This window comes from Taudactylus pleione, unplaced genomic scaffold (genome assembly GCF_031769625.1).
Source record: "Taudactylus pleione unplaced genomic scaffold, aTauple2 ptg000095l, whole genome shotgun sequence".
Lineage (NCBI taxonomy): Eukaryota > Metazoa > Chordata > Amphibia > Anura > Myobatrachidae > Taudactylus > Taudactylus pleione.
Window position 1 is genome coordinate 4,319,774 of NW_028284497.1, and position 144,179 is coordinate 4,463,952.

Genomic DNA, 144,179 nt, shown 5'->3' on the forward strand with positions numbered 1-144,179 from the left:
ATAGGCAAACTAAATGCAGTCAAAATGAACGCACACCCTAGATTATTGTATCGGAATCGATATGAAATACCGATTCCCGGCAGTGCCTGGCCAACCACAGCAGAGTTCCCGGCAGCGGATGCCCGACAGCGCTGGAAATCCCGATCTTGGATAGGTAAGTATTCTCTAACTAACCCCCTAACCCTCCTTAGGGGTGCCTAACCCTAACCTCCTCCCCAAGTGCTTAACCCTAATCCCCCCTCTAAGTGCCTAACCCCCCCCTTCCCCGCTGCCTAAACCTAAGTCCCCCGGGGGGGCCTATCCCTGAGTCCCCCCCCGGGGGTGCCTAGCCTAACCCTCCTGGGGGGTGCCTAACCCTAAGTCCCCCCTGGGTGCCCTAAACCTAACCCCCCTGCGGCTGTCCACTCACGGTGCCCGGCATCCCTTCGATTAGGATGCCGGGCGCCGGTGTCAGGGAAATGTCAGGCGTCTACATCTAGACGCCCGGCATTTCATCCCTCGCCAGGATATGACAGTCGGGAAGCCGGCTGCCGGTATTAAGGCAGCCGGCTTCCCGATTGTATACCATTGTATCTGTTCCAGACACTACCGGTATGAGTCCCTATGTATGTATTACAGTCATTGCAAACGATGCTTGGGAGATTTATCTGGGGAGGTAAAAAACCAAGATTGAGCCGATGAATTTTGTCCAAACCTACGAGAAATGGTGGTTTAAGTCTCCCATTACTGCAAAATTACTATTACGCTACCCAATTGAGTCACATCATCTTCTGGTACTCTTGCCCGGGCACAAAAAAATGGGTAGATATAGAAAATGCTTCCTCCCCGGATTTAGGTATACTCTTTCTTCCCTGGCTGCCACGGGTTCACAGACCAGCCTTGGCCTACACTCACACCTCCATCCAATTTACTCTATTGATCTGGGACACAATTAATAGATGCTTTTCACTCACATCATTCCCATCTCCTTTAACCCCTATCTGGAAACACCCCTATTTCCTCCAGGTTTCTCTACAAGCTGGGCTGCGCCTTGGCTCTTGTCGGGTATAACATGCTTTTTGCATCTTTCTGGAGAGTTTGCCCCCCCCAAATTTACTGACCTTCAGGAACGTTCTAATATCCCCTCCAATCTTCACAACTCTTACCTCCAGATTACTCATTTTATCCAGACTCAATGTCAGCCTAGGTCTCTCCGCCAACCGACTCAATTTGAACGCCTTTGCTTATACTCTGTGGGGCGTAAAGGCACGATCTCTCTGTTATACCAATCAAGTTTGGCCCCTGAACAACCCCCCAAGGAAAACTTTGAAGTAGCATGGGAACGCGATCTTGGGCAACAATTAGATGACGAGGGATGTGCCCGCATACGACTGCAAATCTCAAAAGCCTCTATTAGTGTTAGTATTAGAGAAACAGCCTTCAAAGTTTATACCCGCTGGTACTTAACACCCGATGAACTACATTACATGTACCCACACTCTTCCAATCAATGTTGGCGTAACTGCGGTATGGAAGGTTCCTTTTTCCATATTTTGTGGGATTGTCTCGTAATTCATCAGTTTTGGTCTATGGTGGTAACCTTAATGTCAGAAATAATCTCCTCCAATGTACCCTTGGATCCACTAATACTGTTGCTTCAGGTACCCCTGCACTCGGTATCGAAGTCTGTGAATAAATTGATTGGGCATATTTGCAATGCCTCCAATCTTTTATTAGCCAATCATTGGAAATCTCCTAATTCTCCTACCAAAATAGCTCTTATTAATAGGCTATGGTATATTTCTTCAATGGAATATATAACCTCCCTCCTACATAATACAGTATCTACATACCAGCAGGTATGGAGCTCTTGGTTTACCTATCATAACTCCGCACTGCCAGGAAAACCTTATTGATAACCATGTCACAGAAGGGACCAGTATTACATCACTTTTCTCCTGTTTTGTTTCTTTTTTTTTTTACCCTTATTTTCCCTTTCTCCTCTCTTAAATGTAATTAATATTTGTTTCTGATTTATTGTTTTATATATGGAATTTTTTGAAGATTTATAACAAAAATTACACTACTTGTAATAATGTAGACAAACAGAATGTTACTTTTGTTTCTGTACCATTTTGTCTATTTTTGTTCCCTATATTTTGATTATTCGTAATATATTTGTGTAGTATATTTAAAATAAAAGATTTAAAAAAAACATGGTTTGCAGTCGCACGTGATTCCCCTAATATTTATAAGTGGAGAGCTTTAGTTAATTATGTTTATAAACATGAATGGTTTCTATATAGGAGTCGTAACTGCCTGGCCAATTATTATAAAAAATGGGACAGCTGGTGTCAATCTAGGTTCGGCACATATAGTGATGAGTCCCTGGACCCGAGTGCAGAGATTGGGTTTTGATATATGTAGTACTGGTGCATGCAATCTCCTGTTTATGCTATCCAGAGCCATGGGTACTTGCCCCATTTTCTTTTCCTTCTTTTTTTTTTGTAGCCTTGATGTGTATGTTTAGTCTTCTGTTTTATGTACTTTAATATAATGATGTCTTGCTTTATTGGTTTTTTTTGTGTATAATTGAAAACTCATTAAAAATCACGATTTAATAAAAAAAAATAGATGTTTATTGCTCAAATGATAATCACAGGTTTCTCCTCTCTGACAGGCACAGGATCTATATCCTGCATAGCCACATCACCCATCACCGGAAGAGGGGGCAAGTCTCCCGGCCGGCACAGCCCACCCACACACCGCTTGCGTCCACTCCCCCCCGCTGGTGTCACCAGTTACCTAGTCAAAGTGGCTAGGTCAGGGAAGCTGATGACGCGATATTCACTGAATCGCGTCATCCTGGCCCCGCCTCCGGCTACACAACGCCAATAATATATGCGTTGTGTAGTGGGGGCGGGGCCACAATGACGCAGCCACGCCTCCTGTTCCGCCCCCGAAAATGGGTCACGTCCCCTTTCTCCTCCATTGCTGTGCCGAGCTGGCTACCTCCTCCCGGAAGAGGCAGCCAGATTGTCGGCAAGTATGTACTTGCATGCTCTCTCAGAACGACCGGGAGGCTCCTGAATATCGGGTGGCGCTCCCAGCCCGCCATTTGCCCAGAACAGGCCACTCACCCAGTGAAAGTGGGTGGTCCAGACGGCTTACGCGTTTTGTGCTGAATTATGTAATTGTGGCCTCTCCCCCGATTCACAATGCTGGTAATCATGTACTGTGTAGTAGTGGCAGGGTCATGATGACAGGCCACTCACCCAGTGAAAGTGGGTGGTCCAGACGGCTTACGCGTTTTGTGATGAATTACGTAATTGTGGCCTCTCCCCCGATTCACAATGCTGGTAATCATGTACTGTGTAGTAGTGGCAGGGTCACGATGACACGACCACGCCCATCCGCCTGCCTACTTTCCCATGAAGCCAACTGCTGAGCCAACCTGGCTGCCCCCTCCTGATTCTTATGTACATGGAGGTATTGTATAGGCCATTGTATATTTGATGCCCAGATAAGGGACTAAAGACTAAAAGTATGCCCAATAAATGTATGTTTAGAATACTGTAAAAATAGATACAATTCAGTTATCATTTTCCTTTATAAGAGGACATATATATATATATATATATATATATATATATATATAATTAATATATAAATATATATATATATATATATATATAGTAGCAGTAGAATTTGTCGGACACTCAGGCTAAAAAGCGGGTGCCATTTTAGAAGTGAAAGTATGTAGAAATCCTTTTGGCTTGAGTATACACCCAGCCAGTGGCGGATCTAGACTTTACTTTTAGGGGGGCGGTTTTAGAATGAATCCCGACTCCTCCCATCTCTACTTCATCCCAGGTGCCCGGAGGCAAGATAAATGTTGGTGACCCCCCAAATTAAAATGTATTACTCCCCAGCAGTCATGCCAGCCCCAGCTGCCGCCACCCCCCTATGCAGTTCTTTTTATACAATGCCCCGAGTAGTGGTCCCCTGATGCAGTGCCCTCAGTAGAGACCCCCCTATGCAGTGCCCGCCTATGTAGTGCCCCCCCAGTAATGGTCCCCCTATGCAGTGCCTCCAGTAGTGGTCCCCTATTGCAGTACCTCCAGTAGTGGTCCCCCTATGCAGAGCCCCCAGTAGTAAGGCCCCTGTAGTGCCCCCAATAGTAAGGCCCCTGTAGTGCCCCCAGTAGTAAGCCCCCTGTAGTGCCTCCAGTAGTAAGCCCCCTCTAATGCCCCCAGTAGTAAGCCCCCTCTAAAGCCCCCTGTAGTGCCCGCTGTAGTAAGTCCCCTGTAATAAGACCCCTGTAGTAAGCCCCCTGTAATAAACCCCCAGTAGTAAGCCCCCTGTAGTGCCCCCAGTAGTAAGCCCCCTGTAATAAGCCCCCTATAATGCCCCCAGTAGTAAGCCCCCAGTAGTACTCCCCCCCCCGCACGCACACAAACACACACATACAAAAAAATGGGACGTCACTCCCATAGTGCACTACGGGACCCGGAAGCCGAAGATCAGGAGTGAGCTCCATCCTCCGGCTTCCGCCAGGGGGAGAGAAGGAGGCGGGCGCCCACTGGTAACACACTCAGCGGGCGCCCACTGGTAACACACTCAGCGGGCGCCCGGCAAATGCACCCTCCGTAGTTATGCCACTGGAGGTGGAGCGCCGAGCAGCGGCACTCCTTCTCCATGCAGCTCTTCCCCGGAACGGCCAGGTGACAATGGAGCCAGGTGCCCCCTTCAGGGCTAGCGTCCGGCGACAAATGACTCCATTGTCTTCAGGAGTTCCGCCCCTGCCTCTCTACTCATTACTCCTCCCACTACAATCCTGCCCTCTGACATTATCAGTCCCAACTCTTTTGGGCCCTGCACCTCCCTTCTGTTGTAAGGTAGTTTTAAACTGGCGCTTTTCACTGCCTGATGAAAGCACAATCTGCAGATGCTCCTTACTCACTAATTATTGCAGTATAATATTGAGGACATCACACTGGCACTTTAATCAATTAAGTCTAAAACTGACTTCAGTTCTTTACTTAAACCAACAGATGGAACCGGATTGGGTCCACAGGAACTGGAATTGTCTGAGACCGAAGGAGCATTTGGACAGACAGGTTGAACTGGATTGAGGTTGAGGGACACTTAAACTGGCTGGAACCGGAGGAACCTTTGGATAGATGGATGGGACCGGATTGAGTCAGAAGGGACTGGAATTGGCTGGAACTGAAGGATTCAGATGCCCTTCCTGGGACTGCGGAATCAAATGTCCCATTTGGGACTATAGAATCTGACATCTCTCTTATGATAAGAGACTTGAAGATTTTCATTTGATTCCCAAACGTGAAATGAAGTCTTCTCACCACAGGGCCTCAATCATAAACTTGAACCTCCTTTCGAACGGGAGTCATAACCCCCTTGTCCAGGGCTGTGGAAACTGGAACTGCAGATGGCACATGGAAAGAATTGAAGACACAGACACGGTAACGCTGACGCTTGTCTCCATTACTTGACTTGCGAAGGGAACAGTCTTTAATGAAGTGGACTGAACTCCCACAATAGAGATAGAGATGTAATTCCTTGAACCACTGGCATTCAGCCACAGAGAGCTTAGGGCGCACATAACTCCGGTGTCACTTTAATTTGCATCGAAGGAGAACCCATGGCTCTTGGGGAGTCTGCAAAAAAAGTCTCTTCATGCAAAGGATGTAGAGCAGAAGACTTAGGCCCTGATTCAGACCCACTCGCAAGCGGCTGTCCGCTCGCAAGTGGGTCGATGGTGTGCACTGAGCATGCGCACGACGGAGGGAGCTCTGTCGTGCGCATGCGCCAGACGCGACGAGCGAAGGAAAGTCCTTCGCTCGTTGTGTCTGATCAAAGGGGGCGTGCTGTCGATGTTGATTGACAGCACGCCCCCTTTGGTGGGCGTGCCGGGGGTGTGCCTCCCTGACGGGGGCGTTCCCAAGGGAACGCCTACCGTCAGAAGCCGGCCCACTGACATCACAAGTGATGTCAGTGGGAGTGATTTTGGCTCTGATTGAAAACCTCAACCGCAGGCTCCGGCTCGCAGTTTCGATGGTCGCGATGGTCAAGACCATCGCGGCCAACAAACTGCACGCTCGTATAGGCTGTGGGTGGTGACCCACAGCTATACGAGCGTCCAGGAGGACGCTCCATTTTTATGGAGGGCGGCCCTCATTCAGAGCGTGCACTCTGCTCAGAGCGTATGGCTCTGAATGAGGGCCTTAATTGTGTCAGGAGTGTCACCAAGGAACTCCGGAATTATCAAAAAAATGTTGGTGAGAAGGCCTTGTAACTGTTCTAACAGTTGATGAAGAGTACCTAGAAGTTCAGGTTTAAGAGCAGGGAAGTCTGAGAGCAATTGAGAGGGTGAATTGCCCTCTCAGGAGAAATTACTTTAGAAGTGCCACTGAGTTTGCTCAGAATAAATAGTTGAAGATGGGGTGCAATCGTATGAACGGATGCGGGAGGATTCTGGAAGGCTGTCCTGGATGCCTCAGGACCACTGAATATAGCTTGAGTATTATCTAGCTGATTGGCCAGTTCTTGCAGGAACTGTATCACGCAACCCTGCCTCTTGATGTTATAGGGGTATTGTAAAGTCTTGTACAAATCCTGCAGCTTGGGCCTGATCCTCGGCTAGATCCATTTGGCCAGTACAAACTGTCAAGCCTGAGGGTTGATGTTGGCTGGGTCAGGCATGGAAGACTGATGTGGAGGCAGAGAAACTGCTGGAGATGGTTGGCCCGAAGGCAGGTACATGAATTAAATAACTTTATTAGACTGGAAGTTGAATTGGAACTGTAGTTGCAGAATCGAATCAGAACCGATGTTGTAGAGTCTGTCGAAGCTGGATAATTGGCTGAGACAAGATCAGTTTAAAATTGAATCGCAGCGACGCCATCTTGCGACTGGCCGCAAGACGCCATTTTGCGAATGGCCGCCCAAGCGCCATTTTAGATAAACTCACACTTAAGTACATGTGGCGATATTACTATTAGCATCATGCGACTGCAGCTTTCACCATTTCTCATACACACATTAATACACGCAATTGCGCTGTTAACTAGTCGCATATTAGCGAATGCATAAGATCCTGTATGAAAACGCTGAATATTAGCTCCATGCACACGCATCTGCCCTAAGTTAACTAGCATCATTACATCAAACCTCGCATATTCACACATTACATATTCACATACAAGGTTCCATAAGCTTTAAGGTATAAGATTCAAGTATGCTCATTTATTATAATTGCTGTGAAATAAAGATTATTTGGTAACTAAGGTTTTATACGTGATAAGCAATGTTTGGTATTGTACTGATGCATACTCTTTCAACAGTATTCCGGTAACATCGACGTAGAGATCGCAACATGCATTCTCAACTTTTGGACCACAGAGACTTCAAGCAACAAAATGTACATTATATGACCAACTGTTAGGATTAGCATGAGGCGGGAAACCAGAGACCACCAGTTGTTAGAGGCTGGACTGTGTCTATTTGAACCAACCTGTTAGATGCCTTGTAACATATGCCCTCTCCTTTAGGACCAATGGTATTAGCAACAAACTTCTCTATTGTGTTGTCTATTTCTGGGGGGGTATAAATATGTGTGCTCTGACCCTGGGTTTCTAGTCTTCGTGCTGAATGCTGATTGATGGGGGTTCCTTGCTGATGCCTACATCTGGTCCAGAGCGCTGCGTATGTATAACTGTACTTGGGTCTGTATAATTCCTTTGCGCTAAATTGTATTTAGATCATAGCATGTAACTGACTGTACTTTTACTTGAATAATACTTTGTGCATTGGAACCACAAGTTCTAGGTCTGGAGTCTTTATTTACTGTATGACTGCGTACGCGAAATAGCGTCATCCTTAGAGGTTTATAGGCAGGATATCAGAAGGTATAGGCAGGAGTGTATAGAGGTTCTAAAGCAGTATCGTTAAGTCAATGATATAGAATCAATGATGCAGGATCGGATTGGAACCAATATTGAAGAAACGATTAGGTATAATCAATTATATAGAATTGATGATGCAGGATCAGATTGGAACCGATGGTAACAAGTATCAGCTGGAACTGATGGTTACAGGGTCCGGCTGGAACCAATGGTAACCGGTATCAGCTGGAACTGATGGTTACAGGGTCCGGCTGGAACCAATGGTAACCGGTATCAGCTGGAATCGATGGTAGCACTAGAAGCAAGTCCTTTAGTTAGACCAGACTGGAACACTGGGATAGATGGAGACTTGCTTTCACCAGACTGAAACTGAATTTGGATGGACTGGAACCGTACAGATACAGAGTACTAGGGGGCGCAACACAAAGCTTTAACTTCAGCAGAAGCAATTTTGTACTGGCAATGTGGGCCAGCCAGGAAATGGAATTTATAGGACCGCGCGCCTGATTCAGCAAGGACCGCAAGTGAGAGGACGCATACACTCGGCCGATGTTTTTGCACTGCGCATGCATCGCACTGCGCGTGCGCAAACTCGCCAGTGCGATCGGGTAAGGGTATGTAGACTACATGCAGTGTGTACGCAGATCCTTTCAATATTGATTGACAGGAAGTGCCGTTTGTGGGTGGTGACGGGGTTGGTTAGGTGAATGCATGCGTGCCTGTGCATTGGGACGCCGTTATAGGGGCGTGCATAATTAAGGCAGTGCGGTGGCATACACAGCCAGGTGACTCAATGCACGCAGGAAGTGGCCAAAATCCTGCACGACATCAGGTCAACTTCTATTGTGCGTATGGTTCGGATGAATCTCGATGTTACCAATGTTTCTGCTGCCCTGCAGACTACTCAGGCTTTGAGTAAAGGGAAGTGGGCGGCATTGTGTAGTGCTGGGCGTCTGCATCTTATGCTGCAGCTACCGTGCGTATGCATTGATTAGCATATACACTCAGCGGCTGAGTGTGTGCGTTCTCTCACCTGCGTTCCTTGCCGAATCAGGTCCTGAGTCTCTTGGATGCTGCGATCAGCTAGTCTGGGGACAGCACTCAGAGTGGTGGAGGAGAGTCAGATGGCTGCGTCAATATTGAGTTTTGGAGGGAACTCTGGCATGTAAGTTGAGTACTAGGGGTAAATTTACTAAGAATCGAGTTTGGGTGAGAGTGCAATCTCACGTGAGTTTAGGCATGTTTTTCAACTCGCAAATTTACTAAAGCCAAACTGGAGTGAGTTTGGAAGAAAGTTATATCTTTTCACTGTTAAAACTCGTGTGAGATAGCAAACTTGAAAAAACTCACCATCGGCAAAACTAGGGAGTACTTTTCATGAAAAGGATGCAACTCATGAATTTACTAAGATTTGAGTTTACAATCTCAGGTGAGATTGTAGCAAACTCTCTGATAAATTGAAGTTTCAAATAGACCACCTCCTGAGCTGCGAGTTTGCCAGAAACATACACAGATCAGTATGATTTGTGGATTTTTCTGCCTGTATACTTAATGTAAAGAGTTTTTTTTTTTATATGACGGCCCAGCCCCGGACTTCTCAGCCTGTCCTGGTACCTAAAATTACGGGGAACAAAACTTCCATCATAATTTACAGTGCATCCGGAAAGTATTCACAACACTTCACTTTTTCCACATTTTGTTATGTTACAGCCTTATTCCAAAATGGAATAAATAAATTTTTGTCCTCAAAATTCTGCACACAATACCCCAGGGCCGTAGCTAGGGTGGTGCAGCCGGTGCCATTGCACAGAGGCCCTGATTCAGAGCCGCTCGGAAAAAGTGAGCGCTCGCTCTGAATCAGGGCGCCCGCTTTTTTAAAAAAAACGGCCTCCTTGGCACTCGTATAGCTGTGGGTGACCACCCACAGCTTTTGCGAGCGGCCAGGTGATTGTCGCGATGGTCACGACCATCGGGCTTGCGACGAGACCCTTGTGGTAGGGTCTCGTCCATCGCAAGCCCCAGTGGGCTTCCTGCTCTAATAGTCACCACCCTGCCCGCCTCCAAAACGGGGCGAGCTGTCAATCACAATCGACAGCCGCCCCGTTTTGGTGCGAGACCCGTAGCGACGGAGCGCCCGTCACTGGCCGGGTCTTCCACATGCGCATGTCGGAGGCGGCGCATGCGCAGGGGGTAAACATCGACCTGCTTGGGAGCGGGTCTGAATCAGCCCCACTGTTCTAATCAGGACTCTGCAGAGTTCACAGAAAGAAGGAAACTCCCGACAGAAGGAAACAAGCCCGACCATCGGGCTTGCGACGAGACCCTTGTGGTAGGGTCTCGTTCCCGCAAGCCCCAGTGAGCTTCCTGCTCTAATAGAGCAGGAAGCTCAACTACTGACATCACTAGTGATGTCAGTAGGGCCGCCCTCAAACATCGACAGCCACCCCGTTTGTAGCGAGCCCTGGAGCGAGTGAATTTCTCACAACCATCGACCCGCTTGCGAGCAGGTCTGAATCAGGCCCAGAGCGCAATGCTCAGGGGGCGGCATGGCCGCTGCTCTGATGATGATGCCCATGAAGAGCAAGCTGTGTGCCGACGTCACGATGCCTGAACTGAATGAGGTTCCACTGCCTGCGCACGGCTTTCAGACTCAACAGCACCTAGGTAAGGGGGAGGAGTGGGTGAGATCTGCACTTTTTGGCTGCTGTGCTTTCAGGCAGCATATGCAGTGCTGGCTTGTCTTGTCCCACTCCCTGCGTGGTGCTGCTGCTACTGCATCTGAAGAGGACTTTGAGGCTGAGCCGCTAAGTGGACTTGGAGTCTGTTAAGAGGAGCTGCCCACCGGGAAGTGAAGAAGCTTCTTCTTTCTACTCCAGCATGTGACCGCCGCCCGGCTCCGCGATCCCTGCAGTATTGAAATCCCATACCGCTCCTACTCCTCCCCTACTCCTGAGCAGCACACATAAAAACAAAGTTACTTTGTAGTAGCTGCTCACCCCGCCTGCTGCCTGCTCTTATCCCCAGCATACCCAGCACAGCAACCCGGATGCAGCCCTCATCCAGACTGCAGGATGTGTGTATGCCAAGCCAGCTCAAAGGTAATGAGGCATGCATCAGACCCTCCAACTGTACTGTTTTTGCCTGTACATTACCATTTTTTAACTAACGGTCTGTACCACCGATGCAAGTGATACCGAGCTGCCCCCAGCACAGCATCTACAGGAGTGCTGGGCACAACCCCAGTTATGAAAATGGTGGTGTGCCGTGATGCTGTGGACTTCCACATGTGGTCACTTCCCTTTTTAAGCATAATTTCTGCATATGAAAAATCATGGGGGGGGGCGTTGATGCTTATTCTGTCACAGGGCACCAAAATGTCTAGCTATGGCTCTGCAATACCACAAAATGACAACGTGTAAAAAGATTTTTTGAGATTTTTGCAAATTTTATTTAAAAAAAACATTAAGAAATCACATGTACATAAGTATTCACAACCTTTGCTAAATACTTGATGCACCTTTGGCAACATTTACAGTCTCAAGTCTTTTTGAATATGATGCCACAAGCTTGGCACACCCATCTTTGGGCAGTGTCGCCCATTCCTCTTTGCAGCACCTCTCAAGCTCCATCAGGTTGGATGGGAAGAGTCGGTGCACAGCCATTTTCAGATCTCTACAGAGATGTTCAATCGGATTCAAGTCTTGGCTCTGGCTGGGCCACTCAAGGACATTCACAGAGTTGTCCTGAAGCCACTCCTTAGATATCTTGGCTGTGTGCTTAGGGTCGTTGTCCTGCTGATAGATGAACCGTCGCCCCAGTATGAGGTCAAGAGCGCTCTGGAGCAGGTTTTCATCCAGGATGTCTCTGTACATTGCTGCATTCATCTTTCCCTCTATCCTGACTAGTCTCCCAGTTCCTGCCGCTGAAAAACATCCCCATAGCATGATGCTGCCACCACCATGCTTCACTGTAGAGATGGTATTGGCGAATCAGCGGTCGCACTACAGTTAGCGGCCGCTGATTGGCTGGTGGCTCCTAACAGTTCTCACTGAACAGTCGGGAGTCAGTTAGCGGTGTATGTGGTCACACACATACACCGCTAATGGTAAGTATATGGATCGGGTGGCGGTTTTTATTTTTGTAAAGACCCCCCTGGATTCTACGGAGACCAGCGCGAGGATGGAGGTGAGTATAGGAACTTTTTTGCAGGTCATTCCACATGGATTTCTACATGGGAACATCTGGCAGCAGGTAACTATGTGTGAGTGAGGTATGTGTGGATTAAACTTTTACTGTATACGGTGTGTGTGTACTATCTTTATTTAACTATTTATTTTACAGTGGAGGTACTAGTGCCGGCCGCTTGCTGGCACTTGTAGTTCCACAAGTGCCAAAGAGCAGGCATGCTGGCACCTGTAGTTCCACTGTAAAATACAATAGTTTACTTTGATTTTACACTTTATTACCCCTGTACCCACAGCCCAGGGGCACAGGGAAGAGCCCGGGGCTTCAGACCAAACCTGGGGTTTCGAGAGAGGGGGTACTCCTTTTTTCGGGGGTCCCACCTCCCCTGAGATCCCTGACTTGGCCTGACCAGCTTGGGGTGAGAATACTTTGGCCCCGGAGACCCGGTAATAGGGTCTCCTGGCTGTGGCATTACACCCCGGTCGGTTTGGGTCTAGTGCTGGTTTTAAATATAGCGGTACCCCAACGCAATTTTTCCCCCCTATATTTAAAACCAGGACTGGCCCTGCGGGATCAGTATGATTTACCGCCGGCCGGCGGTTCAAATCCCGACAGCGTCTGCCCGACACAGGAGGAAATCCCGATCGTCTAGAGAGGTAAGTATAACTAATCTAATCCCCCCCCCCTAATCCTAACCCCCCGAGTGCCTAACCCCCCTTCCCCGCCGCCTAAACCTAAGTCCCCTGGGGGGGGTGCCTAACCCTAACCTCCCCCCAGGGGTGCCTAACCCCCCCTTCCCCTAGCCTAACCCTATCCTCCCATGGTGGTGCCTAACCGTAAGTCCCCACTGGGAGCCCTAAATCTAAACCCCCCCCCGCGGCTGTCCACGGCGGCACCCGGCGTAGGTAAAGTGACAGTCATCAGGATTTTGACGCCTGTCATTTAACCCTTGCCGGGATTAAGCAGTCGGGAAGCCGGAAGTCGGCATTGCGTCCGCCGGCTTCCCGGCCCTGAACCCTACTCGTTTTGTTCCCCATAATTTTAGGAACCAGGACTAGCTGACAAATCCAGGGCTGGTTATGCTTTTGGGGGGGACCCTACGTAATTTTTTTAATTATATTTGAACCTGTTTTTAACAGGTTCAACACAAGCAGTGTTCACATATCTCACTGATATGTGCAGGCTGTTTGTTCGGGTGAGTTTTCAGAGAGAAAATACTCAACATCTATCAGAGCCAAAAGCACTCCTACTGACATCACTAGTGATGTCAGTGGGGCCGGCCCCAGACGGTAGGCGTTCCCACGGGAACGCCTCCGTCTGGGCAGCAACGCCCCCGGCACGCCCACCAACGGGGGCGTGCTGTCACTCACCATTTGGTCGCTATTCGGGCCTCGCGCATGCGCACGACGGAGCTCCCTCCGTCGTGCGCATGCGCACTACGGCACCATCGAGCGCTCGCGAGCGGGTCTGAATCAGGCCCAGAGCTCACAGGCTCACAGCAGGGTTGTGGATAGATCCCCTTCCGTAGATGTACCTACTGAAGGGGATCTATATACACAACCCTCACAACAGTCAGGATAGCCTGGTGCGCCGCTGATATACACCGCAGAGGGCTCCCGGCAAACAGAAATTGCAGCAGCAGCCGGGTCAGCATTCTCCGCTCAGTGTGGCCACCCTACCTACCTATCCTTTGCAGCGGGTGCACAGCACACCATACCTATCTGTCCACAGCAGAGCGCATGTATTGCTATGGTGGCACTGTTGGGTGGCGTCCCCTGGCGGCCGGTGCCCCTGGCAAGTGCCATCCTGGCCAAAGTATAGATATGCCCCTGTGTATGGGAGTAAATGACAATCAACCATTTGCTCAAAAACACTGGAAAACAGACAAAAATTGTCGTCCAGACAAATTAATTCAATCAGATGAATTTTACCTATTTGAACAATCGATTTTGATTATTTTGCAGTGTTTGGGAACATATGGTCGAATGTCATTTGCTCCCATACATTACCAGGTTTTCATTCCAACCAGCCAGATTGGACAGATATCTGACAGATAATTGTATAGTGTATGACCAGCATGAGACAACTAATAACAAATGAGAGATATTGTCAGGATCGTGACAGTCGACATTTTGAGAATGTCAGCCTTTCACATGTCGACATTTCAGAAGTTGACATTGTGAATATGTAGGCATAGGGGGTCATTCAGACCCGGTCGTTAGCGCCGATGCGCTCGGACCGGGTCGATGTCCCCCCACAGAGCATGCGCACGAGCGGCGACGGCGTGCGCATGCGTGAGACCCGCTACGACCGACAGCGCCGGTCGTAGCAGGTCTCGATCCAAAGGGGGCGAGCTGTCGATGTTGATTGACAGCTCGCCTTGTTTGGAAGGCGGGCCGGGGGGGTGGCAGCCCAAACGGAGGTGTTCCCATGGGAACGCCTACCGTTTGGAGGAGGCCCCACTGACATCACTAGTGATGTCAGTGGAGAGCTTCCGGCTCAGACAGAGCCAGAAGCTCTCCGGGGCTTACGACAAGGGAGACCCTACCCTAGGGTCTTGTCGTAAGCCCCGATGGTCGCGATGGTCTCTGACCATCGCGACTATCACCGGAGCGGTCGTTAGAGCTGTGGGTGTTAATCCACAGCCTAACGACCGCAACAGAGGCGGGCGGTCAGGATACAAGCGGCCGCCCAGTTTCTGAGCGCCGCTTGCATCCTCCAACCGCCTCTGAATGAGGCCCATACTGTGCCCATACTGTGCCCATACTATAACAATATCGACATCATAACTGTCGACATTGTGAATGTCGACCTTATGACTGCATCCTTTTTTTATTTAGTAGAATGTCAGAAGTAGCTACTTTAAATAAACTGCACATATCTACATGATATTGTGTTTTGAACATTTGTCCCTGGAAATATGCCTCATGCTGATTAACTGCACAATAGTCATTTTATTATATATACTGTATAGTGGCCTGATTCAATAAATAACATTTATATACTACACAGCTCAGAAGCAAATGAAATACATTTATAATACTTAAAGGGGCTGATTCAGCAGAGGATGGAATTGCAATGCTGCACAAAAGCAGCTTTGCAATTCCATCCTTGCAAATATGCAGTATGACACCCCCTGCTGCATTTGCGATCCCAGCACTACGAATAACGTTGTTGGGATAACCATCGTGCCCATCGGAAAGCATCAGCTTATGCAGGCTGGCTAGCTTGGGAGGTCAGGAAACAGCGTTGATGAACGCAGTTCCTGGCCTTGCCACTCCTGGCAAATGGGGCCTCCGATTTCGGGAGCGCTGGCCTTTCCAACCCTCGCACTGCTCCGTATATACCTCAATCAAACAGAGGCATAGCAGGGGCTGCGTGTGATCATGCAGGACACGTTCTGCACATGCGCAGAACAGGCCATGTGTACCAGCAGATTTCCGATAATCTGGAATCTGCGTTCAGCATTACACTTACGTGCAAGGCTGAATCGCCCCCAATTTTCTGCCCTGCTTGGAACCTTACATATCAAAGTCAGTATGACGATATTTTCAGATGAACATAGCCTATTTATTAATTATCGAGTTTTAGACCCAATAATTATAAATTCTTTTTGCGGCAATAAGAAATAAATGTTTGCCCAGATGTATCAAAAAGTAAATTGATTGCTAATGTGATCGTTCAGGAGCTGCTGCACAGTTGTCAAACCATGCATATTATAGTTGCCTACTCTGCAAATTTTTTGGGTAGTCCCATGCTCCACCGCACGAGTTGTTGGATCTCCCCCATCCTGCCCACTTCCTGGTGAAGTGGGCAGGATGGGGATATAATACCGGGAACTGCGGGTGCATGTGAAGGGGGCTGGGCTAAAAGATGCAATTTGCATAATTGCCAGACTGGCAGTTCACTACATTTTGACAGGGACAGTGGCAGAGGCTAATGACGCAAACAGCCCAGCCCCGCTCGCGAAATGATCATCTGTATCTCCTCTTCAGACTTCTCCCGGAGAGGAGCAATAAAAGTAGGCAAGTATGATGCATATGCAAGCTGCCATTGCCGGGGAAGGATCCTAGGCTGTCAGCCAGCAGCCATGCGCCGAAGCACTGCCCCCAGCTCCGAGTCACTCAGTCACAGTTAGGGATGGACATCGGAAGCTGATGGTTAGCAACCATCAAGGTTTCTGATTTGGTGGAAGTACTTCCATCAAATAACTGGAATTTGATGGTTGCCAGACATCGGATGCAGCTTTCCGATGCCCTTCCGATGACTGTTTGTGGGGAGAGTACTCACCGCTGAGCAGAGCATGTGCATGGCATCTATTCTGAGGGTAGGTGGAGCCTAGGGGTAGCCCAGCATCTCGAAGAGTGCTGGACACGCCCTGACAGTGGCATGAAGAACGGGGGGTGCAGTGAGGCTCCGCCCATTTCCAGAGGATGCTTTAAGTGCGCATGCGCAAAGCTATGATATGACTGCTTCTGCACATGCGCAAAGTTTAACTATTGCTATGGTTATACCATTGATGGTTGCAATGCGATGGCAACTAGCCAATTGAAGTCGGAAGCCCGGCATCCATTCAATGTCAGGCTTCCGATGTCCATCCCTAGTCACAGTATGTGTCGGGAAACTTCTCTTTTGTGCATTAATAGTTCCATACCATTGATGGTTCCTGCCGCTTTTCCCAGAGGGCACATCAATGACCATCTCTAAAGCCCTGTACACACTGGACGATGTGTGTACGGAGCGATGTTGGCAGCGGCGGGCCCGGCAGGGGGTGCCGGCATCATTAAGTGCATACACACTTGCCAATGCTGGCAACGATGATCATCTGGGTGGGAGCGGTGCCATGCTGCTTTCGGCAGCATGGCATCGTTAATGATATCCCCAGATTGGACTGCATGTACAGATGACTGGGGATATCGTTAACAACTCGTTGGAGCGTGTATCATTCATCATTGAGTTCATACACACTGGATGATTTGAACAATATTATATCGTTCAACGGTTTCGTTCATATTGTTCATAAAAATGGTACAGTGGTGTATGGGGATTAAATGCCAGACCGATGAAAACGGTACTGTCACGAATTTTAACTCACATATGTGTGGAAGAATGCACACCCCTTACACACATCCTGCGAATGCTTTTCCTGTATCCCTCGGCCGTTTTACCGCAAAATATATAAATGTACGATTATATGCCCCTATTAATGCCAGCAAAATGTCTCCAGCAATGGGGACAGAGAGGTTACGTTGTACCTTTCCTCTAGTGCTGTAAAAAAAACATGTGATGCATGGCGACATGATGTCACTAACAAGCGTCGGCCGAGGAAAACAGCTGCTCCTGCTGCTGGCGGAAGGACGATTGCCGGGTTGGTATAGTTCTGAGCTTTGGCCGCTTTAATGCCATATACTGATTAGCAGTACGCAGTGCCCTGTACCCTGCTGCTGCGGTACACCGGGGGGCTGTGCCCGTTACCCTCATATTCTCCCCTATTGCTGATAGTATTGTACTGGGAGACTGCAGTGCTATTAGTACATGCTTATGGCAGTGGATACATAGGTAATTGCTATAACCGCACATTGCCCACGCCTTTGCTAAAAGAAATGGTAACAGGAGCGATTACCTCATATTACTCAGGATCTTTTGTTCACCAGGGTTTATGAAGCTCAACAGTCACAGCAATGCAATAGGGGGTTTGTGTCTTCATATTATAATCAGACAATGGGTCACAAATATTGTTTTGGAAACAGATACCTTATCCTTATTGCAGTTAGCAGAGTGGATACAAAGGTATATTTGATAATTGACGTGTGTGTCTCTCTCTCTCTCTCTCTCTCTCTCTCTCTCTCTCTCTCTCTCTCTCTCTCTCTCTCTCTCTCTCTCTCTCTCTCTCTCTCTCTCTCTCTCTCTCTCTCTCTCTCTCTCTATATATATATATATATATATATATATATATATATATATATATAGAGAGAGAGAGAATGTGTGTGTGTGTGACAAGCCAAAAGGCTTCAGATTACTTGGGATTCTCAGTCTTTTTGTCACTGCCCAGAAATAGGACTCAATTATTTTGCAAAACTATTGCGTACCGTTAACTAATGAAACCAAACAATTTAAATACCTCTGACGTGAAAAGGGTCCCATTACATGCTACTATTTTAGGAAAACCTTCCCCCTGGTTTTCTTCAAGTTACAAGGTGACCTGATCTCTTGGAGTTGCCTGATTATCTTGTGGCAGTGCAGGACCATAGTTGTAAATTATCTAAATTATGTGTAAATGGCTATATCTTTTTCAGACCCTTCAAGTTGTGGTCTGCCTAAAGGTGCAGACACACATACCGATGTACTCACGATCCGACAATGTGTCCAATTTCTCTTGAAATTCTACCCGGCAGATCAGCACACGATCAGCACACGATATGCTGTCCAATCTTCATCCGATCTCCTGCAGCCAGACTTTTTTACAGTGCATTGTTTCCTAGATTGTCAGATCTGCCATACTGCACGGCAGATCTGAACATGCGATGTGCGACCAGCGGGGGCGTGTATTGTGATCGTGAGTGGGGACTCACGATTTGGGCATTTTTTACCCAATCTGTAGTTCCAATTTGTCGGAATCGTCCAGATCGGGAAAAAAATCGCTGTGTGTGTGGGCACCTTTACACTTTTGTAATTTTTTGTAATTTATTTAAATCTCCTTTATTTGTAGTGACAGGCCTCCAATGCTATACTCCAACATCCTAAAGAAACCTATATACAGAGGGGGAAGAGGGCTCCCTGGCCTAAAATAATAGATTGTAGCATGCTATGTTTTCCAGATAGGCACTTAAGCTGGGTACACACTAGTTGATTGGTTGGAATGAAAATCTGGTAAGGTATGAAAGCAAATGACAATCAGCAATTTCGTAAAATGGACAAAAACTGTTGTTTGAACAAATTGTTTAGATCAAACATTTAACAAACTTGTCTAACGACCATTTTCATCTGTTTTCTGGCATTTAGGGGCAAATTGCTGATCATCATTTACTCCCATACATTACCAGATTCTCATTCCAACCAATCAACTAGTTGGATGGTTGAACAGAAAATCTTTACATGTGTGTATGCCGCTTCTCTCTTTCAACTATCTTAGTCTAAACTCCTTATGGAGACTACACAAAAAACATAGGTCTCTCAATGCTAAGATTCTCAGCCAAATTATAACCATTCTCTTCAAAGCAACCCCTACCTTTGGCAACTCTGATATTCAACCCCCTTCCCTCCTTCCCCCTCTTTCAAAGCCCATTTCACCACTTCTAAATAAGGTGCTTTCTAGACTTGCTACCCCAACTCTGCTGCTCTGAGCTATCAACTCTTGAACATAACTATACACACTAACTTATGTCTATGGCAGGGGTGGGCAATAAGCGACCCTCCAGCTGTTGTTTAACTACACATCCCAGTATGCTTTGCAACAGTTTTAGCATGGCCAAATAGCAAGGCATGCTGGGATGTTTAGTTCTACAACAGGGTATTGCACAGCCCTAGTCTAAGGGAATAATATAAATGGTATATGATATATAACATTGTCCTAGACTCTGTCCTGCCCATGCAGAATGGGAATTGGACTTTGGTTTCCTCCCAGATGAGAGTCTTGGGAGAACATGAAATTGGGAATCACTAAAAGCTCCATCACAACCAGGTTTAAGGAAACCTTACAAGCAGTAGTATAGATGGTATTATACTTCAGTAAGGATTGGATGTTTCCCACCAACCAGTCTGTTAGTGAAACTGCAGACTCTAGTACTCTAGCCTCCATTTGGTGCACATGCCCGTGATTGTCCCCTATTGAGAACATAAATAATCTAATTCGGGCCCAAGTGACAAAAGATCCGTAGACATTTCACTTTTGTGACTTTCCCCAAGAGCTTAATAAATTCACCAGGAAGCTGACCTTGTACTGGTCAATTTAAAGTGTTCTAGCAAAACATTGGAAAATGTTGCTACCCCTGTTGATCTCTGCGCTCAAAAATTATATCTGGCAAATATCTCCAAAACTGCAGCCACACATTCAACCAGGTATGGGCTTCCTGTATCTTTGTCAAAAACAGGGATGTAGGGAAGTTTCACCCTGTATTTAAGCTCCTACAGTCTAGCTATTGGATAATTATATATACTGAAAATGACACAGAATGGCTTACATTTGCCTCTCATGTTTTCACTGTTGTATTTTTAAATGTTCTGTTTGTAACCAACCAAAACAGATTTAAAAAAATATCATATAAAGTAATTTGTTACTTTTGACACTATATAAATCACATATATTCTTTCTGCAGGGAACAGTAATGGCAGCTCCAGCGAATCTTATTGCAAAAAGTGGCCGTCGCTTTAAGTGGGCAATTGAGTTTGGGGGAGGTGGAAGCAGGTAACCACCCTTACCACTGATTAATGGAATATATTGTACTTAAAGTTTAATTATTTTTTACATCCCTTAAGGGGCACATCCACTAGCAGACTGTGAAACGAGTGCACGATTACGACTTTGTAATTGTGCAGTCGTTTCACAGTCCATGCTGTGCTTACACTGAACGTTCAGTGTAGGCACATCAGTCATCCCCGAACATGGACAACCTGATGTTATCGTCAGGTTGTCCAGCATGTTCGGCCGATGATTGATTGATGTTGGAAACTACTAGCGGGAGCGTGCATCGCTGGTCGTTTCCGACATTATTGTGCCCAATTCATGAGCGATTGAACGATAACGATATCGTTCAATCGCACATAGAAATCGGCAAGTGGATGTGCGCCCTTAGTTCTGACATGTGACAGCCATAGTTTTTAGTCTCTTCCTTCTTTCTCACTTACAGAAGTCGAGCTGACAGAGGTGCTCCGCAAGACAGTATGTATCCTGTAGGATATTCTGACAAACAGGTACCTGATACTAGTGTACAGGAGTCTGAGCACAACCTAGTAGAGAAGGTAAGGTGCTGCAGATGCTGAGAACAAGCCATCATTATTTCCGGTTTTGTTCCAATGATCTGACAATCCTGTTGTTTTGTGCAGCGTTGCTGGGACATTGCTCTCGGACCACTGAAGCAGATTCCCATGAACCTGTTTATCATGTATATGGCTGGGAACACAATTTCCATTTTCCCCATCATGATGGTGTGTATGATGGCATGGCGACCCATACAAGCGCTGATTGCTACACCAGCCAGTGAGTGTTACTTGAGCCTTTTGGGCGTGCTAAACATTTCAAATGTGTAAACTACGTGGGATCAAGAAATGTCCTGTACCTTGAACTATGGGCCTGATTCAGACCCGCTCGCGAGTGCTGAGTGCTCGCAAGCGGGTCGATGGTGCCCTAATGCGCATGCGCACAACGGAGGGAGCTCCGTCGTGCGCATGCGCGAGACCCGCATAGCGGCGGCCAGCCGTCGCTATGGGTCTCGCACCAAAGGGGGTGTGCTGTCACTCACCATCGATGGTGAGTGACAGCACGCCCTTTGGTGGGCGTGCCGGGGGAGTGGCTGCCCAGACGGAGGCGTTCCCATGGGAACGCCTACCGTCTGGGTCCGGTCCCACTGACAGCACTAGTGATGTCAGCGGGAGTGCTTTTGGCTCTGATAGAGCCAAAAACACTCCAGGGCTTGCGGCAGCGAGACCCTACCGCAGGGTCTCGTCGCAAGCCCGAAGGTCGCGATGGTCTTGACCATCGCGACCATCTTTTTGGCCGCTCGCATAAGGTGTGGGCGGTCACCCACAGCTATGCGAGCGGCCAGGAGGCCGCTTCAATTTTAGGTAGGAGGGCCCTGATTCAGAGCGAGCGCTCTGGTCAGAGCGTCCGGCTCTGAATCAGGCCCTATGTCCATACAGTTTAATGTTTAATAAGGCTTGTGATTGTCAGAAACCAACAACAAGATGTGGACTTAGGGCCTGATTCAGCAAGGAACGCAGTTGCTAATACGCACGCAATTGGCCGATTGTTGCATTCAGTGCGGGAATCGGTGACTAAGCAGACCCATCGCAGAGTGACTGACAGGAAGTGCCATTTGTGGGTGGTAACGGGGGTGTGGTTGGCCAAACGCAAACGTGCCAGTGTGTTTGAACGCCGTTGCAGGGGCGTGCATAAATTAGACGCTGAGATGCCCTACACAGCCAGAGGCCTCATAGCGTGCGCGGAAGTTAGCAATTTCTGAGTAAGGTCAGAGCTTCTGCAAGTGTGCGCGAGGCTGCGATGGTACTCAATTGTACCTATGGTTTCGCAGTCTTGTTAAACATTACGGATTTGTGTAAGGTAAAGTGGGCGTCCTTATGTAGTGCTGCGTTGTGATCGCAATGGATTAGCATACTATCGCAGTTGAACTGTGTGCCTAATCGCTATTGCAGTTGCGTTCCATAAAACTCAGGCCCTTGGGCTTCCCCATGCTGTACTGATTTGTGTTAGATTTTATGTTGCACTTTGCAAAGTAACCTATTTATCAGTGGCACAATAGCATTGTAGCATAGTCTGCACTATACTGCACCACATCCACCTAAATATTTCACTCTGTTCATTATAAGCCTTCAAACTCCTGGAGAGCTCCGGTCATCGCTTCCTGCAAGGGCTGGTTTACCTAATTGGAAACCTTTTGGGTCTCGCATTGGCTGTTTACAAGTGTCAGTCTATGGGACTTTTGCCCACCCATGCTTCTGATTGGTTGGCCTTCATTGAACCACCTGAGGTGAGTTTATTTTATTGTTTTTACTGTAAAATTTTCATTGTAGGCCCACTAATCTTATGAATTGTCACTTGTGTACTAATCACTTTACTAACCGGCAGATGTGCTCTTTTTCTTATAGAGAATGGAATACACTGGCGGAGGCCTCTTATTGTGATCATGGTACAGAAGACAAGCAATCGTTTCATCTTAAAGGAATTTGTGTAATACAGAATTTCACACTGACTTTCATGGCTCATTGAATATCTTCATTCTGCAGTGCTGTAATTATTTATTATACTTTTGGCATTCTATGGATCAGACTACTCCCAATATTTAAATAATTGTAATATCATTCAGAGACAGCTTTGTAAAAAAACAACTTTTATTCTGTTGTCCCTACTAGTTTATAATACCATCCCCATAATAAACAAAAAATGGTAATACACACACATTGACAATTGTTGTAGATATGTCGTAGAACTGGGAAATGGGATAAGGAAGCTGGTGCATCCTGCAGTCCTATTATAATATAATGGGAACCTGCTTCTTCTTATACAATAGTAATGCTGCAAATATCACTAACAATAATTACAGAAAGGTTTAACACATGGAATGATGCATCGACCAATAAATTAAATTTAGGCAATTATTCCAGACACAAAAAATAAAAAAGGCAATGTAACTAAAAACATTGAACTGTGTTCTCCCTATGTCTCGTAGCTGATGCGTACTAAGTGATTACTTTGTGGTCTCTTCTTTCGATCAGAGGTAATACTTCTGCCTTTATCAGACAATTATTGGCAACGGCCAGAATTACAGTTCCAAAAGACCAATTCTTTTTTTTTTTTTACAATAATGTAACATGTCCACAAAACAGGTACACACAATATTTTGATCCCCAATTTGGAAAGGAGGTTCAGGGTGAAATGCATATCCAGCATAGTATGAAATAGCATGCTCCCAGTCACGTTGGGAGTTATTAAGGCGTGCTAAAGCATTGTACCCTTCAACAATGAGTGGGCCTCTGTTTCCAACAATGCTTCAAAAGGGACTGTTCATAGGGGGTGGACTAGCTTTACACATTAATTCCTTGCAAGGGGGATTTCAGATCTATTTAGCAAGCATTTAATGCTTACTGCTGCATAGAGTTGTGTGAGGGGGGCACTGTCCTTGACAAGAAAATATTTGTTCTTCTAGTCATCGCTTTTGTTGGAGTAGTGCTTTAAAATCACACTATCACTTTTTGGCATTAGAGATTATTAAAAGGGATCAAGGTTTTCAGATTTAACCATTGTAGGAAACTTTCTTCTTTCTTGCTTTCACTGAATGGTTGGATTCACTTTCAGTAATGCAATCTTGATTGACATACACATTCTTGGTGTAATGCGTGGTGTAGCAGATTTGTACTTGTGTTAGGAATAAATGGTGATGACTTCTGTTCCACCACCTCTCACTAGCAACACACGCTCCAGGCCCTCAGTCAAAACTTCTAGAAATTCCATATCTTGAGAAAACTTTGGTTAAGGACAAAGTCAGATCAGAGTCCTAATGAGAAATTTAGAGAAATGTTTGTGAATAGCCCTAAACTGTACTTTAATTTCTTTCACCTGCTTCTCGTACTACCTGGATCTGCCTTCAATGTAGCCCACTCACATAGCAAATTAGGATGCACAGATCTGGCCAAACACTTAAACTAGGCACACACTTGTTCAATCCTCAGGAGATCAGACTGTTTATACAATCCTTCTGCAGACCTGGTCGCAGATTCTACATCCAATCTATGTGTACTCACTTGTCCAATTTTTCAGCAGACTTCCAATCTGCTGAAACAGTCTGCTGAAAGGATTGAATCACTGTATACACTTCCAATCTTTGGCAGATCGGCTACCACTCACTGTGATGAATTGGGAGAATAATTGGACAAACCAGTCTCAGGAGCGTACACACTTCTAAATTGGTCTGGTGATTGGTCTGGTGATTGGCGATCCTATTTATTCAGCAGGTTTTAAAAAAATCTTTTCAGAAGACTGAGACTGTATGAAACCAGAGGACTTGCGAGCATACACACTCTACCAATGTCTGACAAACCAGTTGGTCTGAAGTTGGATTGGATGAGAATTGGACAAGTGTGTACCCAGCTTTAGGTCAGGTGATGCCAACCAGATTATCCAATTATACAAATTAATATCCGTTTTTAGACCCAGAATAATGGCCGGCCAATTTGGTAGCTCTGTGGTTAGTGTATAATATATTTTTCTACTTCAGGGTCCATAGGGTATCCACAGGATACCTTGGGGTATAGGTGTGACGTCAGTCGCAGGGCACCAAAGAGTTAAGCTTTCAGCCTCCCAGGATGCACTAGGTCCCCCTCCTATACCCCGCCCCCGGGCCAAGGCACCTCAGTTTAGTTTGGTGCCCGGCCGGCGTCGGGTGCACCTGTCGGAGTGGGGGCTAGAAGAGCCCCTGAAGCTTTCTTCAGTGCAGCTGTGGCTGCACATCTGGATGTACAGCATGGACAGTCAGTCCTGACGTCCATGCTGTCTTTCCTACACCCCCGCCGGTACCAGAACGCCGGTACCGATCCGGGGATGCTGGTGAGCATCTGGGGTCACAGCTAGCGGTGACCCCAGATGTTCCTGACCATGGCCGGATCCAAGGGGGACAAAGGTAAGCAGCGGGGTCCCGCGGTGGGTCCCCGCTGGTCACATGGTCCTAAGTCCCCAGGCAGGGGGCTCCCTGGGGACTGGCTGCAGCGTGGAGCCAGGTACTGAACCTGCGCTTTCCACTACCCCCTGGGACAGCGGACCGCAGCAGAGCGGTAGCGCTGCGGCGTCCCAGGGGTTAAATGCATGCCAGGGGAGCGCGCCTTCCCTGTCTCACAGCCGGCGCCTCCCCCGCTGCACACAGCCCTCTCTGCACTGTGCTGACTGGTCCTGTGTCAGCACTCCTCCCCCAGGCCAGCTTCTCTCTGCTCCTCGGCGGCCATCTTCTCTGCAACGCATGGTGAACGCTGCTGGAAGTCTGGAAGGAAGCATCGTGGTCTGGGTCCCCCCGCATACCTCTCCTCCGCTGTGGCTCAGGTCTGTGTATGCAGCGCTGTGTCCTACCAGGCCCGTGTCTGTGTAGTTGAGTGATCAGCGCTGTTAGTGCAGGAATTGTTATTTCTCTGCATTGTATGTGACTGTGCTAGCGCTGCCTGTAACTTTTCTTCTCTAAACTGTCAGCTTTATTACTGTCCCTGTTCTTTCTGCTAAAGCCCTTGCAGTGCGGTGCTGCAGAGTGGTCTCTCGCCTATTTAATACTTAATTGGTGAGAGAGGTCACATACGTGGTGCCATCATGTCTGAAAGTGATTTTCCCCTCCGGCTACAGTGTACCACGTGCAAAGTACCGTTAGCGGAGGGTAGCGCGGAGGGCCTTTGCCGGCAGTGTTTGTCCATGGCGCGGCCTATTACGGTTACAGCACCGGTACAGGAGCCGCCCTGGGCTTGTTTCGCTCAGGCGTTAACAGCTTTAGTGGGCCAGTTAGCTCCGCAGCCCGCGTTTACTCCGATGGGTTTGTCCCAGCAGTCTGTGGTGTCATCACCCATGCAGGGGTTCCCACGACAATTGGTGGTACCCCACAGTCTCCCTATTTCCCCGCTCCCGGGTTCTCAGGAGCCAGCGTGGGTTAACTCCCTGACGAGTTCTGTACAGCACTTGTCGGATGTGTTGCAAGGGGAGTCTGTGATGCGGCCTCATAAACGGCCGGTGGCGTCTCTGTCCGCTCCTTATGAGGATGACGAAGGGACGTCTGATGATGGGGAGATTCTGGATCCTTACGATCAGGAACCTCTCCATACTAAGGACGCTGATGCTAAGTCCAAAGTATATATTCCTGGACTTATTCGGGCGGTCCGCACAGCCTTGGTGATTGAGGACGAAGTTCCCCCAGCGGCTAAATCTAAGTATGCCTTTTGCAAAGATGTGAAGGGCGATGCCACAGTCTTTCCTCTTTCGGGTCAGTTGGTGGACCATTTAGAGGAGGCGTGGAAACAACCTGGCAAAAGATACCAGCTGCAGAGACGCCTGGCGGTGGCTTATCCGTTCGCGGATAATTATTTTGCTAAGTGGGAATCCCCTCCACAGGTGCATTCTCACGTGACCCGTCTTGTCCGTAGTGCCACATTGCCGATGCCATCCATGTCCTCCCTTAAGGATGCTACGGACCGCAAGGTAGAAATCTGCCTGAAGTCCGCTTATTCCCTTGCAGGGGGGGCAGCACGGCCGGCTATGGCCATTTGCTGGGTTGCCAGAGCGATGGAGCGCTGGGCGGATTCATTAGAGGCTTCTTTTGAATCCGACTGTCCGGCCGAACAGGCGGAGTTGATTGGCAATCTCCGTCATTCGGCCACCTACATCAACGAGGCGGCTCTAGACATTAGTAATCTGGTGTCTAGAATTTCTTCAGCAGCGGTAGCTGCTCGTCGCACCTTGTGGCTGCGATCCTGGAAGGAGGACGCAGATTCCAAGAAAGGTCTGGAAGCGTTGCCGTTTACCGGAGAAGTTCTCTTCGGTCCGGATCTGGATAAGATTGTGGCCACGCTGGCGGCAGCCAAATCTGCTTGTCTCCCGTCGGCCGCTGCTCCTTCTGGTTCTGGACCATCGTCCTTTCGGTCATCTAGGGCCCAGGGCAGGCCCAAACCACAGTCGTTTCCTCGACAGGCTGGCCCTAAGAAATCGGTCAAGCCCCGGAAGCAGGCATGGAGTACCAGACGTCCGGCCCCCAAGCCAGATGACAAGCCTGCGTCCTGACGGTCCGGGCCTCCCTTTGGGGGATCCCAGGGTGGGAGGACGCCTGCTGCAGTTCTCCCGGTGTTGGCCGTTCACTACGACAGACACTTGGGTTCTGGAGGTGGTCTCCCACGGGTACGCCCTCTCCTCCGGCACAGACCCCCGGCTCGATTCTTCACCACGGGTCTACCATCAGACCGGAACAAGGCTACGGAGCTGCAGAAGGTATTGCACACTATGCTCCAGGCTGGAATTATAGTGCCTGTTCCATTCTCCCAGAGGGGCCAGGAATTCTATTCAAATCTATTTTTGGTACAGAAACCCAATGGGTCATATCGTCCGATTCTCAACCTCAAAGCACTCAACAAGTCTTTGCGGGTCCTGAAGTTTCGGATGGAGACCCTACGGTCCATCATTCTGGCGCTGGAACCTGGGGACTACATGGTGTCATTGGACATACAGGACGCTTACCTGCATGTCCCTATTCTTTTGCGCCATCAAGAGTTCCTTCGGTTTGCAATCCGCAGCGACCACTTCCAGTTTCGGGCGTTACCTTTTGGCCTGGCGACAGCACCACGTGTTTTCACCAAGGTGATGGCGGTCATGGCGGCTTCTCTGCGGCTGCAAGGAGTCCGCATGTTGCCGTACTTGGACGACCTGTTATTGGTGGCAGGATCTCCAGAGCTCCGGTTACACCACTTGGACCTGACCATTGCACTGCTGCAACGGCACGGCTGGCTAATCAACTGGCAGAAGTCCACTCTAATCCCGTCTCGGAGGATTCTGCATCTTCGAGCCTTATTGGACTCGGGACAGCAAAGGATCTTCGTGACGGAGGACAAGATCTCTGCTTTACAGTCAAGGGTGTGCAGTTGTCTACACAGCCGCCGGGTGTCCTTACACTCGGCGATGAGGTTACTGGGCTCCATGGTGTCGGTGTTCGACATGGTGGAATATGCCCAGTTTCACTCCAGACCTCTGCAGCACCTGATCCTGTCCAAGTGGAACGGGCTGCCTCAGTCTCTGAAGTTCCAGACGATTGTGCTCACCCCGGAGTTACGCCTGTCCCTTGCGTGGTGGTTAAAGACGACCCACCTCAACAAGGGACGTCCGTTCTGGGTTCCAAATTGGGTCCTGTTGACAACGGACGCCAGTCTTCGGGGCTGGGGAGCAGTTTCGGGTCCACACTTGTTCCAGGGCAGGTGGACGCCGACAGAAGCGGAGCTTCCAATAAATATCTTGGAACTCCGTGCGGTCTTCAATGCTCTCCTGCAGGCACAGCGGTTTCTCCAGGGTCACCCGGTGCAGGTCCAGTCAGACAACGCTACCACCGTGGCCTACATAAACAGGCAAGGAGGAACTCGCAGTCGGGCGGCTCTCGTAGAGGTCTCTCGGATCCTGGTTTGGGCGGAGCGCAATCTTCCGGCCATATCAGCGGTCTTCATCCCGGGAGTGCTAAATTGGGAGGCGGACTTTCTAAGTCGCCAGGACGTTCATCCAGGGGAATGGTCCCTGCACCCGGACGTTTTTCAACTACTGGTGGACAGGTGGGGTCTTCCAGAAATCGACCTCATGGCGTCCCGGCACAACAAGTTGCCGGTGTACGGGTCTCGCACAAGAGACGAAGGGGCGTCTCTGGTGGATGCTCTGTCCGTCCGGTGGACGTTCCGGTTCGCATACCTGTTCCCTCCGGTCTCCCTTCTTCCACGGGTAATCCGGAAATTCAAACAGGAAGGAGGGACGCTCCTGTTGATAGCTCCCGCGTGGCCCAGACGGCACTGGTTCTCAGACCTTCAGGGTCTGTCCGTGGACAGTCCTCTGCGGTTGCCGCTACGACCGGACCTTCTGTCTCAGGGTCCTTGCCTTCACCCGGACCTGACTCGGCTGTCTTTGACGGCGTGGCTGTTGAGACGGCCATGCTGAGGTCCCGGGGGTTTTCCAGCTCTGTGGTGCGTACCATGTTACGAGCTCGGAAACCGTCTTCCGCGAGGATATACCATCGCGTGTGGCATACGTTCTTCCAGTGGTGTCGACCGAGAGGTTATGCACCGCGGGAGTTTCGTCTGTCTCGGATTCTCGCCTTCCTGCAAGCGTGACTAGATCATGGGCTTCGCCTTGCTTCTTTGAAGGTACAGGTTTCGGCCCTGTCTGTCTGGTTTCACCGTAGGATTGCTACAATCCCGGATGTGCGCACCTTTATGCAAGGTGTTCTCCGTATTCAGCCGCCCTTTGTTCCACCTGTGGCGCCTTGGGATTTGGCTGTGGTCCTGAGGGCTCTCCAAGGACCGCCGTTTGAACAACTGGGCTCAGTGGATATTAAATGGCTAACAGCTAAGACTGTTTTCCTTCTGGCCATTGCTTCGGCCAGACGTGTTTCTGAGTTAGGGGCTCTTTCTTGTAGACCCCCTTTCTTGGTTTTTCATGGGAACAGGGCAGTGCTCCGCACTCGGCCCGAGTTTCTTCCCAAAGTTGTTTCCCAGTTTCATGTTAACGAGGAAATAGTTGTTCCGGCCTTTAACTCACCGGGTCTTTCCGTGGGTGAGGCCTCTTTGGATGTTGTGCGGGCCTTAAGGACTTATGTTGACCGCACTTCTTCGTTTAGGAAGTCGGACGCTTTGTTTGTCCTCTATGGCTTCCGTAAAAAGGGTTGGCCTGCTTCAAAGCAAACTTTGGCAGCCTGGATCCGTATGGCTATTTCTGAAGCTTATCTTCATGAAGGCCTACCGGTCCCTCCTTCTCTGAAGGCTCATTCCACTAGGTCTGTGGGTCCTTCGTGGGCAGCTCGACGTGGTGCCTCGGCAGTTCAGATCTGCAAGGCTGCTACGTGGTCCTCTGTCCATACCTTCGTGAGGTATTACAGGTTTGACACCTTCGCCTCTCAGGATGCTTCCTTCGGGCGGCGGATTCTCCTTTCTGCACAGGAGCGTCCCCACCCTTAAAGGATACTGCTTTGGGACATCCCCAAGGTATCCTGTGGATACCCTATGGACCCTGAAGTAGAAAAATATGAGATATGGTAAGAACTTACCCTTGTTATCTCTATTTCTACGAAGTCCATAGGGTTCCACAGGATACCTTGGGGTATAGGTGTGACGTCAGTCGCAGGGCACCAAAGAGTTAAGCTTTCAGCCTCCCAGGATGCACTAGGTCCCCCTCCTATACCCCGCCCCCGGGCCAAGGCACCTCAGTTAGTTACCAAGCCATAGGCCGGAGGAGGAGAAGGAAGAGAGAGAACAAAGATCTGGACACATACAAGAATCACATTCTCACCAGAGGGAGACGGAAAACCGGTGACCAGAGCAAAGCCCATCTGCAGCACAGGTGCGACAGGGCGGGAGTCCTGTGGAACCCTATGGACTTCGTAGAAATAGAGATAACAAGGGTAAGTTCTTACCATATCTCATATTTTCTACTTCAGGGTCCATAGGGTATCCACAGGATACCTTGGGGATGTCCCAAAGCAGTATCCTTTAAGGGTGGGGACGCTCCTGTGCAGAAAGGAGAATCCGCCGCCCGAAGGAAGCATCCTGAGAGGCGAAGGTGTCAAACCTGTAATACCTCACGAAGGTATGGACAGAAGACCACGTAGCAGCCTTGCAGATCTGAACTGCCGAGGCACCACGTCGAGCTGCCCACGAAGGACCCACAGACCTAGTGGAATGAGCCTTCAGAGAAGGAGGGACCGGTAGGCCTTCATGAAGATAAGCTTCAGAAATAGCCATACGGATCCAGGCTGCCAAAGTTTGCTTTGAAGCAGGCCAACCCTTTTTACGGAAGCCAAAGAGGACAAACAAAGCGTCCGACTTCCTAAACGAAGAAGTGCGGTCAACATAAGTCCTTAAGGCCCGCACAACATCCAAAGAGGCCTCACCCACGGAAAGACCCGGTGAGTTAAAGGCCGGAACAACTATTTCCTCGTTAATATGAAACTGGGAAACAACTTTGGGAAGAAACTCGGGCCGAGTGCGGAGCACTGCCCTGTTCCCATAAAAAACCAAGAAAGGGGGTCTACAAGAAAGAGCCCCTAACTCAGAAACACGTCTGGCCGAAGCAATGGCCAGAAGGAAAACAGTCTTAGCTGTTCGCCGTTTGAACCACTGGGCTCAGTGGATCTTAAATGGCTGTCCTTGGAGAGCCCTCAGGACCACAGCCAAATCCCAAGGCGCCACAGGTGGAACAAAGGGCGGCTGAATGCGGAGAACACCCTGCATAAAGGTGCGCACATCCGGGATTGTAGCAATCCTACGGTGAAACCAGACAGATAGGGCCGAAACTTGTACCTTCAAAGAAGCAAGGCGAAGCCCATGATCTAGTCCCGCTTGCAGGAAGGCGAGAATCCGAGACAGACGAAACTCCCGCGGTGCATAACCTCTCGGTCGACACCACTGGAAGAACGTATGCCACACGCGATGGTATATCCTCGCGGAAGACGGTTTCCGAGCTCGCAACATGGTACGCACCACAGAGCTGGAAAACCCCCGGGACCTCAGCATGGCCGTCTCAACAGCCACGCCGTCAAAGACAGCCGAGTCAGGTCCGGGTGAAGGCAAGGACCCTGAGACAGAAGGTCCGGTCGTAGCGGCAACCGCAGAGGAATGTCCACGGACAGACCCTGAAGGTCTGAGAACCAGTGCCGTCTGGGCCACGCGGGAGCTATCAACAGGAGCGTCCCTCCTTCCTGTTTGAATTTCCGGATTACCCGTGGAAGAAGGGAGACCGGAGGGAACAGGTATGCGAACCGGAACGTCCACCGGACGGACAGAGCATCCACCAGAGACGCCCCTTCGTCTCTTGTGCGAGACCCGTACACCGGCAACTTGTTGTTGTGCCGGGACGCCATGAGGTCGATTTCTGGAAGGCCCCACCTGTCCACCAGTAGTTGAAAAACGTCCGGGTGCAGGGACCATTCCCCCGGATGAACGTCCTGGCGACTTAGAAAGTCCGCCTCCCAATTGAGCACTCCCGGGATGAAGACCGCTGATATGGCCGGAAGATTGCGCTCCGCCCAAACCAGGATCCGAGAGACCTCTACGAGAGCCGCCCGACTGCGAGTTCCTCCTTGCCTGTTTATGTAGGCCACGGTGGTAGCGTTGTCCGACTGGACCTGCACCGGGCGACCCTGGAGAAACCGCTGTGCCTGCTGGAGAGCATTGAAGACCGCACGGAGTTCCAAGATATTTATTGGAAGCTCAGCTTCTGTCGGCGTCCACCTGCCCTGGAACAAGTGTGGACCCGAAACTGCTCCCCAGCCCCGAAGACTGGCGTCCGTTGTCAACAGGACCCAATTTGGAACCCAGAACGGACGTCCCTTGTTGAGGTGGGTCGTCTGTAACCACCACGTAAGGGACAGGCGAACCTCCTGGGTGAGCACAATCGTCTGGGACTTCAGAGACTGAGTCAGCCCGTTCCACTTGGACAGGATCAGGTGCTGCAGAGGTCTGGAGTGAAACTGGGCGTATTCCACCATGTCGAACACCGACACCATGGAGCCCAGTAACCTCATCGCCGAGTGTAAGGACACCCGGCGGCTGTGCAGACAACTGCGCACCCTTGACTGTAAAGCAGAGATCTTGTCCTCCGTCACGAAGATCCTTTGCTGTCCCGAGTCCAATAAGGCTCCAAGATGCAGAATCCTCCGAGACGGGATTAGAGTGGACTTCTGCCAGTTGATTAGCCAGCCGTGCCGTTGCAGCAGTGCAATGGTCAGGTCCAAGTGGCGTAACAGGAGCTCTGGAGATCCTGCCACCAATAACAGGTCGTCCAAATACGGCAACATGCGGACTCCCTGCAGCCGCAGAGAAGCCGCCATGACCGCCATCACCTTGGTGAAAACACGTGGTGCTGTTGCCAGGCCAAAAGGTAACGCCCGAAACTGGAAGTGGTCGCTGCTGATTGCAAACCTGAGGAACTGTTGATGGCGCCAAAGAATAGGGACATGCAGGTAAGCGTCCTGTATGTCCAATGACACCAAGTAGTCCCCAGGTTCCAGCGCCAGAATGATGGACCGTAGGGTCTCCATCCGAAACTTCGGGACCCGCAAAGACTTGTTGAGTGCTTTGAGGTTGAGAATCGGACGATATGACCCATTGGGTTTCTGTACCAAAAATAGATTTGAATAGAAACCCTGGCCCCTCTGGGAGAATGGAACCGCCACTATAACTCCAGCCTGGAGCATAGTGTGCAATACCTTCCGCAGCTCCGTAGCCTTGTTCCGGTCTGATGGGAGACCCGTGGTGAAGAAGCGAGCCGGGGGTCTGTGCCGGAAGGAGAGGGCGTATCCGTGGGAAACCACCTCCAGAACCCAAGTGTCTGTCGTAGTGGTCGACCAACACTGGGCGAACTGTAGCAGGCGGCCTCCCACCCTGGGATCCCCCAAAGGGAGGCCCGGACCGTCAGGCCGCAGGCTTGTCATCTGGCTTGGGGGCCGGACGTCTGGTACTCCATGCCTGCTTCCGGGGCTTGACCGATTTCTTAGGGCCAGCCTGTCGAGGAAACGACTGTGGTTTGGGCCTGCCCTGGGCCCTAGATGACCGAAAGGACGATGGTCCCGAACCAGAAGGAGCAGCGGCCGACGGGAGACAGGCAGATTTGGCTGCCGCCAGCGTGGCCACAATCTTATCCAGATCCGGACCGAAGAGAACTTCTCCGGTAAACGGCAACGCTTCCAGACCTTTCTTGGAATCTGCGTCCGCCTTCCAGGATCGCAGCCACAAGGTGCGACGAGCAGCTACCGCTGCTGAAGAAATTCTAGACACCAGAGTACTAATGTCTAGAGCCGCCTCGTTGATGTAGGTGGCCGAATCACGGAGATTGCCAATCAACTCCGCCTGATCGGCCGGACAGTCGGATTCAAAAGAAGCCTCTAATGAATCCGCCCAGCGCTCCATCGCTCTGGCAACCCAGCAAATGGCCATAGCCGGCCGTGCTGCCCCCCCTGCAAGGGAATAAGCGGACTTCAGGCAGATTTCTACCTTGCGGTCCGTAGCATCCTTAAGGGAGGACATGGATGGCATCGGCAATGTGGCACTACGGACAAGACGGGTCACGTGAGAATCCACCTGTGGAGGGGATTCCCACTTCGCAAAATAATTATCCGCGAACGGATAAGCCACCGCCAGGCGTCTCTGCGGCTGGTATCTTTTGCCAGGTTGTTTCCACGCCTCCTCTAAATGGTCCACCAACTGACCCGAAAGAGGAAAGACTGTGGCATCGCCCTTCACATCTTTGAAAAAGGCATACTTAGATTTAGCCGCTGGGGGAACTTCGTCCTCAATCACCAAGGCTGTGCGGACCGCCCGAATAAGTCCAGGAATATATACTTTGGACTTAGCATCAGCGTCCTTAGTATGGAGAGGTTCCTGATCGTAAGGATCTAGAATCTCCCCATCATCAGACGTCCCTTCGTCATCCTCATAAGGAGCGGACAGAGACGCCACCGGCCTTTTATGAGACCGCATCACAGACTCCCCTTGCAACACATCCGACAAGTGCTGTACAGAACTCGTCAGGGAGTTAACCCACGCTGGCTCCTGAGAACCCGGGAGCGGGGAAATAGGGAGACTGTGGGGTACCACCAATTGTCGTGGGAACCCCTGCATGGGTGACGACACCACAGACTGCTGGGACAAACCCATCGGAGTAAACGCGGGCTGCGGAGCTAACTGGCCCACTAAAGCTGTTAACGCCTGAGCGAAACAAGCCCAGGGCGGCTCCTGTACCGGTGCTGTAACCGTAATAGGCCGCGCCATGGACAAACACTGCCGGCAAAGGCCCTCCGCGCTACCCTCCCCCTCCGCTAACGGTACTTTGCACGTGGTACACTGTAGCCGGAGGGGAAAATCACTTTCAGACATGATGGCACCACGTATGTGACCTCTCTCACCAATTAAGTATTAAATAGGCGAGAGACCACCCTGCAGCACCGCACCGCAAGGGCTTTAGCAGAAAGAACAGGGACAGTAATAAAGCTGACAGTTTAGAGAAGAAAAGATTACAGGCAGCAGCGCTAGCACAGTCACATACAATGCAGAAAAATAACAATTCCTGCACTAACAGCGCTGATCACTCAACTACACAGACACAGGGCCTGGTAGGACACAGCGCTGCATACACAGACCTGACCACAGCGGAGGAGAGGTATGCGGGGGGACCCAGACCACGATGCTTCCGTCCAGCGCTTCCAGCAGCGTTCACCATGCGTTCTGGAGAAGATGGCCGCCGAGGAGCAGAGAGGAGGCTGGCCTGGGGGAGGAGCGCTGCCACAGGACCAGTCGGCAGCATGCAGAGAGGGCTGTGTGCAGCGGGGGAGGCGCCGGCTGTGAGACAGGGAAGGCGCGCTCCCCTGGCATGCATTTAACCCCTGGGACGCCGCAGCGCTGCCGCTCTGCTGCGGTCCGCTGTCCCAGGGGGTAGTGGAAGCGCAGGTTGGTCGCCTGGCTCCACGCTGCAGCCAGTCCCCAGGGAGCCCCCTGCCTGGGGACTTAGGACCATGTGATCAGCGGGGACCCACCGCGGGACCCCGCTGCTTACCTCTGTCCCCCTTGAATCCGGCCATGGTCCGGAGCATCTGGGGTCACCGCTAGCTGTGACCCCAGACGCCCACCAGCATCCCCGGATCAGTACCGGCGTTCTGGTACCGGCGGGGTGTAGGGAAGACAGCATGGACGTCAGGACTGACTGTCCATGCTGTTCATCCAGTTGTGCAGCCACAGCTGCATGAAGAATAAGCTTCAGGGGCTCTTCTAGCCCCCACTCCAACAGGTGCACCCGACTCCGGCCGGGCACCAAACTAAACTGAGGTGCCTTGGCCCGGGGGCGGGGTATAGGAGGGGGACCTAGTGCATCCTGGGAGGCTGAAAGCTTAACTCTTTGGTGCCCTGCGACTGACGTCACACCTATACCCCAAGGTATCCTGTGGAACCCTATGGACCCTGAAGTAGAAATATGAGATATGGTAAGAACTTACCCTTGTTATCTCTATTTCTACGAAGTCCATAGGGTTCCACAGGACTCCTGCCCTGTCGCACCTGTGCTGCAGATGGGCTTTGCTCTGGTCACCGGTTTTCCGTCTCCCTCTGGTGAGAATGTGATTCTTGTATGTGTCCAGATCTTTGTTCTCTCTCTTCCTTCTCCTCCTCCGGCCTATGGCTTGGTAACTAACTGAGGTGCCTTGGCCCAGGGGCGGGGTATAGGAGGGGGACCTAGTGCATCCTGGGAGGCTGAAAGCTTAACTCTTTGGTGCCCTGCGACTGACGTCACACCTATACCCCAAGGTATCCTGTGGAACCCTATGGACTTCGTAGAAATAGAGATAACAAGGGTAAGTTCTTACCATATCTCATATTTTATGAAGAAAACAATTACATTTGTTTCCTTTATATTGTATGTTAGTGACAAATTGAAAAATCTAAGGGAAGGCAAGTACCTAACAGACGTATTCCATTGCTAACCAGGCAGTTACTTGTATCCACTGGAGTAATTAGGAGAGCATGCTCCCAAATGTAGCTGCCTGTCATTTCCAAAACAAAATAAATAAAAAAATATATAGATTTATAGCTTAAGGTTTTGGGGGGGGCTTGGAGTTGCAGTTTAGACTTTCCAATACCAAACAACTGTATTACAAATAAGATTTTATTTGAATGTGGCATCTACGCTTGGACGCTGTCTAAAAATATCAGTTGTGTGCTACACTTACAACAAATATTCATATGACAGCCTTGCTTGTCACTGAGTATATGTCATACTTTGGGGCCGATTTTGAGTAGCATGCAGGCACGGCTGTGTCTCATGCTAATGCCCCTGTTGATTTTTGTAATACTGAGACCTTGTGGTGCTGCAGTGCCGTCTTGGTGAAACTTGCACCTGCCCTGTGGCAGGAGCAGTTTATCGGTGTGACCATGGACTCCTGTGTGATAGGCTGTGAGTTTTTGGACACAGTCGCTTACAGTCACATGCCCACATCAGCTTAGCTACACCCATTACCTCCCAGGACCGCCCAGTGAATTCTACAGACTCTGCATCTAATTCTGTTCTGTGTTTCTAAACAATAACAATCAGCACATGCACAAAATATCGGCCAACTGCGTGCAACTCAGAATCAGCCCCTTTGTCACTATTACCCATAGTTACACAAATCTATATTTTTTCTTTCATTTACCTGAACCGTGAAAGCAAAATGAAGTTGATACTTTTGTAAAAGAAAAATATAAACATTGTGGTGCTGCATATTCAGAAGGATACAGTTTTCATCACCCTGTGTGTTACGAGGAGGTCCTGGCATATTTAGCAGAACAAGTTTAGCATCATGAGACTTATTGACGATGACCTCGTTCAGTTTTACAGCTGTATGCATGCGCCTAACGTTTGACTGATCCCTGAAGAGAAAAACATCATCAATAAAACGACAAATGAGATAGAAAAAACATTAGCGCACACACACATAACACATTCTGAGTCTCACGGGCGCATGCTGAGCAAGTCCTGGAAGCTGGGCATCGGGTTGTTTTGGGCCAAGCGCACAGCATGGTGTTTATCCTTGGTCCATGTCATGTGCACTCTTTCTGGTGCAGCATCTGTGTCTTCATCATCGTCTGAGCCCACACTAGTCAGACGCAGTATGGAGTTTCTGTCCTTCACAAGCTGGGCCTATACAAGATTGCAAGGTCAGTATCTCTTAGGTACACAAGGCCTGATACATATAGATGGACTTAATGCCGATGTTTCCGCAGTGGAACAATTATAGGTGATCCGTGCATGCACTTTAGTTGCATTGCACATGCATCGATTCATTACCAACGGCGGACACAGCAAGGATTTGGCCACAGTGTGATTGACTTCAGGGAGCCTTTGTGGGAGGTAACTGGAGTGGCGATGAAAACACAGGCGCGTCGCAGACTGCGGTCCTGTACGCACTTGCAAATGCTCTGGCGTCTAACCTTCGGTGGCCATTTTGAATAATCATAGGGTTACTGATCATAGGGTTGATGATCGACTGATGTTTGACCGATGCTGCATCTTTGTCAGCAATCACTTGGATTTGTGAAGATGCAGGTGTGTGTCTCAATACAAATCCCGACAGCTGCAACATTTACATATTTTTGCACAGCCGCTGTGTACTAATTCTCAGCAGAGGTGGCATTAGCGTCCATCTCTGAATCAGACCCACAGTCTCAATGTATATTATTCATTTACTACAACACTCAATCATTTTAGCCTACTTGATCGTGGTTGGCACTAAGAGTATTCATTTAATACTGGACATACATTGTCAGATAAAATGTCTACACAAAGAAGAAATACAAGTGCACAACTCCAAATTAACTGATTATATATAAATAAATACATTTTGCAGTAAATTTAGTTTTTAGCATAATCTTGGCCAAGGTTATGGGCCTACCCACCACATCCTCTGTAGTGTAGGCCCCTAACATACTAGGGTTCAAATTCAGAGCGCAGGACACCCCAAGGCACCGCTCTAATGGGAAAAGTGAAGTGTAAAGGAAATAGTTAAGAGCAGCTGCATATAAGTAATAAAAAAGTGAAATACATATATAAAAAACAGACAGTGAAGTGTTTAAATGTGTTCAATAGGAAAATTGTGTTATAATGCGTTGCCCTGAAGCAGATCAACCAAAGCAATCCAGGGGGACCCACGCCCCAAAAATGAACCAAAGCTGTACTACACAGTCTAAATATTTACAGGACTTACCTATATTGTGCCTCTGACTGGTGTGCAGATTATAATGCCAGGCTACATGTTCTAAACCAATGTGGTAGGGGTGCTAGTCTGAGTGGAAAGTGTCTCAAGCTGTCAGGTGTGCAAAGCAATGCACTGATTGGATAACATAGAAAATATGGAGACCATTGATATATACACAAAGAAGAAATAGAAGTGCACAACTCCAATTAACTGATTATATATAAATAAATACATTTTGCAGTAAATAGAGGTTTTTGGCATAATCTTGGCTAAGATTATGGGCCTACCCACCACATCCAGGTAACCTCTGTTCACACCTTGAAAAAGGAGCTTACAGCTTCGAAACGTCGGATTTACATTATGTGACACCTTTCAATACAATTATTTGAAACACCAGTCTCTGAGTGCCGCAGCTTTCTCGCTGGATTTGAAAATTCCTTTATTGCTGAAGGCAACGAAGCGAGTTGTCCCTCACAGGAAGAGTGCCGGACCGCAAGATGATTTGTGTGTGTGTGTATATATATATATATATATATATATATATATATACATACATACATAATTATATATATATATATAATGTTCAGGGTGTGCAGTCTGAGGCCGATTTTCCCAGATAAAATGCCTGTCAGACCGACAGACATTTTGTCTGACATGCCTGAACCCATCAGATATCGTGGCCATACACTTGGTGAAAAAAAAAAGAGTGAGGCCCATTTCTCCTCTGTAAAGGAACAGGGGAAATGTCGGCTGCATACACTGCCAAATGCGTCCAACCAACGATCAAATCCATCGATAATTGCATAATGTATGTCTGGTATAAGGACTATGGGCTTGATTCAGCAAAGAATGCAGTTGCTTATATGCACGCAGTTCAACTGCGATAGTATGTCAATTCATCGCAATGCCACCACAGCACATCGTAGCCTCATGCACACTTGCAGTAGGTCAGACCTTACTCAGGAATTGCTTCAGCGCACGCTATGAGGCCTCAGGCTGCGTATGGCATCGCAGTGGATAATTTATGCACACCCATGCAACAGCGTCCAAACGCATTGGCACGCCTGTGATTTGCAGACCACCCCCCGTCACCACCCACAAACGACAATTCCTGTCAATCACTCTGCGATGGGTCTGCGTTGTCACGATCTCAATGGCTAGTTCGATGCGCAGTAAGAAACAATCGGATGATTACGTGCATATTATCAGGTGTTCCCTGCTGAATCAGGCCCTATGTTGCTAGGTCGTCACTGTAAAGATACTTTTAGATAACACAAGCTACTGTATCTTCAAATTTATTCAAAACCTTAGTCTAAAAGAAAATACTTGGTTTTGTGGTCTACAAACTACTTGGAAGAAAAATGTTTCATGGGAGATAGTTATGTTCCCCAAAGGTTTGCTGTGTAAGTGGAAGAAGAAACACATTCTGCTCCTGCTCAGTTGGGGTAAATGCCTAACAAAATGTGGACTAAGGACATGGGGCCTCATTCAGACCCACTCGCAAGCGGCTGTCCGCTCGCAAGTGGGTCGATGGTGTGCACTGCGCATGCGCACGACGGAGGGAGCTCCGTCGTGCGCATGCGCCAGACGCGACGAGCGAAGGACTTTCCTTCGCTCGTTGTGTCTGATCAAAGGGGGCGTGCTGTCGATGTTGATTGACAGCACGCCCCCTTTGGTGGGCGTGCCTCCCAGAGGGAACGCCTACCGTCTGAAGCCGGCCCCACTGACATCACTAGTGATGTCAGTGGGAGTGATTTTGGCTCTGATAGAGCCAAAATCACTCCAGGGCTTGTGGTCGAAAAACCCAGACCACAGGCTTCTGGTCGCACTGGCGATGGTCGCGATGGTCAAGACCATCGCGACCATCATCCTGCACGCTCGTATGAGCTGTGGGTGGTGACCCACAGCTATACGAGCGTCCAGGAGGACGCTCCATTTTTATGGAGGACGGCCCTCATTCAGAGCGAGCGCTCTGCTCAGAGCGTCCGGCTCTGAATGAGGGCCATGATTCAGAACTTTTTGGCAATGGCGATATATACGCAGATCGAGCGATTGTTTGCAATTGTGCATGCGTGAAAGCTATTGCGAATACGCTCATACAGATTAACACTCGCAAAGTGAGTGACAGGCAGTTGGTGTTTGGTGGTAATAGCAAAACGCAGACATGTTGGACCGTTTAAATACTGTTTCATGAATATGCATAAATTTGCCATTGCGATCTCCATATGTCTGTCAGGAGAGCTGCAGTGTTTGTGGCTGGTCAGACTCTACTTACAAGCCGCATGACTAAGCCATAAGGCGAAATGTGCATCGTATGATGCCAGGAGGAGCCCCACACGCTTGCTCTTACCTCATTATATTAACCATAAGTGCGATGTCTTTATCATAAAGCAGACGCTATTTAACTAACAATGATTGTATAGCATGTGCTTGAATTACCACATACAATCTAAGCACTGCTGGATTACTGTACCACAAGTATATTCTATGCTCTAATGCAATGTGGATAGTTACTCGCAAGTGCTGATTGTCAATACAACAGCTGAATGTTGGTGTTATACTAAATTATAAAACCTGTGTTTCTATTTACCTCAGTGTGATTAGTCTTTCACTAATAGCTGACAATATATACTGTTGTTATAAACAATTATATGAGTATTAACATTATACTTGAGGAGGTTAATGTTGTAACACAGAGGAACAGCAATTCATAAATCAGCCAACAGTAAATACAAGTGCAATGCTCTCATCATAAAGCAGACGATATCTAACTGACGGTGATTGATTGCATGTGGTAATACAAGCGGATGCTATATAATTCAAGCACTGCCGGATCATTATACCACAAGCATATTCTACGTTCTAATGTAATATAGACAGTCACCTATACACAGCTTCCAATAATTATGTGTATGTGACAAGTGCAGACTGTTACTACAGCAGCTTGATGCTGCCACTATATTAAAAAACAAATCCTGTGTTTATATCTACCTCACTGTAGTCAGTCTCTCACTAAAGAGCTGACAATAACTATATATTGCTGTTATAATATATGAGTATTAACATTATTTTTGAAGAGACAATGTTGAAACACAGAAAAACAGCAATGCATAATTAGACATTCAATAACTGTTAATGAGTATCACATCTAATGAACATTGTGGGAACAACAATTTACACTGTCGAGAAATATCCAATCATTATTATTGTGGTTACTATTACTCACCCAAATGACTCCGCTAAACAGGGTCACATATTATATTAATTGATATGCCATCTGAAAGCCACACTATATTACTTCACTAATTTAATTGGAGTGATACAAATACTGCCATTACTAATATAATGGTGAAGAGTGCTTAAGATTAATTGCACTTAGCTCATCTAAATTATCCTTTTCTCACACAATTGAGGTATACCACTTAGACTATGCCTCTCTGAATATACAATAATCACTGGAGTAAGGCAGGGGTGGGGAACCTTTTTTTTCTGCCGAGGGCCATTTTGATATATAGAACATTATTTGCGGGCCCGATGCATGTCACACTCCCTCCGTGTGATGTCACACGGGGACAGGGCCACAATCGCCAGTGATTACAGCTGTAAGGGCAGCGGTGTGACCGTCTGAAGCGTCCAGGCGGCACTGCTGCATACATTCTGGCTGCAGAGTGTATTTATAGGCCCCCTGTTAGCCAGATGAGGCTAGCAGAAAAAAGCTCAGAGGGCCAGACCAAATAATTCCAGGGGCCTTATACGGCCCCCGGGCCTGAGGTTCCCCATCCCTGGTGTAATAGGTGTCATTCCAATACTGAAGAATTGATCATAAGCTGCTATTAACTGTGAACTATCGTATTTGCAACATCTCAATTGAACATAATGTGTCTAAAGCAGAACTGATACTGTTTATATTCTACTACTTGATGACAGAGACAACATTTAATGGTCTAAATATTCATTACTTCGTTTACCATTAGGATAAAAACATTTGATTTTCAACCAGACAACATTGTAGTAGTTTGTTCTATTTAATCATTACAGTATATATATATATAATTTAATTGTGGTCTAATCTCAGTCATCAAATTGATATCAATCCGATTATTTTCTGTTGGATTGTCAGACAGACAAAACTGCAATAGCTCATCATATCGATTTATCACAGTACATAGGGCCTGATTTAGACCCGCTCGCAAGTGGGTCGATGGTGTACTAGTGCGCATCCACACGACGGAGGGAGCTCCGTCGTGCGCATGCGCGAGACCCGCATAGCGACGGCCAAGCCGTCGTTATGGGTCTCGCACCAAAGGGGGCGTGCTGTCGATGGTGAGTGACAGCACGCCCCCTTTGGTGGGCGTGCCGGGGGCGTTGCTGCCCAGACGGAGGCGTTCCCATGGGAATGCCTACCGTCTGGGTCCGGCCCCACTGACATCACTAGTGATGTCAGTGGGAGTGCTTTTGGCTCTGATAGAGCCAAAAGCACTCCTGGGCTTGCGGCAGCGAGACCCTACCGCAGGGTCTCGTCACAAGCCCGATGGTCTTGACCATCGCAACCATCTTTTTGGCCGCTCGCATATGCTGTGGGTGGTCACCCACAGCTATGCAAGCGGCCAGGAGGCTGCTCCAATTTTAGGTAGGAGGGCCCTGATTCAGAGCTCTGGTCAGAGCGTCCGGCTCTGAATCAGGCCCATAGTTTTATGTTTGCTTATGACTTACTCCTGAGATACTGATAACAGGATTACCCCTTAAAGTGTGGCTTAATTCCAGTCATCAAATTGATATTAATCTGTTTACTCTTTCATTTTAAAATTATAGAAACAACAGTCAATACACAGATTTTCAGATATAAGATTTATTTCTGCAAATCATAACCTCATAATAGAACAATAAGCTTTGATTGATCTCTACGTATTTATTGACTCTACCCTGTTTGGTTCTTTTGCATATGGGAGGCTAATACCTCTTACACATTGATAATTGAAGGAGTATACTTCCGAGTTAAGTGTGTGCAAGCACCCTTGGCATATTATTTTAATCTTTATTCTCATCTCTTTGATCTATACATTTTTAATTACTTCGCCGTTACTTCTACCTTCGAAGGAGAACATACATATATTTTTAATGAATATCTAATAAAGGTTATTTTTTATGTTGTATTGATTTTTTTCCAACTAGTGCACCGTAATACTACTCTTTTCCTTTTTAGTAAGCTGCATGACTGCCTGATGTGCATCGATGTTACCGATGTTTTACACTGTTGCACGTCCTTGAACAGATACGAGAAGGCAGCAGTGTGCAAAAGATTTTATTGTACAAGGCAGACACTAACAAGCCTCTGGGAGTTCTATCGCTGCAGCTTTCCAGGTATCGGTGGGAGGAGCCAGCGGCGGCCTTCTATCCAGGCCTGGGACTCGAGTCCCAGCAGTCCCCCCTGATGGCGGCCCTGTCTCCCTCACTCCATTAGAATTTAATCTAGCCTACAAGTATGTCCTTAAAACATTTTTTTAATTTTACCACCCCTTCACCTAACTTTGCTATCTTTGCCCACTTCTTCCATTGTGCTCACCCATATCACTCAAAGATTGTGAGCTCATATAAGGAGGGTTCTCTTCCCTCTGTCTTTTCTACATAATTATGCTATTTGTTCACTGTGAATATGATTCTATGTGACTTTATAGACTATCTGTATTAGGCTTATACGGTCAATATTATTCCCTCACATGATGCTACAAAACCCTTGCAGTGCCTTATAAATAAATAATAACTTCTACAAAAAGGGTAGGTTTGCATCAAAAGGTGAAGTACTCTGGTAATTAGCCGGACAGCCCAGCCCATGAAAATGTGAGAGCACATTCCACCACATCGGTGGGTGCCTCCTGGGTGACCACTTGTTCTTCAGTGCAAAATGATTCAATACCTTGCATCCAAAAAATGGCAGTTTATGACAAAGTGCTGAACCCCTGAAACTTCTAAGCATACTCTCACTTAAAGACAGCTTTTAGACGTACCGCGTATATACAATGTCCCCCATAGAAAACAGTGTTTCTACTTCAGGGTCCATAGGGTATCCACAGGATACCTTGGGGTATAGGCGATGGCGGCAGACATCCAGGCACCACAGAGTTAAATTTTCAGCCTCCCAGGATGCACTGGGGTCCCTCTCCTATACCCCGCCCCCGAGCCTCAGGCCACTCACTTAGTTTTCGTAGGTGCCTGGCCGGACCAGTTGCACCGTACAGAGGGGGGTCTTTTTAAGGCCCCTGAATATTTCTTCGCAGCTGTGGCTGCACAACTAGAGTGCTCCAGCATAGGACAGTCAGTATTGACGTCCATGCTGCCACTCCTACACCCCGCCGGTACCAGAACGCCGGTACCGATCCGGGGATGCTGGTAGGTAGCTGGGGTCACAGCTAGCGGTGATCCCCGGCTACCTGGACTGTGGCCGGATGCACGGGGAACAAGGTAAGAGGCGGGGTCCCGCGGTGGGCACCCGCCGGTAACACAGTCCTGTTTGGTCCCCAGGCAGGGGGCTCCCTGGGGACCGGCTGCGCGTGGGGCCAGGTACTGATCCTTCGCCTTCCACTAGACCACCAGGGACAGCGGGCCGCAGCATGTGCGGTACAGCGCGGCGTCCCAGGGGTTAATAGCACGCCAGGGGAGAACGCCTTCCCTGTCTCACAGCCGGCGTCTCCCCCGCTGCACAGTGCCATTCCACAGCGGTCTGAGCGGGCTGTGTCAGCGCTCCTCCCCCGGGCCCTGCCTTCTCTCTGCTCCTCGGTGGCCATTTTCTCACTACATGTGCTGGGGATGGCAAACGCTGCTGGAAGCTGATACAGATGCCATTGTGGTCCGGGTCCCCCGCATACCTCTCCTTCAATTAAGGTCAGTGTATGCAGCACTGTTTCCTACCAGGCTCTGGTCTGTGTAGTTGATCACAGTGCTTGTAATGCAGGATGTTATCTGTGCATTGTATGTGACTTAAATGCTAGCGCTGTTTGCCTGTACTTTCATTTCTGACTGTCAGCCTTTTCCTATCCCTGTTCTTCTGCTACAGCCCTTGCGGTGCAGTGTCGCAGGGTATTTATTACCTCACAGTAAACGTGGTTTTTCTGTGTGGGAGGTCACATACGCTCCGTTCACACTCCTCATGTCGGAAAGTGAACAAGGATATCCTCTTCCAGCTATAATGTACTGATATCATGTGCAGTTAGTGGAGGGATATGTAGACGCTGAGGGTTTATGGAGGGCATGTTGTATTATATATCACGCCCCATTTCTGTCACTGTGCCTGCACAAAAAAGGGGACCGCCCTCGGCTGGCTAAGATGCTTACAGCCTTTGTGGGCAACGCCCCCTGCGTTTCCCCATAGGGGTTATCGCAGCCTGTGGTGGTCTCATCACATGCAGGGGTCCCTGGACAGTTGATGGTACCCCAGTGTATCCTGTTTTTCGCCCCCCCAGGTCTTGCAAGAGCCTGTGTGGGTGAATTTATTGTCCAAATGGTATAGCACCTGATGGACGTTTTACAGGGGGAGTCACCATTTCGGCTGACGTCTGATGGTGACATTATTGACTTTTTCAGACACGAGCCCCTTAGTGCAAAGGAGGCGTAGTCTGGGTCTAAAGTCTATATACCTGGCCTTCTACGGGCAGTCCGTGCGGCTTTGGTTATTACATATCCCCCGTGGCTAGATCCAAATATGCCTTCTTTAAGGATAAGGGTGTTGCCACTGTAATTCCTCTATCTGGTCAGGTGGATCATTTAGAGGTGGCGTGGAAAATCCGGGTAAGCGGATAATTACATTTCCGAATGGGAGTTACCTTTACGGGTAGATTCTCATGTTACACGCCTAGTGAGGAGTGCTACATTGCCCATGCCCTCCAGGTCCTCTTTGAAGGAGGTTTCAGATTGCAAGGTGCAAATATATCTAAAATCCAATATTCCCTTGCTGGAGGGGCTTCCAGGCCGGCTATGGCCGTGTGCTGGGGGGCCAGAGCCATGGAACACTGAGTAGGTAACTGGATCTCTGCACACTGACTCTCCAGCAGAGCAGGTGGATAGTGGCAAATTCTTAGAGACTTTGCCACGTTCATAATGAGACGGTCTTACATATAGCCTACTCCTTTCCAGAATCTCCTCGGCAGCAGTAGCTGCTTGCCGCTCCCTGTGGTTGCACTCTTGGAAAGCGGACGCAGATTCCATTTGGAATGCTTTGCCTTTTACGGGACAAGTCCTGTTTGGCCCTCGTCTGGACGCAATTGTGGCCCTGCAGGCAGCAGCTACGTCTGCGTGTCTGCCATCGGCTACAGTCCCATCAGGGTCTGGGACTTTGTCTTTTCGGCCCTGTGAGGCCAGGGTAAGTCTAAAATACAGCTTTCCAAGACAGTCAGTAGCCAGGAAATCTGCTCAGCCATAAGAACAGGCTTGGAGTACAAGACGTCCTACTCCCAAGTTGGACTATAAGCCTTCAGCCTCACGGGACGGGCCTCCTCTCGGGAGCCCCCAGAGTTGGAGGCCGGCTTCTCCAGTTCGCCCAGTGCTGGTGTCTGACCACCACGGACACTGGGGTAAGAGAAGTATTTTCTTGAAGGTATGTCCTCTCCTCCCGGTAAAAGCCTTCCAGACGGTTTTTCGTTACAGGTCTTCTGTCAATTCAGGACAAGGCCCTGTAATTTTTGAGGGTGTTACACTCTATGCTCCAGGCAGGAGTTATAGTACTTATTCCGTTGCCCCAAAGGGGAATGAGGTATTACTCCATCCTCTTTCTGGTACAGACACCCAATGGGTCTTACCAGGACATTCTCAACCTCGAATCCTTCAACAAATTCTTAAGGGTTCCTCGGTTCGGGAGGGGAACCCTGCATTCCATCATTCAATGGAGCCTGGGGATTTTGTGGTGTCGTTGGATATATTCAGGGTGACTACCTGAATATCCCTCTTTTCTTAGCACACCAGTGTTTTCCTCAGGTTTGCAGTGGTCGATAAGCATTTCCAGTTTCTGGCATTGCCCCTTGGTCTGGCCTCCGCGCCTCACGGTTTACCAGGGTCATGGTAGTTATGGCAGCCCACCTGCGGATGCAGGGGGTCCGCTTGTTACCCTATCCGAGTGACCTCCTGTTGTTACCACGGTCTCCAGAGATACTTCAGTGCCATATGCAACGGACAATATCTGTGTTGCTACGTTAGGGCTGACTGATAAACTGGAAATGGTCCTCTCTGATTCTTCACAGAGGATGCTCCATATCCCAACATCTGAGGATCTTTGTGATTGAGGAAAAGATCTCTGCATTACAGGCAAAGGTACACAGTTGCCTGCAGAGTCGCTGAGTGTCTATTCACTTGGCAATGTGGTTCCTGGGTTCCAGGATGTCGCTGTTCGACATGGTGGAGAGTACCCAGCCTCACTCTAAAGAACTTGATCCTCTCCGGATGGGATGGGTTGCCCCATAGGATAAAGTCAATAGGCTTTCCCCGGAGGTTTGTCTCTCTCTGGCCTGGTGGCTGCAGAAAGCTCACCTAAACAAGGGGCACCCCCTTTGGGATTGCGGACAGGGTCCTTCTGACGACGGACGCCAGTATCTGTGGCTGGGAAGCAGTGACGGGTCCACACTTGTTCCAGGGCAGGTGGACACCAGTAGTTTTTGCGCTTCCCATAAACATCTGAGAACTCTGAGCAGTATTCAGGGTTCTCCAGCATGCAGGACAGGTCCTCCACGGAAATACCGTGCAGGTACAGTATGACAACGCCATCATGATGGCTTATGTAAACCACCTAGGAGGTTCCCGAAGTCAGGCGACACTAACAGTGGTGTCCCGAATTCTGGCTTGGGTGGAAGGCTATATCCCTGCCGTCATCGGCAGTGTTCATTCAGGAATCCTCAGATGGAAAGCAGGCTTTCTCAGCCGTCAAGACGTGCATTCAGGGAAATGTCCTCTTTATCAGGAGGTGTTCAATCTTCTGGTGAACAAGTGGAGCCTTTCAGAGATGAGACTCTTCTGATAGACGTAGGTAGGTCCAGTGGACCTTCCAAGTTGTGTACCTCGTCCCTCCGTTATCCCTTCTTCCTCCAGTAATAGTAAGAAGGAGGCACGCTCCTGCTGATAGCTCCAGCGTAGGCCAGATGGCACTATTACTCAGATCTTCGAAGCCTCTCAGTTAACACTCCGAAGCTGTTGCCTCTACGCCCGGACCTGTTGTCTCAGGATCCTGGCTGATACCCAGACCTGGGTTGTCTGTCCTTGACGGTGTGGCGGTGGAGACTGCCCTCTTAAGGTCTAGGACTTTTTCCAGCTCTATAGTTAACAGGGGCTCTGTCCATGCTAAGAGCTCGGAAGTTTTTATCTGCAAGAATTTACCATTAGGTATGGTATACTTTCTTTCAGGTGTCGCCCTAGAGGCTAGGCTCCTCGGGTATTCCGGATATCCAGAGGTTGGCTTTCCTACAGGTGGGCTTAGATAACGGTCTTCGCCTTGCTTACCTGAAGGTGCAGGTTTCTGTCCTGTTAGTATGGTTTCAGTGTAGGATTGCTACTCTTCCTGATGTCCGCACCTTTGTGCAGGGTGTACGTTATATTCAGCATCCCTTTGTTCCACCTGTGGCTCCTTGGGATTTAGCTGTGGTCCTTAGGGCTCTCTGAGGACCGCCATTTGATCCACTGGGCTCAGTGGATTTCAAATGGCTTACGGCTAAGACTGTATTCCTTCTGGCTCTTAATATGGCCAGTAGGATCTCAGAATGGGAGGCTCTGTCATGTAGACCTCCCTTTTTCTCATCTTTCCTAGGAACAGGGCAGTGCTTGCCTTTACTTCCCCAGTCCTGTCTGCTGGTGAGGCCTATTTGGCTGGGGTACGGGCGCTAAGAATTTAAGTTGACCGTACCAGTCCATTTAGGAAATCAGACTCTCGGTTTTGTCCTTTCTGGTTTCCATAAAAAGGGTTGACCTGCCACTACGCTAACTTTGGCAGGATGGATTCACAGGTCTTCCTGTTCCATCCTCTATTAAATCTCTTCCACTAGGTCTGTGGGTCCTTCGTGGGCAGCTCGACGTGGCGCCTCAGCGGTGATTGGCAGCCACGTGGTCATCTGTCCATATTTTTGTAAGGTATTATGCTTTTGATACCTTCGCCTCTCAGGATGCTTCCTTTCGGCGGTGGATTCTCCTTACAGCACAGGAGCGTCCCCACCCTTAAAGGATACTGCTTTGGGACATCCCCAAGGTATCCTGTGGATACCCTATGGACCCTGAAGTAGAAAATATGAGATATGGTAAGAACTTACCCTTGTTATCTCGATTTCTACGAAGTCCATAGGGTTCCACAGGACTCCCGCCCTGTCGCACCTGTACTGCAGATGGGCTTTGATCTGGTCACCGGTTTCTCCGTCTCCTTCTGGTGAGAATGTGATTCTTGTGTGTTCCAGACTGTCTTCTCTCTCTTTTTTGCTCCTGCTCCGGCCTATGGCTTGTTACGAAACTGAGTGGCCTGAGGCTCGGGGGCGGGGTATAGGAGAGGGACCCCAGTGCATCCTGGGAGGCTGAAAATTTAACTCTGTGGTGCCTGGATGTCTGCCGCCATCGCCTATACCCCAAGGTATCCTGTGGAACCCTATGGACTTTGTAGAAATAGAGATAACAAGGGTAAGTTCTTACCATATCTCATATTTTTTGTGCTTATGTTAAAACCTTTTCTCAGTCCTATGGGGAACACCCTCGCCCTACGCTTTTTATCCGTGTTTTTGTTTTGTTTCTTTCATTGTTTTCCTTATTGCTGTTATCGTTCGAGAACGTTCACACTTCTCATCTCCCTCTTGATCTGTACTCTTAGTTACATATTTTGGGGCTGTTAGTAAAATACTTAATTTCCTAGGCAGATAATGGGGGATTTGGTGAGGAGGAGCATGAGCTTTTGCTGGTAAATTCAGAAAGCTACTACCACTCAGGGCTGGCTCGAGGCCAGTTCCAGCTGAGCGGCCAGACAAGGGTGCCACTCCATAGAGGGTACCCTTGTGGGACTGGACCCATACCCATCGCGCCTGGCCTGGGCAGCACTGAACTCTTCCAGGTAGCTCAAATGCAGCACGGGCCTTGTGTGACCTTGCAGTCAGCGACAAGGTGTTGTGACGCTGTAGATCACGTCGCCACACGTCATCCCCGTCCGTGCTGAAGCAGGTGGTGGTGGTTGAGGGTCTTTTGGGCTGAGGATGGCGATTAGGGTCTGAGGCTGAGGAAGGTGATGAGGAACTTTTGGGCTGAGGATGATGATGAGAGAGGATGGTGATGAGGGACTGAGTATGGTGATAAGGGCTGAGGACAATGATGAAGGCTGAGAGTCCAGGTGAGGGAGTGGGACCAAGTTCCAACCCACTGGCCTGGTCTGGACTCTTTGGAGGGAGGCACTCACTGGTCTGTACTTTTTGGAGCGACTGAAGGCTGGTCTCCTGCAATTAGCTCTGCAGTTATCTCTGACAGCCCAGCAGGTGAGGTCACTCAGTATTCTGTAGGGGGCTGGGGGGAATCAACGTTTGTTTTATTTTTTTTTCAGACTGTGGGGGCAATGAATCAATGTATGTTTTTTCCTGTGAAAGCAATCATTAAATCTATGTTTATTTTTTTTTTTTGTGTGTGTTTGCCAATATTTATGTTTTTTTTTTTCCTGTGGGGTCCAATGTGTATATTTTATTTCCCTGTGGAGGATAATGTGTGTGTTTGTCTTCCCTATCAGGGACAATGTGTGTTTTTTTTTTCCCCCTTTCAGGGACAATGTGTGTTTGTTTGTTTTTTCATGTGGGGGCCAATGTGCTTTTTGTCACCTGTGGGGCTGGACTCCTTGCTATATTTATGTTTCTCTCTTCTGTGGAATAATTTGTTTCATTAAAAATTATAAAACTGTTTATTTTGGTTGATTAACCTATTAATTGTGGATGTACAGTAGTTGGATCTGGGGGGTCCAAAATGTCTCCACTATACTATCTGCCACAGTATATTCAGTGTCCTTCAATTTGTATAATGAACAAAAACAGATTTTTTTTTTTTAAAAGCAAAGGTTTAGGTTATATATCTTGTATAATTCCATCCTCATTTTATCTTCATTTGACGTCACCAAGTCTATGAGCTGGCTAGTGGATACTGCAACCAACGTAACTTTGTGAATATCATTTCACCCTAATTTCTTCAGATCTCTAACTTTTATTTTAGGTTTCATTTTGAAGCACAGTATGGTATGCTAGTTAGGAAATCTACATTCACTGCGGACAGGCATCTCTTGCAAACAGTCTCACCTCTCTTTCTCTGTCCGTTTTTGATAGGCGCATTTGCCTTAGCATCTGTGATCTTTGCTCCATCATAAGTGTCCGCTCGTATGTATAGGCAGAAATGTCACTGTCATGCTGCACAAGACAAAGTATCAAATTAGATCAGAGGACGGTGATCTCATAATTAGCATTGGTTTCTTTATACTCACCATCTCCACTACCTCCACATCAGCCTGAATACGTAGGTGGTAGAGGAAGGTGGCTAAATCTTTCTTCATCTGAATGCTGTTATCTTCCATTTGGGCCACTGTGAAGATACGCATCTTGCATTTCCGCCACACCTGGACAGGTCACGCCATAGGAGTACAGATAAGGGAAGAAGCAGCATGAGTTTAGAAGTTGTTAGTACGAGGCTGCTCCTCCCAAGTGGGAGTATATTTATACATTCTATTATCAGCTACTTTTAGAAAGAATTCATGTGATACAATGCAGATGAGCATATTTATTAAGTACACAGAACATAGTAGATAGAGTGCAAGTAATGATTCTTTTGGCATATGCACACTAGAAGTAATGAGTTAGAATTAACTGGTCGATGTACAATTGTATAATGTAAGAGGCATATGAAAGCATGGAATGCAACATCCGATGTGCAATAGGATAAACCTGCAACAAAAGCACATGAATGTGAAAGGATCAGTAGGAGGAAGAGAATGGTATTGAGAATAATACAATCTCATTCTCACCTTGTGCTGTTTGAGGAGGAAGGGAAGCAGCATCAGCATACCTCCATCATGTACAACCCACCACACGTCTATGTAACCCTCTGCTAGAGTCTCCCGAGATCCAGGGAATAAGGATATGTTCTTTGCTACAAGTAGTGCCTGGCGAGCAGCTGTGGTAATACGAACAGTGGCTGGAAATTGAAAACTGAAGGTTACAAGCGGGACACTGCGCCATATGTAATGTCACAGATTGTGTTTCAGGGCACAACAAATTACTTTTGAAGCCTGTTATATTTAGTGTCTCTCAACCTTTCACTATTTGTATAGGGCTGTGTAAAATATTGTCCTAAGAATTACTGAGCAATCTATTGTATTAAGAAAAACAATAATAGCAGTAAACAGAATAGTACATTTAGCTCTTACTGATGAAAGTTTTCCAAGCCCGAGAGTCATCACTTTGCCTCCAGCCACTTGGCCAGCCCATGATGACAGTGTTGTGTCGCATTCCTCCAAGACCACAAGACTGGATAAGATGGGACAGACCCTCTCTTTTCTTCTGTGCTACCACCACCTGGCAAAAGCCTTTGACTCGTTCTTGCTCCATCAGCTGTTTCAGTGCCTGAAGGACATGAAAATATATTCCCTATAAACAAGTACTCCGGCTTCGTATTCTCCAGATTTCTGGACAACCTCTATTAGATAAATAATATATTATTTATCTACAGGATTTCACACTTCATTGATTTTTTTCCCTAAATAGTTCCTCAGCTTATACACAGACAGGTGGGTTCTCCTCCTCTCCAGCTAGGTCTGTCACGCTCCCTAGCTCCCACTGCACATGTATGTTGGACACTAGACAGACCTTAAAGAATTAATCCAAAATTCTGATTGTGGGATGCCCCAAAGGTGGCTTTGGGGCATCCCACAATCTGTCCCCTACTGCAGAAGGAGAAAAGGTTTTTTGATTTTTTTTGGATGTACCAAAGAAAAAAAATCCAAAGCTGAAGGGACACACAAACTCGGTTCCTTTTTTTTACTGTCTACCGTGCCGGGCAAGTTGGAAAGGAGGAGGAGCATGGGAAGAAAGGAAGTAAAGTGAGAGGACCTATTAGATTTGTTATTATTTTAATTTAGATTATTGGGGGGGGGGATGCATACAAAGCACTGATCTACGTGGGGAGTGGTGACTTTCTGCAAACTGCATAAAAAAGGGGTTAACGAAAATCATGTAAGAAAGTGGTAAGAAGACAATTGTACCTGCTCTGCTGCCAGCGCCTCTGCATAATTCTCCAAGTAATCCCCAAGCAAAACCGACCCGACGATAGTTAAACCTTTTCCAGCCTTCAGTTGAGAGGCAAAAGAGAGAAGGCGCGGTTGCGACACATGGAGATCAGAGTCTAGCTTTACCAGGACAAGGAGCTGGGGTCTAGGTAGAAGGAAATATTTAGATAAAATATACAATAAAGCTCCAGGGTACACATGTTTCACACAAGACATTGCAAAAACTTTAATTCATGCACTCATTATCTTCCGCATTGACTTAGCAACAGTCTCCGAACTGTTCTTCCCCAACACAGACCTTAACCCCTACAATCTATTTTGAATGCAGCATCTAGACTGATTTTCCCTGCAAGATCTTCTGCTGCTCCGCTGTCAGTCACTAGACTTGCCTGTATTTTACTAAATACAATATAAAATACTTATTTACATAAAAGGCATTAACCAAAACTACGCGAACTTCTTTCTCTTCACTTGTATCAAAATATCTCCCTGATCAAATTCTCCGTTCTGCACATGACCTGTGTTTCTAATCCACTCATTACCTGCTTTTTTCAATCCGTAACCACTCTGTGGAATGCTCTTCCACGCAGAAGCATCCAAACATTCCCTGAAAACTCACCACTACTGGTAAGCTTATCAAATTTCTGAACCATCCACATAACCTCCATAAACTATTCTACTATTGGGATGGGTACGGTATGCCGGCGCTCTGGATACCGGCAGTCAAAATCCCGACGCCGGCATCCCAACAGGGTTAGGATATCGACACCTGTCGGTAGGTATCCTAACCCTCCCCCTCTCCCTGGTGCCTGAACCTAACCTCCCCCCTAGTGCCTAAACCTAACCTCCGCCTCCCCGAACGCTAAACCTAACCCCCTCCTAGTCCCTTACCTTAACCCTCCCCCTAGTGTCTAATCTTAACCCTCCCCCCAACCCTGTTACTTACCTTTGGGATGCTGGCGGTGGGGATGCCGGTCCTGGGATTGACAGGTGTGGGGATTCTAGCGCCGGTATTCTAAGCACCAGCATCCCCTGTGCCGGGATACTGAACGTATCCCCTACTATTTACCTCCCCTTCACACAGAACTTTACATATGTTCGCTTTCTACATTCACAATGACCCTAAACTGACATTGCTGTGTTCCTCGATCACATAGCCCATCAAGCAGTTTTACCCTTACAATCTGGCTGGGCCAAAATGTTTTATAGATATATATATATATATATATATATATATATAATGTTACAGTGATATAATGGATATGTACATCATATCTAATGAGGAATTGCGTTTTTAAAAATCAAAACTCCACATCTGATATGGTAGATATAATAAAAATATACGTACATGCTATATTTGAAAAAATAAGAATAAAAATATATATCTAATAAAGTTGAAGGAAAGTCATATACTGTATAAATAATAACCACACTAATGCAATGCACATATGTAGCATACAAATGCATGCAAACTTCAAGAGAAGAATATATCTTTATCATATGTAAAATACTCCTGCTGCAGATAAAATATGATGTTATGATTAGATAGAGTTCCAACTGTAACAAAATTAGTTAAACTACTGTACAGGTTGAGTCTCCCATATCCAATACGGAATATTCCGAAATACGGAATATTTTTAGCATGACTGAGAAAGTGAAACCTTTGATTTTTGATGGTTTAATGTATACAAACTTTGTTTAAAGCACAATATTATTAAAAAATATAGTACTATAAAATAACCTTCAGGCTCTGTGTATAAGGTGTATATGAAACATAAATGAATTGCATGTATGTACACAAACTGTTTTTAATGCACAATATTATTAAAAATATTGTATAGAATTACCTGCAGGCTGTGTGTATAAGGTGTATATAAAATATAAAAGCATTCTGTGTTTAGATTTGGGTCCCATTCCCAAGATATCTCATTATAGAATGCAAATATTTCAAAATACAGAATATTCCGATGTCCAAAATACCCCTGGTCCAAGCATTTTGGATATGGGAGACTCAACCTTACAATCAAAAATTGCTCTAACCAGTTTTGCCTCCTCCTGCAAAGGCTTTATCAAAGAATTTGGTTTTAACATGCAGACTGTCACCTTTAATGTGAGGGTATTCGCATGCAAATCAAAGGAAAGGTTTAGGAATTACAGCTTTTTAATATATAGCCCCCTCATTTTTAAAGGAACCTAAAGTAATTAGTGAATTAACAAAAAACCTGTTTCATGGACAGGTGTGAGCTATTACTTAATTATTTATTTATCAATTAAGCAGGCAAAATGTCTAGAGTTGATTCCAAGTGTGGCAATTGCATTTGGAAGCTGTTGCTGTGAATCCACAGCATGCGGTCAAAGGAGTTCTCAATGTAAGTGACAGAGACCATCCTTAGGCTGCAAAAGCAAACAAAAACCATCAGAGAGATAGCAGAAACATTAACCTAGGTACACACTGCATTAAGCTCGGTACACACTGGAGCGTTGGTCATATTTGGTCATATCGTAATGTAATGACATATCGTGCAATGTGTATGTACAATATGTGCGTTCCCGCGGTCGCATGTGACGTCGTCAAGTTTAATGTGCTGCACAGCAAACCTGCCGATATCGCATGTTAATGAAGGATGGAACGAATGGTTGTTCAGTCTTTCATAACATTGCTCTAATGTATACCTGCGGTACGATATGTCGGCCTGACGGGTGTATACCTAACTTTAGAAGTGGCCAAATCAACAGTTTGGTACATTCTGAAAAAAAAAAAAAAGTGCACTGTTGAGCTCGGCAATACTAAAAGGCCTGGAAGTCCACTATAGACAAGAGTGATGGACAGGGGCGCCGAGGGGGGGGGGGGGGGTGGAGCGGGTACTAATTACACGGGCCCGGGCTTGCCTGAGGGGCCCGGCACCGCCCCCCCCTCCCTCTTGGGCTGCAGTGGGAGTCTGCTCGCAGCAGCCTCCTATGCCTGTGGGGAGGGGGGGGGGAGCGGTCACACTGATTACAAGTGAAGAACACTCTCCAGGATGTAGGCATATCATTACCCAAGTCTACCATAAAAAGAAGACTGCACAAGAGCAAATACAGAGGATTCACCACATGGTGCAAACCATTCATAAGCCTCAAAAATGGAAAGGCCATATTAGACTGCCAAAAAAAAAAAAAACCACGTCTAAATAAGCCAGCCCAGTTTTGGAGCAGCATTCTTTAGAGAGATGGAACTAAGGAGCTCATTCAGACCCGCTTGCTAGATGCATTTGCTCGCACCCTGCGTATGCAAATCCAGCACACTATGTCTTGGCGTGTGATCACTTTGTGTATGCAGACGCCCACCAGCCATTCATAAGACGCCCACTTGCGCACGTCATCTCCTGGAAGTGCATGAAACCATTGATACATCGAGCACCATCGGATGTGCTCGCAGCGCTTGAGGTTGACTATATCCTGCCGCAAGGACTGCGATCACTTCAGTGTGAAATACAACCAGGTGATGTGTACAATGACGATGCCTGTTAATTATGCACGCCTCTGAAACGGCGTTGAGACTCTCAGGCACGCCTGCTTTAGCACCTCCGCTCCCCCGTTTCTAGTGGTCTGCCCCTGTTACTACCTACAAACGGCCTCTCCTGTTAGTCATTCAGCTGGGCTGTCTATGCTGGGCGAGCGAAATGCTTCCTGATCTTTCGCAGTGGTTCGCGCACGCACATTGCGATACATACGCATGCGCAGATTGCAAATATCGCCCAGCTATGAGCGAACGCATCCTATCGAGCGGGTCTGAATCAGCGCCTAAGATCAACCTGTACCAGAATGATGGGAAGAAAAGAGTATGGAGAAGACTTGGAATGGCTAATGATCCGATACCACATACGACATCATCTGTAAAATACGATGGAGGTATTGTGATGGCATAGTAGTGGTTATTAATGAAATGACAGAAGCAGCTGGATGAATGCTGACGTGTATAGGACAGAGGTTCCTAAACTACACCATTACAGTCCAGGTTTTAAGGATATCCATACTTGAGTCCAGATCGCTAAATCAAATTGACTAAAGTACTAATTAAGTGACCTGTGCTCAAGCATAGATATCCTTAAAATCTGGACTTAAATGGCGGAGTTTGGGAACCTCTGATATAGGGATATACTGTCTGCTCAGATTTAGCAAAGCTGATTGATACAGATGGACAATGACCCAAAACAAACTGAGAAAGCAACCCAGGAGTTTTATGAAGGCATAGAAGAGGAATATAATGGCCAAGTAAAATACCTGATCTCAACCTAATCGAGCATGCATTTCACTTGCTGAAGACAAAACTAAAGGCAGAAAGACCCACAAACTCACAACAACTGAAGACAGCTGCAGTAAGGGCCTGGCAAAGCATACCGAAGGAGGAAACCCAGCATTTAGTGATGTCCATGGCTTCAGGCATTATCTGCAAAGGATTCTCGAAAAACTATTAAACATTAACATTTTATTTATGATAATCTTAATATGTCCAATTACATTTGATGGGGGCCCATGCATAAAAATGGTTGCAATTCCTAAATATTTCATACAATATTTTTGTTCAAACCCTTGAATTAAAGCTGAAAGGCTGTGCTTCAAGTTTCAAATACATCTCCATTGTTTAATGTCAAATCCATTGTTGTGGCGTACAAAGCCAAAATTAAGAAAATTGTGTCAATGTCCAAATACATATGGACCTAACTGTATATAGCAATCATCCTTATGTGTTACATTCCTATCATCCTATAGATTGTAAGCTTGTGAGCAGGGCGTTCTTCCCTCTGTCTAAAGCTCAACTAACTATGCTGGCGCTACATAAGTGAATGATAAATTTACCTCCAGTTTTTAGTGTGTGGTGGTCCTTCCTCCAGTCGCAGTAAAGCAAAGCGTGCAGCACTCAGGGAAAGCCCTCGTATCCCATCTCCCCATTCCTTCTCAGCTCTGTGCACATAAGAGAGATAAGAGTTGTAGAATGTAAGGAAGAAGTAATACTCTCCTGTAGCAACAGAGGGCAGTAATGCATTAGAGAAAAGGGGAATAGTGTGTAGGAGAGGATGAAAACCACGGACTCTGCTCACCCATGATACTCTATGTACTTGTAGATCATTCCTGCAATCACCATGGAAATAAGGGCATAATACCAGGAGGAAATGAACATTAGAGCCAAACAGAGAGCCATGCCCAAGAAAGATAAGGTCCTACAATGGGGAGAGATATGGTGATATAGAATTGTATTAAATATAATGGTATAGAATTTTAAGAGTAAGTTATTTTAAAAATGTATTTGGTTCAATAAGTAGATCATCTATGTGTAATAGTTAGAGTGGGTACACATCAGAATGACGGGCAATCGGGACGAATTCCCTTCATCCCGGACCATACATGACTGCCTGTACACACTGTGCAATTTAATGAACGACGGAACGATATCTTGTCCCGTCCTTCATTAAACTCCACCACCTCGTAACACAATGTCTTCTGATTGGCTGTGCAACATGACTGACCAAAATATATTGTGTACGACCAGCGGGAGTGCGCAATCGTGTATATACACTGCACGATTTGCCATTCCAATTTGCCTGGAAATGACAAATTGTGCAGATATCATCCTAGTGTATACTCACCCTTAGATGCCAGCTCAATGGAACAGGTGCTGGTAGGGCAAAGAAGAAGGTGCCACTCACGGTATGGTAACATAAAAAGGGTAACATTAAATATCATACAATAAATTCCTTCAAATATTTCTATTATTAAGTCCAGAACAAAAAGCTCCACAAATCTTTCAGCCACAGGTAACTTTACGTGCCAATGTGGACAAACTGTATTATAGAATAGCAGCTAGTGTTTTTTAAATATATCCTGGTTAATTGTATGAATGACTTACCAGTGATAATACTGAAAGCGAGGACGCCAATTGGGAGAATGCAGCAGAGTCTGCAATCCACAGGCCAAGTTCACAAAGAGGTAACACATGAGGAAAAACCTAGGATGAAGAAAGATTAGATGGATGCAGGATGATTAGTGCCAAGGCACAGCGACTAATCGCGCGGAATTACTCTTTCCTGACTATGCCTATGTTTTCTATATTGCCCGACTACTTGGCGTAGTCAGCAATATAAGCATTCTCAGCTTATATGGGAAACACTGGACAGCAGATACAGGCCAGTCTTAACAGGTAAGATTATTTATACTGAATATTTTAGGGGGAGGGGGCCTGGACTGCACACCCTAGCTATTTCTAATGGGATGTGCTACTAACTGAGACAGTACTATAACACAGAAAAAAGGGGAGAGCAGATGCACTATACAACCATACAAATGAAAAGTGTTAGGTAAGTGAAAGTAGAGGCTTAGTGTTAGAGGTGTTAAGTGCAAAATAAATGTGTGAAAATGGAACATAAATAAAAAAACAAACAGGGGGTAATTCAATTCATCGCGATGATGAATAGCCGCGGGAAAGAGCTCCCGAAGCTATTCAATTCAACGCGATGTTTGTGCGGGCTAAGGGATTTCTTCTCGCCCCCCCCTGGGGATGAGAGGAGAAATGCAACATAAGTGCTGGCAGCACGGCTGTTTACCGGCTTAGCGCGGCGCTAATAGCCACGCGGACGGCACTTTAGTCGGAGAATGCCGGTTCTCGCGACTAAACACCCAGGTTAAGTCGCGAGAACCGGCATTCTCTGACAACCAATTCCCCACCAGGCAAACAGCACGGTGTACTGAATAGCTCCGAGGGCTCCCTCCTGTGGCTATTCATCATCACATTGAATTGAATTCCCCCATTGAGTGATATACGCCCCAGGCATGAACCCCTATAATGTTAGGTACTTACCAGATGAGGTTACCTTGATGTTGGTGGGAGAGCTCATAACTTTGGCCAAATTTGTGCCAAAAACCTTGTCTATAATGTATAATTATTAAATTGTTGTATGGTGCATCTGCTCTCCCCTTGTTTCTAAGATTATTTATACCTTATCTTTTTCTCACAGCATTAATTGATTTATGCTACATTCTATTTGGATTTTTCCACTTTACATTGATTACATGCTAATTATAGCATTTAATGTAATGCATAAGGAGACCACATTCTTTTAATGGGCAAACTATTGCATATTTGAATGTCATATTTATAACTTTAAATACATATGGGAACGTGTTTGTTTTTAATCTGTATGATTCATCAGATTCATCAGCTAACATGCACATTATATATATATATGCCTTCAGCAGCGCTTGGAGATGACATAATCTCCAAGCGTCTACTGTAACGTAGGAAGAGCCGGGTCATGGAAGGCCCGGATCTGTTGTGAATGGCTGGACCCTGGAATAACCCGGGTTCAGCCGCCAGTGTAAAAGAGGTAAAAGCCTTGATGATTGTTTATATGTATTGTTAGGGTTGTATGATACCCTATTATTGTTTCCAGCTTTAAACAAATAATTTTATCAATAATTCAAAGTTTGACTATTGATCTATTCCTCACTCAGGGGACCATCCCCTCCACCTCATAGACGTTGTATGATACATTGTAATTAGTGGAGTTTTTGATCATTCAGGTATACTAAACTTCAAATACACAGTAATGTGCAGAACCCACACCAACCCTGCAGTTCCCATGGACAAACAGGCTTCAGTTTGACATACAAAAAAACATTGCTGAAATGTTAGTTTGCAGATTATGGGGTTGTTAATAAAAAGTATGGGTACATAGGGAAAACATGTGCAATAATTAATAGGAATCTGTGTGATCCCGAGTACTGTAACAAAAGTCTGCAGCACATATTTTTCCCACTTGCAGTGGCTGCAAGCAGTTACATGAGAGAATGCAGCCTGAATCACTGATCTGGGATATGCCGTAGTTATACAGAATAATGTATATCAGGTGAATGTAAAACTAAGGGTACACTAGTACATAGGGAACAGACATACCACTAGGAACAATATGGAAAACTCTGCAAGTGACAAATCCTGTCGCCGCTGTATCTGTGTTCACGAGAAGATATGTTGATGCTTCAGCCGCCGCTGATGTACAGATACACCTATCGGCTGCATCTTTGATCCGCTGCTTGAGTACAAAGATGTACCCCTACAGGAAGCCGTGGGCAGTACCACTGCATACAAGGACACAGTCATTGGCTGCTACATGCCCCCGAAATGGTTGCATCATGCCTGCGTTTGTCTCACCACCCCCCGTTACCTCCTACAAACGCTCACTACCGGTCAATTGTTTTGAATCCAAATCCACAATATGGCCGTCATCTTAAATTAATTCATGGTGACACATGCACAGTGTGACTCAGATCCATGCGCAATAGAACAAACTATTACCAACTGTAAAACATCGGCATTGCGTCCACCTCCAAATCAGGCCCTCAATCTTAAATAGTATGTCTATAGGCTATACAAGCTTACTACTCATTTCTCATCACAGGCGGACTGTAGGAATAGTCAAGAGCTGCCTCTGGTTTTAGTCCCTAGCAAGTACCCTGATACGGTGCAGTTATCATTACTCTATTGTCATTATTTACTCCATCACCACTGGTAGGGACACCTCTAAGACTACAACTTTAACCCCAAAACAAGTTACTCTCTATAACATCCAAATGAATTAGCTTACATGCACTGCTGTAACATACAGGGCCTGATTCAGAGGTGCATGTAATTGGAGCGCAATGGCGATGTTTATGTAATTGAGTTTATTATTTGCAATTGCACATGCACAAAAAGTGGCGTGTCATGAAACACTGGCAGTGTTATAGCCTGCTGAGGTGCTGAAACGCAGGTTACTACACAGGGGTAGGCTGAGACATTGCACATTATCACAGCCATGACTCTGGCAACACATAAGAGCCGACTCAGCAGCGTCTACCTCTGAATCAGGCCCCCAGCCTCCAACAGAAAGGTGTAATAACACAAAAAGTACAAGAGGTTGGAAAAGAGAATACAAAGTATATATGAAGTATCTCAATAAACTCAGGTCCTGATTCACTACCATACGCAACTGCGTATGCAATAGCGATTAAGCACACAGTTCATCTGCTAATTCATTTAGATCGCAATGCCGTCGTAGCACTACATAAGGATGCCCACTTTACCACACATGCGTAATGCTTAGCAAGACTGTGAAACCATCGGTACAATCAAGTACCATCGTAGCCTCACGCACACTTGCAGAAGCTCTGACCTTACTCAGAAATTGCTAACAACCATACGCATGCTGCGTATGCCATCACAGTGGATAATTTATGCACGCCCCTGCAACGGCGTTGAAACGCACTGGCACACCTGCGTTTGACCGATCACCCCCCCCCCCGTCACCACCCACAAATGGCACTTCCTATCAATCACTCTTCTCTTCAATGGGTCTGCGTAGTCACTGCGATCGCAGTCCCGATCACAAGAGCTAGTTCGCCCATGCTCACTGTGATGCATACGCAACAATCGGCCGATTGCATGTGTATTAGCAACTGCGTTCCTTACTGAATCAGGCCCTGATTGTCAAGTAATTGTGACATGTAGTATAAATAAGATAGATAGCCCAAGCGCCAGTAATGGTGTGCTGTTAACCCCCCTCCTTGTGTAGATTGCAGCACGCCTACAGGAAGTTTTTGCCACACTTCCAGCAACAATAAAAGAAATACACAAAAACAAGTAGGCGGCGTCTAAGAACACATATCAGGGATGGTATTTATAAGCCACCTTTATTAAAGGCTCAAATATCAATATATGTAAACTTTCAAAAATATCAATAAAACTCCCGGGAGTATAAGAAAATTCTATACACACAGTATGTATTTAACTGAATAACATGTCTTCAAATGAAGCACAAAATCACAATTAAAAGACAAACAATCACAATAAAATATCTCTATTATTCTCAAATTGACGGGTTGAACATCTGAGCTCTGGTGCTTCAATGAGCCAGGTGAAAATTACCCAGTTACTCTCTCTCTCTCTCTCTCTCTCTTAATTTGGAGATATAAAAAAGGCCTTTCAAAGTCTTTTTAGTCAGCAGACTTTTAAATTCAAACCTTTGAAACTACATGCACCTTTTCAAATGAGAAAGTAATTGTCAGCTACATACTAACAACTTGTGTATGACTAACGAGTTGTGAAAAGGAATAATAATTAACAGGTGGTTGTACTGACTACAAAAAAATGTTTGCTTGAAAAAGGAATTTTTTGGAACAAGTTCACTGAATTATTAATTGATATGAAGGTCCTAATGTTTTAATTGAATGTATTATATCTAGGAAAAGTGTACGTAATAATTAAATCTGGCAACTAATCCTGCTAGTTATTTAACATTGTTGTGGTTTTATATGTGAATTGTGTTAATTTTAATACATTTATAATTAATTCCTACTAATCGAATAGCACTTCTTTATGTAGGTTTTTCATAAAAATGATCTACAATAACACGAAATTGGGAAATACTCTTTAGAAAGCTGCAATTTGATTAGCGATTATTGTCACCAGCTAGACTAGCGCCCTGATATATTTTTGGTGTGTTTGGACATTATCCAATATGCCCCATACATAACCAGCAAGCCAACTTTAAATAAAAAGACCATTCATTATCTGGGAATATTGGCTTTCTACTTTCCAAAACAGTATACGTATCACTTATCCAGTGTCACACGGACAATGCTGTAAGCACAGTGCAGGAAATGCAGATTCAACCACCACTGCATTCATAGCAAATATGCTAACGGTGTACTAAACATATTTAACCTCAGTGGAAAAAGCAGTATCTATTACAAATCCCATAAAATGCAGCTAGGAAAATGTCCAAAGGAAATTCTATAGCATCTGCAACCTGCTGCTCGACAGTTGCTGAGCAACACATTTATCCAAAGTATACAGTATAGGCCACCACGCATTGTAATACCAAATTAAAAAATGTTTTCCAAAGACGATCCCTCTACTGTGACTGTAAGCACGTAAACATGGAACAGCAGCATTACAGCAGGGGCCAGGCTATAGCTAAGTGCCTTCAGTGATAGATGCACTAACATCAACTGGACTTGGCTGCTTGAGAGGGCTGAGCTGTGACAAAAATAAACCTGTAAGGCCAGTGACATATTTAAAGTGTGTACCTGTGTCTTATAAACATGTAAAAATTTTATTTAATAGCATCATATATTAATCAATTAACTTCTAAGTAGGTCTGTGACATCTTAAGGGAGTCAGGTGATAAGATCACATACATGGATAGAATTGGCGCTACCAGATCCAAAGAGGCAATCAGGATCCCCAACTCCGCAATCACAGCTGTGAGGAGCAGAGCCCAAGTAGGCTCCCCATTACTTTTTCCATGTCCAAACACCTTTTTATAAGGAGACACAAAATAGCATGTTAGGGATAGATTAGTGATCGTCTTAACATTTTATATTTCTTGTCAGTGCAGTGTCACACTGATGCTTTTTACTTTACATTTAAAGTGCAGCATGTAACCACTCCAAATTGTGATCAATAATTTCAATGAGTAAGACATAGATGATGTCACATAAGCCCTTTAATAGCTCAAGTGGTTTTTAAAATGCTTACAACTGTATTTAGCACAAGTACTCAATGACTGGGCTCAACTCTAACTGAAATAGATTACATTACAGTGATTTCAGTTCTCATTTTAAGATTTGAGGTTTACAATCACTGTGCAGCTGCATTAAAAAAAAGTCCAAAAAATTAGGCATGGGCACTTGTAAAGCTGGAAGGGCATCAGTGTGACACCACCCTTATAGTATCACTTCATGTGTACTTTATGTGGGTTATAGCACTACAATTGCCCTTGTCCATTGTCATGGTCTCTCTTACAGTCTCATCTCTGTCCCCCATAAGAGATACGATCAACTAGTTTTAAGTCACTGTGATGTTTCCTTCCACTCTCACCCGCAGAAAGGGGATGATTCCATCTTTTGCAATAGCCTGCAGCAGACGAGGGGCACCAGTTAGGCTCTGAAGTCCAGCTCCACAGGTGGAGAAGAAAGATCCAATCACTATGACCCAAGGTGACGGCCATGACAGGGCTCCTACCACAAGGGTACCTTTGACTGCATCTCCAAACCTGCAGGAGACATATCCTCATAGTCATTCTATACAAACTAGCCTCTCAAGTCACTGATCCATCCGTACTTACTTGTCTCTAAGCACCACTCCATCAATACAGGCTCCAAACAAGATGACATTACTGAGATCTGAAACCCACGTAGAGTCAAAGGAATTAACTCAACATCCTATTTTAATTTGTCTCTGTGTCTGTTTCATGATTTCACAGAGCAGTGTAACATAAAATGAATGGTTTTCTATGTGACAGATTGCAAATGCAGATTCAGCAGAGGGCAGTCCAGACAGACAAAACTACCAACTTGAAGGCTGCACCAGCTTAGAGCTGGTAGAGATCAGGAGCTATAATTTAAATTAGGTCACCCCTCCTGTTCTACTTTAGCGGAAAAGAGCATGTCTAGGCGTACTCTGACCAATGTAAAGTCAAGACTTCAAACACACAAAAATGTCACATCTTACAAAAGGTAGTCCTGATGTCTCCTAACCCGCATCATTAACGTAACACATAAATGAGACTAAACCAAGCAAACTAGAAGTGCACCTATGTGTGTGGACAGGTGGGAAAATTTGAAGCATTCCACTGTGCAAAAGAGTTAGTGTCACATCAAAATTCCAGCCTCCTGCCACTTAAGAAGCACGCCTTAGATTACACTCCAGTTTCTCTCCTAATTTTGCTTGGTCAACACTAATACTCAAGGAATATCTTAAGCTTTGTTTTACATTAGGCAACACAAACCTAAAAATAAACTTCTCTAACATAGTGCAAATGGAATACACAAGACACTCCCATAAAAAGTGCAGGACTAGACACAGTCTTGGTCAGCCCAGAAATGGTGCAAAAACCAGGTCCTTTTGGAGTGTAGAAATGGCAGCGTGCCCTAACTTAGCAAGGAATGTGTCCTCTCCATCATATTTTATCTCCTTTTCAATAACCATATCCTGCTATATTATATCTCATATTTGAGCTGCTTCGCAAAAGTAAAGGTGCCTACACACTTGCCGATTTTTTACACAATCTGACCGATTCCAACGCATTGTAACGACAGATCGTGTAAAAAATGCCCAAATCGTGAGTCCCCCTCACGATCACGATGCGCATCCCCGCTGGTCGCACATCGCATCTTCAGATCAGGCATGCTGTAGGGCAGAATTGCTAATCTGGGACACAATGCAGTGGATGCACGATAGATCTTCCGTCAGATTGGACATTTTTTACTCCAAATCGTGTGTAGGACTGCCGGGGAGCTGCCGGGGGAGAGTTCGAGAGAAATCGTACATCGTGAGCACATCGCCAAGTGTGTAGTACACCTGTCAAACCGTAATGCAGGTGTCCTAAGGCGAGCTCAGGGAGGACAGAAACCTCCCGTGGAGCAGAAGGGCAAAAGCAAAAGGCACCTTAAGAGTACTGGGAGGGGGGGTATAGCACAGACCGAACCATATTACAGCAAGGAAGCAGCAGCCCATCGTGCACTCTCCCCTTCCATCCAGCATCTCACTTACTGTTTGGCAGCTACCGGGTAGGAGTGGGGGAGGCTGTGAGGCTGCAATGCTTTCCTCCAGTGCAAGGTGGGCCGAGGTGGAGGGGGCGGCCGGCATCCTCCTTCTGGCGGGGGTGGCTCTGATAGGGTGGGCTGGGGTCGAGGAGGAGGGGGTGGCTGGCATCCTACTTCTGACTGGAGCAGCTCTGAGTCGTGACCTGCACTGTGACATGTCCAATAAGTTGCCCTGCGCTGATGTTTCTATATGAAATGTCAGCGCCAATAGACACTGCTGCATGTGATTTTGAGTGTGACTCAGAATCAGGCCCTATGTCTGGTGGATCAAATTTTTACTCACCACTCCTGTGAGCCATGTATAAATCAGCAATGTCCAACCAATAATAAATGAATGAAGTTATTGGTTGGACATTCCTGATTTATACATGGCTCACAAGACTGTTGGAATTTGATCGACCACATATAAAGTGTCAAATACATAATTACCATTCTGTCTTGTTACATTAAAAGGCAAAATACACCAGACATTGAGTGTGTGTGGATTCGTTAGACCCATTCAAAATTCAGATGGAATGGAAAAGAAACACAGTACACATCTGCCGGCACTTTTCTGTATGGCCATGGCGGCTTGTTTACTAGCTTATGCTAATGCAAAAATCCGCCCATTTATGCCGAATATCAATGCATCTGCATATGGAAGTCCATCCCGCCCACTGTTCTTACATCTGCCAACGTCACCATTAGATTCATGACTTGCACCCACCCCATGCTGAGTGCATAAGATTGGTCAGAAACAGGCATCCATACACTATGAATGAACATGGGACTCGGTTTACACACGCACACATGACACAAGAAGGATCAGTAATTTGACATTCTATTGTTATATACGTGTACACAATATTACACGGTTGTCACTCTCCTTCCATTCTATATGCTGCATTTGGAAAACGTATCAAGAAATCTCTCATAGGAGGAGGTCAAAGAAAAACTTATCTTAAGATCCACTAAGGAAAGTATACTGTATTCAGTATAGCTCAAGCGACTCTAAGCAATGACATATGCAGGATACAGACTAAAGAAGTGGTAAGGATTGCAAGAATTGTGCCAATCGGGATGGATTTTTGAGCATCCTTGAGGTCTCCAGAACGATTGGATCCAGCCATTATTCCTGCGAGGGATAAAGTGCAGAGCTGAGTAAGTAGCATGCAGTTATCGTGAAGAACACTAAAATGCCTTTTTCTCACCTCTAGCCAACATCAATGGCCTCACTAAAATCCTCTGTAGGAATACATTATTTATTTTAATTTTAGAAATATAAAATTTCAAAAAATTATGTTGACCCAACACAACAATTAACCTTGAATAGGTGTCTAAAACTTCTTAGGCATATCTTCTAGAACAGCTTGCAGATCTGGATGATAATAACATCAAAATAATTCTAAAACACGAGTAACCTTGGTCAGACTTTCCAACATCAGATTCTATGTATAGATACTTCCTCTCCTCATCTCTCTCTCGGTGTATATGTATTTTATGGGTTTGTAAATATTTAATGCTTATAGGCTTGAGCTTAGTTTATACAATTTGCATTGTACATTTAAGTTTCTAGTGCAGTATGTATTGCTGTTATGAGGTGTTTGTTTGTTGCTGGAATTAAACATATTCTGAATTTGAAAACCAATAAAAACAAACTCTAAAGGCTAATGCACATATGTAGGTTTATAGTTTCCCATGCTGCAACCCATTTTTACTCTATTAAGACAAAATAATCACAGTGGAGAACCAGACAGGCTAGGAATCATTGATTCCTATCAGAACATACACAGGATGCATATGGACCCAGAAAAAGGATGCATCCAATTTTTTATATACAAGTTGTTCCTGTGTTATGCAAGTGCCAGCTGCCAATGTCTGTTAACAGCAATGTTAGGCTACCAGTGGTTCCCTGCAGTGTACTTCAGTAGCATTACAAAGAGGAAGTGTGGTGGGCACAGGAAATGTTCCCCTACAATCACAATAGCAGCTCCGGCATGTCGTGTTCTAACAAGTTTCTGAAACTTTACATTCACAAAGATGCATGGAAATGTGAAGGGTTTTTTTTTCGGTTCATTACAAGTTATTTATATTTTAGGTTTAGTTTCATGCTGTTAATGAGCAGAACGTACACACAATACCTGTAACAGATGGGAAAAAGATGCCGACAAGAAGAGTGAAAGATGTTGTAATGTCAGCCAGAACATAATTATGGGACAGGGAGCCTACTGTATCGGATGATGGCAAAGATGCTTTTTCTATAATCTCTCCCTTCAGGAGATAACTGCTCCACAGGTTCTCTGAGAAAGAGAGGGAAGCGAAAAAGAGATTAGATTAGATTACACAACATAAAAACCCAGAGATAACATAGCTAAAGTGAGATAAAGAGAAGCAAGGAAAAATACCAGCAATGATTCCGCTGCTCAAGCCAGGAATTCCGTGGATTTCTGTAACGTTATTATGGTCAAAGTATTCATCACATGTCCCATTCAGCAACCCGTGGGGATGACAAAACAGGTTCCGCAAATCAGATACTGAAGTGGTGTTATCCCTATCCATGGTCTTGGCACAGGTGCTAAACTGAATCCTGGAGAGAGTTCGGTTCCCGAGCAAACAAACACTAGAACAATATAGTTAACAGTGGTAACAATTACTGAATAGCTCAATGCAACATAAGAGAAGGCCTCTAAATTACTAGAACAGTGATACTTAAGTATTTACATGAAGATGGCAGCATATATGTTATTACATTGTGGCCCGGGCCAAATTCTAGTTAAAAAGAAGTTATAGAGTAGTCTGTACACTTTGGCATATAAGGTGAGAACCTTGCGAATGTGTCTTAGGAAGTGGAATAATGTTTCAATCGATCTCACTGGGTAAACTAGAGTAATCCCACAATAAAATGATTAGTTATCTGATTGATAAAGATTATGATTTACATAGATTGATGGTTACTTTAAACCAGCTAGAAAATAAAGTATAAAAATTAAACATTATTGGCAAGTAAAAAATAGCAGCTCAATAATTGTACTTTGTCCTGCCAAGTGAGTGCCCTCCCCCCAGGTCACCCTTGGACCTGGCAGACAAGGTCATAAACACCTGAACACCAGCCAAATGACTCATTTCAGAAGCATAACACAATTGTCTAGTTGTGTATTTTGAATATCCTCCTTCATGACTTTTCTGATTTACAAACTGTATGAAATAATTGCAGAGTATAAATTATTTGGCTTTATTCTTTACAGACTCACGTGAAATCTGGAGGAGCAAAGGCAGATTTCAGCGCCCCTGCGTAGATGGCCAATATAGACAATATGACGCAGGCTAGGAAGAGTGACGCCAGCTTGTTCACATAGCGTACACCTACAAAGACGATGACAGACATCAGAAGGAGAAATCCAGTGCCATAAACCCGCATGTTATTCAGCATTGCTGCCGAGCTCTCCGACACTCCCTCACCATGGAAAATAACAGCCTGTGGAACAATGTACACCTGCAGAAAAACATCATTGTCAAAAACTGGCTTATCAAATGGAATGCAACTACAACTCCAAGCTAACTTTGAGAAATAATTGACTAAATATATTTCAAGGCACAGAAAAGTACAAGTCTGCTCCTAACACAGGCTTCGTTTGAGAAAAAAAGGATTATTTTGAACTCACAATGAAATCATTTTCTCTGAAGCAATGAGTAGACTGAGTGTTGTGTCTTAAGCAATCTTGGCTGAGGTCATCTGTGTTCCCCTACTGCCTCATAGGTTAGGATTGACCAGTGTGTACAAAACAAAAAACCCTCATAAATGCAAGTGCTTATATTTATTTGCTTTTTAAAAATAGACGCCAGCTTGTTCACATAGCGTACAACCACAAAGACGATGACAGACATCAGAAGGAGAAATCCACTGCCATAAACCCGTATGTTATTCAGCATTGCTGCCGAGCTCTCAGATACTCCCTCACCATGGAAATTAATCTTAAACCGGGTACACATTAGACAATAAGTAGTCTGATTCCGCGGATCGGCCCAACATATAGGGCACATAGTCTAGTGTGTACCCACTATGCTCGCCCCCCCAGCTGGCCGACATCGGGGTCGTTCCATCATCTGTGCATGCACGGACGACGGAGCAACCCGGCTGCTGATGCAAGGTCAATGGTGCCGGTGAACGACATATCGGGCAGGCAGTCACCGAATCGTGCCCTAGCTAACTTGTCCTCATCCTACACAGCCCTCTTTCTTTCATCCCATCAATTGTTCTCTAGTAGTGAAGCAAGATGGCTAGAGGGGAATGAGATTTTTTCCCAGTGTCCAGTCTACTAGGGTAGGAAAATAATTGTCCACTTCTAAAAGGAGAAAGTTAAGAGCCCCTTATTCCACTTGCCTGGACCAGCTACATATCTGCACAAATTATATACTTTTTTAATATGCATGATAGCTAATTTGAAAATATTAAGAAATACGTAAATGACATAATATGATTAAGGTCAACATAGATTAAGGGACAACCTCAAATAGACAATGTTCTTTCAAAGTGCCGGGGGTTGTAGTGACAAATATGCAATGATTCAGGCCTGAATTTGGAGACATAACACTGAAGGGCAGGCTCAGTATTAGGTCATATTTTAGTTTTTCTGGGGGTTTTTTGCCAGGATTTTGGAGAATTGGGTGCTCATTATAAAGGCTGAACACATTGATAATGAATACAAATGCTAATTTCTATGTGGCATGAATTAATACAAATAAAAAGGCGTTCTGCAACCTTGTTGAGACTTGTATACTATCTCTATTACACAAATAAACCACATTTTTAAGGGGGTATTCACACAACCCATTGTTGCCTTAGTTTATCATTTTCACTGCTGAAAACATTTTCTACACGAATAGTAACGTACCATTATATTCCATATTACTGTACATAAGAAATACTAACAGAGAACAACAAGTGATAACTTGTACAAGTGCAGTACAATATAGTTTGATTCCACCAACCACACAATTCTAACATAAACTTTTATGTTTTCACAATCAATACTTCTGCGACAACAAATCAATGTTTATAGTCGCTCCACTTTGGAACTCTGGGCCTGACTATGCGCTCGCAAGCGGGTCGTTGGTGGCCCAGTGCGCATGCGCGAGACCCGGATAGCGACGGGCAAACCGTCGCTCTGGATCTCGTACCAAAGGGGGCGTGCTGTCGATGTTGAGTGACAGCACGCCCCCTTTGGTGGGCGGGCCGGGGGCGTGGCTGTCCAGACAGAGGCGTTCCCATGTCAGTGGGAGTGCTTTCGGCTCTGGTAGAGCCGAAAGCACTCTATGGCTTGCGGCAACGAGACCCTACCACAAGGGTCTCGTCGCAAGCCCGATGGTCGTGATGGTCTTGACCACCGCAACCATCTTCCTGGCCGCTCGCTATAGCTGTGGGTGGTCACCCAAAGCTATGCGAGCGGCCAGGAGGCCGCTCTGAAAAACAAGAAGGACGGCCCTGATTCAGAGTGAGCGCTCTGTCAGAGCGTCCGGCTCTGAATCAGGCCCTCTGTTTAAACATAGGTAGGATTAGACAATATATGTATATTCTTTTTTACAATGGTACTCCTTTAATGCATAGTTTATTGAAAATGGCAGATATCTTACCAGGAATATCTCGATGGCACCCAGTATGTACATAGCTGTGGCAAATGTTGTTCCTAAGTAAAAGCAGAGACCAACAGCCCCTCCAAATTCAGGGCCAAGGGCCCGGGATATCATAAAGTATGAACCTCCCGCTAAGAAAAGAAAGAATGTATAAGAAGAAGACAAAAGTAAGCTAGAGATACAAAATAAGGGAGGTAGGGAGAGAGTGTAAGCTAGAGGCAATTGACTGAAAGAGGCAGAATTCAAGAGAGGGGGTGTGAGCAGGAAAGGTAGCGAGAAAGAGACAGAAGGTGAGAGAGGGAAAAAGGGTAAGAAGAATGGAGTAAGGAAAAAAAGAGAGAGGGAGTATGTAATGTCACACAACAAAAATAATGTATCAGACGTCAAAGCAATATATGAAAATGTAAAGATTAAATTTCAAAAGATTGGTCTTACCTGGTACTACCCCATTTGTTGCTATGGCACTCATGGAGATTGCTGTAAGCATTGTCTGAAAACAGAAGACATAGATGACATTATTAACATTTATTTATACAGCATATTCTGTTTTGCTTTACAATTGAGAACAAACACAGAAATATAACGAGACTCAGTATTATAAGATACAGAAAAGAGAGGTAAGAGGGTATTGCTGACAAGTTTACAATCTATAGGCATGCTTACAATTTGCTTATGTCTAACAAATTGACCACTCTTGAATGACAAATGTCAGCTATTCCCAGAAATACTCACACAACAGCAGCAGGCAAAAACAATGCAAAAGGAGTGTAAGATACCAGCGGTTCCCACTACCCATGGGAGACGAAGAAAGAGGATCACACCAAAAATGTTTTGTAGGCATGGGAGGTACACTCCCATAATTGTGCCCATTCGAGGTGTCTAGGGAAAAGCAAAGTAAAATGAGTGTGTCTCTTTCTGTTCTACCTTGAGGTCTACTGCTTCTGAAGGATCCAAGTTGTTGTTTTATTATCATCTCCTTACCTTAGCTGGCTTCTTCTTACCCTCACTTTCTTCCTCATGCTCTCTGGCACCCTGAGGGAGGTTGGTGTAATTGGCCAAACGGTTAAGTAGAGAGGAAACTTTTGGACGTGTGTCCATCTCCTCCTTCACACAATAAAGAAGATGAATAGTGAGAGTCATTCAAAGTTCTGTAACCATATAACAGCATGTCTATAGGCTAAGTACTCTATACACCAGTAGAGGTGCGTTATTGTCAATATTACACACATTTTCCTAATGTATCCTGAGGTTTCAGAAAGTACTGCGTATAAGCAATACTATAAGAACTCAAGTTTATACAGATATTATTTAAAGGATTGCTTGTGTAATGGGTTAATTTCCAGCAAACAAAATCGAAAAATAGGAGAAAAAAAATTGCTGGCATTATGTACAATCAGAACAGATTACCAGGGGCCGATTCAAACAGTCACAAGACCTCACAAAGCACACCGTGCAAAATGACTTGGTCTTGCATAGTTGCATCTGTCTAGTCTATGCTGGGATGGGCTATTTTGTACTTTTAAATTGGGCATAGTGCACCAACAAATGTGCTTTCCACAGAAGTGCAACTGTAACATGCAAATGTATCCCATTTAAAGTCTCTATTCAATAATCTTAATCTGAAAAATGAAATTGCCTTGCGGCAATAGTCTACAAAACTAGGAATGGTGTCACTCCATGCAGCTATTGGTCAATGCTCTGCAAACTATGCCCATTGGTGGAAATTTAGGTACAGCTGCATAAATCGAGGTTTACGGAGCTTAAAAGGATTTTTCACATCTTGCACTTTGTAAATGTGTCTTACTGTGAGATGCACTAATAAACTATTTAATTAATAGAGGAAAGAGAATCAGTGAGGGGAAAGTTGTGGGTATTTTTTTTAAGCACAATTTACTTCATATTGGGTCTGATTTTGCAAATTATAAACAAAGCCTTTGCGTCATTTTTGTATAGAAACATTATATACATGTGATGTTAGGCCTGGAAAGTTTCTCTCTTTAAGAATCTCTTGTTTGAATTTAAAAAGTGGTAAAAATGCAGTTGTCTCTCACCTCAAAAAGAGCAAGATTCCTGTCATATGACTCTTCCCCGTCTTCATTGTGGTTCTGGTACAGTGCCGAGTTCTTCCTACGATCAATCTCTGTAGGAGACAGCACTTCGTTAAATAACACAAAAATAAAAATCACCACCAAGTTCCCTGATATTGTAACCTATGAGATGTACCTAGGAGCTTGCTGTTCTCCTCTGTTACCGATGTCTGGCTCCGATCTGTAGAAGACAGGCCAGATAATTAGTACTTCCAGCTGATGAAAGTGTTGTAACAATGTCTTAAAACAAAGGAAAAGTAAGTGCTTGGCTGGCAGCAACATCAACATTTAAAAAGTTTTATTCCAATGGTGATGCTTATACCATCACTGAATATGCAGATCATGGGATTTTTCGTAAATCATTTTGGCTCAGTCCATTGGGGGACACTGTATACAATGGTGTATAGAGTGTGGTGACAGGAGCTTGGGCACTATAAATTTACTAGCAAAAGCCTCCTCTCCTTCTACACCCGTATAGGCTGCCCAGGAAATTCAGTATGTGTCCCCAAAGGACAGGCCAGGAATACAGAACAACAATCCTAACTGGACATTGAAAAAGACAATAAAGAATAACATAAACCATAAGCAAAGAGTTTAAGTGGGGGGCATTCAGCGTCCCTCAATGAACTGAGAGAAAAAGATTTAACAAGTACAAAAAAAATCATATTTTCTCTAGCATCCAGCTTGTGACACTTCAAAAGCTGTACCTAAAGGAGAAGGACATGCCTACGACACAAACTGATATGTTTAGATGTAAAAGTGTGAAATATGTAGAATTTTGAGAAGGTGTGCACAGAAGACCAGGTGGTCACCCTACACAATGCTCAGCAGAGGAGGCGACCTCACATATTCAGGGACAGGCTGACCTTCCCCAATGTAAAGGTTGGTACACACTAGACAATGTCTAGTGTGTACCAACCTCTTTAGCGATATGACCTGGCGGGGTGCCGGCATCGACAAGTGGATGACATATCGTCTAGTGTGTACCCGGTATAAGTCTGATGAATTACCGAAGCAATACACCTAGCAATGGTCTGTTTATAAGCTGGCCAGCCTCTTTTAAGGACATTGTTAAGAACCAAAACCCTTACAATATCCAGACTACAAACAGCCCTCTTGTTCTGGAGAATTATCCTGCTCTATGGTCAGGATCATAATGCCCAGATTCACTTTTGGCTCTAAGGTAGCCCTGCCTTAATGGAAAATGAGGAAAGGAGACCAACAAGACACAGCCTCCGGCTCTGAAACTACTTCAGTTAAAAAAATAAAGTACTAATAAAATAGCTTCCATAGGCATACAATGAAAAAACCCAAGCTCTAGCAGGTACTTAAAACAACTGAAGTTCCCAGTCTACCTAAAGGGATATACAGCGAGGAGTTTTAATTTTTTGCCGTTAAATTTAAAGTGCCCAAAGTCCTGTCACCACAATTCATATACCATTTTATCTAATGTTTCCATCTGGATGCTAGAGAAAATATATTACCTATACAGACAGAAGCAAGCTCTGAAAATGCTTGAGTAGCCACAATATTTGTGCCAGGAGACGTGATTGGCAGCAGTGCCCGTGTACACAGCTCCCCCATCCTGGGTGCAAACATGCCACCCGACTTGAGCAGCCCTGCAGCCAAGCTCCATCACCCCACATAGCAGCGATGGAAGGTAGAACCGGGTAAGACGCCAAGCCCTGGGGAGCAGGACTTAACATTCTCCCAGCCATATTGGCAGGTTCGGGCATTGCCCTTTGTGCTGGTGCCAGCTGTGTACCCCTTGCTCGTCCATCATCGCCCACATGCAGCCTTCCCGCTGCTGTGTACCAGGGACATCCCCGGCATATGTCTCCAGTAAAGCAGGCCAGTGATGTCAGCACACAGGAAGATGGCCACAGTGGCAGTAGCTGCAGTGGGTTTGGTATCAGGTTCCACAGGTGTCAGTGGCCATTTGATACCCTTGCCTCTCCTTTATGTGAGTGGCACAGATGCCCAGGATGCACACCAGGCACCTCTATGCCAGTGGTAATAGTGAGGTCACTGGCTGTGTGCCCTGTGCTTGGTGACTTACAGGGCAGAGACAGATCAGTGAATGGACGATGTAAGCACAGTGCAACCATGCTACAGTAAATGTGCTTTGCTGGCAGCATACATGAGAGCAGCAAATCTGTGGTGACTGGTAAGGAGAGCTGAGGGGGACACCTACAGTCAGGTCCATAAATATTGGGACATTGACAGAATTTTCATATTTTGGGCTCTCTTCACCACCACAATGGCTTTGAAATGAAACAAACAAGATGTGCTTTAACTGCAGACTTTCAGATTTAATTTGAGGCTAATTACATCCAAATCAGGTGAATAGTGTAGGAATTACAACGGTTTCTATATGTGCCTCCCACTTTTTAAGGGGCCAAAAGTAATGGGACAATCTAAACAATCCTAAATCTAACTTTCACTTTTTAATACTGTGTTGCAAAACCTTTGCAGGCAATTACAGCCTGAAGTCTGGAACGCATAGACATCACCAGATGCTGGGTTTCATCCCTGGTGATGCTCTGCCAGGCCTCTACTGCAAATGTCTTCAGTTCCTGCTTGTTCTAGGGGAATTTTCCCTTCAGTTTTGTCTTCATTAAGTGAAATGCATGCTCAATCGGATTCAGTTCAGGGGAAAAATGGGTCTCTCCCCACAGCACATACAGTATAATCATGCTGTAGTGTCTGTGCTATCACCAAGCAGATGCTACCTGGGTATCACTCTCTCAGTCCTGGCCTCAGGCTGTGCCCATCAGCATCCTCCCCAGTTCCATTCTGGTAAGGAGTTGATTTGGCCAAAGAGAATGTGTGTATCTGAAATACACCAGTTGGTACAGAACATAACAGCTGGCAACATGTTTCTGTACTGGAAAAATAAAAATGTGACACTCTGGGCGCACAACTCTACAGCTACGATGGAATAAGTAAGGTCAATAGCACCAGCTCTGGACCAATAAATACATATGTTAAATAAAAATTAACAGATTCCACCAAAGCGCCTAGGTAACCGGTCCTGGGATAATCAGGAATCTCCTGAGGGGTCAATCACAGGGTCCCAATGCTTAAGACAGGAGTGTTCTTGTTTCTGGTTTCAGATCTATGCAGGCATCCAGCGCCAGGACCGGTTACCTGGGGTCCTAGTGCTTTCTCACTGGGTACATGTCCCTGTGTCATTCTTTTTTCCACCACACTGATAATTCAGTAATATCACCTGACTCACGGTGTAAACGTGTGTGTGGCTGCATCTGCACTTTACAGTATTATTGTGGTATTTATACCAGTTACCTTTGTTCTTACTTTTATGGATTTTATGTGATTGTCTTATTATTAAATTATACAATATTTTATTTGCTGCTATCCTTAAGTCCTTTATTCCACGGCACCTTATTTTTATATAATATTATTTGTTTGCATCACTCAGCGCTTTGGTGGAATCTGTTCATGTTTCTGTACTGGTTTATTTTTATAAAGAATTCTCAGTATCTACAGTCCTACTTCTAAGGCCTGTAAAGTACATGAACAAGGATGGTAGAGACCACTGTCATCCACACAACTTGCTGATAGTAATATAATATGTGTACTAATTTCTTATCACATCTTTATAAATAAATTTGTAAACAATACTAATTACTTAGCAACAGTTTTGGTAGGATTCCGTATTCACTATTATACAATTATTGTGTGAACCATTTTTTGGGGGGGGTCCCAACTTTCCGAGGAATTCCATCCCTGGGCTGACCAGTTTTGGGCTGGATAACCTTATGCTGCCTGTCTCCCTGCTATAGCCTTATCCTCTGACTGGTTCTGCCTGGTGCTGAGTTTTGGAAAATAGAGGGAACACCACACAGTTTTTCCCCCTATTTTCCAATACTAGCCCAGGCTGAGAGGTCTAGGGCTGGTTATTGATTTGGGGAGACACCTCACATTTTCTTATTTTATTTAAACATAACTAAGCGTGCAGAGATAATACTGATCTGTGCAGTGCTTTCTTTGTGTGAGTGGAAGCCGGTCTGCCAAAGAAATATGTGTACAGTGACACAATCCTTTCAGCAGATTGTTTTAGTATATGCAGATTGGAAATCTGCTGCAAAATTAGACAGGGGTATATGCATAGATTGGTTGTAGAATCTGCGCCCAGCTCTGCAGATTGTGTCAACAGTCCGGTCTGGAGTTGGATTTCCTGAGAATTGGACAAGTCTGTGCCCAGCTTAAGCTGTACTTGTCCAACTCTTCAAGTCTTACCTCATAAGTTTAGTTATGCAGATCGAAGGGATGCTGGGCGCTGCGAGTGGACAGCCGCTTGGGGGGTTAGGTTTAGGGCACCCGGGGGGGACTTAGAGTTAGGCACCCCCCGGGAGGGTTAGGCTAGGGGGAGGGAGGGTTAGGCACCCCCCCGGGGGACTTAGGTTTAGGCAGCGGGGAAGGGGGGGGTTAGGGTTAGGCACTTGGGGGGGAGGTTAGGGTTAGGCACACCTAAGGAGGGTTAGGTTAGTTTATACCTACCTTAGCGACGATCCGGATTTCCAGCGCTGTCGGGCTTCCGCTGCCGGGAACTCTGCTTTTGTCGGCCAGGCACTGCCGGGAATCGATTCCGCCCATGCTCCTTTTTTGTTACTTTATTGATGTCTTTTTTGAAGATAGGGCCTCTGAAACTGTTCATATAACTCAGAGTGAGGTCTTTATCAGCGGTCTTTCTCAGTGACAATATAATTGTGGTCTTCCTGCAACTCATATCTCTTTGTATTCAACCATGTATATTACTGGCTTTCCCACTGCCTGTCAAACTACAATTGTAAAGCAAATGGGTCTGCACAAGAGACAACGATAGCTAAGCTATGTCAGGCTCAGCTGGTCACACTGTAATAGACACCTAAAGAGTGGGGACCCCTGTTATAAATTTAATTCAGTCAAAGAATAGGGCTGGAATCCATAGAGATATTGGGCCTTCAAAAAAGCTAGTACACACCATTCCGGAAACAACCAGTCCTCGAAGAGACAGACAACATTCGGTACTAGTGGAGTTGAACGAAAAGGTAAATATGCAATCAACCAATCAGAGCAGTCTGTGCTCAATTGGCAGGTGCATGAGAAATCCACTCTAATTGGCTGTTCGTGTAGTGGCTGACTCAGGTTAATTAGATTCATTCATTTGTGTTGTAGCTCTGAAAGGATCAGTTACGCTGGGCATACACTATACAATTATCTGTCAGATATCTGTCCAATCTGGCTAGTTGAAATGAAAATCTGGTAATGTATGGGAGAGCAAGTGACAATCGACCATTTGCTCACATACACTGGAAAACAGACAAAAATGCTCGACAAATTGGTTAAAAGTAAAAACACACAAATTTAACCAATGTTTTTTGTCCATTTTCCAATGTTTAAAACCATATGATCAACGGTCATTTGCTCCCATACATTACCAGGTTTTCATTCCAACCAGCCAGATTGGACAGATATCTGACAGATAATTGTATAGTGGATGGCCAGCATTAATATTGTTATCTTATGGTATTCTATTTTTATTCCCTTTGGACAACTTCAGAAAAGAAAACAAAAGATTCCCTATGTATCAAGCTGATCGAAAATGTAAAACAAACCGCTGTCGGGGGTCTAAATTTTTTTCTTTTTAGGTACTATTGTAGAACTATTTATAGGAATACCACGTGTTCCTTTCTATTTGGACACATTTTACTGCATGAATAGTGCTGAAATGTGGAGTTTTGCTGCCTGAGTTACATCCAACTATATATCTGGCCCAGTTACTGATATTACTATTCATATACCTTACTATGTAACCTCTATAAACACTGGAAACTATCATTATAGGAAAGGCACATTACAGGCCCTGCCTGTATCAGCATCTGCTTCTATTGTGGTAACAGTGATGTAATGCCTTTTGTGATTCATGCTACATATATTATATCTGCTTATGTTTCCAAACTGCTAATCAAGGAAAAACAAAGACCTTGTTCAGTGGCAAACGCAGGATTTCTAGAGGGGGGTTTCCAAATGCCTGATTTTAGAGTGATTGTGGCCAGTCCATGAAGAGGGTAGAATTAGCACTTAACCAGCTTTAATATGTGTCATACAAAGTATATTGTGTGTCATAATTCCAGCATATAGAGGACCAGCAATCACTGTAACCCATTAAATGCGGCAGTAGGGCCATCCTGCCTGAGCTGAATGGTTTTATTTGAGATGTAGGCTCCATTCCAGAGAATAAGAGCAAGTCCGGGAGTCTGGGGGAGCAGTAGAGGAACCTAGCACTGTCCTGGACCCTGGACATATATGTACATATTGTTCTCTATAGCAGCACATACTTAACAGTGAATGTTTTCCAGATCTCCTAGTTGGTGCACAGGTTATTTATTACTGGCTGATACATGTTAAAATATCCACAGGTGGTGCTAATTATTTCATTTGTGATTCTGAGATGAACATACAGCACTAGTAAAATTCTATTATATTACTATTTCTATTGTGGTCATGGTGTGGGCTGGGGAGGGGTGTTTCCAGGCAGATGGAACCCCCCCCTGCATTTTCCTATGTTTTTGGATGGGGGGAAAAAAAGTCACAGCCACTTACCACTTTCCCTGAATTCTTCATCTCCCGCTCCTCCTGGGGAAATGGAGCTCACCCCCTCTATATGATCCTCATCATCAGGTACTTTAGTGACCGTGAAATGTGGCATGTCTCACGCCGCAGTGACTATTTCTTACTCGTTCTTCCCTTTATTCCCTCTCCCAGTATCCGGTTTACCCAGTAGTTATAGGTTTCCCATTACTTAATTCTTTATCCCATTCATTTCCATCTCTGTCTCACTCTTCTTCAAACCTCTTTCGGCATTCATGCAAACCTTTCCAGCTTTGCCTCTGTTCACCATACGTATTCAGGACCTGCTGCTGACTGCACCTCCAGCTATTCTCTCTATTCCCCTGGTCCTGGAACGCTTATCTCACTCCTGTGCTTTCATCTATTTACAAAACTTTTTTCTCTGCCTTCGCCTCCTGTACACTATGTTCCTTTTTCTCCCTTCTGGGACAAGCTCACTATCAGCGCTTCCCTGTCACATGTCCTTTTCCTATCCCAGTGGGAGGTGCATGCTCTTAAAGTCACAGTCACGTTAGCAGCATATACAACAATTGCACAGGTATTAAAGCCCTGCTTTGCTCTGACACCTAAGCCACAACTAAAGGTACTGTGAAGTCATGCTGCACGCACTAGGTGGTGGGTTGTAGCTCTCATGTGTTCCTCTGTTCAGTACAAAAGGTGCAAGGCTGAGCGTCTGTCATTAAAACATTCTCATAAACTGCTTCCAGCCTGGGGTGTGGCTCATAAATGAACAATAACTACATCTGTCATAGCAACAACATAACAAGATTAACAAGGGTGAGCCTGTCACACATAACCTGGGGTCACCCTAATAGAAGCAGCGAGGACAGGCACAGATAATGGTGTGAGCGGATGTTATTTACAGTAGCTCTGAACACAGCCAAACACCACGTGCTTAGTCAGTTGTGTTCACAATAGTGTCACTACTGAGGACTGTCATGCTATTAACCAGAGAGTGCTAGATCTCTCTCTAAGGACCGATGTCTCCTTGAGAGAAAAATGCAAGATATTAGTGAGGATATAAAGTATTTGTAATGCAAATCAGACTAACCTAACAGCTATGAATTATTACAGATACTTATGTACATAGTGGTTGTTTAATTGCCACTGGTTATTTAGTCCAAGTTTAAACCAAATGGTACTATAGCCATTGCAATATTGAGTGGTTCTGTTATTTTGAATGAATGCAAAGTGACTGTCTGTCTTCACATTACCACAGCACCTGTACTGTAATACTATAAGGGATATGTATCAAAGCTTGGAGAGAGATAAAGTACCTACCAATCAGCTTCAAACTGCCATTTTACAGACTGTGGGGTCTATTTACTAAGCAGTGTTAGGAGACAGAGTGAAAAGTGATAAGAAAGTGATAAGGTGCCAGCCAATCAGCTCCCAACTGTCATCTCACAGGCTGTTTGAAAAATGACAGTTGGGAGCTGATTGGCTGGCACCTTATCACTTTCTTATCACTTTTCACTCTGTCTCCTAACACTGCTTAGTAAATAGACCCCTCTGTTTGAAAATTAACAGTAAAGGTGGGTACACAATAGGACGACGGATCGGTTGTCCGGCGATCCGCCATCCTATATGATGAATGGTAAGTGTATACACACTTACCAAGCGTCGGCCCGATGTGTAGTGCCTTACATCACAATTGGGTGGGCACATGTTGATGTCAGTCACCCACGGCCTCTGCAGCAAGGGTACGTGCGGTCGGCTGACTGCCCCTACACACGATGAGCAGATATATCGGCCGTGCTGCACAGCTGACGCGATATGTCTGTGACCAACGTCATTCACAGACATATCGCCAGTACAGAATGGCCGATGCACACACGATATATCGCTGTTCAATTAAACAGCCGATATATCTGCCATTGTGTACCCAGCTTTAGACACTAATTAGTTGGTACTTTATCTGTCTCCAAGGTTTGATACATCTTCCCTGTTTTATAGGATTGTAAATGATACAAAAGCAAATCATCCTTATTAGGCAATTAGAATGTCAGCTACAGATTTGTACTGACTTATGGCCTCACGCAGAAAGATGTGTTCTTACACAGCAATTTATATGAAATAAATATATGTAGATAACTAAATGTGTTAAAGGCCTGTTCAACAGATAGATAGTTCAAGTACATATAGTCCTGCAATGCACATAAAGACAACTACCTTAAACTGTAGTGTCGGTGGGCAAAGGGAAAACATGTTGAAAATTGCAATTAGCTAAACTGACCCCTTATTGAAGATATGGTCAAATGTGTAACTAGACATAACACAGTAATTTAATATATTCATGTCTGAAATCTTATATTATCTTATATTGAAAGAACAATGATTCTTAATTTACTCTGGAAAGCACAATAATTCTGTTTTGCTAGTCTAATCAAAATCAAAATACATTTCCCTGTTGCATAACAGACACAAAGCAAATTGTGCTTATACAGCAGTTAATATAATATGACAAGCTCCTCATAACACCTGCGTGGCGAGACACTTGTCCTTACTTTACTGCTTTAATGAGCAAATTAGTTGATAATTAATTTTCCAGGGCATGTGCTGTCATGTAAATAATACCACTTTTAAACCTCTTTTCCACCAAAAACCCAGGTCCGACCTGGGTTTTCAGACATGGTTCCAACCCAGGTCAGACACAGTTTACACAGCACTGTCGATCTGTGTTATACCCCTTTTCCACCTAAATTCCGGGTCTGACCCAGGATTGGAACAAAGTTCCTATCCGGATCAGATCCGGAATTTTGCCGGCGCCGACTCGGGATATTCCCAAATCGGCGCCGCTCACACCGCAGTCGGGTCTGCACAGACCCAGCTTTTCCGGAGTGAAAGTGGACGCTTGGAGATGACGTCATCTCCAAGCGCCACTGAAGCCGGACCAATCGGCCGGCTAGCAGCGCACTCCAGGTCATCGTGACCCGGACTGCGCTGTTCTCACAGCAGGGTTTCACGGGCTACACCTGTGTTAAATCCTGCTAGTTACCTGGGTTGGATTGCCGGATCACTCGACCTGGCGATCCAACCCTCTCCCCTTTTACGCCAGGGAGCTGCCCGGGTTAACCCTTCAAAAACCCGGGTTTTAGCTCCGGTGTAAAAGGGGTATTACACTGAGCTGCGACCCGGGTAGACCCAGCAATAACCCAGGTTATTGCAGCGGAGTAAAATGGGTATTATACCCCTTTCACATCACAAACACAGGTCGGACCCAGGTTTTGAACCCGGGTCAGGGCCTTAATAACCCGGGTTATTGCAGATTTGGTGCCTTTTAACTCAACCCGGGTTGCCCATGTTAAAACAGTGTGATGTAATTTTTAAAGGATTTTATTTGCTCACAATTATGATGACATTTTCAGTAAAGAAAAAGGAGGGGCTGGGGAATGCTTGCAGTGCAGCAATCATGGCCGACGGCACATGTCACAGATGCAGCCCACATTTTGCTGATGTTGCGATAAGTTATCGCATCCTTGACAGTGCCAGTTATCTGTTTACAGATTTCTTCCTCACCCCTGATCCGCAGCAACTCCATTACTTATTCATCACTCCAGTTTGCCATGATTCCTCCAGTGGAAGTAAAGTACAGTATAGTACACTGTGCTGTCTGTATATAGCTTATTATTAGCTGTTTTTTCCTCAAAGTGTGCAAAGTTTGCAGTGCAGGACAGTAATGTAAATACAGAGACATGTGCTCTGTGTGCAGGCTGGTCAGCTGACTGGAAAAAGTCAATCAGAACTATTTTCTCAGACCTGGGTCGAATATCCCGGGTCTGTACCATTTAAGAGCCAAATAATCCGGACCCGACCCGTGTTTAACCCGGGTTGAAATACTGGGTCGGACGACCCGGGTTATTCATTTTGGTGCATTTAAAAATCACATCAACCCGGGTCGACCCGGGAATAACCTGGGTTATTTTGGCGATGTGAAAGGGGTATTACATTACAAGCAATAACCTGGGTTATTGCAAGTGAACGTGCAGCAACCCAGGTTACTGTGCAGTGTGAAAGGGCCACGTTGAAATAAGACGGGTCCAGCGACCTGGCATTTCAACCCTGGTCACGAGAAGGGTTGAACACGTGTTCAACTGGGCTTGCGGTGCAGTGTGAATGGGTAACCCGGGTCGATGCATAGGTAAAGCCAGCACTTGGAGATGATATATGGCCTAATTCAGACCCGCTCGCGAGCGCAGGTCGCTCGCAAGTGGGTCGATGGTGCCCTAATGCGCATGACGGAGGGAGCTCAGTCGTGCGCATGTGCGAGACCCGCATAGCGACGGGGAATCCGTCGCTCGGGGTCTCGCACCAAAGGGGGCGTGCTGTCGATGGTGAGTGGGAACGCCTACCGTCTGGGTTCGGCCCCACTGACATCAGTAGTGATGTCAGTGGGAGTGAGTTTGGCTCTGATCGAGCCAAAATAATTCCAGGGCTTGCGGCAGCGAGACCCTACCGCAGGGTCTCGTCGCAAGCCCGATGGTCGCGATGGTCTTGACCATCGCGACCATCATCATGGACGCTCGCTATAGCTGTGGGTGGTTACCCACAGCTATGCGAGCGTCCATGAGGCCGCTCCATTTTCAGGTAGGAGGGCCCTGATTCAGAGCGAGCGCTCTGGTCAGAGCGTCCAGCTCTGAATCAGGCCCATAATCTCCAAGTGTCGGCAAAGCACGTAATGCCGGGTCGGGCCGCCAATCTGAAAGGGGTCTCAGCTGGGTCGCACCCAGGATGGAACTGTGAACAAAATCCCGGGTGTGACCCGACATTCTGATGTGAAAGGGGTATAATTGTAAAGTGCTGCAAAATATGCTGGAACTACATAAATAAATGTTAACAATAATACAATTGATTTTTAGAATGCAGCTAATTAAGCTGATTTTAGGCACCACTGTTCACATATACATATCTCATGAACTTTCTTAGGCCATGTTTATACAAACAATATTTTTAGGGCATTAAAGTGCTGCTTTCAGCATTAACACAGTACAGCATGGGAAGCATTGGTTCCTATGTACAAATGGATTGGCAGTGTAACCGTGGTATTAAGAAGCCACATGTTGCACTACTGTGATTAACAGTAGCTTTTCTTAGAAACCCATCTTCTGTTAGATCCACATTATACTGAAACTTCCATATCAGAGGCGCGGGAAGGGGGAAGGAAGAAGGAAGGTTGGTTCTAACTTTGCTATACTCAGATGTGGTGTCAAATTCTACAGGGTAAAAGTAACTACTGTATAGGAAGAGACCATTGAAATGCATTTCTTGCAAATTTTTACTGTTCCCCTGCATAATTCACTTACATAAAATGTATAATACTATAACAGTGGTTCTCAAACTCGGTCCTCAGGACCCCACACAGTGCACGTTTTGCAGGTTACCTAGCAGGAGCACATGTATATTCATTACTAACTGAATTCCTGAAAGGAGTATTAGTAACTGTAACTTCCATGCAAGGCATGTATTTAATTCACGTCACAAATACAAATAGCAATAATTCTAGCATTAAATGCAGAAACATATTTGGCAGGGCAAGGTGGCCACACTGTGGACTGGATAGGATTCCTCAACAAGATTATTAGAGCTATTATGGGTTTATTCTACAATCCTACAAGCCATGGTCTCATTCAGTCAATGTCTTTACACTTCCCCCTCTGAACATTATGATGGTACACACCAAGACTGCATCTTGCCATCCATATTATTCGCTTTGGTTACAGAACTGCAAATTCAAACCGACTGGCATTCAGGAATCAGAGACAATAAAATTGCTCCTAAAGCTGGGTACACACTAGACAGGCGTTCCCGCTAGGCTGTTTTAGCGGGGCGCAGCGCCCTGCCCTCCGAGGGCAAAAAGCACCCTGCCCTCCAGAAGGAGGGCAAAAAGCACCCTGCCCTCACAGCCTGCGGGTGCCGTCTTCACCCGCGGGACGCAGTGTCCCGCGGGTGGAGAAATGTGTGGTGACCCGGTCACCGCCGGAGAATAGACGCCGGGCGCATGCGCCCGGCATCTATTCTCCCTGTCTGCAGCGCTTGGGGGCTGCCCGGCGTGTCCGTAAGTGCCGGGCACGCCCCCAAGTATGATGAAAAAGGGGATGCGTCTTATAGACACGCCCCCCTTTTATGACCATGCCCCCTTTTCGGAGGCGCGCCTTCGGCGCGCACACAAAGTTGCCCACTTTAGCTCCAGCGCCCTGCCTGCCGCCAGAGCTAGAGTGAGCAATACACTAGACAATATGTTGTTCGATCCCGTGGAACGGGCCAACATATCGTCCGCATGGGCCAGCGTGTACCAACTATGCACGACTGTGCACGCTCCCGTGGGTCATCCATCGGGGTTGTTCCATCGTGCCTGCATGTAGGGGCGATGGAACAACACAGATACCGACGCTGGCATGGTGGATGGTGCCGGTGCCTGACATATTTGGTGGTGTGTACCAACCGCCCGTGCAGTGTGTACCGACACTGCATCGTGTAGTGTGTACTGGACGCCCGAAATATCTTGCGGTCGGGCGTCGCATCGCTGGGTACACACATCAGCAAGTGTGTACCCAGCTTTAAGCTGTGTACACACTGGACGATATGTCGCCCAATCCGGCCGGCATATCATCTATGTCAGCAAGTGTGTATGCACTATGATCGACCATGTGGGCTCCCGCAGGGTCGTTCATCACATCGACAGATTGAGCCTACATGCTGCTCAATCTGTCAATTTGATGAACGATCCTATACTTGTGAAGACGGCTGGTGAACAACATATCGTGTGGTCGTTCACCAGATCATGCGGTGTCAAACGATGACACGATATGTAGTTCATCGCATTGTGAGTCGGCCAGGTACACACAGCGTCTAGTGTGTACCCGGCATTAGGCCCACAGTGTGCCCCTATCCATCACGAAGTCCATCATTTCCTTACCTCATTTATTCTAAGAAATTCAAACATATGAGGAATTAGGAAGCTACAAAATGAATACTAACAAATCAGAGGTGACAGACCTCCTCAACATGTATTCCACAATCAGGTGCTTGCTGGAGCCTAACAAACAGGGTTATTTATAGATGGACACATATTTGCACCTTACACACGTATGAAAAGACGCAAGTAAGAAACAGCAAACCTGTCATTAAGTAGATGGACACATCTTCAGATGGTAACTCACAAAAAGCAGTATTTACCATTGTGTATGTACGTCTAGCATACCAGTGTGTGTATGTACCTTTGTACAAGTATGTGTATGTATCCCTGTGTACCTGTGTGTATATGTACACCATGCATACCACTGTGTGTATGTACACCTGGCGTATGCAGTGTCTTTGCTGTAGCAGTCAGTAATGTGAGTTGACAGCGAAGAGGTCGATCATCAATCAGCCAATCAAATGCTGCTAATAGTCATCATTGCAGTCTACATAAGCACCAGCCCTCAAGAACTCACAACATGTACATCAGTCAGTCCAGTATTTGAGAAGCTTCCCAACCTGTGGCAATGCAAATGTTATATTTTTAAATGGTACTGTCCATCTCTGGCAAGTTATAGCATTCAGAAACATACAAACAAATTTTTCTGTCAAATTCAAAACTTTAATCACGCTGAGCTTGTGGATTACTGTAGGATCCCCGCCTGCTTCACTTCAATTCAAAGGGCCTCCTCTCCAACCTTAATAGTATTCCTAGGGGTATTTCTCTATCGGTAATATGCAGCTGTGCATGTGACCGATAGTTACAGTACCCCAACATCGCAGAAATTACTACACACCTCTAACGGGTGCAAGGAAAAATCTGCAATGTTGTTGGTCACGAAGTGCTGGAGAAACTGGAACGTCAGTACCTCACAGTCATCACTGATAATTAAATACCTCTCTTAGTACAATTCAAAAACTCAATGAATTTAAAGAACCTAATGAATTTAATGGGAAGCCAACTTTATCGAGCCGCTGGAGGTACCAGAGTGGGACACTAGAACTACCTCTGGCTAATCTTCATTGTCATTTTTCATCAATGTGGGGAGGTGCGCCCAGGAACAAACTAAGCAATATTACAGCAAGAAAAGAGGAAAGTCTGTGGGGCACTAACATACTAATGGTAATTCCAATTAGACAGCAATTAGTCTACAAATTAGGGATATCACAATCAAAATATATCTTTTAATAGACTTTAAAAATTGTTGCCAGCAAAATATTAAAAACAAGTGCAAAAAGTTACATAAAATTCTTATTTCATAACTCTCAATTATGCTATTGTCTGCAATTGTCAATCCGATATAGGGGTCAGAATATTAAAAGGAACACTGATATACTGTAATATGAACTCAATATGAGAAACTGTTTCATGTGTAGAGAGACAGAGAACATTTAGTAATCATAGTTGAGTTATGAGATAAGAATTTAGCTTCACTTTTGCACTTGTTTTTAATATTTCGCTGACAACAATTTTAAAACAAAGCTACTAAAATGTATATTTGAATTGTAATATCCCTAATTTATAGACTAATTGCTGTCTAATAGTGATTACCATTAGTATGTGAGTGCACCACATAGGAATACCTTCTTTTTTTTTCTGTAATAATCTTCAGCTTGTGTCAGAATGAGAGAAAACATTGTTAAGAGCTACAGTGGTAATAACCTAAAATTACTAATGTTTGGCAATGCATAAAGCTCACTCGCAAAAGACTTCACATCAACGGAAATGTAGCATTACCCTAAATATTTCTTCCTCCCTTTCCCCATTACCTAAGAGGGTGCACTCGAAAACACACTAATGCTGGGTACACACTGGCGGATATATTGGCCGATCAATTGATCAGCCAATATATCGGTGCCTGTCGGCTAGTGCGTACCAGCGATATATGTCTGTGAACGACGTCGTTCATTGGCTCTGCTGCACAGGCGACGGACAGATTTATCTGCAGATATATTGGGGCATGGTGCTGCAGCAGCCGCCGGGAAGGGGGTTGCTGATCGCGACACATGCCCCGGCCAGCTGGACTCACGGCCAGAAGACAGATGATGGTTGTTCAGTGTGTATGAACACACTGCATATCTGTTAAGTGTATACCCATCTATACACAGCAACTTGTCAGCTGGCTGCATCCTAGAACTCTCCAGAATCACCATACACCGTATCGGTGATTAGTACCGCTTGGCACATGTACAAAATGGAATACATTACCAATATTCTCAATAATACCACAACTCAGTTCACAAGCATCTCTGAACTATGGTCAGGGTCTAAGGTTTGTGGGGGCCCCTATCTATAAAATTGTCAATATGAAATGCTGGCGATGTTGTTAAAAAGTACAATGTGCACCACATATGTGTTAAACACAATGTAGTACCCCCAGTTCACATTATGTCACATGGAAACACCAGTTCACATATGTCAGAGTGCCAGGCACACTGGTGATGTCCCGGCCACCATGTTGTTAATCCCGCACTGACTATGGTGCTCTCACTTTGGCACAATTCTGCTATTCTAAGGGCTGATCATCTCTTGCATATCAATTACGTAGTATAGCGAATAGTATGCTTACTATCATCCCTGTAATGGAAACTGTGCTTCCTGGCTATCTTATTCCCTGATTCTCCATCTACTGACCTCACTCCCGTCCTCCCCAGGACCCACTATCGCATTTTTGATTTTTCAATCCCTCTTATGTTTCTCTCCCAAACCCCAAAACATTGGATGTGGTATAAAAGATAGACAGTTAAAAGGTCAACAATTTCTAGATAGACACCAGATATTAGACAGGCAATAGGTTGACAGGAAAAAAAGGTCAACACACTAAAGGTCGACATGTAAAAATGATCGACAGTATCGAACGGTCGACACCCTCTTTTTGGGGGGTTTTCTAACCCTAATCTTCACCCTAACCCTCCCCTTGGTCCTTAACCCTCCCTCCTGGTGCCTAACTCTAACCGACTGGGTAGGTGCCTGACCCTAACCATCCCTTCTAGTACCTAACCCTAACTCCGGTAAGTGCCTAACCTTCCCTCCTGGTGCCTAACCCTAACCGTCGGGGTAAGTGCCTAACCCTAACCGTCGGGGTAAGATCCTAACAAAAAAAAAAACACGTGTCGACCATTTGATCCTGTCGACCTTCTTCCATGTCAACCGGTTGATTTTGCCTATTAAATAACTGCTACTTTAAAACATCGGGCAGTCTCACACGGGACTCGTCGATGTCAGAACTCTGCACGCTATTATATTTACCCCCTGGTGTCTATCTAGACATTGTCGACCTTAACTGTCTATCTATAGTCCAGGTATCCAAAACATTAATTGTCACTTTACTAGTTTGCCTTTGTCATCGCACTGCAGTACAGATTTATAATGTACACATGATCCCTATGCTACATAACAATTGTAGACCTCTGATAGTTATGTATGGTCATGGAACTTTTTCATTTGTACTGGTGGAAATTCAATAAAATTGTGTTTTACAAAAAAGAAAAACTGTCCTGAACTGTTATGATACACAAAATAATTATAAAATGATCCTCAGTTTAATTAAACCCCATACGCCAAATGGTACTTTGTAAACATATGTTTTTGGGATATGTGATAAGAAAAAGGCTGGAAAACCTTGTTGTGATGACAAATAGGCCTAATATTCTCATATGCATTGCTAAGAGCTTATTCCCCAACTCTAGTGAAAACTGTCAGGTAATTTTAGGCATGCCTATAAATTTGGTCAGCATGTGACCGCAGCAGACCAGAGTGTGGTCATGTCCTCTATGGTAGTGGATAGATCGCCTTAGATCAGGGATGGGGAACCTCAGGCCCGGGGGCCGTATAAGGCCCCCGGAATCATTAGGTCTGGCCCTCTGAGCTTTGTTCTGCTATAATGGCACCCTGCAGCCAGAATCTATGCAGCAGTACCGCCTGGAGTGTCCTTAGGATGCTTCAGACTGTCACACAGCTGCCCTTACAGCTCCCCAGAGCATCCTCAGGATGCTCCAGGCATTGCTGTAATCACTGGCGATTGTGGCGCTGTCCCTGTGTGGCATCACACGGAGGGGGCGTGGCCTGCACCGGGCCCTCAAATAATGTTATATATATCAAAATGGCCCTCGCCAGAAAAAAGGTTCCCCACCCCTGCCTTAGATGTACCCTGACGTTATCAGTTACTGTCCAATATCATTAGTTACTATCCACATAACCTGTGGGAAGAGAAGCGAGCATATGCTGACTGCACCAACAGGCCCCAATTCAGTCGCTTGGCCCAAGTGTCAAATTGCAGTAACGGTCTAGTTATGCCACATGCACCAAGGTCAAGTGCATACTAAACACACTAGCTCTATGTCTAATCTAATAACTATACTAGTCACAGCAATTCCTACCTTCTCCAGTGTCCATTGGGTTAGTGGTCCTCTCACTAGCTGGATCCACAGCAGTGGTGGCCAGTGAGCTGTCACTGTATGCTTCACTTCGACTCGCATCCCGGACACTCTCTCGAGAGCTGAAGCGTACATGGGAAGAAGAGCTGAGATCTGGGCTTGTGTCTGATATGCCCCCCAAATCATCCATTCTGGTTGGGGTCACTGTAAATCGCACAGACGCCATTTTGGGAGGCATTGGCGCCAGCTCCTCGCTTTGAGCGGCCACTTTCCCACCTATCCAAGAAATATATTAATTTTAGCTGTTTACACACATTAAATAACATATGCACATACAGGAACGTTTTATAGACAATGCACAAAACAGCTTTCTCTATATCAAGATACACGTATTCATTTGTGGAAAATAATATTATGTCCAAAGAATATTGCTTGAAAGAGAAAGACAAATCTATATATATATAGTATTCCCGGCTTATACCACCACCCTCACCACCATATATTCTGTAAATAAAAGTGCATTACAATGAAATAATTGCATGATATTATTGCTATAATGTCAATCGAGACCTGAATATGCGTAGAGATATCTACAGTCATATAAACATATCCATTATTTATTGACAAATCCAATTAGTATTTGGATGCAGAATAGCAGAAACCCCACACTGCTAACAAAACATAAAAGCTCAGTAACAATCAGTATAACATATTAAAGAATAAAAATACATTCTTATACTATTGAGACGCACTCACAAGAGACTCAGGCGGATTACATGACAATAGAATGACAAGTATTGTATTTACCAAAAGAAAAACACTAAAAAGGAAGTTGCAAGACAGGAACCAGCAAACCACAGTTTTATCCCGGAATCAGAATATTGTATTGCATGAAGAAAGGACCCTTCTGCGCAGCACAATCCAGGATGGAGCAATAGACAACGATGACAGAGAATACAGAAAGTCACAGTAAATAGTGACTGGCTGGAAATATCAGGAGACTACAATCAGGGTAGAGTGACAGCCTAGAAAGTGATGAATGGGGAAAAAGCAAGAGAAGCTACCAGCAAAGATATGTTTTCTTGTATATGCAAATGATGGAGGATAATGCATAGAATTGGGGGGTGGAGTGCTCAGTATATTAGGAGGGTAGGGGCGTGTAAATGGGAATATTCTACGAATGAGAAAGGAAAGGTAATTAGTAAAACGGCGCAGGGTTTAGTATGGGGGTCTGGGTGGGTGCAGCAGAGGCAGAAACAAGAACAAGAGAATACAGACAGAAGGAGGAGGGCGAGGGAGGGAGAGAGACAGAGAAAGAGAGAGGCTGCAGGGACGTGAACGCGCACAGCCGCTATGTTTCATAGTATTGCGTGCTCGCGTCGGAGGACATGCACTAGAACGCGCGCAGCCGGTGTATTAAGTAGCGTGCACGCGCGTTCAGAATAAACGGTGTGCGCGCCGCCCGGGAGAGCCTCGGTCAAGAATTGGGCGCTGCGCGTCGTACAGGCACAGGCAGCAGGATAGTAGACTGCTACTTGCTGTGCTATAGTGCAGGATAGAACAACACAGATGTATTCTACCTATCAAATATGTAAATTCCAGGGAAAAGATGAATCACCATTATTTATATGCTATATCACTTTTCTTTCAGTAATATGTTTTATTCACGTAGGAGGAAAAGAGCAGACAATGTGAAAGTAGAATACTTTTTTCATACATGACTCCTTCCAATAGTAAATGTACATTTTAATATACACTACATATTTCAATGTTGTTGGTTGTTTCTTTAGGCTCGATTCAATTGAGCGCGATGTAAATAGCGCTGGGAGATAGCTCCCGGCGCTATTCAATCCATCGCGATGTTAGGTCGGGGAAGGCTCGTTCTCGCGCCTTAAACAGGGTTTTTAGGCGCAAGAAAGGGCATTCCCCGACCTAACTTCCCGGCACAATGCTGTTTTCCAGGCTTGAAGGGCAGAAAACAGCCTCGTGCCGAGACTTGTCGGATTTCTGCTCGCATCCCCGGAGGGATGCGAGAATAAATCCTTGGTCGGGGTTAGCTGCATGGGGTAATGAATAGCACCGGGAGCTGATTCCCGGCGCTATTCACATCACGTAGAGTAGAATCGTGTCAACCTGCACCACACCCGATTACAGCAAATCCTCCAACATGACCAGGTACAAAAATACTCTGCTTCTGAGCTTCCCACCTAATGTATGATTGCAGCCACCTGTGGTGAAACATCTGTCTCATCAATTACCTAGTTCAACACAGTTGTCTGCAATCATACATTAGGTGGGAAGTCCAGGAGCAGAGCATTTTGTACCTGGTGGAACGGGTCATGTTGGAGGGTAGGTTACATAAACCCCATAATACAGACCCTCCAAGATAACCCGTTGAATTAGGTGCAAGATACTCTGCTCCTGGACTTCCCTTAATGTATGATTGCAACCACCTTGTTGAAACACCTTTCTCATCAGTTAACTAGTTTAACACAGGTGACTGCAATCATACATTAGGTGGGAAGCCCAGGAGCAGAGCATTTTGTACCTGGTGGAACGGGTCATGTTGGAGGGTAGGTTACATAAACCCCATAATACAGACCCTCCAAGATAACCCGTTGAATTAGGTGCAAGATACTCTGCTCCTGGACTTCCCTTAATGTATGATTGCAACCACCTTGTTGAAACACCTTTCTCATCAGTTAACTAGTTTAACACAGGTGACTGCAATCATACATTAGGTGGGAAGCCCAGGAGCAGTGCATTTTGTACCTGATGGGAAGGGTCATGTTGGAGGGTAGGCAGAATATGGAAATTATATTGCCGTGAAGGCAAAATACAGGCTACACATAGAAATTTGTGGGTTTTGGACGTTAACGGCACATTTAAAGTTCAAAATGTATCCTGCCTATATAAAAAAAATGTGTCTACTGAACAAATAAAAGAGAACTATTAACCAACTTAAAAACCCCTTCTATGACCTATGTGACAAACCCACACTGACCACTTGTCAAACACATGCAGAGAACACACTAGAGTTAGATAAAAGCGTTATGTACTTATTCATGACATTTTAATAGTAATAGTTGGTTACCTCTATGACTCATCTAACCCACAATGAATGTATAGTGACGTGTTACCATGCCATTGCATTATTTGAACCAAAGTCTACATGAGGTAATTGTTCATAAACTTCCATGCTAGATGCCTAATGGTTTGCGCTCTCCCAGACAAGTATATTATACATCGCCTATCATACATTATACAGTTATTACAGTTCCCTGTATAACACTCTGCCAGGGCCGAAACTAGGATTTTTGTCACCTGGGGCAAGACAGTAATTTAGCGCGCCCCCCCCCCTGGTAATTCCCCCATAGTAATGCAGCAGTGCCCCTATAGTAATGCCCCCTTCAGCAGTGCACCTATAGTAATACCCCTGTAGTAGTGCCAATATGGTTATGCCCCTGTAGTAGTGCCCATATGGTAATGCCCCTGTAGTGCCACTTACACAGAAAAAAAAAACTATACTTAACTTAAACCTCGCTCCTACGTCCGCCGCCGTCCCGTCTACCTGGCTGCTCCTCGGAACTATGGGAGAGACGTCATGACGTCTCTTCCATAGTGCCCGAGGGGAGAGACGTAAGCTGGAGTTCAGGAGAGAACTCTGGCTACCGCGGTGTTGCCGGGAAGAAGCCGGGCGCCCGCTTAGAGCCCCCCTGAGGGCGCCGGGCAGGAGGACACTGGCAGTGGGTGCAGCGGCGCACCCGGTGCACGTGCACCTCCAGCACACACCCCCCCCCTAGTTGCAGCCCTGACACTATATCTTTAAGTGGTCACACAATAATTCAGTGTCTTCTAATGAGCTCATTACGTGTTAATTTCAGAGCTCATTGTTATATTATGTCACTCCCTCCAAATGAATACAATGTCCTGTTTGCCCACTGTCCCTAAATATTGTGTATGTCTATCTATCTAATTATATATATATATACATATACACAAACACATACGCTTATACATACATAGTTATGCATAGCCATTTCCAGTTTACAGATAAAATCAGCGCACTGCAGTACTGGTTCTGTAGCAGCTTCTATGGGACGCTTGTGTGCCTTTTTTTTTTTTTTTTTTTTTTTTTTTAGCACAATGGCCCCTATAGGAACTGCCATAGCAAACCCTCCAACATGACCCATTCCATTAGGTACAAAATGCTCTGCTCCTGGACATCGTTCTTAATTTATGATTGCAGCCACCTGTGGCGAAACACCTGTCTCATCAATTACCTAGTTCAACACAGGTGACTGCAATCATACATTAGGTGGGAAGTCCAGGAGCAGAGTATTTTGTACCTAATGGAATGGGTCATGTTGGAGGGTAGGCTATAACCTCCCAGACATATAGAAATAAACTGTACAAAATTGTCATATTCACATTTTAATTCCAGAGTCAGGAAACAAAACCCTACATTCAGCTAATGGAAAAATTTGTACACAATAAGAGGACCCTCTCACCAGGAAGAGACAGGCAGACCACTGGTAGCAGTGGCGTCACAAGGGGGGTGTGGGCCGCACACAGGTGTCACCCACTGAAGGGTGACAAGGTGCAGGTTCCTCCTAAGTGACAGGAGCTGGGTACTGCACTGTAGCATTATCTGCAGCACCCGGCTCCTGTCACAGTGAGGGAACCGGCATTACCCGCACCTCCAGCCAACCCATTGACAACCACGGGCCGGGGTCAGGCAGCTAGGGCACGTCCCCTTATCCGAGACCATGCCCCTTTTTGGCATCTGTGCAGCGCGCATGGCATCCCTCCCCGAACCAGGTATCACCGTGGGGAGACACAACACTGACTGGTAGTACACTCAGCAGTGAGTGGGGCTTACCAGGCACTAGTGATGGGCAGAGCACAGTTGCACTGATTTTGGCAGCCATGATCAGATGGACATTCTGCGCCTTCATAGGGCTGGTGCAATGTTCAATGGTGCCACTCTTTACACAAAGTAGCAGATTAGCGCCACTGCTGGTGGGCATCTCTGTATGAATTTCATCGGCTTATCCTTTTTTTTCCACAGCGCTAGTGCGTTTTTATGCCTCAGTCACGGCTACATTAGCGTCCACCTCTGAACCAGACCCAAAGTCTGTGGACTACTGCAACTGTAGTGGCTCTATAGTACATTCTATTTTAAGCCTCTCAGGGTGTTTAAAATAGGCTCTGAGTGAACTGTGTTGTCCCACCGCTGAATTAATACACACATAGGGCTATATTTATGAAGCGGCGGCTTACCTTCTCGCATGGATGGAGTTGAAAATTTAAAGCGGCACTAACATTCACTGTAAAGCACGCTGGGCTTTACACTGAATGTTAGTGCCACTTTAAATTTTCATCCAACCTGCCAATAAGTGGTACCTTACATTAGCCGCCGCTTTCTAAATATAGCCCCTTGCCTATTCCTGGCAGGCTGAGATACTCAAGCCACTAGTGCTACTGAAGATCGGGAACAGTGCTTGTCTTGCTATCATTGCATACCTGCGAAAATTCAAGACAAAAACAAACCACTCACTGGTCCACCTAAAACCACATCTAGATCTGTCCAAACCACACTCATTTGAGGTTTAGATATGCAACAGCAATTTCGGTAGATGAGTTCCAATGTCCCAGGACCGAATTATTATAAAGTACTTAATCTTATACAAAGATTAGAAACTCACTATAGTCTATTGCTATGTGAAAGGATTAACTGCGAGTGCACCATGGACATCTCAAAACCAGTTCTCAATTATTGCATTGTTAGGTAGTGAGAATATCATTTCAGAGTGTAACTGGGATATTTATCAATATTTTTTATACTAAATTATGTGAAAATGGGTGTTTTCACTTCCTTTTCAATTTATTTAGTATTACCGTCCTAAATGTATCATTGAAGGAGAAATCGCAAATTTCTCCTCCAAGCCCATTTTTTTGGTAAACAGATCACATTTCCCATGCTTGTAATGAGAAATGCGATGTTCTCAGATTTAGTAAAGTTGAGTTGTGAAAAAATAACGGGGAAAGCCGTGGGATAATAATGCCACCTGGAGATGGCTTATTAGGGCTTTCCCCCGTTTCACCTACTACTGCACTGGTCTGATAGGCAGAGCATAGCCGGTACCTGTGATCAGCCTTGTGTGTCTAAATAGACCACAATCTGATTACAGTGCAAAAAAATATTTACCTGCACCCAGGTGGTGGGTAATCCGGCATCTCGGTTTACAGCACACATCAGATGGCCAGGGTCACAGAGCAGGAGCCCGGCAATCAGCTGACTGGATCACCAAGGAGCTCATCGGATCACCAGTCACCAAGGTAAGTGCAAGTGGAGAGCAAGGGGGTAGGGAGTAGTGGTAGCCGGTGGCGGAGCATGCACAGTCACACTCCCAGGATATTTTTGGTAAAAAATAACATGAGAACTGTACGGAGAATTTGCAGGGGCAGAGCTTTCTCACAAGCTCTGTCCCTGTATGCGATATATATATACAGGTTGAGTCTCCAATATCCAAAATGCTTGGGACCAGGTGTATTTTGGATACTGGAATATTCCGTATTTTAGAATTGCATATCATAATGAAATATCTTGGGAATAGGACCCAAATCTAAACACAGAATGCATTTATGTGTTATATACACTTTATACACTCAGCCTGCAGGTAATTTTATACAATATTTTCAATAATTTTGTGGCTCAAATAAAGTTTGCGTACATACATGAAATTAATTTATGTTTCATATACACCTTATACAAACAGCCTGAAGGTAATTTTATACAATATTTGTAATAATTTGTGCATTAGACAAAGTTTGTGTACATTGAACCATCAAAAATCATTTCATTATCTGAGTCATGGCAAAAAAATTCCGTATTTCAGAATATTTGGATATGGGAGACTCAACCTGTATAAATAATTTTATGTTTTATACTAATTATATTTATTCATGTTTCATAATTTATATATACTGTTCACTTTAGGGTTCATATATTCTTAATTATATTTATTATATTATTACATGATATATACTACCAGAACTTGATTTATTGATGTATAGATGTATATTGTAGCCGGTGTTTATATTGTATCATTGTACTATTCTGTCACAGATTACAGTGGTGTATCTCCATGGTGATGGGTATCATGTGACGTGCGTCGCACTGATGCGCGTTGACGTCATTTTGGCGCGCCATTCCGACCTGGGATCCCGGTGGTCGGCTGCCATTCACGATGTATGGTGGGGCATAAGGTAAGGGATTTTGTGTCTTGTTCTGTTACTCCTTACAAAATTCTTGTTTGAATGAAACGCTGATAACGACCAGTTGCTATTTGGATGTATACGCACCTGTTTGGCCTCAGCAAAGGCCCCAAGCAAGGATATCACATATGTTATGTGAGTTCCGGACCATTTTCTCTTGTGTGTGTATGTGTATATATATATATATATATATATATATATATATAAATATTTTTTTATATATATGTATTTTTATTAGTTCCAAAGTATACAAAATAGAAATATAGCAACACTTGACGTAATTTTTCAATGGAAATAAGGAGCAAAAGTGATAGCGAAAGGTATAATCCCAAATAAGTATTGCATTACAGCAAATCACAAAAAATGATGTCAATGAACAGTACAATAACAAAGTACTAGAGAAAAACAAAAATAAAATAACTATATATAGAAGTACACTTCAGAATATCCTGTATGCGTTATTTGCTACAGGCTTGAGATGTATTCAAATATCACATTGTGAATTTGGACAATATTATCACATTCTATCTGCATCTGAGATGCGGATTGTGATAAATATACCCCTAAGAGTGTTTTTTTTAGCCTAATACTTATAAAACAAGTGTTTACCTTTAGAAATCATTATTTTCAGTCAATAACTGTGTTAATGTCAGTTGCACTACATTGTGTGAATATGCTTATGAAATATATTCCCTATTTCAAGATTATTTATTTAAAGATGTACTACCACCTAGTGAATGACTTCAGGGCCGTAACTAGGGTAGTGCGACCAGTGCCATGGCACAGGGCACCGCAGGGCAGGGGGAGCTGTTTGGGCCTGTCAATTTTTCTGTTTATTATCATTGTCACTTGTATCTTCCTCTTCTTTTATCCCCAGCATCTCTTGGCCTCCCCTATCTCTTCCCCGGCCCTTCCCCATGAGGCCATGGCCCTTTTTCAGGTGCACTATCTTGTGTCCCTATTTAAAAAATAGGGGGCGCCAATGTTCTCTCTGGCACAGGGAACCAAAAAGTCTAGTTACGGCTCTGAATGACTTTTACTAAACTCTTCCTCTTTGAGATAGAAAATAAAGGAACATTCTGCAAATACTTAAAGTGCATACACAGGTAATGATTTTTTGAACGATTTGTCGTTAACGACATCGTTATTGTTCAAAAAATCGTTCAGTTTCTGAGTTATAACGATGAACGATAATCGTTCAAGCACGCTCCCGTTTGTAGTTTATCGTCCATTTCAGACTGTCCAACATAACAATTTTCATTAAGGGAAGGAACATTTTTCATTCATCGTTGTAAAAATCGTTCATTACACTTCAAAAAATCATTCACTTTTTCAAGGGAAAATCTGACAGAAAATCGTTGGTTACAAAATCGTTACGTGTGTATGCACCTTTATTCACACACAGCAGAAAACAAATTGTGTGACAAATGTTACCTTAGGAGAATGGTTCACATGCAACCTATACTGTTAGATAAGTGTAGTGAGTGAAGACAGCACAGCTGCCCGGTTCAATTCTTCAGGTAACGCATTAGCTATGGTTGCATATTTTTTGATAGTTCTGCTTTGTGCCTTTTTTTCAAATGCTATAATCCAATTTAGTTAGCTCTCTGGAGCTAAGTGGAAGACTACTGTCTTCCATTGTGGAGCTCTAACACAGTGACCACATGGCACAACTAATGCGCAGTACTTAGATCGGTGGACAACTTGGAACAGAGGGGGGGCGATTCAGACCCGGATGCAATGCAGCGCACTTTCGCAGCTGTCAGGGGCAAGATATGCAAATTCTGCAATCGCATGGCAAGGCTTAAGGATGCCCTCTATATCTTAGAGAGCAACGGCAGAGCGAATGCACACCAGTCTAAAGACGCCCCCTTTTCTTTTGCAGCACACGTCACCAGGAAGTGTATGCAATATCAGTAATATCGAGAGCCATCAGAGCTGCTCGTAGCCCTTGATGTAGACCCTACCCTGCCGCAAGCACTGAAATCACTGCAGGCTGAAATACAACCAGGTGACATGTACAATGACGCCTCCATGCTAATTATGCACACCCATGAAACGCCGTTAGAACACACAGGCACACCTGCGTTCACACATCCACACCCCCGTTTTCATAGACCTTCCCTTGACACCATCCACAAATGGCACGATCTGTTACTCAAAGTAGCACTCAGCCTGTGTACTTCAAGCACCCGATTCCCGATTGCTAAGACTGGCTTGCGCACGTGCACTGCGGCTTATACGCATGTGCAGAATGCAAAAATCAGCCAGCTACAAGCGAACGCAGCGTTACGTCCGGGTCTGAATCGGGCCCAGGGAATGAAGCCTCCCTGGGGGAGTAACATGGAGTCTGTGCAGTAGCACACTTCACCTTCAACAATAATGTTTTCAACTAATCTCATGGTCACTGGATTATTTATTTTCTGTCTTTTGGGCAAGTTTTGTTCCAAACAGCAATTTTAAATTACAAAAACAAGAGATTAGGCGCTCATAAAAAAGATATGTATATATCTATATTTTTGCAGTCAAATGACCAAAATATTTTTAATTAATATCAGCAAAATGACGTGTGCTTGTGAATACACACCTGCACCATCACATACTATGGTGTAACAAAGACATACAAAGAGAAAGATCTATTTGTGCTAATAAGACACTATTTATTATTAAATATAGAATAATCAGGGGGTCTGATGTTCACTAACAACTATATATAAATGTATTAGTTTATTTTATATGCAATGTATATTGCTTCAGACTAGAATATGACTAGCCATAATGTAAACATTAATATTTAGTACACATTATGTGCGCTGATACCGCTTCTCCCCGATGTATGATCGGGGGACTGGGCTATGCGCCCCTGTCATTATCGTCGCTGCTATCTACAAGTTAGCAGCGCTGATAGCCTGGGCCATGTACGAACGGTCAGATCGCCTGACCGTTCGGCCCGCTGTAGCTGTCGTTATCGACAGCTACAGCCTGGCGCTAGCCTATCCTCACAGCAGGGACAACGCTGTCCCTGCTGCGGCTCCAGGCTGCGCGCTGGGATCTCGCGTTACTTGCGAGATCCCGCGCATGCTCAGTGGAGCCGGCCAGGACAGAGACACAGGGCATCAGCACTAGGCTGATGCGCTGTAGACTCTAGCGGGTAGCGCCGGAGGGGGGAGTTAACGCTCCCCCTCTCCGGCCGATGAGATGTTCTTACATCTCATCGGTAGTGCTTCCTGCTTCGCCTCGGTAAAGAGGCGAAGCAGGAAGCGTTATAGCGGCACGTTAAGTGCCGCTATCATACATCTACCCCAATATGCTGTGCGGGAATGGGCAGTCCTGAACACCCCCTGTGCTGTAAAGAGAGGTGCAGCGGCTGCAATTGCACGCCGCCCGTGTATCCACCTGCAGGAGTCTGCCAACCGGTTTCGCTCCTGTATAGAGGGAGCTTTTTCAAAGAGAATTTTACACTAATGATGTTTGTAGGATATATCTGCCTGCCATTATGTCAACCAGAAAGTGTTAGAAAGCAGTGCACTCCTGCACTGTCCATACATGCTGGGCACTAAGACCTAGAGTCTGCAGGGAGGTCTGTCCTCCAACCTGATGTGATCCTGCACATATGACTGCAGCCTCATTGCTCTTTGTAGAATGACATGGTAGGGACATTGGAAGCCTGGCATCGAATGGTTGCCGCGCTTCCGATGTTCATCTGATATGCTATTTGCCTTTGCATCACAACCATTAGATAGCATAACCATCGCGATGGTTAAACTTGCGGACGAAAAGGGGCGGGCCTCCGAGATGCTGGTCTGCCCCCAGGCTCCCCCTAAACTGAGAATAGATGCTGTGCGCAGAGCCGTAACTAGACTTTTTGGTGCCCTGTGCCAGAAAGAGCATTGGCGCTCCCCCCTCCCCATTTTTCATACAGGGATATAAGACACGCTCCTGAAAAAGGGTCATGGCCTCATGGCGAAAGGCCAGGGAAGAGATAGGGGAGGCCAGGAGATGCAGGGGATAAAAGAAGAGAAAGCTACAAGTGAGAATTATAATAAACAGGACAAATGACAGGCCCAAACAGCGCCCCCTGCCCTGTGCTATGGCACTGGTCGCACTACCATAGTTACGGCCCTGGCTGTGCTCATGCGCACGTCATCTGCTCACCAGCTGCTCTTTGCAGAGCAATGGTGTGTGTGCTCCACCCACAGCCAGCCATCAGATGGGCATCGGAAGCTGTATCCGATGGCTAGCAAACATCGAATTCCCGGTATAATATGGAAACAGTTTTTCCAGGTTGCTAACCATTGGCTTCCGATGTCTGTTCCTATGACATTATGGGAGACAGTAGTATCCTGCCTTGCTCCTCTGAGTGACCCCAGTGTATACCTGCATATCTCCTATGTGAGAGCTGTATTGTGGGGAAACAAAGTCGTGACCCGTTTCCAAAATCAACAAACAAATCTACAAAAGCGCTTAAAATTTTACATTCGATGTGTGTGGTCCAATAGAAGTAAAGTATGTGAGTGGATACAGATGCTTTGTGATGTGTATAGATGACTTTACAAGGATGACACACGTGTCTGCAGGGGATGCAGTCGGGATGCCGACGGTCTAAATGCTGACCGTCGGCATCCCGACTGTCTGATCTCGGCAACTGTCTAATGAACAGGGCCGGTTCTACCGTTACGCATGGTACGCAGCTAATTAGGGCGCCACATAGTGGAGGGCGCCTCAGCTGCATACCATGCGGGCCGCGGGCAGACTGTGTCTCTGTGACACAGCTGCACCACGTGTGTAGCGCTGACCGGACGGAGTTCGGTCAGCACTACACAGTGCCAAACACACAGCCGCCGGCGCCGGCAGCTGTGTGTTTGTTGTAATTAGCAGCCAATGAGAGTCTGTCACTCTCATCGACTGCTGCGCCCACTACCAGAGCCATCTTCATGACGTCTCTCCCATTATGCAAAGCCGCCCGGGAGGATGGACGGAGGAGCTGATAGTGGCGGCGGGAGTAGGAGTGGGGTTTCAGGTGTTTTTTTTATTCTTATTACGTGTGACTCTACGGTATACAATCGGGATACCGGCAGCCGGCTTCCCGACTGTCATATTCCGGCGAGGGTGAAATGCCGGGCGTCTATATCTAGGCGATTGTCATTTCCCCGATGCCGGGCGCCGCGAGCAGACAGCTGCGGGGGGGAGGGTTAGGTTTAGGGCACCCCCCCCCTGGGAGGATTAGGCTAGGGTGAGGGAGGGTTAGGCACCCCCGGGGGACTTAGATTTAGGCAGCGGGGAAGGGGAGGGTTAGGGTTAGGCGCTTAGAGGGGGGAATAGGGTTAGGCACTTGGGGGGAGGTTAGGGTTAGGCACCCCTAAGGATGGTTAGGGGGTTAGGTTAGTTTATACTTACCTTAGGGACGATCAGGATTTCCAGTGCTGTCGGGCTTCCGCTGCCGGGCTCAGCTGATCTGTCAGGCTGCCGATGCCGGGAGTCGAACTGCCGGCCATGAGGCAGCCGGGATTCCAAACCGATTCCATCTCTACTGGGGGGGACTACTACTGGGGGCACTACAAGGGGGGCTACTACTGGAGGCACTACAAGGGGGGACTACTACAAGGGGGGGCACTACAAGGGGGGGCTACTACTGGGGGCACTACAAGGGGGGGACCTCCACTGGGGGCACTACAAGGGGGGACTACAAGGGGAACTACAAGAGGGGGGACTACTATTAGGGGCACTACTATGGGGGGGACCACTACTGGGGGCACTATATAAAGGGCAATACTGGGGTACTGCATAGGGGGGGGAACTACAACTGCAGCCACTGTTTAAAGGGCACTGCATAAGGGGTACCACTATTGGGGGCACTGCATAGGGGGGAGGGGGAGTACTACTGGGGCACTATATAAGGGGCACTGTACAGGGGAGACCACTACCGGGGTCACTATATAAGGGGCTTACTACTGGGGGCACAAGGGCCACTGTACAGGGGAGACCACTACCGGGGGCACCGTAAAAGGAGCTTACCAAAAAACTTGGGCTAGGGCCGGCCCTGCTAATGACCGCCATCTGAATCCTAATACCTGTCATTAGACCTACGCCGTGAGCCCGACACCCGGCTTACCGATTGAAGGTAAGCCGGGCATGGACATCCACGGGGGGAGGTAGGGTTAGGTTAGCGGCTCCCGGGGGGACTTACGGTTAGACACCCCTTGGGAGGTTAGGGTTAGGCTAGGGGAAGGGGGGCTTAGGGTTAGCACCCTTGGGGGGAGGTGAGGGTTAGGCACCCCCCTAGCAGACTTAGAGTTAGGCTGCGGGGAAGGGGCGGTTAAGGTTAGGCACTTGGGGGCGAGGTTAGGGTTAGGCACTTGGGGGGGAGGTTAGGACCCAGGGGCCCGTGTGCCCCGCACACACATTATAGATACGCCCTGACCACTGGTTAAGTAACTGGGCTGTTCATCGCTTGAGTCATCCACTGGTGTGTGCCTATAATATCTATGCAGTATCAACACCTGGGGTAGGATGCAGCAAAAGGAGATATGCGGTCAAACCCCCAAAATGCGTGTTTGACCGCATTTCTCATATGCACCAATCGGTATGCAGTGAGTAACGCCATCTCCTGATAGAAGCCTATTCCAATTGGATCCCTACCAACACCCTCCTCGGCACGTGTCATTCTCTGTATTCGCATAGGACAGCTTTAACCGAAAGAGCATTCCTTCGTGATTTTGTTCATGCATACCGGTGTAACTAACGCCGGCATGCATGTGAAGAGTGGCGGGATGCATCGTATCCCAAATGCAATGTGTCATGGGAATTGGTATGGAATCCCGGCTGCCGCATGGCCGGCAGTTCGATTCCCGGCAGCGGAAGCCCAACAGATCAGCAGAGTCCAGCAGCAGAAGCCCGACAGTGCTGGAAATCCCAATCGTCCCTAAGGTAAGTATAAACTAACCTAACCCCCTAACCCTAACCTCCCCCCCAAGTGCCTAACCCTAATCCCACCTCTAAGTGCCTAACCCCCCCCTTCCCCTAGCCTTAACCTAAATCCCCCGGGGGGGTGCCTAACCTTAACCCCCCCTTCCCCTAGCCTAACCCTCCCGGGGGGGTGCCTGAACCTAAATCCCCCCCGGGTGACCTAAACGTAACCCTCCCCCCCCCCCGCGGCTGTCCGCTCGCGGCGCCCAGCATCCCTTCGATTGGGATGCCGGTCTCCCGGCGTCGGGTAAATGACAGGCGTCTAGATATAGACGCCGGTCATTTATCCCACGCTGGGATAAAGCAGCCGGGAAGCCGGCTGCTGGTATTAAGGCTGACGGTTTCCCGACTGCATACCGTGTCATGCATCCTGCCCAATGACATTCTGAGATGACCCTTTGCTGAACAGTGAAAAAAATAGTGGTGCTGGCCAGTTGTTTTGTTTACCCCTTATGACTGTGTTATATATGATCCGCTCGGCGTGGATCTGCTGATCTGGATCCATAGCACGGAAAAAACTAACAATATGGGTGCCAAGATTGTCAAACATGTCTGGAGGTTTTTGGAGGGCCTGCTCCACTTGTTTCAATAGTCCCGATGACTGAGACTGATAACTTTGGGCCTTGCGCTGATATCTTCTCCATGTAGGCTGACTACATTGGGTCTCGATTTCACTGATGGCATCCATTTGGGGGCTAGGGTTTAGGTCCAGGTCAGGTGTACCAGACTGTTGGAGGAAAGAAAAAATAAGCATAAATATCATGTTTAAATATATTTTATTCTAGTTCCAGTAAACAGTGGGGGTGTGGCAATGCGTTGCTGAGGAATCTGATCGGTGGTGGAATCTCCCAAACTGCGAGGGAGCAATCCATGGGAAGCATATCCGCATAACCCCACCTGCCAATAGCGGATCTTATTATTATAATTACAGGATTTAATTTTTTCAGTATTGTACTCATGGCGGTGGTGAACGCCAACTATGAGTTCATCTTTGTGGATGTTGGGAAAAATGTCCGTACTTCGGATGGTGGGTCCTCTAAATAAACCCAATTCTATGAGAGGCTTACCTCCAATAGCCTGAAATTGGGTACAAGAACGGATGCGAAGCACAGCATTAACTTTGTTTGTTGCTGACGAGGCGTTTACACTACGAACACTTGATGAAGCCGTACGCTCAAAGGGGCCTGACCAAAGAAAAGCGGATATACCAGTGGTTCCCCAACTTTCTTGAATCACGGCACTCTAGAGTATCAGCATTTTTTTCACGGCCGAAAATTTTTTATTGAGAAATTCAGGAAAAAACCCTGCAAGTGTCCCGAGGCACCACTGGGATATACAATTACCGGCTATCCAGGGCACGGCGGATTGTGGAGCACGCCTTTAGCATCCTGAGCAACCGATTCCTCATATTCCATACCACCATTAATCTACGTGTGGAAAAATTGATTTGGTCGTCTTGGCATGCTGGGTCCTGCCCAACTTTTTAAGGCGCAAAACAACCACCCAGCTAAGTACATCAGACACAGCTATGCCAGACGACCCTGACCAGACAGAGGAGACAGTCCAATTGCCCTCTGTGGCACAACCTGTCAATCTGGAGACGAGGACTGCGTGGGCTAAAGAAGTCAGGGAGCAATACCTGTCCTATTTTAATGGAGTGTGGACAGTGCCATGGCAGGAGGACTGTCTCCACTGAACAAATTTGGACATTGTGTCTGTATTTACCACATCCAAAGCTGATGATTCACCCGCTTTCTCTGTGTCCTCTTCCCACTCTCCTGGCACTTTCTCCACCATTAGACATTGTGAAGCTCTTTCTGGTTCTTGGTCGTGCAGGTCAAAGTACCATAACTTACTTATATAGACGTCTTCTGCCACTGAAGCCTGCGAGTCCTGTTGTTTCTTGTACTCTTTGAGGTAGACTGTCCGCAGGTTTTGAACTTTGGCCCTTCACCCATTTGGGACACGCCTCACTGTGATAGGGCATGCTGTATGTCACAAGTTCCTCTATGGCTGCACCTTTTTTTTTTATAGTTGCTATAATCTTTCGTTTTGATTTTCCATAAACACTCATGGCTTCTGTATAATTCCAGGAAGCCAGTGATGAATTGCCTTTCTCTTGCACTAGTCATGTCTGTGTAGGAAAAGAGAAAAATAACTGTTTTAATACACTAATTATTTTAATGGGTTTTTTTAACTGCTTATAGTGTTAATGTTTTTCCTGTTAGATATTTTTAAAATATTTATTGGTTATGTTTTTTAAATACATTAAAAAATAATTTTCTGTGTTTTAAATTTGACATTGTATTTTAATACCAAATTTAACATCAACATTGGTGGGCTTTTTAATAAAAAAATTTGGTAGAAAACTACCTTGGTGCCACACTGACATAACTTTGGTGGGGCAGTGGGTTAATTACATTGGTGGTTCAGTGGGTTAATAACATATTAGTGGGACGGTGGGTTAATTGCATTGGTGGTTCAGTGGATTAATAACATTGGTGGGGCAGTGGGTTAATTACATTGGTGGTGTAATGGATTAATTACATTGGTGGTTCAGTGGGTAATAGCATTGGTGGGGCAATATTAACATTGGTGGGGCAGTGGGTTAATTACATTGGTGGTTCAGTGGGTTAATATAATTGGCGGGGTAGTGGTTAATTACGTTGGTGGGGCAGTGGGTTAATTACATAGGTCGATATCTTTCTGCAGGTTCAATTGATCAGTGACAGTGTGCATCGGTATCATTATCACGCCCACACACTGCACTTTTTAAACAATTTGTCGTTCCAATCGGATGAAAACGGCCAAATTGTTTAAAAAAACGCATCGTGTGTGAGAGCCTTTCGATATCTCAGTGCATGGAGCAGCAAAAGCAACATACAATAATATCCTGTGTAAAAAAAAAAAACTCAGCTAAGTAACGTTCTTTCGCCACTAGAGGGAGCCAATGATTAATTCAGCAACTGCTTCTTACCACCACCGTTGTCCCTCACAGTACAGTAGTGACCTTTTGTGCTGTTCAGTAGGAATCTGTTTGTTGCCTAATGTCGCCCCTTTTTCTATAAAATGATACTTACTATTATGCGCCTATGATAATCCAATTGTCTTTCCCTTATAGCCTTCACCGTGCTCTAGAATATTGTTCTGAATCATTATTCTCCTGGTTACTCCACTGGCAGCCCATTTGCATTATTTGTACGTATTTGCAAAGCAATACATTTTTAAAAAGTAGGAATCTCCCAAGAGAAAATACAAAGTAGCGAATTTGCAAAAAAAAAAAAAAAAAAAGTAGTACACTTTGGTAAGAGGGTTGTCATCAGGAGAAGCTCCAAGAAGGACGTAAACACACCTCCAGAAATCAAGTGTCGAACGCTACATTTCCCAGCCGCCATCCAGGTAGTTATAGTCCAATTGAAGGTGCCAGAAGGAAAAAAGAAGATTATGTACAATGGGAGTAATTGGAGACATTACCGAGGAAACACCATTTCTATTTTGCAGCTTCCTCCAGGTCTCCAGGGTGGGACCGACAGTTGGATGAGTACGGTGCACAATTTTGGACCACCAAGAGAGGACAAGGAGGAAGAGAACTTCCTAAATCTCAACCATTGCTTTGTGTCTGAGCCTTGGTCAAAATAATATTCAAAATAATAGCCTGATAATATGTCAAGATCATGGGCAATTATTTTCCACCTTGTAGCTTTCATCGGAAGACATGTTTAAATCTAGGTTTCCTATCCCCCCCCCCATACAAAGTTACCTAACAGATTGTGAACTGCAGACAAAAAATGAGTAGGGAGTCCCATAGGGGTTATCTACAACAAATGCAGAATAAGGGGAAAGAATATTATTTTTAACAATATTCATACGGCTCAGCCACGACAAACGTTGTAAGAACTATTTATCTAATTGCCTACAGAGCATACGTAACATAGCCACTTATTCTCCCAAAACCATGCTGCTAAGGGCCTGATGCAGAGTTGTGCGCAAACCTGATCATTTAAACCAGGAAGCACTGGCAGTACATTGGCACTGCAACTTCTCACCTAGAAGACCTAGTACCTTGGCTCCTGGTTCTGCATTGCTTCACAGCATTCTGGGCCTGATTCTGAGACAGACGGATTTACACAGCTACACACAAGCAGCTGTGCAAACACGTCCATCTCACATGCAAATGCAGGAGGAGATGTCAGAATGACGCTATAACACAGCCATTTTGTGACACGCAGCGGCTGTGCTAAAATATGCCGAGGCCATTGAAGCTGCGTCCAAGGAAGCAGCCACTGGCTTCGGCATGCCCAGAAATTGGGGCTAACATGCTCCTATTTTCTGCAACGCTCTCTATCGCTGCCCCCAAACGCTGTGACTTTGGAGCACTGCAACCGACATCGTAGAAACAGATCTGCACAGCGAAGCTACTGTGCATGCACAGACCATACCCTTCGCAGACCCAAAATAACATTTGGAATAAAGCTGACATGGCTGGTTCCTAAGGGATCACATTGTAGGAGAACTGTAATAGCCTGCAACTTGCGGGTATCAGCAAGATTCCTGCGAGTCTGTCTGATATTTTAAAGTTGCATTCGTTTAAGAGTCAAACCAACATGGTTTTACCTTTTAAGTAATTGCCACTCTCGTAGATGCCTGCAAGTCGCCAGCTATTACATTCAACCGTGTGTTAAGTGTCCTATCACAAGTTGACTCCCTTAATATTATCTTTGGAGACCCATAAAAATACAAATGCACTATAGCTATAATGTTTTCTATTTCAAGTCAACCTGCTCACTTAAACGTTACTTACACCTTTACACAGGTGGCTTCCAATAAATATATTTGGCCCAGACATACATGTTTGCTAATGATAACATGGTTCATGTGAGTTCTAATTTAGAAGATCCAGTGTAAACTGGTCTTGTGGATAGTAGTATTTACCTTGCTTGCTCCTGGTGACACATTGCTATTGCAGCCTTGACACCTGTCCTCTCCCTCTTCATGTTGTAGAACCTTTTCTGCAGGATTGAAAACTAGGGCCCCGTATTCAACTAGTTTCGCACCCACGATACTTTTTTGTATGCCGCACTTTTGGCTGACTTTGCGTGTTTTAGCTGCGGAAACTTATCGGGCGCGCCCCCGCTATTCGCCGTATTCAATTCCAAAGGACGCGAAAATGCGTCCCGGTGAAACTGTAACAGGCAAAAAGTGTTGGCAGAATTGGGATAATCAGCCTGACACCCCCCAAAAGATGCACTAACATTGGGGATCAATCTAGATGTCCCCGATTAGCCCTACTGACGCTATTTGGCGTACTTATGTGCTGTCAATTGCTCCAAGATAGCGGCTTTGCACAAGTGCTGAAGAATAGCATTAAGCAAGTTTTTGGGGGGTGAAAATAAGTAGTCTTGTCAAATTTGGGGTTCTTGAAAATGTGTGCAAGCAGTTAAAAATCGCTGAAGTCAAGTGTTAAGTTGCGCTAAAAATGCACCTTCAGCAAACACCTTCAATAGAAAACACCCCCCCCCCCCCCAAGTCTATTTCGCTAGCTTTTGCATTTGTACCCCACTTTGTACTTTTTCACCCCCATTTTCAAATTGCTTTTTTGGGGTGTACCTCTTTTTTTTTTGCTTTTTTAGTTAAAAGCAGTTAACCTTTGGGGGGGCTGTCCAAAGGGTGCAGAGTGGTTTCCGCACCTTTGCACCCCAAAACCGCAATTCTGTACTTTTTACCGCCGGGTATTCATAGGTGAAACTTTTTTGCCTATGACATTGCATTGACTTTCCGTGTACGTGAAGTCTTTGCAATTGAATACGCCGAATAGTTTCCACCTGGCGAAAAGAAGCAATCGGCGATACTTTTTTGCCGATCACGGCTTTTCGCACCTAATTGAATACGGCCCTAGATCTGGTACATCTATGCCTCAGTGCTACTGAAGCAGAGACTGAATTCTCTGTGAAGCACTGCGGCAAATGTGTTTGTTATATAAATACCAGCACTCCAGAGGTGTACAGTGGTTCTATCTAGCTGATTCTTAGTGAGTTAATAGGCTACATGTTATATATACTGGTTCAGACAATATGAAGGCTGTCAGCTAAGTGTACTTGGCAGGTGCACCTTTAAAAACAACCTGTCAGATTAATAATTCATTGTTTATGTAGTGCATTATGTAAATGTAGCTACCAGTAAAAATACATCTCTGTCTATGCGCTCTTCCTAGCAAGATTCACTGATGCTCATGCTAAGTTTACTGGACGCCCGCAAAAAAGGATGTAAGCCTACACCCGTATGCAGATTTGGTACTTGCACTTTTTGATGAGAAAGGGAAAAGGTGTGCAAACGCAGACTGAGCACAGCTAGGACATGTTTGCATAGCTGTGACTAGAGGTATCTGGAGATGCAGTAGTATATGTATATATAACGTGGTGCGCTCTGGGCCCCCAAAGCACACCACATTACATTTATTCATATCATTTTGTCTAAACCTCTGTCTGTGGAGCAGCTAAGGAGACCAACAGATTAACCTAGAGTGCTGTACCCCTTTTCAAGGAGATGCAGTAGCACATGTGGGTGCCTGAGAGCTGCTGTAAATACATCTTGATGACGACAAAGGTCCCCAGGCCCTGCCTAAATTTAGCTATAACGCCATGTGAAGCAGCTTTCGCCCAACACTCTGCTCCCATAAGGAGTATTGGCCTCTTCTGAGTAGATAGTTCATTTTGTGGTTTCTTCAGATGAAAAGGACATGCATGGAAAAACATCAGGACATATGTGGATGTTGCTCTCCTACTGATTCTGGAAATCTGTGATCGTTCCTGCATTGAGGTTGGTAATTATATACCCAAATCTGTATTAGATTATTTTCAGATCAGTATTTATTGCTGCGTTTGATGATTTTATTAGTGGTAATATTGCTGTCCAGCTAACCATGCTACTACCTTTTACAAATAACCTTTCAAGCTGGGTACACATTAAACTGTGTGTGTACCCAGCGATGCAACAGATTATCCCACCAATGGGCCGACATATTGGGTGGCCGGTACAGATTAGACGATCTGGTGCTTAACCGCCTAGTATATCGGCCCTGCCACATCCCGCTACATTTTAGATCACTTTTTTCTCATATTGGCTGGCCATCAGTTTTTATCTCAACACAGGTACCCATGTACTAGATTTCTGGGAAGAGACTTTCTGTGCCATCATTTATTTTACTGATAGGTGACCCCAATTTGCTCTTCGATCTCAATATCCCCACACGAATGAATCCAACCATGTCTGAATTATCCTGTTGGGAGTTTAATAGAGCTTTAGGTGCAATCCAGATAAAGTTAATGTCACAAATACATTTTATACACCACAGCTAAAACCCGGGTGTCTGCTAAGTGTAGAAGGGCCCAGTGGTGGATGGGGATTTCTGGATTTTCCAGGGTATGAAGATGTCATCTCCAAGCGCTGGCAGATCAATTCCACTGCACCAGTGTGCAGTATGACCAGTGCCGATCTAGGAATAACCCAGGTCAATGATGCAGTATGAAGGGGAGCTGTCCCAGGTCTGACCCGGTTTGGAACAGTGTTCCAAATACCGGGTCAGACCTGGGTATTTAGTGTAAAAGTGGTGGTATTCTTAGGGGTCAGCGCATTCTTGTCTTTTAATTTTTTTTTATTTATAAACAAACAGCCTTTCTGGAGAGCCCAAATCTCAAAATGACCTTTTGTATACCCGACACCTATTATTCTCCCAAGCATGCTGCCATAACTGGACTATAGCTCTAATAGAGAGTGCCCACTACTTTCATGTGAGGGAAATCCTGTGCCATCCCACTGTAACATCCCTTCAATGTAAAGCAGGGAGGAAGGCCAGGGAAAGGCAGTATTATTTTTATTTATTACCAGTTATTTATATAGCGCACACATATTCAGCAGCGCTTTACAGAGAGAATATTTGGCCAGTCACATCAGTCCCTGCCCCAGTGGAGCTTACAATCTATATTCCCTATCACATACATACACACACTAGGGTTCAGGAGGAAACCCACGCAAGCACAGGGAGAATATACAAACTCCACACAGTTAGGGCCGTAGTGGGAATCAAACCCATGACCTCAGTGCTGAGGCAGTAATACTAACCATTACACAGTCTGTGCTGCCCAGTAGAGACCTTAAATTAAAAATACTGTCCAATCTGTAATTTTATAGATTACATCCAGTAGTAATATCTGGTTACCGGTCAGATCATTAAAAGGGAAACAAACCTTTCCAACTTACAATATAACTGGGCACACAGCAAGACTAGTTACATTGCTGCATGTCTCTGCAAAACTATTCTGCTGGGTACACACTGGCATTTTCACACAAACAACCCTGAAACAAGACCAATGTCTAATACTTATCAGATCAAAAGCAATGGTATCATTGACATGCATATTGGTAAAGGTTGTTAGAAGAGGACACCTATTGGTCTGTGTGTGAATACCCTCTGCCACACTTTCAAGCATCACCATCAACCAGAGGGATCCAGTCTCTAGACCTGAGAGCTGAACGGTCATACATTGTCTTACGTGACTGGGGCTGTGCTGTGTGGACAGCTTTGTACAGCTGAGGAGGCCATTTGATATTTTGTTAACCATGTGGGAGCAAAAATTTTACTAAAATTTACAAATCATTTTGTTTAATGGTTGGTACAATAATTGAAACCAGTTGCTTCGCACTTTTGTTCTACCAACCCAAAAATCAATTTAGTGATTACCACATGTACTTATGTAAGCAACAAAATATGAGATATGGTAAGAACTTACCCTTGTTATCTCTATTTCTACGAAGTCCATAGGGTTCCACAGGATACCTTGGGGTATAGGTGTGACGTCAGTCGCAGGGCACCAAAGAATTAAGCTTTCAGCCTCCCAGGATGCACTAGGTCCCCCTCCTATACCCCGCCCCCGAGCCAAGGCACCTCAGTTAGTTACCAAGCCATAGGCCGGAGGAGGAGAAGGAAGAGAGAACACAAAGATCTGGACACATACAAGAATCACATTCTCACCAGAGGGAGACGGAAAACCGGTGACCAGAGCAAAGCCCATCTGCAGCACAGGTGCGACAGGGCGGGAGTCCTGTGGAACCCTATGGACTTCGTAGAAATAGAGATAACAAGGGTAAGTTCTTACCATATCTCATATTTTCTACTTCAGGGTCCATAGGGTATCCACAGGATACCTTGGGGATGTCCCAAAGCAGTATCCTTTAAGGGTGGGGACGCTCCTGTGCAGAAAGGAGAATCCGCCGCCCGAAGGAAGCATCCTGAGAGGCGAAGGTGTCAAACCTGTAATACCTCACGAAGGTATGGACAGAAGACCACGTAGCAGCCTTGCAGATCTGAACTGCCGAGGCACCACGTCGAGCTGCCCACGAAGGACCCACAGACCTAGTGGAATGAGCCTTCAGAGAAGGAGGGACCGGTAGGCCTTCATGAAGATAAGCTTCAGAAATAGCCATACGGATCCAGGCTGCCAAAGTTTGCTTTGAAGCAGGCCAACCCTTTTTACGGAAGCCAAAGAGGACAAACAAAGCGTCCGACTTCCTAAACGAAGAAGTGCGGTCAACATAAGTCCTTAAGGCCCGCACAACATCCAAAGAGGCCTCACCCACGGAAAGACCCGGTGAGTTAAAGGCCGGAACAACTATTTCCTCGTTAATATGAAACTGGGAAACAACTTTGGGAAGAAACTCGGGCCGAGTGCGGAGCACTGCCCTGTTCCCATAAAAAACCAAGAAAGGGGGTCTACAAGAAAGAGCCCCTAACTCAGAAACACGTCTGGCCGAAGCAATAGCCAGAAGGAAAACAGTCTTAGCTGTTAGCCATTTAAGATCCACTGAGCCCAGTGGTTCAAACGGCGGTCCTTGGAGAGCCCTCAGGACCACAGCCAAATCCCAAGGCGCCACAGGTGGAACAAAGGGCGGCTGAATGCGGAGAACACCCTGCATAAAGGTGCGCACATCCGGGATTGTAGCAATCCTACGGTGAAACCAGACAGATAGGGCCGAAACCTGTACCTTCAAAGAAGCAAGGCGAAGCCCATGATCTAGTCCCGCTTGCAGGAAGGCGAGAATCCGAGACAGACGAAACTCCCGCGGTGCATAACCTCTCGGTCGACACCACTGGAAGAACGTATGCCACACGCGATGGTATATCCTCGCGGAAGACGGTTTCCGAGCTCGTAACATGGTACGCACCACAGAGCTGGAAAACCCCCGGGACCTCAGCATGGCCGTCTCAACAGCCACGCCGTCAAAGACAGCCGAGTTAGGTCCGGGTGAAGGCAAGGACCCTGAGACAGAAGGTCCGGTCGTAGCGGCAACCGCAGAGGAATGTCCACGGACAGACCCTGAAGGTCTGAGAACCAGTGCCGTCTGGGCCACGCGGGAGCTATCAACAGGAGCGTCCCTCCTTCCTGTTTGAATTTCCGGATTACCCGTGGAAGAAGGGAGACCGGAGGGAACAGGTATGCGAACCGGAACGTCCACCGGACGGACAGAGCATCCACCAGAGACGCCCCTTCGTCTCTTGTGCGAGACCCGTACACCGGCAACTTGTTGTTGTGCCGGGACGCCATGAGGTCGATTTCTGGAAGACCCCACCTGTCCACCAGTAGTTGAAAAACGTCCGGGTGCAGGGACCATTCCCCCGGATGAACGTCCTGGCGACTTAGAAAGTCCGCCTCCCAATTGAGCACTCCCGGGATGAAAACCGCTGATATGGCCGGAAGATTGCGCTCCGCCCAAACCAGGATCCGAGAGACCTCTACGAGAGCCGCCCGACTGCGAGTTCCTCCTTGCCTGTTTATGTAGGCCACGGTGGTAGCGTTGTCCGACTGGACCTGCACCGGGCGACCCTGGAGAAACCGCTGTGCCTGCTGGAGAGCATTGAAGACCGCACGGAGTTCCAAGATATTTATTGGAAGCTCCGCTTCTGTCGGCGTCCACCTGCCCTGGAACAAGTGTGGACCCGAAACTGCTCCCCAGCCCCGAAGACTGGCGTCCGTTGTCAACAGGACCCAATTTGGAACCCAGAACGGACGTCCCTTGTTGAGGTGGGTCGTCTGTAACCACCACGTAAGGGACAGGCGAACCTCCTGGGTGAGCACAATCGTCTGGGACTTCAGAGACTGAGTCAGCCCGTTAAACTTGGACAGGATCAGGTGCTGCAGAGGTCTGGAGTGAAACTGGGCGTATTCCACCATGTCGAACACCAACACCATGGAGCCCAGTAACCTCATCGCCGAGTGTAAGGACACCCGGCGGCTGTGCAGACAACTGCGCACCCTTGACTGTAAAGCAGAGATCTTGTCCTCCGTCACGAAGATCCTTTGCTGTCCCGAGTCCAATAAGGCTCCAAGATGCAGAATCCTCCGAGACGGGATTAGAGTGGACTTCTGCCAGTTGATTAGCCAGCCGTGCCGTTGCAGCAGTGCAATGGTCAGGTCCAAGTGGCGTAACAGGAGCTCTGGAGATCCTGCCACCAATAACAGGTCGTCCAAATACGGCAACATGCGGACTCCCTGCAGCCGCAGAGAAGCCGCCATGACCGCCATCACCTTGGTGAAAACACGTGGTGCTGTTGCCAGGCCAAAAGGTAACGCCCGAAACTGGAAGTGGTCGCTGCTGATTGCAAACCTGAGGAACTGTTGATGGCGCCAAAGAATAGGGACATGCAGGTAAGCGTCCTGTATGTCCAATGACACCAAGTAGTCCCCAGGTTCCAGCGCCAGAATGATGGACCGTAGGGTCTCCATCCGAAACTTCGGGACCCGCAAAGACTTGTTGAGTGCTTTGAGGTTGAGAATCGGACGATATGACCCATTGGGTTTCTGTACCAAAAATAGATTTGAATAGAAACCCTGGCCCCTCTGGGAGAATGGAACCGCCACTATAACTCCAGCCTGGAGCATAGTGTGCAATACCTTCCGCAGCTCCGTAGCCTTGGTCCGGTCTGATGGGAGACCCGTGGTGAAGAAGCGAGCCGGGGGTCTGTGCCGGAAGGAGAGGGCGTATCCGTGGGAAACCACCTCCAGAACCCAAGTGTCTGTCGTAGTAGTCGACCAACACTGGGCGAACTGTAGCAGGCGGCCTCCCACCCTGGGATCCCCCAAAGGGAGGCCCGGACCGTCAGGCCGCAGGCTTGCCATCTGGCTTGGGGGCCGGACGTCTGGTACTCCATGCCTGCTTCCGGGGCTTGACCGATTTCTTAGGGCCAGCCTGTCGAGGAAACGACTGTGGTTTGGGCCTGCCCTGGGCCCTAGATGACCGAAAGGACGATGGTCCCGAACCAGAAGGAGCAGCGGCCGACGGGAGACAGGCAGATTTGGCTGCCGCCAGCGTGGCCACAATCTTATCCAGATCCGGACCGAAGAGAACTTCTCCGGTAAACGGCAACGCTTCCAGACCTTTCTTGGAATCTGCGTCCGCCTTCCAGGATCGCAGCCACAAGGTGCGACGAGCAGCTACCGCTGCTGAAGAAATTCTAGACACCAGAGTACTAATGTCTAGAGCCGCCTCGTTGATGTAGGTGGCCGAATCACGGAGATTGCCAATCAACTCCGCCTGATCGGCCGGACAGTCGGATTCAAAAGAAGCCTCTAATGAATCCGCCCAGCGCTCCATCGCTCTGGCAACCCAGCAAATGGCCATAGCCGGCCGTGCTGCCCCCCCTGCAAGGGAATAAGCGGACTTCAGGCAGATTTCTACCTTGCGGTCCGTAGCATCCTTAAGGGAGGACATGGATGGCATCGGCAATGTGGCACTACGGACAAGACGGGTCACGTGAGAATCCACCTGTGGAGGGGATTCCCACTTCGCAAAATAATTATCCGCGAACGGATAAGCCACCGCCAGGCGTCTCTGCGGCTGGTATCTTTTGCCAGGTTGTTTCCACGCCTCCTCTAAATGGTCCACCAACTGACCCGAAAGAGGAAAGACTGTGGCATCGCCCTTCACATCTTTGAAAAAGGCATACTTAGATTTAGCCGCTGGGGGAACTTCGTCCTCAATCACCAAGGCTGTGCGGACCGCCCGAATAAGTCCAGGAATATATACTTTGGACTTAGCATCAGCGTCCTTAGTATGGAGAGGTTCCTGATCGTAAGGATCTAGAATCTCCCCATCATCAGACGTCCCTTCGTCATCCTCATAAGGAGCGGACAGAGACGCCACCGGCCTTTTATGAGACCGCATCACAGACTCCCCTTGCAACACATCCGACAAGTGCTGTACAGAACTCGTCAGGGAGTTAACCCACGCTGGCTCCTGAGAACCCGGGAGCGGGGAAATAGGGAGACTGTGGGGTACCACCAATTGTCGTGGGAACCCCTGCATGGGTGACGACACCACAGACTGCTGGGACAAACCCATCGGAGTAAACGCGGGCTGCGGAGCTAACTGGCCCACTAAAGCTGTTAACGCCTGAGCGAAACAAGCCCAGGGCGGCTCCTGTACCGGTGCTGTAACCGTAATAGGCCGCGCCATGGACAAACACTGCCGGCAAAGGCCCTCCGCGCTACCCTCCCCCTCCGCTAACGGTACTTTGCACGTGGTACACTGTAGCCGGAGGGGAAAATCACTTTCAGACATGATGGCACCACGTATGTGACCTCTCTCACCAATTAAGTATTAAATAGGCGAGAGACCACCCTGCAGCACCGCACCGCAAGGGCTTTAGCAGAAAGAACAGGGACAGTAATAAAGCTGACAGTTTAGAGAGAAAAGATTACAGGCAGCAGCGCTAGCACAGTCACATACAATGCAGAAAAATAACAATTCCTGCACTAACAGCGCTGATCACTCAACTACACAGACACAGGGCCTGGTAGGACACAGCGCTGCATACACAGACCTGACCACAGCGGAGGAGAGGTATGCGGGGGGACCCAGACCACGATGCTTCCTTCCAGCGCTTCCAGCAGCGTTCACCATGCGTTCTGGAGAAGATGGCCGCCGAGGAGCAGAGAGGAGGCTGGCCTGGGGGAGGAGCGCTGCCACAGGACCAGTCGGCAGCATGCAGAGAGGGCTGTGTGCAGCGGGGGAGGCGCCGGCTGTGAGACAGGGAAGGCGCGCTCCCCTGGCATGCATTTAACCCCTGGGACGCCGCAGCGCTACCGCTCTGCTGCGGTCCGCTGTCCCAGGGGGTAGTGGAAGCGCAGGTTGGTCGCCTGGCTCCACGCTGCAGCCAGTCCCCAGGGAGCCCCCTGCCTGGGGACTTAGGACCATGTGATCAGCGGGGACCCACCGCGGGACCCCGCTGCTTACCTCTGTCCCCCTTGAATCCGGCCATGGTCCGGAGCATCTGGGGTCACCGCTAGCTGTGACCCCAGACGCCCACCAGCATCCCCGGATCAGTACCGGCGTTCTGGTACCGGCGGGGTGTAGGGAAGACAGCATGGACGTCAGGACTGACTGTCCATGCTGTTCATCCAGTTGTGCAGCCACAGCTGCATGAAGAATAAGCTTCAGGGGCTCTTCTAGCCCCCACTCCAACAGGTGCACCCGACTCCGGCCGGGCACCAAACTAAACTGGGGTGCCTTGGCTCGGGGGCGGGGTATAGGAGGGGGACCTAGTGCATCCTGGGAGGCTGAAAGCTTAATTCTTTGGTGCCCTGCGACTGACGTCACACCTATACCCCAAGGTATCCTGTGGATACCCTATGGACCCTGAAGTAGAAATTAGTATTATAAAAAAAGTATATGTCTAAGGACAGTACCGTGTACAAATGAAATTCCAACCTCAGTCACAAGTACAAGATTTAATTAGGACAGTGGCTGAAAAGATGAGGATGGCTAACACCTTATCAATTAAGCCTATGCAAACATTTTTGTTGCTGCTGCCAAGACAGCCAATGTTATGTATGCCTAATGCAGCTACTTTCCATCTGACAAAACAGGAATTGTTATCTACAGAACACCACACAAGCTATGTTTAGGCTTCTGGAGCAATCAATTTCTATTTTTGGCATCAGCAAAATTTGAGATCCAGAAGAAAGTACTTGAAACAGAATAAAGCAAGTGTAACAATCATGTTCCAATCTACAAATCAGATTCAGCTATGTGTGAACTACAGTAGATAGCAACAAAATGGCTGAAATCTCACGGCTAAACATTATACAGTCAGCGCACTCTGCAGTCCTGGATTTGAAAGGAGAGGAAAAAAAAAAAAAAAAAAATCACACAAAAAATGCATCGCTTAGGCATGTCAACATACAAAGCTGAAATGAAGGTATAGAGAATGAATAAAACCACTGTATATTAAATGCTCATCAAGGTGATGAACGCTGAAAATTGTAAACGTGCAGATCACAGATTTAAAGGCATCAGAGGAAATTACAATCCATGAGACACAGAGCTATCTTCTAGATAAAGGTTAAGTAGAATCTGATTAGTTGCTACAGGCAACATATCCACTTCTAAAAACCAGCACCTCAGAGTGTCTGAGAGGTCCAGGTATGGGAAACCAGCAAAGAAGGTAAGCTTGCTGAAGGGGATTCTGGGCCTGATTCAGAGCTGGACGCTATTTGCGCTCGCTCAGAAAAAGGGGCCGGCTATTTAAATTGAGCGCTCGCTCTTAGCGGCCTGTTGACGCCTCTATGTCTGAGCGAGCGAACGAAATATGCGCTCGCTATTTTGTAAAGACGCCCCCTGGCCGCTCGCATCCTACGTCATCTCCGCTATTAGATTAACCGAGTACATCGAAAGGTGTCTGAACTGCTCGCAGTGCTTGTGGTTGGATTTTCCTACCGCAATCATGCAAACAGTTCAGGCTAAGAGACAACCAAGTGACGTGGCCGATGACGCTGCTTTGTTAATTATGCACACCCTTAAAACGCCCGTTTTGACCATTTGGCATGCATGTGTTTGGATCTCCACTCCCCGTTTTCAAGCACTTTCCCGTTACCACCCACAAACGCCTCATCCTGTCACTCAAATTAGCAGGCACTCGCTATTTTGCAAACACAATTTCTGACCGCACGGACTGGTTGACGCATGCGCAGATATGCGAACATCGCTCGGAGAGAACGAGCGGCCGCTTACGAGCGGCTCTGAATCAGGCCCTCTATTCGCTAAACTGCATAGTAAAAGTCATTCTAGTAAAACACTGGAAGTTCCAATGTTTTATTACTTTTAGTGTAATGTTATGGTGGGTACGCACCTGACAGATATATCTGCATATCGAGTGATCCGCAAATATATCTGCAGATGATGGTCGTTCATACACACTGAACAGCCTCATCTGCGGGTCCTGGCGACCAGGGGGTCTGCAGACCGCTCGTACACACCTGCCGATGGACAGCTATGTCTGCAGACATATGTCCATCGGCTGTGCAGCACAGCCAATGCGATATGTCGGTGAACTCCGACATTCACCGACATATCGCGGGTACACACTGCCCGACGGGCAGCCGATACATTTGGCTGATCAATTGATCAGCCAAAGTATCTGTCAGTGTGTACCCAGCTTTACTCTACAGGCTAACCATGTACATTTTTCTGTAGATCTAGAGATACATATCCCTTTCAACTGAACCATCAAGATAAAGACCTTACTTTGAAATGCAATGTTTCTTAACTCCAGTCCTCATGTACCCTTAACTACAGCACATGTTTACAGGATTTCTGTCACTAGAAATTTGTAGGATTATTACTATCCCATAGTATACCAAGTCACCTGTGCCCGAATGCAGATATCATGAAAACCATGAGGTGCTTGGGAATATATGAAGACTACAGTTAAGGAACACATCTTAAAAAGGCATAGCATATCTAAAGGCACACATCCTCTTGCCGATTTCTTTGAGTGATTGAACGTGGATGTGAGCCTTAAATTGACTGATTAACTAGAAAGCCTTCTTTAGTACTGATCATATTTAGCCTTGATTTAATAATTGTATCAAGTATAATTTCAGTAACAAAACAAAAAGTAAACTAATTGAAATAAATGAGCATAACTCTCTACCCTCCAAAAAAAATAAAAAAAATCTTAAACCTGAGGAGGCAATGCTGGATATTTTGTTTTTACTATTAGTAGTGGAGATAGAAATTTGCTTTGAAAGAAAAAATATAGGGGAATATTTAATAGATATGATGCCTTACATTGTAATAATTTCATATAGGTATTACTGCTCTTTCAAAACCTACCTAACAAAAATAAAATGGAATCACATTGTTCAAAGAACCCTGTATACAGATTTATACGATTACATAGTGACAGGCGCACTTGAAGAACAATCAGATGCTCCAACTTTTTAACCACCCTCTGAATCATATAGGCCAAAAGCAGTACAGTTGTAATTCACAGATCTTTATTTAACAGTTATTCAAAAGGCATGTGATATCCAGAGGTATAATGGTGATTATAAGGGGTGGAAGAATATTGTGACAAACAATAGTGACTCTGTATGAGTTTGCTTAATAGCCAGTCTTTATGCAGCAATAAGATGTAAGCCAGACTGCGCTGGTCTCACAAAACAGGTCTTGGCTGCTGAGTCAACAAAAGACTAAATCTTTTCTTGATTGTAATGCGGTGCCGGGAATGTTTGTCTTCTGGAGAGAAACGGGCAGGATGCGCTGAAGAGGTTGGTTGTCCAGTTGGAGATACCCTCTGTGAAAGAGAAAAATAAATAGTGATTTCCCAAAACAGAACTGCACAGACTACACCTAATGGGCTTGAATGACTGGCTAGCAGCTAAGGAGAGTTCATGCCCCACCACAACGCTCAGTGGCAGCAAGGGGTGAGGTCAAGTGAGAGCACTCCTTGTTCACTTACACTGAAGGACAGGACAGGGAAAGCTGAATAGAGGAGTTCGTGCTCCCCTCACAGGCTGAGACACGCGGACACAGCCTCTCATACAGGTCTGTACCCTCTTGCCAGTGCTTGGGGCCAGCACCAACACGACAGAAGCAGAAAACAGAGATAAAAGACAGACGGGGGATGGAGACATAAGAGAGAGTAGGGATGACTATAGGTGATGGTGAACCATCAGTGGCATGACACCATTGACAAGGACCCATTGATGGATATCTCTGCTGCAGCCAATCACCGATGAGAGGCAGGGCTAAGCTCTATTCCTTTATATAGTAGAACAGGGAGGAAAAAAAAAGAAAAGAAATCACCACCTGCTCTGGAATCGATGACTGAGCACCATCAGATCTCTATCTACGGCAAAACTTTGATGGCCATGATGAAAGCTAGCAACCCACTAATTGATGGTTCCAATATATTATTAAATGTAAGGCTCAACCCTTTTAGCAGCTAAGCGGGCACATTGCCATGGCGAAGAAATACCAGCAACAGCACCGAGTCCAGAGGTGCAGCATACAACCACACTTACGGCTAACAGGATTGAGCCTATGAATGCCATACTCGGAATGCATTCACTTACAATGTCATCACTGATTACGCATGATAACACATTCACTATTGTATAAGGGAAGAATAAAGCAGCCCATGGCACATACAGCACTACATTCTGCCATAGGGCGCAGGAGATAAGCATGGCACATACAGCACTACATTCTGCCATACGGCGCAGGAGATAAGCATGGCACATACAGCACTACATTCTGCCATACGGCGCAGGAGATAAGCATGGCACATACAGCACTACATTCTGCCGTACGGCGCAGGAGATAAGCATGGCACATACAACACTACATTCTGCCATAGGGCGCAGGAGATAAGCATGGCACATACAGCACTACATTCTGCCATAGGGCGCAGGAGATAAACATGGCACATACAGCACTACATTCTGCCATACGGCGCAGGAGATAAGCATGGCACATACAGCACTACATTCTGCCATACGGCGCAGGAGATAAGCATGGCACATACAGCACTACATTCTGCCATACGGCGCAGGAGATAAGCATGGCACATACAGCACTACATTCTGCCATAGGGCGCAGGAGATAAGCATGGTACACGGACTCCTCTGCAGAGTTTAACAGAAAATAGATAAACGTGCGGCTCTCCGGCTAGTGTGCGTTACATGCATACAGTCTCTTCACCGACCCCCTCCAACAGTGATCTCCCTCCGCCTCACCTTCATGGTGTACACCCGGTCACCCTGCTCGTCCAGGTAATACTGCAGAAACATCCTTACAGTAATGCGCTAACTCCAGCCGCTGCTGCTGCTGCTGCTGCTGCTGCTACAACACGCCGCACACTCGTGCTCCAGTTCTTTGTACAGACTTCCGGCCGCACCACTGCTTCCACACCCGCCGAGAAATACGTCACGTCCGGCCAAACTGCGTGACTGCTCTTCCTGGTTGGGTGTTGATTGACGGTTAGGTCTAACGTAGAGGATTTACTCGATCACTCGATTTCATGATGATACTTAATAGTAGTGGTGGATCTGTAAAGGCGGCGCAGCTATTTGTATGTGTCTATCACAATCCTATATAAAGAAAAGCTATAGTAAGCTAAAAAAAAAACAGCTTATTTAAGCCGCGTATCCACTACGCGATGTTACTGAGCGATTGCACAATTACAGCATCATAATCGTGCAGTCGCTCAGTAATCGGGCACTATTATGTCGGAAACAACCAGCGATGCACCCTCCCAATGGTCGTTTCCAACATAAATCATCTACTAGTACTGAACATGCTGGTCAATCTGCCGATAACGACAGATTGCCCATGTTCAAAGACTATTGATGTGCATCGTTCAGTGTGGGCACTGCAGGGGGAAGGGGAACGACGGTACGATAACGATGTCCTAATCGTACTGTCGTGCCGGTATCTGCTAGTGGCTTAAGTCATGGACAAGAGGCCACGTATGTATTGTAACCATAAACCAACTTGCTATTCTATGTATGCTGACATTTGCAGATGGATGCAACCCTATTTTAACATGACGCCACCGCTTGGTCCACACGCTATGTAGTGGAGGTGCAGGACGCCCAAGTACCACTCACATTCAGACTATAAAGGCCCCCATACATCAGAGATGGATTGCAGCAATCGTGCAATTTGCAATCGATTGTGTATAAAAATCTTTCAATTTTTCAATCGATTGTGGCTATTCTGCAATCTGAAATCGATTGAAAAAGGGAAAGATTTTTATATACAATCGATTGCAAATTGCACGATTGCTGCAATCCATCTCTGATGTATGGGGGCCTTTAGACCCAGATTGTCTTAAAACAACCCCCCCTCCTCCCACATTACCTCCCCCCTGCCTGCCTGTGACCACAAAGGGGAATTGATGTCCAGCATATTCTGCCACCTTCCCCCATTAGGGAACAGCACATCTGCGGCCCCCCAATACCCCACATCCTTTTAACACAACTACCCAGAAATTTGGAGCATTGTGACTACCAAATCAATAAAAGTTTTACGCACCATATTATTGATTTGACTATTTCTTTCTCATCATTTCAAAACAAGCAATAACACTGCTTTTCACTTCAGGGGTAAATACCGTTGTTTTTTTGGATGCAGTCACAGGGCTCAATCCAATTAGTCGCGAAGGGGGTGAGTGTAGAAACTCCGGCAATGGCACCACAATTGACCCCCTTGCGGCCCAACCTCACCGTAGACTCGCATATAATTTTGCGCACTGCCCTATGTTGCTGCAAATAAAAATCTGCTTGCCGCCTTCCCAAATTTGACAATCGCACAGAGGAGCACACTGACACTGGAGCGCCCTATATAGGTCGGCATGCAAATTGGCAAGTTCAGATGACAAAGCCGCCCTGACCAGTTTCTTCCCAGGACCGGGATTTCTCATTGCACACAACTCCACAGCGTGTTGGCTGGAGCTCCAGGAGCTGTTCATTAAAGCTGGGTACACACGGTACGATGTAGGTAACAATCCAATCTCGTTAACAATTTCCCTTGAATTCCTGAACACTCCTGGACAAACGATATTATGCATACACATGGTACGATTGTTTAAACGATATAGATGGGTCATTAGCTACTGCAAATCATTAATGATATATCGTTTGCAGCAAACAACGTCGCAATGCATCTGCTGTAATTTAAATAACGGGCAGGCTTAACTAAGGGGTATATAAATATTGATACCCCTTAATCTCTATACCTAAATGTCGCTAAATAGCGCTGCAAGTCGCTTAAGAAATAATTGCTTTCCAATCCAATTGTGGTTCCAAAGCACAAAAAGTTGTATTATTCAATGAAAAGTATAACGCGTTGTGATCTAGACAATTAGCGCAAAAAGCAAGTAAATACAAAGGTACAAGCCGATACATACGCGTGCGCACTGGTCCCAGTATCCAGTCATCAATCCAGAAGCCTGTGGTTATCCAAGGAAAATGGCTGCATACTATAATCAGTACTCAGGTTATATACCTTACCGAGTTCAGCTCTAACAAAGAAACTAGTTGACAGATTTCCATTGGTTCTTGCTCCTGGACATTCTGGTACGATGCAGGTCATAGGTCAGTTCATACAGTGTCACTAGAGGTATGTCCCAGTTCCTCAGATGTTGTTTTGTACGGTTTTCCCGCCGAAGAACTGGTTTAAACTAGCCAAAAGTCACTACATACAGAGGTACATTCTAACCACTAATTCCCTATAAATCATAACTTGCGGACGCATGATGCAATCTCCTTGCCGATAGAACCGGAGATCTGCGAATAAACAGTGATTTAGAATGGTACCAAACATGACATGTCTACTAGTTCTGTACCTTAAATATCATATACATTACATTTCACAACATAAGTATTAGCTATTAAAACCTCTAATATTAACCTCAATGCTTGGGAACCTTGTTATAAGTGATTTCATGTGTGAGTGTGAGAATATTGTGTAAATTCGCTAGTATGCGTTGTGCGTCTATGTGTTTTGTACTTATCTGTGCTTTGATGTACAGCGCAACTGTGTGTTGTGCGTCCTGTATATTTTATATGTATTATCTAATGTGCGTTTAGGTTTTGATAGGACTTTCAACAATATGCAGTAGCAAAGCAGGCGCATGACGCTAATAACCAAATATAGCATTGTACATAATGGTATCGTGCTGACGACGTAAAATGGAGTGGTCAGATATTAATTTACAAGATTTGGTCTCAGCCAATCGTCCGGCCTCGACATAAAGCAGGCACCATTTTGGGTCTGTGCACTTCTGTTCTGTGACGCTTGGGGCCTGATTCAGAGCCGGACGCTCTGACCAGAGCGCTCGCTCTGAATCAGGGCCCTCCTCCTTGAAAATGGAGCGGCCTCCTGGCCGCTCGCATAGCTGTGGGTGACCACCCACAGCATATGCGAGCGGCCAAAAAGATGGTCACGATGGTCTTGACCATCGCGACCATCGGACTTGTGATGGAGACCCTGCGGTAGGGTCTCCCTGCCGCAAGCCCTGGAGTGATTTTGGCTCTATCAGCTTCAGACGGTAGGCGTTCCCATGGGAACGCCTCCGTCTGGCAGGCACGCCCACCAAATCAACATCGACAGCACGCCCCCTTTGGTGCGAGACCCAGAGCGATGGGAAGCCCGTCGCTCCCTGGGTCTCGCGCATGCGCACGACGGAGCTCCCTCCGTCGTGCGCATGCGCAGTGGGGAACATCGACCCACTTGCGAGCGTACTGCCGCTCGCGAGTGGGTCTGAATGACCCCCTTGGTGTATACCTGCTTAATGCTCTACATTGCTATTGTGCTCTGCTTTGCCTGGCTTAACAAAGGGCCTGATCAAACGCTTGCGAGCGGGTCGCTGGTGTGCTCTGTGGCTCGCTCCGTGGCTCACTACAAAATGGGTGGCTGTCGATGTTGATTGACAGCTTGCCCCGTTTTGTAGGTGTGGTGGGGGATGGCTTGAGAAACGGAGGCATTCCCAAGCGAACACTTGCTGTTTCTGGGCGGCCCCACTGACATGACCAGTGATGTCAGTGGGAGAGCTTCCGGCTCCATTAGAGCCAGAAGCTCTCTGGGGCTTGCAGCCACGAGACCCTACCACAAGGGTATCGTCGCAAGCCCCGAAGGTCTTGACCATCGCGACTAGCATCCTGGCTGCTCACAATAGCTGTGGGTGGTCACCCACAGCTATGCGAGCGTCCAGGAGGCCGCACAAAAAAAAACGCCCTAATTCAGAGCGAGCGCTCTTTCAGAGCATCCGTCTCTGAATCAGGCCCAAAGTGTGTTTATCCTGCTTTCTGTGGTGAAGTTTTCCTATCGCTATAAACTTCTGCTAGCCTATGGTTCTATGAAGCTGAGAAGGATCAGGAAAGGAGGAGGGTGAGGTCTTGCTAGACAAAGGAGTGGCTGATGAGGAGGGACACTTGCTCCCACATGCCGCTGCTGATGGAGATTAGGGAGAACAATCCAGATGACTACCGCAACTACTTGCACATGGATGACGCCACCTTCCAGGAGTTGCTTGGCCTGGTGACTTCCTATATCTGGAGGCAGAATACTAATATGCGTAGGGCCATCCCTGCTGAGGAGAGGCTGGTGGCTACCCTGAGGTTCCAGACTACAGGAAGATCACTGGAAGACCTGAAGTTTGGGACCCTCATCTCCCCTCATCCTTTGGGGAACATCAGTCCTGAGATCTGCAAAAACATTGTGAATGTGCTGAAGTACAAGTATTGTAAGGTTAGTAAAAAAAACCTACAAATTTTTCTTGTGCAAGAAAATGTTGTTTTATTTTTTCACACAAATGTTAAAATCTGCAACCAACATGGCTGCATTTTGTAATCGAGGCAACCAACATGGCTGCATTTTGTAAATGAGGCAACCAACATGGCTGCTTACTGTATAAATTTGTTTCATCAAAATAGCATAATGTATTAACAATATTAAAAGTTTATTATCAACAAGTTTAATCTATCCCAATAGCTAGGCTGCTCTATGATATATGGTGGATCTGATGCTGCATTGAATAGGCCAAGAAACACATGGCACAATCCAGATTGTGGCTCCGGCTTCCAACAATCTGTCCCTACGCCATGAGTTTAGTGACCGTGTCCAATCAGCGTTATTACCACCATATACCATAGAGTAGTTATTGGGAGAGATAAAACTTATTGATAATTGTTTGAGAAAATGTAAAGTTTGGATTACATTTCAAAAATCAAAAAATTGAGGTGTCTCGTCGTCTGCCTCCTGCATATGGCTTTGTAGATGGCCTCTCTGTATGTGGGTTGGGGAGCAAGGTAAGTGGGTTAGGGAGTAGGGTGGGATGGGGTTGGACCCATCACTGTAGTGGACCGGTAGGTGGCTGGGAGGTTATACTGCGATGACCAGGTACCAATGACCTGAATGGGCTGGACAGTTGGCTGGGGCAGGGGCTCATCAGTAAGCAGTGTGGTGCTGGCCAGCTGTTTAGTTTTCCCCCGTATCACCATGTCGTACAAGAGACGCTCAAAGAGGATCTGGTGATCTGGATCCATAACTCGTATCGAACTAGCTATATGGGTGCCTAGATTGCCAAAAGAATCAGGCAGTTTTTGTAGCGTCTATTTCACCTATGTCACGGCTGACTCAGGGGAATCTCCTACTCAGGAGCTGAAAGCGGAGGTCCCAGGTTGTGGAAGGAATCCGAGGCGAGGTGCCTGGATGTATGTCCTCCTTATCCACAAGTATCGGATGTTGGCGAGACCTGACCAAAGGAGCGGAGTCTAACCTGCTGGGAGCTGTTCACCAGTGACCCCTCCAAGTGGGATATGGGTTTAAATTGCACCCAGCAAGCGGGTTGCGGCCCGTTGGTCAGGTATCTGATACAGGTGGGAAATGGAGGGAGATAACACCGATGAGGCCCAGGAGAATGTACATCTGAAAGAGGCATTAGCAAGGATTTTGTATTTGGATCTTGATCTAAACATGTGGGCAAGGTATCACACCCCACTGGCACAGGGGAGTGAAACGGTCTTTGTACTCTGAGGATTTACAGAGGATGTACAGAGCACGCAGGCAAAGTATCCAGTTGCATGCCTGGCGCAGGAGAGTAACTAGAGATGACTCGAGAGTAAACAGCAAGGTAACCTGTTACGAAATGACGGCAAGCAAACACTAGTAGTAACGATGTTGTACAGGCAACTTCCTGCTGCACAGAGCCTAATTATATACCCTAAGTTAGCAGTTCATTGGAGAATAGCATCAGCTGACAACCACCACACTACCATTTGGTAAAGGGTAATCCGGTGATGAAGACTGTCATGGCTGCATCCATGACGATAACAGCAGCAACCAAGACAAGGAGCAGCTCATGGAAGTCTAAGTGGTCCCTAGGCATAATCCGCGTCACCACCGCACCTGACGTCTGACAGCTCAAGAGGTCAGGGGAAGCTGGCGCTGGGGTGAGTATCGGCCGATCCTAGGCCGCAACCTGACAACTTGCTTCAGTAGTGGAGATTACGTTGACTGATAGGTGATTGCTTTGCACCGATATCTCCCTCTTGCTCTATGATTGACTGGATTCACTTTCAGTCACGTTAGCCATTTGAGGGTTAGGGCTGAGGTCCAGGTCTGGTGTAGAAGACAGTTTAAAGGGAGAAAAAAGTTGCATAAATATCATGTTCTAAATTTGCTTTTTGTTTTCGTTATTCTAGTTCCCGTCAACGGCGGAGGAGTGGAAAGCCATCGCTGATAAATTTGATAGGCGTTGGAATTTCCCAAACTGCAGGGGAGCAATTGATGGAAAGCATATCCGCATAACCCCACCTGCCAAAAGCGGCTCTTATTTTTTTTATAGTATTGTTCTGATGGTGAAGGGGAATGCCAACTACAAGTTCATGTTTGTTGATGTTGGCAAGAATAGCCATGCTTCGGATGGGGGGTCTTTGAAACAAACCGTATTCTACAAGAGGCTCACCTCCAAAACCCTAAAATTGCTGACTGGGGAGGAAACGAAGCTCGAGTTCAATTTAGTATTTGCAACCGATGCACTACATGAACACTTAATGAAGCCATACGCTCAAAGTGGCCTGACCAAAGCGAAGCACATATATAATTACAGGCTATCCAGGGCACGGCGGATTGTGGAGAACGCCTTTAGCATCCTGAGTAATCGATTCTGCATCTTCCACACAGGAGGACTGTCTCCAGTTAACTATTGTGGACAATTTGCACTGTTAATGGATTTTATTTAAAAACATTTGGCATGTTATGTATGCACTGTGGGCCTGATTCAGCTTCAGACGGAATTGCAAAGCTGCTCTCAAGCAGCTTTGCAATTCCGTCTGTGCTGATATGGTAATGCAGCAGTAGGCATCACGCCTCCTGCTGCATTGCTTATTCGAGCTGTGTTGTCCAACGCAGCATTGGATATTCTGCGTAACATCGGCCGGCTAGGGTGACCCATGGGGTCACACATCCAGCTGCCGCAGATGCGAGGAAGAGGCCAGGAAATCTCTGTCAGCCGACAGAGATCCTGGCCTCTTCCCTCCCAATGGCGGCGACACGCCTCTGTTTCAGGAAACTGAGGCCATCGCCATCCCCTCCCTGCTCACTGCCAGTTTGCGCGCGGGATCGAAGAATGGGTCATGCGCCTGCGCAGATTCCCGATAATCGGGAACTGCTGAATAAGGCCCTGTGTCTGTGCTTGCCACATCCAAAGAAGACGGTTCACCCGCTTCTTCTGTGCCCTCTCCTGCCACATTCTCCACCATCAGACACTGGGATGGTCATTGCAGGCCCTGATCATGAATGAACCAGAACAGGTCGTAGTACCATAACAATGACCTATATACGTCCTCTGCCCCTGCTCCAGAAGCCCACGAGTTCTGGATCTTTTTATATTCTTTGAAGTACACAGTGCGAACCTTCTGGATCTTCGCCTTGACCCATTTAGGACACGCTTCCTTATGATAAGGTGTGCTATATAGAACAAGCTCCTTAATGGCTGTTGCCTTATTTTGCTTGTTGCTATAGTCTTTCAGCTTGAACATCCACAAACAGTCATGATTGTGGTAAATCTCCAAGAACCCTGTTAAGAATTCACGCTCTCTTGTGCTTGAAATTCTGTATATAGAAAGGAAAAAATAGTTGTAGATACACTCGTTGTTTTAAAGTTTTTACTGGTTTATTGTTTGAAATTTTTTAAATGTTGAACTGTTTATTGTTTTTTTTTTTTTAATACATTAAAATTCAATTATTTGTGTTTACATTTTTGCATTGCATTTTTAATACAAAATTTGTGGCCAGCATTGTTGGGTGTTTAAAAATAAATATATTGGGGCAGTGTAATAAACATTGGTGGGCAGTGGCATATAACTGGGAGACACTGGCATAACATTGGTGGGGCAGTGGGATAACATTGGTGGTTCAGTGGAATACATTGGCACTACAATGCTGTGTATTCTCGCATAACAAATCACCCAAGACTATGCATGCTGCTGTCTTCTCTCTGTTATTATCACAAAATGGAGGAGGGTAGTGGCCAGGAAAAGTGACGTCAAATCCTTTGTCATCCATGAAATCGTTCATCATGCATACCCACGGAACGATGTGTGCCGAATCGTGAAAGACAGGTCGAGATCTTTCTGCATGTTGAAGAGATCCACGACCAGCGGGATCGTATCATTGTGCACACATGGACCATTTTTAAACGGCAATATCGTTTAAAAAAAACGTACCATGTGTGGGGGCCTTTCACCTGCCAACATAATTCTTTGGTCTGCAGACCGCCGGTGCATAAGCCACACTGTTGGATATGAACCTCACTTTTACTCATTGTGGTGGGATCCTTATGAGAGAACACAGTAACTGCTATTGGCTCCTTATGTATTTTGGACACAGGGCCTGATTCACTACGGACCGCAACTGCAAGTGTACGCAGATCGGCCAATGGTGCGTATACATATGCATCGCAGCATGCGTGCGTGAGTTAGCATTGCGATCACCTACGCAGACAGGAATCAATCACAGAGTGAGTGACTGGCTGTGAGCAATTGGGGTTGGTGACGGGGGGGGCGTCCGTTTGAATGCCGCTTGAGTACTAACTGCGTGTGGTGAGGTTAGCAATTTCTGACCTGTTGTAATTGTGCGTGAGGGACCGATGTTACGGATGTGAGATAGAGGTAGTGGGCGTCTCTATGCTGGCTTTGCGATAGCAGTCATTAGCATATTTTCACAGAACTGCGTGCGTAATCACAGCTGCAATAGCAATCCGTAGAATCAGGCCCACAGTTCCTGCGTCTATCAGCACATCTTGATTCTAGATTAGCACTATTATTTATTTATCCATCATGTGATTCTTGTTCAGGACAACAACCATACCATTTGCACAAAAAAACTTACATTTCCTAAAGTATTGACTGGAGATTGATGCCATTTTGGTGAGATACTGTTAATGGTTTCTGAACTTTTATTAGCCGGGAACGCCACACTGTAGCCAAAATTACTGCTGCAGCACCACCAGCGCATCCTTTAGACGCTCCAGACAGGCACCCTGCAGTGTGTGCAACTGATCTGGAGCTGGTGGACAGCGTCAGAACGGAGGAGCGTTTGCCCTTACCTGAAACCACTGGAGTTTAAAAGTCACCATTGAAAGTCCTATTCCATTTATATTTTTATGGTTCTTCTTTTATTGAATATTGCACATTAGGTAGCGCCAGATCATTTACTCCATCTATAACTTGTGGTTTTATGTCTGCAAGTTTTTTTGGTGTAAACCCAGGTGGTTTTTTTTGATAGGCTGCTGTGCCTATTGAAGGTACATAGTCATATCCTCTTACCACAGTTTTATTCTTAATTGCCCTGTCCCCTGAGAAACCTGTATTCTGTATGGGAGATTTAAGTAACGTGATGGATAAATCCCTTGTTTGTGGAAATCTCCAATTCCTGTTCTTAGGTCTCCCACCCCCTTTTCTAAACTCATCTCAGATCTGGGATTTATTGATGTTTGGAGAGCTCACCACGACTCTGTAGTTTAATTATCTTGTCACTCTACACTATGTAGACAAAAGTGATTGGACACCCCTGAGCAAGCGAAATGCATACCATTGCACGCGAGTTCCAAATGGCCACTAATGTGGCGATATCGACAAGAACACTTTGTAAGGAGGCCCATGCACTTGCAGTTCTACGGAAACAACAAAAGTTTTTATCAGGACGACAATGCCACCTGTCATGTTTCCAGGGTAACGCTGGACTGGTATACAGAAAATTCGGTAACCTGGATAGATTGGCCAGCTCAGTGTCCAGATCTTAACCCCATTGAGAACCTCTGGAAAGAATTGGAGCAATGGGTGCATTCTAGGCCAACTCGACCTTCTTCAGTGTCACAGTTTGTCACTATACTTAAAGGCGGAATTGCAAAGCATACTGCCTGCTGTTGTCCAGGACAGTTTGCCAAGAAGGGAGTCTGCAGTAATCACTGCATGTGGTGGACCTACAAAGCACTAATGTCAATAAAATATTGATCTATTTGCTGTCAGTGTCCAATCACTTTTGTCTACATAGTGTAGAAGTGGAGGTATTGCCCATAGCAGCCAGCTTCTAGCTATTATCTTCCCGAAGGTGCTAGATAAATTATAAGTAGAATCCAATTAGTAGTTAAGGGCAACACCTCCACTTCGATAAACCCACACTCTACTAAACATACCCCAAGGAGTCTCAATACTTGGCCTCTTGTGCCATCCCCGACAGAACACTGCTGCTTTCTGCCCTATGGGAGTGGTCAGAGTACCTCTATGACAAATCTAAGCATAGGCTTTTGTTGTCTAGGCATTTGCAGTATTCTAAGACTGACCTTGGGGGCAGTTATCTGGCTTTTCCAGCTAAAGCGGAAAGTGCACAATCCCCATTATACTTAATTCCAGCAATTATCAATGTTTCATAGCATAGCTACTGTTTTCCTACAATAAAATGCTTCTCTATGCATTCCCAGAGCCTCCTACTCAATCTCATAGCTCCAGGAATACTTATCTCAGGTAACTTTGCACAAGCTCTCCCAGGATGCTGTGGATTTTCTCCGTCCTTTTCACTGTGGAAGAGTTAGACTAGACCATCACCTTGATCCATTCTAAGGCTCCAGGTGTGGATAGGATTCCTGTGAAGGTGTATAAAAAGGCCAACATTTTATTTTTTTGTCCCTCACCTTCTGGAGAACTTTAATGCTTTTTATGAAGCTGTCCATGTCTGTGGCCTTGGTGGCTGTCCTCCTTAAGCCAGGTAAAAATCTTTTATTAACGGAGTACTATAGACTCATCTCTTTGCTTTCCACCAACATCAAAAGCATGGCTAAGATACTTGCCTCCCATCTTACTACTATAGTTCATCCTGATCAGATTAGGTTTATGCTTGGAAAATCCACCTCCAAGAATCTCCAACATTGGGGACAGTGGTGGTGTCTCTTGACGTTGCCAAGGCCTTTGACTCAGTGGAGTGGATATATCTTTGGGAGGTTTTGGGTCTATTTGGTATGTGTCCCAAGTTTCTTCGTTGGTTCAACTGTTGTATTTCTTCCCTCCTGCTAGAATTCGGTTAATGGTTAAATCACAGCACCATTCTCGCTGGGTAGGGGTACTTGTCAGAGTTGTCCACTCTCACCATAGAACCGTTGACATGTCTAGTGTGGTTTACTCCCAACACTCATGGTGATTTCGTGGATACTGTAGCATTATATGCTGATGAAATGCTTCTGTTTTTGGCTGATGCGAAAGAGCCTTGAAGTCTCTCTTATGGATGATTAATGCATTTGGTAAATGTTCTGGTCTTTTAATTAATTGGTCCAAATCTAGTATTCCCCCCCCCCCGTGACTCAATTCCCTCATCCTACCTTTACACATTCTATAATTCCCTTCTCTCCACCACTGGTGATGGGTGGGACCCCTTCCAGTCGCAGTGGGACATCAATTTTGGTGAACTGCTTGATTCAGAGGACTGGACTGAAATTTTTGACGGAGTGTCTACCTCAGGAATGTGCAAATATTTAATCTGGGGCCACTAAACAAGTTAAGTAAACTGATGGGGGCCACATTGCGGGGAGAGTTGAGGGAAACATTTCACACCTGATTATGGGTCATGCTGAACACATCTTGTGCATCATCTGTGCAATGCCAACAAAGGAGGAAGCCAGGCCATGATATTCTAGAAGTCTAAATTTGTTGTGACAGGCATACACAATGGGAAAATTAAACTCCAAGAGAGATAGACCAATAGAAGAAGCTGTTAGATGGGCCTACTGTATCACATGTGCACTGCATAGTAAAATGCTGTTATTGTAAACTTAATGGGCTCAATCCAATTAGGTGCGAATTGTTCACACCCAGTAGTGCAGCGGTATGCCACACTTACGGTAATGCTGGACCTGCGGATCTTTGTTCGAATGTTGCCCATTAGTAGCTATGAAAAATTAACATTCACTATGGAAAAAGATGCAATATAATTGTCAAGCACAGATTATATTAAGAAATGCTCAGTATAGAATCCTGCCTGCCTTGTAAAGGTGGACTAATACCGAAGCAAGAACCACAATGCATTTCAGTGTGGTTTGTAAAAAAAAAAAAATATATATATATATATATATATATACCCACACATTTGCTTTTAGTTGACTTTCTTGCTTTTTCAAAACTTTTTTGGCCTTGGTAAAATTTTACTTAACACGTTTGAAGGAGCAAAAGATGAAAATGCAAAGTCTTATGGATAAAAAAATTTGGGTAAAAAAAATGTGATTATGATGTTGGAATGCGATTGAGCTCAGCACAGAAGTGAGAAAACCTTCCGCAGCAAAGTGTTTAAAAAAGCATTGCAGCCACTTAACTAATAGGTTTGTTTTTTTTTGTTTCAAAAACCGATCAAAAATCTTAATATTTTTTTTTAAATCATCAATTTTTTATTGAACATCTTAAAAGGGGTTACCAGAACAGAATAAGGGGAAAGGGAGATGAGAAGTTACAGAAAGAAACAAAAAAGGGAAGCAGGTAAGGTATAAAAGGGTACATAGTCTAGACCATAAAGTAAATACAGTATGATGGTAAACGCAGACATAATATTCAAGAACAAAACACAGGGTTCAACTGATCTGGATATGGGCTACATCAGTTTTGATAGTTATATTTTTGTTATGGTTATTAGCCATCTAATTTAGGCAGATCTTAAGGGTGGTCAAGTTGAAGTGCAAATGAAGGAGATGGCCTCAAACGCACATTCAGAAGAATATCCCCAAAAATATTCCATGCAGTTACTCCAACAAACTTTGTACAGGGTTAGCCATATGGTTTTCAATTTGGTTGGTGTGTAATATAGGTGGTGAAGGACTTTGTTTTGGAGCTCTAAATGGCAGTTGATGAGCCCTTAAATAAAATTATTCCCATTGTTGAGGTGTAAAGTTAAATGTAAAATCAGTTTTCCACAAAAGTTAAGATTTAGATTTGTCTGGGAAATTACCTCCAAGACAGTGGGCATACCAAAAATTAATATGTCCCCTAGAGTTATTACGAGTGATCTTAATCAAAATATCAGGAGCTGGTCACCATAGAGGGCCTCTTTGTTTAACCAGACTAGTCACCCAATACAATAGTTCATAAAAAGTTCAGTCGAGGAAAGTTTATATTGGGCCTGTAGCTGGGAAAAGAAGACCACTGTATTGCCTAGAAGATCTGCCACATATGTCAACTCACAAGTGCACCAGCGCATGATGCTAAAATCTGGAATCAGCTGGAATAGAGCTTATATAGAGACCATTCTAGATCATGCAGTGAGACAATGAGAACTGGTAATCCTAGCATCCCAAAATTTTAGAGAATCCAGTATCACGTTAGAGGCAGTGGAGGGAACAGGACAGAGTTGGGAAGGAGTCCATAGGTTACTAAGTGATTAGTCAGGTAATAGTGCCAGGACTTCCATGGCTTCTAGGCCTAGTAATGCGAGAGTAAGCTAAACAAGGGGGTTCTTTAAATATAGGAAATAAGCTTATGCACAAGGTGTAAAAATGCTTTAGGTATGGGGATAGTACGGAAAAAGTGCAGGGGTTTCTGCAAAATCATAATTTTAAATTTCCTTAGATGGTCCAGCCAGGGAAACCTCGAAGCATAAGCAATATTTCACAAGATCTGCTATATTTTGTAGCATTGGGTAAAAATTAATCTTCGCATAACTGGCAATTTTGTGGAAATGCCCAGGTACAGTCAACTTTTCACTGAAAGGGGTAATGGAACTTAAGATGTGATAATGTTTCACCAGTGAGAATAAAAGTTAAAGTTTTCATCTTTGTTGTGTTTAGTTCATAAAAGGAATCTGTGCCATAGCTCTCTAGTACCCCATGAAGAGCGGTTAAAGGGCTGGTTACAAACAGAAGAATATAATTAGTAAAAAGGCATCATTTGAGTGAGGAGGGACCAACTGTGATACCAGTAAATGTAGGGAGGGTCCAGATTGTAGCAGCTAAGGGTTCAACAGCCAATACTTACATTAAATGTGAAAGTGGACATCCCTGTCTTGTGCTGTTCATAATGAAAACAGTGGGAGATAGAAACCTGTTGTCAGATGCTTGCCTACCACCAATGAATCCCTCCAGGGGGTATATTTACTAAAGACCGATTTTGGATTCTGTTCGATTTGCCATTAGATATTGGTTCGATTTCCATTCAATTTTTATATTGGAGATTGACTAAAGCCAAAATCGAATGTCAAATCAAACAGAAAATTGAATTTCACTCAAAATCAAATATAGGCAAATCATCGATGTTTTCCCATAGTCGAATATAGGATCCCTTCATTTACTAACATTCGATTTGCAAATTGAATGTAAATCGAACTTCAAATCCCCAAATGAATAGAATAAGGAGAGACAGTTGATTTGAGCTTCTAAACACCATTCTGTTGGCTGAAAATTGATTGTGATGCCTTTAAAAGTTCCCAAAAGCTTATGGGGCAGTCTGGCTATAGGAATAATGGCTGCTCAAGACAATGCTATGCTGTGTACCTACAGGTGGTATCAGGGGCGTAACTAGCTCTTTGGGGACCCCATAGCAAAGGTGCATACAGGTCCCTCCCTCATGATGGGGCTCATCTGACATAGCCAGGAGAACAAAAAAAATGTGTTTTTTTTAAATTATATGTCTATACACATGTATACAGTATGTATATCCATATAAATGTAAATATACACATACATATACAGTATGTATTTAAAATGAGCATATTATATTTATGAAGACATTATAAATCACTTGCACAAGTGTTACCAATTGTTTCCCCTGTTAATTAGTGTGCATGTGATACATTTGGCCCAATAGGAAGTAATAAGGAAGTTGAGTTTGATTTTAATGGGGTTTTGAGGTTCAATTTTGGAAGGGATTTCATAAACTGACACAGCGGCTGTCTCTTTACAGAACATCTATGAATCAGGCCCAAAGTTCCTCAATCTCCCACAAGGAAGATGCAGTGACAGAGACTCTTATATGTAAGGCTTGTTAAAGATAGTTATCTTGGATGAAGGCATCTATTTTTTATTTTTTTATTAAGTTTCTTATATAGCGCAGCATATTCCGTTGCGCTTTACAATTGTAAGCATTAATAGAACAAAACTGGATAATAACAGACAGATATATAGGTAGGTAGGCCCTGCTCGCAAGCTTACAATCTATAGGGAAATAGGCATTGATACACAAGGATAGGTGCTATATATTGCATTTTGGTCCAGCCACAATGCACAGTTTCTTGGTTGGCTGCATGATCCAGTCACACAGGAATGTCGACCAAATGTCATGAGGATGTGAGAGAAAGACGATGTGTGAGATTGTGTGTGGACTGTAAAAGGGGATGTAATTAGAAATGGAAGCTATGAAGGTTATTTGGGAGGTTCTGGAATCTGATAAGCTTGCCTGAAGAGGTGAGTTTTCAGGGGACGCTTGAAGGATTGGAGACTAGAGGAAAGTCTTATTGTGCGAGGTAGGTTATTCCATAGAGTGGGTGCAGCGCAAAGAAAGTCCTGTAACCGTGAATGGGAGGAAGTAATGCATGGGGATGAGAGACGTAGATCTTGTGCTGAGCGGAGAGGTCGGGTTGGGAGATATTTTGAGATGAGTGAAGAGATGTATGTTGGTGTGGTTTGGTTAATAGCCTTATGTGTAAGTGAAAGTATTTTGTATTGAATACGGTAGAAAACCGGCAACCAATGGAGGGACTGACAGAGCGGGGCAGCAGAAGAAGAACGTTTCGCAAGGAAGATAAGCCTTGCAGCTGCATTCATAATGGATTGTAATGGTGATAGCCTGTTTTTGGAAAGACCAGTAAGGAGGCTATTGCAATAGTCAATGCGGGAAATAATAAGTGCATGGATTAGAGTTTTTGCAGTGTCTTGTGTGAGATATGGTCGAATTTTGGATATGTTTTTTAAATGTATGTAACATGATTTTGAGACAGATTGAATATGGGGAACAAAGTACAGTTCAGAGTCAAGGATGACACCAAGGCAGCGAGCTTGTGGGGCGGGGTGGATGGTCGAGGTATCAACAGTGATAGAGAGATCAGGTTTTTAACTGTTATTGGCCGGTGGAAATATAATTAATTCTGTTTTAGAAATATTAAGTTTCAGGTGGCGAGATGACATCCAAGATGAAATGGCAGAAAGACATTCAGTGACACGATACAGATGGAGATAAATCTGGAGAGGATAGGTAGATTTGAGTATCATCCGCATACAGATGGTACTGAATCCAAAAGAGCGGATTAGTTTTCCAAGAGAGGTGGTATAGATTGAGAATAGTAAAGGACCTAAGACAGAGCCTTGCGGTACTCCAACTGATAGAGGTAGCGAAGAGGAGGCAGAATCAGAAAAATGAACAGTAAAAGAGTGATCAGATAGGTAGGAAGAAAACCAAGAAAGAGCTGTGTCCTTAAGACCTAGGGATTGCAGTGTTTGTATGAGAAGAGAGTGGTCAACAGTGTCAAAAGCAGCAGAGAGATCTAGAAGAATTAAGAGTGAGAAATGGCCTTTAACCTTGGCAGTGACAAGATCATTTACTACCTTAGTCAGTGATGTCTCTGTGGAGTGTTGGGAACGAAAGCCGGACTGAAGTGGGTCCAATAAGTTGTGTGAGTTAAGAAAGTGTGTGAGGCGGGTGTAGACAAGTCTCTCAAGTAGCTTGGAGGGGCATGGGAACTGGGAGATAGGACGGTAATTTGAGAGAGTATTAGGGCCAGAATTTTTTTTTTTCAGAATGGGAGTAATCACTGCGTGCTTGAACAGTGATGGAAAGTTGCC

The 144,179-nt window shown here is 45.9% G+C and overlaps 3 protein-coding genes across 6 annotated transcripts; 1 reads left to right on the forward strand and 2 right to left on the reverse strand.

The window, feature by feature from the left end:
* The first annotated feature begins 17,355 nt into the window (after window positions 1-17,355).
* EMC4 (ER membrane protein complex subunit 4) lies at window positions 17,356-23,018 on the forward strand. Of its 2 annotated transcripts, none has more exons than XM_088469909.1 (6): window positions 17,356-17,460; window positions 20,408-20,496; window positions 20,939-21,050; window positions 21,135-21,288; window positions 22,635-22,795; window positions 22,914-23,018. In XM_088469909.1, the coding sequence occupies exons 2-6, from the start codon at window positions 20,417-20,419 to the stop codon at window positions 22,947-22,949; spliced, it is 543 nt and encodes a 180-aa protein (XP_088326035.1). In that variant the 5' UTR covers window positions 17,356-17,460; window positions 20,408-20,416; the 3' UTR covers window positions 22,950-23,018. The 2 variants fall into 2 exon arrangements, with proteins under 2 accessions (XP_088326035.1, XP_088326036.1); XM_088469910.1 differs by lacking the exon at window positions 17,356-17,460 and adding an exon at window positions 17,518-17,651.
* Window positions 23,019-23,138: 120 nt separating this feature from the next.
* On the reverse strand, window positions 23,139-95,147 carry SLC12A6 (solute carrier family 12 member 6). 3 transcript variants are annotated; one of them, XM_088469906.1, is made up of 26 exons: window positions 94,592-95,146; window positions 93,788-94,060; window positions 75,951-75,995; window positions 75,779-75,867; window positions 74,709-74,831; window positions 74,460-74,606; window positions 74,163-74,217; window positions 73,728-73,858; window positions 71,348-71,589; window positions 70,502-70,716; window positions 70,238-70,396; window positions 69,133-69,231; window positions 66,638-66,695; window positions 66,391-66,565; window positions 65,709-65,827; window positions 60,385-60,483; window positions 59,579-59,698; window positions 59,337-59,441; window positions 54,474-54,642; window positions 53,640-53,835; window positions 53,238-53,407; window positions 52,701-52,832; window positions 52,519-52,626; window positions 38,006-38,190; window positions 37,786-37,919; window positions 23,139-24,278 (listed from the first exon to the last, which is right to left on the reverse strand). In XM_088469906.1, the coding sequence occupies exons 2-26, from the start codon at window positions 94,020-94,022 to the stop codon at window positions 24,187-24,189; spliced, it is 3,402 nt and encodes a 1,133-aa protein (XP_088326032.1). In that variant the 5' UTR covers window positions 94,023-94,060; window positions 94,592-95,146; the 3' UTR covers window positions 23,139-24,186. The 3 variants fall into 3 exon arrangements, with proteins under 3 accessions (XP_088326032.1, XP_088326033.1, XP_088326034.1); XM_088469907.1 differs by lacking the exons at window positions 93,788-94,060; window positions 94,592-95,146 and adding an exon at window positions 82,424-82,871; XM_088469908.1 differs by lacking the exons at window positions 23,139-24,278; window positions 38,006-38,190 and having other exon boundaries at window positions 37,804-37,919; window positions 94,592-95,147.
* A 30,192-nt stretch (window positions 95,148-125,339) lies between these two features.
* NOP10 (NOP10 ribonucleoprotein) lies at window positions 125,340-127,301 on the reverse strand. Its single transcript, XM_088470203.1, has 2 exons — window positions 127,105-127,301; window positions 125,340-125,660 (listed from the first exon to the last, which is right to left on the reverse strand). The coding sequence occupies exons 1-2, from the start codon at window positions 127,156-127,158 to the stop codon at window positions 125,520-125,522; spliced, it is 195 nt and encodes a 64-aa protein (XP_088326329.1). The 5' UTR covers window positions 127,159-127,301; the 3' UTR covers window positions 125,340-125,519.
* Between the last annotated feature and the right edge of the window lie 16,878 nt (window positions 127,302-144,179).

Excerpts from the sequence above, each read along its gene's own strand:
- NOP10 (XM_088470203.1), bottom strand. The coding sequence starts at position 127,158 with ATGTTTCTGCAGTATTACCTGGACGAGCAGGGTGACCGGGTGTACACC. Across the intron at positions 125,661-127,104 it reads ACCGGGTGTACACCATGAAG|AGGGTATCTCCAACTGGACA; the intron begins GTGAGGCGGAGG and ends TCTCTTTCACAG.
- EMC4 (XM_088469909.1), top strand. The coding sequence starts at position 20,417 with ATGGCAGCTCCAGCGAATCTTATTGCAAAAAGTGGCCGTCGCTTTAAG. Across the intron at positions 21,051-21,134 it reads AGCACAACCTAGTAGAGAAG|CGTTGCTGGGACATTGCTCT; the intron begins GTAAGGTGCTGC and ends TGTTTTGTGCAG. Across the intron at positions 21,289-22,634 it reads GCTGATTGCTACACCAGCCA|CCTTCAAACTCCTGGAGAGC; the intron begins GTGAGTGTTACT and ends GTTCATTATAAG.
- SLC12A6 (XM_088469906.1), bottom strand. The coding sequence starts at position 94,022 with ATGCCTCCCAAAATGGCGTCTGTGCGATTTACAGTGACCCCAACCAGA. Across the intron at positions 65,828-66,390 it reads GAATCATCCCCTTTCTGCGG|GTGTTTGGACATGGAAAAAG; the intron begins GTGAGAGTGGAA and ends CCTTATAAAAAG. Across the intron at positions 59,699-60,384 it reads CGCTTTCAGTATTATCACTG|GACCTTATCTTTCTTGGGCA; the intron begins GTAAGTCATTCA and ends TCCCCATTGTAG.